Source organism: Eptesicus fuscus, chromosome 6 (assembly GCF_027574615.1).
Source record: "Eptesicus fuscus isolate TK198812 chromosome 6, DD_ASM_mEF_20220401, whole genome shotgun sequence".
In the NCBI taxonomy this organism is placed as follows: Eukaryota; Metazoa; Chordata; class Mammalia; order Chiroptera; family Vespertilionidae; genus Eptesicus; species Eptesicus fuscus.
Window position 1 is genome coordinate 74,943,181 of NC_072478.1, and position 113,059 is coordinate 75,056,239.

Consider the following 113,059-nt stretch of genomic DNA (forward strand, 5'->3'; position numbering starts at 1 on the left):
GTAGCCACGTGGCTCACAGCGACTCCATGGCGGTGCAGCCCTAGAGACGGTCAGCTGTGCCTGGATTGCCTTGGTCTCCCATCTGATCGGTGCTCCTAGGCCTTCACTCCTGTGGCTGCCTCTGCCGTCCCTGCCCCCTGAGAGCCCCTGAGGACTGGACAAGTGTAGGCTGATCTGGTGGCAGCTTCCCTTGGAGGCCAGTTCTCTGCCAGCAGCTCCCGGGGGGAGAGAGGGGGGGGTGTCCACTCACCCACATTTCCATCGTGCCTGCCTGATTCAGCACCCACTGAGCACCTGCTGCTGGGCCCTGAGGCCACCAGGATGACCACAAGCCCCTGTGCAGAGACCAGGCCGGTGTGGGAGACGGACTTGAATCAGATCATCCCAAAGCAATGTGCGGTCACTCATTGAGACTGTGTGGCAAGTGAATGTGAGGCCTGCAGGGGGGAAGGTCTGCCCTCCCTGAACTTCCTTTACTCTGGCTACTCCTGCAAGTAAGATCTGGGGCGCCATCTACCGTGCGCTGGGCCCCAGCCCAGATATCTCCGGCTCCAAGTCCTAAAACCCACCGGGCCAGAGCCAACCCTGCATCCCCGTCTGACTCCAGCCTCTCTCGGCCCCTGCACTCCAACGCCTCCCAGTGCAGAGAATCTTCTCCGTCAGCCACGGAGGCAACTCACGGGCCCGAAGCCTCCTGGGAGAATAAGGCAGCGGCGGAGGCCTGCTGGGTCCCCAACCTGGGTGGAGTGGGGAGGCCAAGGAGACCCAGGCCCTGCCTTCCTGCAACTGTCAAAGAAAGGTAGGAAGTCAACAGAGGGTTGGAGAGGGAGCTGTCATACTCCGGGGCTGGCCTCAGTCCTTATTGCACCTGTGTCTGCGCCCAGAGCTGCCAGAGGAGGCAGCCAAGGCCCCTTTCCTTGGAGACTAGCTCAGGACTCAGAGGCAGGAAATGCGGGTTGCTCAGAATGGTCTCACAGCTGCCCTCCCCTTCGCAGGAGGCCTCCCATGCTTCGCCTGCTAGGCTCTTAGGGGCATCCACGAAGGCCAACTCATTTGCACTGTGAGGGCTAAGCCAGCCCCCCCGCCACACCTGTGTAGCCTGCCCAGCCACCCACTCTTCATCCCCCTGATGACTCAGGCAGAGGCGCATAAGGTTTCATGATCACCATGTTGCCCAATAAAAAATGAGATAATAAAATATGAATTTTAGGGCAGTCTTTGGGGTTCAGGCAGACTCATTGCCAAGAGTCAGAGGGAGGCAGGAATGGAGGAGGGATTGGTCAAGCATGTGACTTAAGGGGCCAGCTGCACGGAGCAGGGCGGTGCTCCATACCCCGTGCTCTGAGCCGGACCTGGAGCTCAGAAGCACGCACACCATCCTGAGGGACCCGGGTTGGGACGCAGAGGCCCTGTGCTGGCTGGTCAGGGAGACCGTCAGTGGGTTAGGTGGCAGGGCTGCCAGATTTAGCAAATAAAAATACAGGACACACAGTGAAATTAGAATTTCAGACAAACAATGAATAATGCTTTAGTATAAATCTGTTCCAAATGCCACATCCTGTATTTTTCCTGGCAATCCCCGTGGGAGGCCTCACATCCTCCGCTACACTGTGTCTAGGCAGAGGGTTGGTGCTGGCGTGGGATTTACCGTTGTATACAAACGGTGGCAGATCCAAGACTGTCCCCACAACCCAAAACGCTCACCCCTGCAATGCAAGAGCAATGGAAAGGGGCTACAGCCCGTGGCCGGGACAGACAGAACCCAGCCTGCCCCTGTCTTACTGTGCCTCAGCCCCGAGGCATCCCACCCCAAGCGGAACGGAACTCGGAGGTGTCCCAGAAGGGACCTGGCTCCCTACAGCTCCTTGAGGCCCACAGCCCATTCATTTGCTGACTCGGGTCAGCATCTAAAAGAGTTCACGTTGCCGAAACCGGTTTGGCTCAGTGGATAGAGCGTTGGCCTGCGGACTGAAAGGTCCCAGGTTCAATTCCAGTCAAGGGCATGTACATTGGTTGCGGGCACATCCCCGATAGAGGGTGTGCAGGAGGCAGCTGGTCGATGTTTCTCTCTCATCGATGTTTCTAGCTCTCTATCCCTCTCCCTTCCTCTCTGTAAAAAAATCAATAAAATATATTAAAAAATAAAATAAAATAAAAGAGTTCACGTTGGTTGCAGCACTATTCGCTATAGCCAAGAGGTGGAAGCAGCCCAAGTATCCATTAATAGAGAAATGGATAAAGAAAATGTGGTAGATACATACAATGGGATTGTATTCATGCTTGAAAAGGAAAGAGATTCTGACACATGCTATGACATGCTATGACATTCTGACACATGGATGGCCATTGAACGCATTATGCTAAGTGAAATCAGCCAGTCACAAAAAAACACACTGCACAATTCCACTTACATGAAGTATCTAAACTTTCTATGATGTATCAATCGCATAGAAACAGGAAGTAGAGTGGTGATTGGCGGGGGCTAGGGGTGGAGGAGGTGAGTTACTTGGTGGGTGCAGAGGCAGGGTGGGGGTCTGGGGGTCTGGTGCACAGCAGTGTGCTTGTTGGTGACGGTGCTGTGCTGTCCATTGGAAATGGTTGGGAGGGTAAATTTTGGTTTGTGTTTTTCTGCCACCATTTTTTTCAAAAAGAATACTGTACAGGAAAAAATACCCTGCTACATTCAATAATGTACAACTGCTTTGTTGCAACAACAAACATAATAGTAAGCAAAAAGAAGCCATTCTAAAATATTAAAAAGAAAAGAGTTCAGGTGGGGTCTCTGCCTTTTCTGGAGCATCAGTGATCCGCCTGCATCCCCCAACCCAAACTCAGGCCTCTTATTATTGTTATTTCCTTCCCAAGGTTTTTTTTTAATATTTGTTTTTATTGATTTCAGAGAGGAAGGGAGAGGGAGAGAGACACAACAATGATGAGACAGAATCATTGATTGTCTGTCTCCTGCATGCCCCCTGCTGGGGATCGAGCCCACAGCCCAGGCATGTGCCCTTAACCAGAATCGACCCCAAGACCCTTCAGTCCGCAGGCGGATGCTCTAGCCACTGAGCCAAACCAGCTAGGGCCCTCCCAAGGCTTTTTGCACAGCGCTATAGGGAAATACGGCTAACGCAGGAGTGAGGAGACCAGGGTTCGAGTCTTCTCTCTGCCACTGATGTGCCTCCATTTTCCCATCTGTACAATGGGTGAAGAGGTTGGGGATACTGGGATCTCTAAAGTTCAGGTCCTGGGAGGAGAGTCCATGGTCAGAGGATGTGGTCAGTGAGGATCAAGTGACAGCCTGCTGGGCCCTTGAATTTAAGACCCCTGGGTGAGCGGGGGCTGGTTGGCAGATGAGATAGGTGAGCGCCCAGACGGGACCTGGGCAGCGGGAGAGAAGGAAGCAGCTTTACCCACTCGTTTTGTGACCTTCACCTGATCAGGTGCCTGTCACACGGTGAAAGGGGCAGTAGGTGCGTAGCCGTAGTCTTGGGTGTGACCATGGGACGAGATACGAGGTCTGGTTGGGACGGTGACAGGGTTAAGCATGAAACAGGGCCTCGGGCACTGGAAGGAAGGTGAGGCATCTGTCCTGCAGGCTGGGGACGGGGCCTCGGCCTCCGGCCTCTGTGTCCTGGGTGACAGCAGTTCTAAGATAGGCTCGCCCTGGGGCTAGAAGTTTGTGTTCAGTGGGTGATCCCCTCATTCCGCTTCCATCCTCAGCGAACACTAGCTGCATGTGGCCATTCAGGTCTAGAGAATTCATCCATGAAAGCACCATGAAGAAGAAAGTGACTAGCCCTGGCTGGTTTGGCTCGGTGGATAGAGTGTCAGCCTGTGGACTGAAGGGTCCTGGGTTCGATTCCGGTCAAGGGCACATGACTGGGTTGCAAGTTTGATCCCCAGCTGGGGGGCGTGCAGGAGGCAGCCGATCAGTGGTTCTCTCTCATTATTGATGTTTCTGTCTCTCTTTCCCTCTCCCTTCCTCTCTGAAATCAATAAAAATATTTTTTTTTTTTAAAGAAAGTGACTAGAAATAGAATCTAGATGGCTGTGGGGTAACAATGGAGAATTAGTGACCTATATTCTGGCCCTTTCTGGACCCCAGTTTCCTCATTTATTACCTGAGGGTGAGAGTGGCTGCTGGGCCCACCAGGCAGGGTGCTGAGAGGCACAAAGGACGCGTGGGTGTGAAGGGGGTACAGTGAGGAGCCACGGGAGGCGCAGAGGAGAAGCAGGGGTTGAGGCAGGGAGGCCAGAGGAATCTGTGTACTCGCCCTTCCTGGAAACTGAGCCCGGACGGCCCTGTTGTTTGCAAGTTCTCATGTGCCTTCCTACCCCAGCCAGGACAACCAGGGTCTGGGGTCAGGGCAAGGCACTGGCCACCTGCAGCTCCCTGGGCGGGGCTGGGGGAGGGGGCTGGTTGTAAACAGCTGGTGCTCATCCTGGAAGCAGCTCATGAGATGCCTGTAACCGTCAGCTGCCTGGGCCTGAGAAACAGCCACCTTCCCAGCATTCTGGGCTCCCGGCTGCCGTCCGTTCACCTGAAACCTTGTGTCCCAGGAGTCTGGAGGTGGCCGAAGAGGACACCCCTCCTGTCCCCACCTCCTAGCTCCCTTTGCAAAGAAGGAATGTTCCATTGCTGGGCATCAAATGTTGTGATCAACATGAAACTCAGAGGAGCTGCCAGGATTTGCAGGAGAAGCAGAGGGGAAAAGTGACTCAGCAAAAGGAACCTTCCTGGTGGATGATCTGAACTGCTATTTTGGGGCTCTGGGTGACGGCCAGGTTCTGGTGACAGGTGCAAAGCCTTGCTTCCACATGCCAGCTGTCGTATTCATGCCCATTGGCTTGCCGAGGGAGGCCGAGGGGGCTTGGCAAGGAGCTCCGGTGGGCGGGTCTGGCCCCGCCTCATCCAATGTAAGACACACAAATGGGCTCACGTCAAACGGGGAGCAGTGTGCCAGGTGGAGGCATCAGGAATCAGAGGAGATGCTCAAATCTTAGGGGCCCCTCTCCCCTCCAGGAGCACCGCCTCCTAGTCAGGAAAGGGAGTGGGACGGGCCCCAGCCGGCACCATCCATCCTGGGTCCTCAGGGTTGGGGGGCATGAAAGCTTGTGCTCAACGAACCACCTTCTCTAGACTGAATTCTAGGGACAGAGAGCCTGTCGTTTTGAGAGCAGCCCAGTGCTAAGCCGTCTGTGCTAAACAACGTCTTCCTCAAACTCAACTGCAGCTGTCTCCTTAAAACTTGGCCTTTTCATGCACTGTCGTCCCGAGCCCTGGAGCCACAGAGATCAAGTCCAATCCACTGTTCCCTGTGCTAGTCGATGGTACCCTGCACACCCGGCTTTTCAACTTCTGTGCTTCCCTCAGGGTATTTCCCTGTTCCCACTGCACTTCCACCCCAGAGCCCCACACGGTTCAGGCGGAGCAGCCCCAGGTCAGAGGCTGCAGAGGGAACGGCCACCGGCCACCGAGGGCCAGAAGCTGTGTCAGCTCCCGCGTCCCAGCAGGGTGGGTCCGCGGAGAGCCCGCCTGGCCTCCGCCAGGTGAGCGGTAGGTTGGCAACAGCTGCTGTTTCCATAGCTTCAGCACGTGTTTTAGTTTTAACCCAAACCAGAACCTTTCCTACTAAACGACAAAGAAAAAGCCTTCACAGCTGAACGCGTTCCCAAAAGAAGGGGCTCATTAAGCCGTGCGCTAGCCGGAGAGAACCAGATCCTGCGGCACGCAGCCCAGTGCCGGACGAGGAGACACGCGGCCGCCGTCCTGGAGCTGCCGGCCTTCCTGCTTCGGGTTCAAGGGAGAAAGGTGTAAGTTGTTTGAAAGAATTGGCTACAGATGAAGGGGTGCGAGGGTGCGCAGAGGAGTGTTCGGGGAGAGGGGCAGGCCCTGGGGAAGAAGCGGTCGCTGTTTGGGGTTGGTTGTGGGCAACCGCCCGGAAAGGCCACGCGCAGCGAGGTTGGAGGCGCCCGGCGGTCTGTGGCTCCTGGCGGTTGGCTCCTCGGCGGTTCTCCTTCAGAGAGGCACCGAGAGCGCCTGGACGCGAATCCAAGTGTCCACCTACACGCGGGCACAGGAGCCGTCTGTGCTGGTTTTGCCTGCAGTTGTTGGCCGACTGACCTCTCTCGTCTCCTCCTCCCGCCCTGCGGCTTACTGTCCTTCAGGACATCTCCGTTGTTCGTTCGGTTCGTCATCGCTGTCGTTTAAGTCAGGACATCGCAGTTTGGGGGTCTGGGCCACGCGCCTCGCCAGCGCCACACATGCTGGTGCACCTGCTCGGTGGTCAGTGTGGCACTTGGAGAAGAACACATGCCTGCCCAGGTGGTCCCAACTCCACAACGCCATGTCCTCATCCCGACCTCGCCCCACGGGCAGGCTGTCCTGACCTCGCCCCGCGGGCAGGCTGTCCCGACCACGCCCCACGGGCAGGCTGTCCTGACCTCGCCCCGCGGGCAGGCTGTCCCCACCACGGCCCACGGGCAGGCTGTCCTGACCTCGCCCCGCGGGCAGGCTGTCCCCACCACGGCCCACGGGCAGGCTGTCCCCACCACGGCCCACGGGCAGGCTGTCCCCACCACGGCCCGCGGGCAGGCTGTCCCCACCACGGCCCACGGGCAGGCTGTCCCCACCACGGCCCACGGGCAGGCTGTCCCCACCACGGCCCACGGGCAGGCTGTCCCCACCACGGCCCCCGGGCAGGCTGTCCCCACCACGGCCCACGGGCAGGCTGTCCCCACCACGGCCCGCGGGCAGGCTGTCCCCACCACGGCCCGCGGGCAGGCTGTCCCCACCACGGCCCGCGGGCAGGCTGTCCCCACCACGGCCCGCGGGCAGGCTGTCCCGACCTCGCCCCGCGGGCAGGCTGTCCCCACCACGGCCCCACGGGCAGGCTGTCCCGACCTCGCCCCACGGGCAGGCTGTCCCCACCACGGCCCACGGGCAGGCTGTCCTGACCTCGCCCCACGGGCAGGCTGTCCCCACCACGGCCCCACGAGCAGGCTGTCCCCACCACGGCCCGCGGGCAGGCTGTCCCCACCACGGCCCCACGGGCAGGCTGTCCCGACCTCGGCCCGCGGGCAGGCTATTCTGGATCACTGGCTCCTACCTTGGCTTGGAAAACATGGTCATGCGTCATAAAACGCTGGTTTGAGAATCGGTGTGAGAAATAACGTACTTAATTACAGTAAGAAACAGGTTGAAGTGTGGGAAAAGAGCGGCCCTCTTCCCTGCCTCCCGCTCTGCGGGCTTTCCTCTCACGCTCGCCTCCTCCTGACCCCTCCACACAGCACCTCCCCCGGCACGGGCTCTCCCGGCCCCAAACCAGTGTCCTTTCCTGTCATGCCTTTGTCTTTGCTCTTCTATCCTCGCTTGCCCCCTCTGCACTTAACCAGTTTGTACTCCTTTAAGATTCACTTCTGGTGCCCCCTTTCTAGAAACCTCGATAGTTTGGGGGCTTCTTATTGCCGTCCACGGTGCCTTCAACAGATCTCTGCCCATGTTTCATTATGCGATGCGGGCCCCAGCAGGCAGGAGTTCAGGACATGTCTGCTGACTGGCTGAAGGAAAGGCCGGCAGGAAGTGAGGCCAAGCGCCCCGACCTGAATCCAACCCCAGCACAATCCTCGGTAAATGCCTGGTGCTAACTAATGGTTTCCTGTAGGGGTAAGGCTATGTGAGAGAGAGAGAGGGACAGACAGACAGAACCTGGAGAGCAGGGCCCCTGCCCGTTTTGCACAGCCCAGGACTGGCACTTGGAGTGGTGGGCAAAGTCGCCAGGTAACCAGACGTCAGGGCACTGCTTCTCCGAGGAAGGCAGGCTGAGGCCCCGAGAGTCCCAGAGGGGACCCCGCTGCCACCCGGCTGCCGGAGGGCTGATGATTCTGAGCTGGCCCCAAACAGAAGCTGGGTGCAACCTCAGACTGTTCCCTCAACAGCTTTGTGCCCCTGCCATCTGCTGCCAGGCAGTTAGGAAAGAAAGCAGCTTCCTTCAGGAAGAGCTGTGTCCCCAGCAATGGAGCCCCTGGTTACAACCAGCGGCCACCTACTTGGCCTCCCAGGCGTCCAGCACAGGGCTAGAGCTCTCCTGTCTGCGCCTTCCTCAGAGAGGGGCTCCAGGCCGTTCAGGTCTCCAAGTGAAGTCCCCAGGATGGAGAAAGTCAACTTGCTTTTCTTTTCTTTCTTTTTTTCTTTTCTTTTTGATAGTATTACAGATGTCCCTCATTCCTCCCTCCCAGTGCCCCCTCCATCCAGCCCCTGCCCCACCCCAGGCCCTCACCACACTATTGTCTGTGTCCATGGGCAATGCATATATGCATATAAATTCTTTGGTTAATCTCTCCCCTCCTCACACCCCTCCTCTTTGAGATCTCTCCCTCTGTTCTACAACTTGCTTTACTCCAGACTGCAAACAGTGGTGTGGCTTCCCAACTACAGGGTGGGTCTAAAGAGATTTCAGTCCTAGCCGGTTTGGGTCAGTGTATAGAGCTTCGGCCTGGCCTGCAGGTTGTGGGCTCGATCCCCAGTAGGGTGCGTGCGGAAGCCGATCAGATTCTCTCTCATCGTTAATGTTTCTCTCTCTCTCTCTCCCTTCCTCTCTGAAATAAAAAAATATATTTTTTTAAAAAATTTCAACCAAAACCCTAGCCCTTGCTAGAAGAGAATGGTACTTGATAATATTTGTAATCACTCTGGTTTCTGAGAGTTTGCCAATCCCGAATGAAATAGGATTACAATTCCACTGTTGAATTTCACTCAGTTTTAGCTCAAGAAAGCAGTAAACAAAAATTTCTGCTTTATGTAGACTTGTACTCCTGAAACTGATATAATTTTATTAACCAATGTCACCCTAATAAATTCAATTTTTAAAAAGTACTTTAAAAATTTCCATTTTGACACCTCCCCCCACCCCTGTGTTTCTTTCCCTGTCCACCTAGACCTCACCTTCAATTACTTCTTCCCCTCCTTTACTTTTAATAGCCATGAAACATGCCGCATGCAAAGCTCTTTGACTGGAGGAATGTGTTACCCATTAACCCAGGCCCTTTCAATTCAGTCAAGGAAGAAAACTCTTCAGATCTTCTTGCAACATTATCAGCTTGTCTGTAGTGGCACATTGCCATCACCGAAGTCAGTGACTTTAATAAACATCTTAAAATGCTTCACCACAATGTCCCAACCAAATCAAATTTCCATTCCAAAGCAAGGCTTACTTTACTAAGTAACAGCCAGAAATTATTGAGACTTGGTGTCTAACTTTAGATAAATTAATAAACAAGAGGCTTTGTAGACATAGGCCCTGACCTTTGTCTATTAACTCAATCTCCAGGTGAACCTTGTGGAAGAGAGGTAGCAGAAACAGGGCCTTGTTTTAGGGCTTTTTTATTTTAATTGATTATTAAAAATTGAGAGAGAGAGAGAGAGAACGAACCTCTATTTGTTGTTCCGCCCATTTAGGCATTCATTGGTTGGTTGTTCTATGTCCCGTTCCCTGACCAGGGATCCAGGGATCACACCTGAAACCTAGGCTTAAACAGGAAGATGCTCTAACCAACTGAGCTACCCGACCAGGGCTTTAGTCAGCAGGTTTCTAAGCTGTTTTTACCTTTCAAAGAGGAGGAGGATGGCCACTTTGCACTGTTTCCTAGGAAGTCCCCCTATTTCCAACAAGGGCTTTGCATACTCTACTGGGGCTGTTACTTGCATTACTTGTACCTTTTGTACAAGTATCAGATAGTCTACTTGATAATTTTGTAGCTAAAGTCAAGAAAATGAGCTAAATAAACTGGACTTTATTTTCTTAGCATTTGTCCCTTCAATGAAATTACTATCTACTTAGTTGCAATTCACAAATAACTTGAATGGGCTCAATTTTAATAGAACCAATAGAATAATTGCTTATATTAAGAGCTAGCACAGCCCTGGCGTGTAGCTCAGTTGGTTAGAGCATTGTCCCAATAAACCAAGGTTGTGGGTTTGCTCCTCAATCAGGCCACATGCAAGAATCAACCAATAAATTCATAAATAAGTGGAGCAACAAATCAATGTTTCTCTCAAATCAATACAAATAAAAGAGCTAGCACAATGCTTGTAGCCATTCTGCACATGGTTATTGGGAAGGCTAAAGGGATGGCTGTAGAAAGGTTTTATATTTGCATTTAAGTCTCAAAAGTAGCTTTTTAATCATTACCAAAATGATTTTTTTCTTCACTGGCCAATGATTATTTAGTGTTATTAGTACTCAGTGTTGTTATATCTGTTTTTCCTAAATGAAAAATCCATACTAGCATCAGAAAACCCAAAAAGCTTGTTACAGATTCAGATTACTGCCCTCCGTCCCCCTCCCATATCTGAATCACAATATTTGGTGGGATTTTTTTTTTGCACGCCTGTGTGTGTTGAAAGCTCCGTGTGTGTGTGTGTGTGTGTGTGTGTGTGTGTGTGTGTGTGTGGAAAGCTCCCTGGAGGTTCTGATGCATAAAGCATAAAGCATAGAATCTTGGTGTAGATAAAGCCAACTGGTTGCCTTACTTTTCACATTTCAACAGTCAGCTTTGTGTAAGTCCTACTTTAGTTTGCACAGTTGTTTCCAGTCTCATAAGGCAAATTAAGTCTTGGTACTCAGCAAAGTTTCTTTGAATCCTTGTACAAAGGGAAAATTCTATTATCGTCATAATATCAAAGTCTAATGAGTAAAATGAAAATTACAATTGGATGATAAAAATGGAACTTGATACTAGGGTTTTTCAATGACAAGATTAGCATTTTATTTTTCTATTCCTGACAATCAAATTCATAGGGGGTGAAGAGATAATAGAACATAAAAATAACATACAAACACAATTCAAGAACATTTAACCATCTATTGTAGTGTTCTTTTTAAAATACATAAAGGTAAACAGAAATATCTTTATATAAATTATGCTTAACAATCTGTATACACTGTAAAACAACTGTTAAAATTCACACAAAGATACTAGTGCAAGCAGCGTACAAAAGTGCAAACAAGGTTAGTGATGAAAACTTATCACCACCTTACCACTTCAACACACTCTGCATTCAGCCAAATACTGAAGGCCTCACCATGGAAAACGCTTGGATCACTTGTAAAATCACCGACTACATTCACCTTAGTGCTCTCGCCTCAGTATGGCAGCCGATTGCACTCAGGTTGGGAGCAGCACCAGGGAACACAGAAACCTGTGTAGAGTAGGCCATTCTGATGTGAATCCTTACACTTGATAATGAAGAAAATTCCAAAGACAACTTGTATGTAAAAAACTGTAGAACTGTCACCCCCTTTTCCACTCCCCCCATTTTTGATATATATTTTTGCCCTCCAAATTTTTTAAACTAAAATTAAACCCAATCCCCCTCCCCTGTTTAAAATGCATGCTGAAGAATTCATCCACTCCAATGCAGCTTTTCCAAAAACTAATTCTTCGTAAAATCACACAAAAGCCTTTCCCATTTCTGCCCTAAAATCTGTTTCGGGTGGGGGCACTCATCAAACAAAGTTGACTTTGGATAAGTTTGTTTGACTTTGAGTACTTGGGATTCTACTTAAAAGTGTGGTCAAAGAGCTGAATAATCAATCAGTGGTATTACACATATTAGCTACTCAATGTTCTAAATTCTGGGGACAAAAATTAGTTGGTTCAGAATTGCACCTTCAATGGATTGTAGATTTCCCTTCATCCTCGGGGGTCTTTGTATCCAGGTGTGGAGTAGAGGTATGTGAGGGGGATGGTTCAGGAGTAGTAACTTGGTTTTAACAAAATCCCAATCATTTTACACAGAGAGGCACACACAGTCCTCTATTACAAGAGCTTGCTCATTTTCATTTTCTTTTTTTATTACAAAGCACTGATCTACTTTTCAACAGACAATGATGGAAATAACCAGAAGCATCAATGTATATAGCTTTGAGAACTTAGTCCTTCACTGAAAATAAATTATTTTCTCAATCCTCTTGTTTATAGCAAAATATTAAAGGTTTATAGAAAGCCTTTAATTTCCTATTAATTTTAAATTAAGAAATTTGTACTTGCTAGTCTCTATTTTCATGCTTTCTTGGAGATTTTTCTGAGGTTTCACTAACTTTTATATATGTTTAAAATAATCCAAACATTATCCTCTAAAGAAAATGAAAACAAGGTATTTTGAAAGACTTTCCTTTAAATTAGCTATTCTCAGTGTACTATGGTCAAATTTATTTGGCAATAAATCCTTGCAAACTTCAGATAGGTAAGTGACTAACAAGACTGAAATGCTGCCCTGGCTGGGTAACTCAGTTGGTTAGAGCATCATCCCAATACACCAAGGTTGTGGGTTCAATCCCCGGTCAGGGCACATATAAGAATCAACCTATGAATGCATAAATGAGTTGAACAACAAATTGATGTTCCTTTCACTCTCCCTTCCTCTCTAAAATAATAAAGACTGAAATGCCACATTGAGTCACATACCAAATACAGTTTTAGGAAATGTGAACCTTCCCCCAGAATCTCTCAAATCATGTCAACTAAGAAGTATACTGTTTCTGATGGTGGAACTTGTGAAAATGCTGGTTTGTTTGTTTCGAGATTATATATATATATATATATATATATATATATAAATATTTATAAATTTATTTTTTAGAGGAAGAAGGGAGAGAGAGATGCATCAACTGCCTCCTGAACCCGGGCATGTGCCCTGATCGGGGTTTGATGCATGGGGTGATGCCCAACCGAGTCACACAGGCCAGAGCGAAAATGCTGGGTTTTGAATGTGGTTGATCAAACCATCTTGCAGAAGGCAAGAGTAAATGTATTATCACAGCTATTTCCCTATTTAATGATTCATAAGTAGTTTCCGTACTGGAAAACACTGTACAGAAGCGTGAGCCAGTTGAAAACTAAGGAAAAGAAACAATGTTCTGCTTATAAGTTATAAACCACAGTAAATTTGTCTATGTACACAGGCACACAAAACTAAAATTTAGATCTATGCAGGCAACTTCTGAATTCATACATCTTTGGCACTCAAAGATACTGGGTTAACTAAGCAATGGTAAAGAATATTTTTTCATATCTAGTCGTCTCCCCTCTTATCCTTGGTTATACTTTCCGAGGTTTCAGTTACCTGTGGTCAACCATGGTCTAAAAGTATTATATAGAAAATTCCAGAAAAAAATTCATAAACTTCAAATTTTGTGCCATTCTGAGTAAAGTAGTGTGATGAAATCGCATGTCGTCCCACTCTGTTCCACCCAAGACATGAATCATCCTTTGTCCAGTGTATTACTCTGCATACACTACCTGCCTGTTAGTCACTAGTCACTTAGTTGGCTTGACTATGTATCGCAGTGCTTATGTTCAAGGAACCCTTATTTAATTAATAATGGGCCCAAAGCACAAGAGCAACGATGCTGGCATTTCAGATATGCCAAAGAGTAGCCATAAAGTGCTTCCTTAAAGTGAAAATGTATGTGTATATACAGGACAAAACATAGTATATAGGGCTCAGTACTATCTGGGGGTCTTGGAACTTATCTCCTGTGGATAAGGGGGTACTACTGTACTTTAGGAAATGTCTATGCCCCAATTTAAAAAATGCTATATTCCCCATTCTAAAAATTCATTGAGATAAAAATAATAATAAATAGAAATAAAAATTCACTAATATAAAGATAAGCTAAAATCTATCAATTTAACCAGTCACCCAAAAGTTTAATTAACAACAGTCACTGAAATAGGTATAGGGTCAAAGAATCTCCTTAGAAATATGAAAGTGGCTGACACTTTGTATTTTTAGAGTTTTGGAATTAAGATTTTAAAATTCCTTTTGGACATCCTGATTTATATGGAACCGAATCTCAACTTGTATGTAACAGTGTTAACAATTACATTTTGATACCTTAGTGGGAGGTGCAAAGTTAATCTATATTCTTAATAGGACCATTTACCCTCAACATACTCCACGGGTGCATACACTCACACAGGCACAAACAGGGTACATGGTTTTCCCCAAGTGCTTCTACTGCTTCTTGGCATCTCTCGAAGGGAGCAGGGACTCAGTGTGTGTGCTCTGAGCTCTCAGAGCGAGAGTATGCCCAACGGCTGGGGAACTCTGCAGCCCACGTCCCTGGCACTGGGAAGGCAGCCGGCTGCTACCAAGTGCAGCTTTCCAGAGGTTCAGGCCACATGAATCTTACATCACTGGGAAAATATCCACAGTTTAGACGTGGTCCACAAAGTGACTTTTTCTTTGATCCCAGTGTCAGAACTAGAATAAGAATTCTGGAACGAGATATTGTGTACCAAAAAACATTTTTCCCCTTTAGAGAAACCAATAAGCTTTTTTCTTTACACCAATTTATGAGACAAATAATTAACTTCTCAAGTATCACACTAGATATTAGGGAATACTTGAACTGAAGAAAGATACCGTCAACAAGAGGCAGTTACTTTTAATAAGGCTTAGTTCTGTTTAGTCATGCCATCAGAAGTGAGGACTTGAAACAGCTGGCAACATAAACCAACAGGCAGAAATGTTATTTACTTTTCCCATGTTACTACTGATGTTTCTAAGCAGGGAGGACGCTTTTATTTTCGTTTGGAAGGAAGCTGAAAGTGAAATAGAACAGTCAAATCACTAAAACCCATTGTTATGTTAAGAAATGGCCTTGTTGGTTTAGCTCACTGGTAGTTCCTTCCAATCGTCCTCCGCATCCTTACCTGCCTCATGTGTTCACATACCGATGAAAGGCTGTGGTGACTGATCTGGATAATAGCTAGAGAAAACTCTAATTTTAATATTTAAATTATTCTTGATGGAGCCAGAGCAATCTATTTTCAATGGAATTGGTTAAATATACTATAAAATCTTGGTTTATAACCAACAGAGAAATCTTAAGCTTGAGAGTCTTTAAATATATGTATTTGGCACTTATCTTTCATCTTATTTTACTAATCAGGGGAATCTCAAATGGAAAAAAAAAAACCCTCAATGTCTTAGGAAATTAAAATGTTTTAAAAAGCTAACCAAAATCTTGTTAGTGAGTTTATCAGTGAGGTTTGCGGACACTCTCACACGGCAAGCATTACATCTAAAAGTAAAAGCCTTTATACTGTAATGTAACAGCTGGCTGAGAGCAACTAAGGAAAAGAAAAAAAGCATACACTTTCTTCCCAGAAAATAAAATACGACAAAGAATGCAAAAGAGCTATGGGACAGGAGCAAAATCCCACCACTTCAATGACAACTGAAGCAGGACCGGCTCTCTTTCCGCACATTCACATGTCCCTGCAATGAACTGCACAGACCCTATTTGTCACTTGCTCTGGGAAGTGCCATTCAGCATAAAGAGCCTGGGGAGGACCTCTAAATGTGGGGAGGCTGGTGCCTGGCACTACATTTGGTGACAAGGCACAGATTACCAAACCAGGCATCAATAAGATTGGAGCACTGGAGAATTACACAACTGGAACGGACCTATGGGGGCCTAGCAAACCAAATCCAACCTGTGGTGTACCAGAAGACGTGCTGTTCTTCAGAAGGCCAATCCCATAGGGACTAGGACACGGACCCTGTCAGCACTGGGAATGGTCGTGTTACTGATTAAAATGCACAGGATTCGGAGATAAATGTGGTATAAAGTACAATCAAGCACAACTTATCCCCTGGTAAATGCAAAAGTCTCTAGGAACTGAAACATTATTCTAAATATTCTGAAGCAATCTTCTTTCCCAACAACCACCTCATGTGTATAATAAATATTCCATTTCAGAGCATACTAGCTAGATAAGACACATTAAAACGAAACATTTGTCCAACAAAGATGCCAAACATAAGGGTCTATTTTATTGCATGACGTTTGCATAAGAAAAAATATTATTGAAACCTGTAAGGCATCATGCAATCATCAATAAGCTAATTATTAACTGTATACTTAAGATAGGTGGACATATAATCTAAAATTTAAAAACTAGTTCCAAAAGTACATAAAAAATTTAACATGATGAGCTTTTAATTATAGTTTATATTTGTAGTTTCATATTGTTAAAAAGTGCTTCAAATGTACTGCTGAAAAGTCGCTGTTTATAAATGGCGCTGGGGGTCATGTCAGATTACAAACAGTAAAAACTAATTATCTTCATGGAATTAGAAAGCTAACATTGTGATATTCAAACTTACTTGAATCAGTTTTCAATTGTCACTCAAATTAAGTTGATATAATATTATTAATCTAAAAAATATCTGTTTTCTAACCAACAAAAGTCTATTGAATTCAAGTTATGCATGTTCAACAATCAAATCTCTGAGTAGGCCTGAATGGCAAGACCTGGACCTGAGGCAGGTTGGTGGTATTAGTCAATGTACTGTGCCATCCAGCGGAAGCCTTCTCCATAACCTTGCCTTTTGAGCACACTGCACATAAAAACTTCTAATGGCCGGGCATTCAGTTCTTTCAGAGATACATTGCCCTAGAAGAGAAGACAAACATTATGCTGGATGAAACCTTTGTGGAATAAAAGCCCCACTCCCCAGCAGAATTATAGCTTATGTATCATAGAACAAAAGGTGACTGGATAAAGCCACTTTAGGACCAAATGGGAAAAAGGTGGGCTTGTGAGGCATACAGGAATGAAAATAATCTTTGACTGAGAAAAATTTCAAGTTACTTCAACTGGCTTCACAAATATTAAGAATGAATATTCTCTATGTAGGTTTATGACTAAACAAGGCATTTCCTAAAATTAATATGTAATTGAGTTATTAAAAAGACACAGAAACAAACCAAAGTCTACCTTGTGTAACGTAAGAGTTTCCTTCTACAGGCTGCAGTATTTCTAAAATCAGAGTATATGTAAACCAAGGAAATTTTGTTTGTAAACTCTGGAAAAAAAATTTTTTTCATTCAAAGATCTAATTGCCTTTAAGCAGTCAATGAATCTAGCAACATCCAATCTAGCAACCAGAAGAGTGCCCTCAACTCTGGGATTTTTCAATACTAAGGACCCTCTCCTGAATAAATTCTAGTGGAAATGAATGCAAAAATAATGCATCTTAAAGTTTATTAAGTATGTGTTCAGAAAACCCAAAACACTCCTATGCCCAAATTTACATTTTATTTTTATCTCTGGTGAGCTCAGGGCCTACACACTAAACTGGTGGCCTAAATACACTACTGGTATGCTTAAACATTCAAGTTTATTATTTGGTGGTTAATTTTGAAAATTTATTTAGCTTAGCTGGTGTAGCTCAGTGTTTGAGTGTTGACTTCTGAACCAGGAGGTCATGGTTCGATTCCCGGTCAGGGCACATGACCGGGTTGTGGGCTCAATCCCCAATGTGGGGCGTACAGGAGGCAGACAATCAATGATTCTTTCTCATCACTGATGTTTCTATCTCTCTCTCCCTCTCCCTTCCTCTCTGAAATCAATAAAAATCTATTTAAATTAAAAAAAAACTTTGAAAGCTTTGATTTAGTCTCCCATAAGCATGAGCTTTGACATTTTTGTTATCACCAAGAAAAGGTCACATTCAGTAGTATAAAGAAAACAGTGAGGCCCTAGCTGGTTTGGCTTAGTGGATAGAGCGTCAGCCTGTGGACTGAAGGGTCCTGGGTTCGATTCCAGTCAAGGGCACATGCCACATGCAGGAGGCAGCCTATCAATGATTCTCATCATTGATGTTTCCATCTCTCTCTCCCTCTCCCTTCTTCTCTGAATCAATAAAAAAATATATTAAAAAAAAAAAAAAACAGTGAGGACATTTAAATAAAACATCCCAAAATGTATAAATGACAGGTATTTTTATTTAAGAATAGGTGGTATACAATATTATATTAGCTTCAGGTGTACAGTATAGTGATTCAACATTTTTATATCTTACAATGTGATCACCCCACTAATTCTTTTTTTTAATATATTCTTATTGATTTCAGAGAGGAAGGGAGAGGGAAAGAGAGATAAAAACATCAATGATGAGAGAGAATCATTGATTGGCTGCCTCTTGCAAACCCCCTACTGGGGATGGAGCCTGCAACCCAGGCATGTGCCCTTGACCAGAATTGAACCTGGGACCCTTCAGTCTGCAGGCCAGTGCTCTGTCCATTGAGCCAAACCAGCCAGGGCACACCACTAATTCAAGTAATCATCTGTCAACATGCAAACTTTTCACAATATTATTGACTATATTCCCTTTCACCTTTTTTACCCTTCCGTTCATCCTCCACCCCTCTGGCAAGCAGCCCTTTGGTGTTATTTCTATAAGTCTGTTTTTGCATTATTCTGTTTTAAATTCTACATATAAGTGGAACCATACAGTATTTGTCTTTCTCTGTCTGACTTATTTCATTTAGCATAATGTCCTCTAGGATCATCTATGTTGTCGCAAATGGCAAAATTTCTTTTTTAGCGTAACACACACACACCTCCTTTATCTATTCATCTACTGACAGACACCTACGTTGCTTCTGTATCTTGGCTACTGTAAACAAGATACAGAAGCAACGTAAAAGCTGCACTGAAAATAGGGGTGCATATGTCTTTTCAAATTAGTATTTTCATTTTCTTCAGATAAATACCCAGAGGTGGAACTGCTGGGTCATATTGTAGTTCTATTTTTAATATTTTGAGGAAACTCTATACTGTTTTCAACAGTGACTATACCAATTTACAACCCAACCAACAGTGCCCAAGGGTTCCCTTTTCTCCACATCCTTGCCAACACATGTGATAACTTTTTTATAACAGCCGTTATGACTAGTGTTCAGTGTGCTTTGTTTTTTTATAATTCTTTATTGTTGAAAGTATTACATATGTCCCTCTTTATCCCCCATTGACTCCCTCAAGCCCGCTTCAATGTGGTTTTGATTTGTATTTCCCTGATGATTAGTAATGTTGAGTAAATGCTAGTTTTTAAGGAAAAAAAAAACACAAAAAAGATGAAGGGCTTGAGTAGTTGGATGATAGTAATCTAAAAAGACATTTCGTTGTACACATGAAACTAGTATAATGTTATATGTCAATTATACCTTAATTTTTTTTAAAAAGGATCCAGATTGTACCAATTAGGCTAATAACATGATTACTGTTAGGGGTAGTGTTGAAATAAACTATTTCAGAAGATAAAAATATACTGTTGAATGAAGTATTCATACTTGTCAAACTTTTTTTTTTACCTTTCCTGTTGTCTGACCATATAAACCAAACATCTCTCGTAATCTCTCTTCACTGATGGCTTCAGGTCTGTCGATCTTATTCCCAAAAATCAGTATAGGCACATTAGCAATGGTTTCATCTGTCATTAGTGACTGAAAAAAACAAACATGAAAGCAAAATGAAACACCGATGCTGATATGAAACCATCCGAGGGGCTTATTTTGACAAGATACCAAATGAGCATCAAGGACTTGTTTTCTATCATAACATGTCAGTTTTGCTAGCTTTCTTTGGCAAACTTTTCCCCAATTTTAAGTGAGCTCAATGAACCCTTCACCTGAATCCTCTGTCTTCCTAAGGCTCCTTCTGTGGATGCTCACATTGCTCACTCTGTGAATCAGTGAGGTACAGCGACCAGAGCCAACGCCTTAAAAATGGGCAGACTGATTTCATTCCTAGTTCTGCTGCTTCCAAGCTGTGAGATCTTGGACAAATAGGTCTCACTGAAGTTCACAGAAAATGGAGTAGTAGCACCTACTTTATGGAGTGGATTTGAGAATTAAATGAGGTAATATGTATAGTGTGTGGCATAAGGTAGGAACTCAGTAATTCCCTAACCCTGCTGCATGACCACAGAACCTAACTGGACTTTTTCGCATGAACAAGTATTTCCGTGCCTGTTCTGGCAGAGGCAGAGGTATCCAACCTTCAAATCACGGACCTGCTCTCTCATTGGCCTTGCTTGCTGCTCCTGAGCCCCTTTAAAAGCATCTGATCTAGGGGAGGTAAAGGGAAGTAGCTACCCATGGCCTGGCTCATTCCTGGGAGTGGTGACAAAGATGGTATGTTATACCATTTCCAGGTTCTGGCCAACTCCATAAGAAACTGGCAGCCTAGGATGATCGGGTATTCAAGACCAAGCCACTCCAGGAATGTAGCAAACATGAGATATACTACAAGGACACAATGCCCAGAGTGAGCTCAAGTCTTCAGGAAAGAAGTCTGCGTTAGTACTTCCTCAATAGCTACTCCCTCTGCATTCTAAATAATCGCTGAGCTCCATAACTTGCCAGGAGTTACATCAGAGACTACAGAAAAGCTGCATTCTAATACCTAGATCTCCAACCTATTTCCTCAGGCTTACTAGTAATCCAACTGTTTAGTTTTAATTATTTAACTTACATCAAGTTCTTCTTTTGATTCTAACAGCCTTTCATGGTCTGCACAATCCACCAGAAATACAATGCCATTGATAGCAGGAAGGTAGTTTTTCCACACTCTTCGAGCTAACAAAAACAATTAGAGGTTAGATTTTATTTGCTAGTCAAACCTAGAAGATAGTTTGATGAGAGTCCAATAAGATATCAAGTGTAATTATCCCTTAGCTGCTGCTACTTCATATATACTCAAGTTAATCTTTTACCTAGTGTTGCCAAATCTTTCCAGAACAAATTTCAGGCTTTCCTTGATTGTGGGCAAGTCAATACTTTGTCCCAATTTTCCCATGTTTTATAAGTAGTATTCATATCTGCTACCAATGATGGACAATGATGCTTGTTAAGTTCATTGGAGAACTGCTATTATTTTCATATGCAGTATTCATTTTTTTACATTTCTAGTTTATCAGTTTTTCGTTTTATTTTTTTGCTGGGGATAAATTTGGAGTCAGTAGCAGAAGGAAATTGGTACTAGGTACAGACTTAAGTTAAAATAATAAAAGCATACTGTCGTACTCATAACAGAAATAAACTAAAGTCTATAAAAACATATGGTAATTTTTTTCCATGACATTCTTTTCTAAAGAAAAGTTTTTGGAATGCCCTAGAGAAAAATACCTTTTTTCTCTGACTTCAGTTTTATGACATATCTTTAAAACAATATAGAAATGAAGTCTCAGATGAGCTCCATTAGATTTTAATTCCCTGTAATCATTATATTCTAGAAATTACTTTACAGTAGGTCCTCGGGTTACGTCGGAGATCCGTTCCTACGGCGTGACATAATGCAATTTTCGCCATAAGTCGGAACCCACCTACGTAAGCACCTATGTCACTCACATGGAACACACACACAGCAGTAATGAAGTGAAACAGTGAAAAAAATTTAAAAGAAAGATAACAATTCCTGACCTTTACTGTGGTAAATAAATAATAAAAAACATAAAGCACATACACTGAGTGGCCAGATTATTATTATGATCTCTGAACACGTAATAATCTGGCCGAAACCGGTTTGGCTCAGTGGATAGAGCATCAGCCTGCGGACTGAAGGGTCCCAGGTTCGATTCCGGTCAAGGGCATGTACCTTGGTTGCGGGCACATCCCCAGTGGGAGGTGTGCAGGAGGCGGCTGATCGATGTTTCTCTCTCATCGATATTTCTAACTCTCTATCCCTCTCCCTTCCTCTCTATTAAAAAAAATCAATAAAATATATTAAAAAAAATAATAATCTGGCCACTCAGTGTATATCATATATAATAAAAGGCTAATATGCAAATTGTCCCCTTGACCAGGAGTTCGACCAGCAGGCAGGCCGGCCAACCGCCCATGTCCCCTCCCCCTGGCCAGGCTGGCCGGACCCTACCCATGCACGAATTCATGCACCGGGCCTCTAACATATATATCTATATATATAAAAGCCTAAGCGACCAGACGACTGGCCGGTAACTATGACACGCACTGACCAGCAGGGGGCAGATGCTCAATGTAGGAGCTGCTCCCTGGTGGTCAGTGCACTCCCACAGCCAACCTCCTGTGGCTGGCCAACCCCCCTTGGTCCCTCCCACCAGCTGGCCGGCCCCAATTGGCCCCGATTGGGACTGGGTGAGATGGCCCCAATTGGCCCGATCACAGCCCAGGCTGAGGGACCCCCACCCATGCACGAATTCGTACACCGGGCCTCTAGTGTGTGGTCACACACACACACACACATTGAGTGGCCATATTATTATGCATTCAGAGGTCATAATAATCTGGCCACTCAGTGAATGTACATATGTTGAAATGGCGGAACTTTTTTTTTTTTTTATAAATAAACTAGAGGCCTGGTGCACGAAATCCGTGCACGGGGGCGGGGGTATGTCCCTCAGCCCAGCCTGCACCCTCTCCAATCTGGGACCCCTCAAGGGATGTCCGACTGCCCGTTTAGGCCTGATCCCAGTAGGATCAGGCCTAAACAGGCAGTCGGATATCCCTCTCACAATCCAGGACTGCTGGCTCCCAACTGCTCGCCTGCCTGCCTTACTGATTGCCCCTAACCGCTTCTACCTGCCAGCCTGATCACCCCTAACTGCCCTCCCCTGCAGGCTTGGTCACCCCTAACTGCCCTCCCCTGCAGGCCTGGTCCCCCCCAACTGCTCTCCCCTGTAGGCCTGGGTCCCCCCCAACTGGACTTCCCTGCAGGCCCAGTCGCCGCCAACTTCCCTCCTCTGCCGGCCTGGTCACCCCTAACTGCCCTCCCCTGCAGGCTTGATCGCTCCCAACTGCCCTCCCTTGCAGGCCTGGTCCCTCCCAACTGCCCTGCCCTGCTGGCCATCTTGTGGCGGCCATCTTGTGTCCACATGGGGCAGCCATCTTGTGTGTTGGAGTGATGGTCAATTTGCATATTACTCTTTTATTTGATAGGATGGGAGATGGCAACGTAACCACGAAACAAAGTACGTCGAGTCCGATATAACCCAAGGACTGCCTGTATATGTATTTCAAACAATTATGTCTCAAATGTGCTTGCTTTCTTTCTTCCTTTTTTTTTTTTTAATCCTCACCCGAGGATATTTTTCCATTGATTATTTTTTAGAGAGAGTGGAAGAGAGAGGGAAAGACAGAGAGAAATATCAATGTCAGAGAAACACGCTGATTGGTTACCTCCTGCATGCACCCTGACCAGGGCCCCGGACAGGGAGGAGCCTGCAACCAAGGTACATGCCCTTGATGAGAATCAAACCTGGGACCCTTTGGTCTCAGGCCGATGCTCTATCCACTGAGCCAGACCAGCTAGGGCTCAAATGTGCTTTCATAGCCACAGCCACTTAAAATCTTTTCAACTATCTATCATATGAGATTTTTAGAATGCTCACCAACTTTGTACTATTCTTTATTTATGAATTACTATGTGCTGGGTACTGCCAAGTCCTTTTGGGAATATAAAAAAATGAACAGATTTTAGTCTCAGAAAGTTTAGGAGAAGAGATAAGGCAGTCCTTTCAAACTTGCAGACATGTACACAAACGCCCTACATGTTGTGGAAGTACAGTCAAGAGCACTTCCACCTGCAAGCAGCTCCTTGGGGAAGGTAGCAGCACTCACCCTGGGCCCTAAATGTGGGTCACTCATGTGCAGATGGGAATGGCATGAGCAAAAGCACAGAGGTGGGAGAATACCAAGAGGGTTTGGTTTGGTTAGAATAAAGAGAATGGGAAGGGGAATAGTGGGAAATAAAGACTTGAAAAGTAAACTGGAACCAGATCATAGAAATCCCAAATGCCAGATCAATAAGTTTGGCCTTTAATTTATAGATAATGAGTTAGCCACTAAAGGTTTTTCATACAAAGCAGTAACATATTCATAACATGATTATGATAATAAGTGAGAGATGGATTAGGGCAGAGAGAAAAATGGAGGCTCAATTTTACTCATTTTCTTTACCACCAAAAGCAATTCAAACTTCAATTGACCAGGAGTATCATAAAAATCACCCTTTGCTTTTAAAGCATTTATCTAGGGGTAATAATTCCTAAATTTTAAGTCTACTCTGGCTTTCCTTGAGTAGAATGAGATTTCATGCACTGAAACACAATGATCATGGTTTTATTAAGTTAAAATAAAGCTTCTACAAGAGTAATAGAATCTTACCTTGAACATGTCCTCCCAGATCAAAAGTTGTAAAGGTCATGCCAGCAATGGTTAGTTCTTCTGAAGCTAAATAATAATAATAAATATTTTTACAACATGAAAATCAGAAATCCATTCATGGTATATATTGCTAATTTTGATTTACGTTAACTGAAAAAAAAGGTCAAACATTTAGGAACTGATAAAATAATTCTTTATTGTAATTAGATATACTCCAATTCATATTGATGGTATAACACAAGTAAAGGTAATATTCAATTCTACCCACCACAAATCTATCACTTATTTATTTTTCCTTCTCTATTTCTCCTGCTAAAATGTTAATCTATTCAGGCAATTATTTTTTGTGAATTCTTCCAACCTAATAATTTCCTGCAAGTCAGCTTAAGTGATACAGGTGAAATAAACAATTTTCTCTTATGGCTGTCAAATTTTATATGTGACAGTCTTTAATGACAAACACAAATATAATTTAAAAATTGGCCATTATTTCTTCAAATATTTTTTCTGCTCCCTACCTTCCCCTTCTGGGACTTCAATTATAGGTCTCCTAGACAGCTTGATATTGTCCCAGAAGTCACTGAGGCTCTGTTCCTTGTTTTTCAGTCATTTTTTCCCCTGTGCTTCATTTTATAGTTTCTATTGCATTGACTTAAGTTCACTGGTCTTTCTTTCTGCACTACTGGCACTGTCTAACTTGCTATTAAGCCTATCCAGTGAAAATTTCATTTCAGATATTCTATTTTTATTTCTAGAAGTTCCATTTGGTTCTTTTTAAAAATATATTTTTTTATTGATTTCAGAGAGGAAGGGAGAGGGAGATAGAAACATCAATGATGAGAATCATTGATCAGCTGTCTCCTGCACACACACACACACACACACACACACCCTCTTTACTGGGGATCGAGCCCGCAACCCGGGCATGTGCCTTTGACCGGAATCGAACCCTGGACCCTTCAGTCCGCAGGCTGACGCTCCATCCACTGAGCCAAACCAGCCATGGCTGTTTGCTTCTTTTATATCTTCCATTTCTCTCGTTATGTTCATGTTTTCCTTAAATCCTTGAGCATATTCATAACAGCTGTTTTCACTTTCTTATCTGCTAATTCTATCATCTTTGTCAATTCTGGGCCTCTTTCTACTGATTGATTTTTCTCCTGATTATGGCTTATATTTTCCTGCTTCTCTGCATGTCTAGTAATTTTTTATATTTATCCTCACCTAAAGGTATATTCATTGATTTTTTTAGAAAGAGGGCAAGGGGGAGAGAGAAATATTGACATGAGCGAAACATCGATGGGCTGCAATTCCCACACACACACACCCAGACGGGCATTAAACACGAAACCTAGGTATGTGCCCTGACGGGGAATCCAACCTACAACCCTTTGGTGTAAGGGACGATGCTCCAACCAACTGAGCCACACCAGTCAGGGCTCTAGTAATCTTTTTATTAGATGGTGGATTTTGCTGTATTCTTTTGAAGAAAGTGGACTTTGTTCTGGCAGGCAGTTGATTGCAGATCAGTTTTTATGCTTTGTTAGGAAAGATTTAAAGTAGCCTTTACTTTGAGGCCACTTTAATCCATTACTAAGGTAGGACCCTTTTGGAGTTTCTATCAAATGCCCTGTGTATTCAACCAAATCTCCCCATCTGGCTGATGGGAATGTGAATGATTTCCGGTGCCGTGTAAGCACTTGGAACTATTTGGCTAACAGATCTGCTCCAGTCCCTCCTCCAGAAACTGCTCTGTGACTGGCTATGTGGAGTTTTACACTATGTGTGCACAGATTGGTTTTCAGCCACAAAAATGTTTGAAGTTCTTTCTCTGCAGAGCTCATTCCTCTCGGGTACTCTTGCCCAGCAAAGTCTAGTCACCTCTGCCTCTCCAAATTCTGGCCTCTGTCTCCTCAACTCACCCAAACTACTGGGCTATGTTTGGGTTTCATCTCCCTGCCCCATGGTCTAAAAATTATCTCCTGTGAAAAAACGTAAATAAAGAAGGGTTTCTTTTCCTTCTCTCAGAAATCATAGTCATGTGCTAGCTATTGCCCAATATCTGAAAAACAGTTGTAGTATATCTTTTTGTCCAGTTTTCTAGTTGTTTACAATGGGAATGTAATTCCAGACTCTGTTACTCCCTCGTGGCCAAAAGCAGAAGTCCCCTACAATTACAATGAAAGGTTCAGTGTAATTGTTTACTATTCAGTATAACTGCTAAGGCCCCAGAGTAGTTTATCTTGTTAAAAATTCTGTACGTAGAGTGCCAATAGAATAAATAATTAATGCAATTTGTGGTCCAAGTGTGTTCCTTTCCATAAGGAAAAGATAGTGGTTGGATGTAGTTGGCAAACTATGGTTATATTCCCTGCTTTATTAAAGAAGTCCCAGTTTGATTAATTTAAGACATAGAACACTGTTGGCATCCCAGGAAATTTCCTCTAGCCCCCTCCCAGTCAGTCCCCAGAAAAAACTGATCTGAATTCTGCCACCACAGGTCAGTTTTGCCTGTTCTAGAATTTCATATAAATAGTATCATACGGTATGTAATTTTTTTATGACCAGCTTCTTCCATGCAGTATAATATGCATAAGTATGTATCAGGAGTTTTTTCCTCTTTCTTGTTCAGTAGAAGTCCATTGTTTACCCATTATATTTTTAAAATATATTTTTATTCATTTCAGAGAGAAGGGAGAAGGAGAAAAAGATAGAAACACTAATGATGAGAATCACTGATTGTCTGCCTCCTGCACATCCCACACTGGAGATCGAGCCTGCAACCTGGGCATGTGCCCTGACCAGGAATCAAAACATGACCTCCTTGTTCATAAGTCAATGCTCAACCACTGAGACACACCAGCTGGGCCCATTCTTTTTTTTTTTTTATGAATACCTGAGATGTTTCCAATTTTTGGTTATTACAAATAAAGCTAGTATAAGCATTCTTGTACAATGATTTTGGTGAGCATATGTTCTTATTCTCTTAAATAAATAACTAATAGTGGAACTGCCAGATCATAGGGTAGAATATATATGCTACTTTTTTCACATCTGCTTTTGATTAACTGAAAAATATAAATTGACTTGATGACTTGAGCTGCAGGAAGGTTGAGACAGCAACTGTTTGTGCCACTGCTTATACTCCTACTACTTAGAATAATGTCTGGCATAAAGTAGGTGCTCAATAAATATTTGTTGAATAGGTAAAAGAGAGCAACATCAAAAAATTTTAAAAATGACTTATACATAATATAAGACCACTTTGTAGTCTCTTCCATTTCTGTTGTTTTTGCAGACAATTTTATAAACTCAATTGCACAGTATTGTTATTTCAGAATCTTATTTGCCAAGTCCCATTCTCTTCTCATAATATAAAAAAAGATTTGTCAATTTTATAAAATCTTCCTTTTTCAACACCACTAATAGTTTTATAGATAAAATCTTACTTTGTTCTATTCTGTTCTCCTACTTTGTACTTTATTTACTGAAGTAAATAACTGTCGTATTACCTACTTTTTGGTGCAGTTCTCAATTTTATACTCATTATTTAAGGCCACGCTCATTATTTCATAATCAATCTGTGGATTAACTTGTCTTTAAATTCTGTGTCTACGTAACTCAGTCTTTTCAACAGTAAAAGTGATTTCCAGTGATATTTTAGGCTTCTTTGTAATAACTGTCACTTTAACTTTAGTTTCTCAAAAGGTACCTATTACATAACCTTATATATATGATGGTATGTATTAAGTCATTATTAATGTCTTTCAGGAAGTCTTTCTTAAAGAAAGCATGGTAAATTATTTTAAAACTTTCCATAAGTATATCAATATATGACTTCTTTTTCAGAATAATTCTATGACCTTTATATTAGGTATTGTTGAAGTTGTTAGGACTAGAAAAATAATTGGTTAATAAATGGAGTCACCAGTAAAGTATAAGAGTGTAATCTGGAAAGAAAAGAAAACAACTACAATCTGTCCACTGAATAATGATTAAAATAGCACAGCTTTAAAATCTGAAAGAAACTTATGTATGTAAACAAAGTTATGGTGACTTATAGAGCCTAACTAATATCTGGTTGGATAGACCTTAATTATGTCATAGTTGCTGAGATAGTAACTTTTTAATTGCTTTAGCTGGAGAAGAGTGTACTAACTGATAAGAAGATTTGAGCATTATTTCAAGATCTAAATATACTTCTGGTAGTGAAGTTACCTATTATTTACTATTTAAGAGCTGGTCAAATCACCTGATTATAATATATCCACACACAAAAAAATCCCAAAACAAAAAAAATTTTTAGTTAGCGCCTATGAATCAGTATCACTAGATAAAGTAATAACAATAACAATAACAATGTATGGGGGAATATACTTACTGGGATGTAACGTTGGGACATGTTGTCCAAGTCTGTCATCTTTTAGCATGTGTAGCAATGTTGTTTTTCCTGCATTATCCAATCCAAGAAATACCAATTTACCAGTTTTCTTATATAATCCTATAGAGAGAGCTTTGATTAATCAAAGTAATATCTGACACAGATTATCCAAATAAATGACCTTCAATAAAATATATATTTTTTAAAATATATTTTTATTGATTTTTTACAGAGAGGAAGGGAGAGGGAGAGAGAGTTAGAAACATCAGATGAGAGAGAAACATCGATCAGCTGCCTCCTGCACACCTCCTACTGGGGATGTGCCCAAAACCAAGGTACATGCCCTTGACCGGAATCAATCCTGGGACCCTTCAGTCCGCAGGCCGACGCTCTCTCTATCCACTGAGCCAAACCGGTTAAGGCTCAATAAAATATATTAACAGTTTAGTTATTTAGATACTTTTCTTAATTACTCTGATTTTTTTAATAAAGAAACACCTATTAACCTTTTGAACTTTTAAGACTTTATATACTGGCCTGAATAAACTTGGGACTTCTAACCAATATTTAGTTTTGAAGAGCTATTTTAAATATATTATGATTTGGGAAATCAAATCATTACAAAACTAAACTTCACCCCTATCAATGAATGTGTGTGTTATCTAAACTTATCTGTAATGCCGAAATCCGTCCCCTTGACAATTTGGGGGTAAATATATGTGTCTTCCCACTCATAAAATTATTGAAATAATGTATTTATGAAAGTAGACCAAAAGAAAAAATAAAGAAAATTTAATGGATGAAAATAAATTAAGTATTTTTGACAATAAAAATTACAGCGAGGCCCTGGCCAATGTGTTCAGTGGTTAGAGCAGTCAGCCTAAACACTGAAGAGTTGCAGGTTCGATTCCTGATCAAGGGCACGTATCTGGGTTTCAGGTTCCATCCTGGGCCCTGGTCAGGCACCTGTGGAGGCAACCAATCGATGTCTTTCTCACATCCATGTTTCTCTCTCTCTCTTCCTCTGCATTCCCCTCCCTCCCTCCCACTCTCTCTAAAAAACAATGGAAAAAATATCCTTAGGTGAGGATTAACAAACAAACAAACAAAAATTTACAGTAAGTTTTTCAGTAACAGTTTTGTTCATTGTCAAATTTCCCTGAGAATAAGATTAAGGTTTACAGGATTGCATAAAACTAAGCAACAAAATAAAACACATAATTTTAGATGTATAACCAATCATTGATAAAATCATATATAAATAGAAAAAAGACAGCATTGACCAAATTATAGACTCTGGCATTTACTGTCATTCCATATTGAACCTTATTATTTTTCTTTAAATATTTTTTAAGAGCAGTTTTAGATTTACAACAAAATTGACAGAAAAGCAGAGATTTCCCATGTGTCCTGTTTCTACACACATATAACCTCCCCCGTTATCAACATCACCACCAAAATGATATCCTGTTTTTCTTTTTTAAAATATATTTTTATTTATTTTTATTCAGAGAGAGAAAAGGAGAGGGAGAGAAAGATAGAAACATCATTGATGAGAGGGAATCATTGATTGGCTGCCTCCTGCATGCCCCACACTGGGGTTGGAGCCCAAAACCTGGGCTTGTGTTCCGACCAGGAATTGAACCGTGACCTCCTGATTCATAGGTCAACTAACAATACGGATCCTTAGGGGAATATTATCTTCCATATTTACTTGAGCTGGGATAAGTTATTTATTTGATCTTTATGAATTCTGACTAGTAACTTCTTTAAACATTTTTATTTCTTAAAAGGTTTCTACAGCCCGACCAGTGTGATTCAGTTGGCTGAACGTTGTCCCATGCACCAAGAGGTCACCGGTTCCATAACCAGTAGGGCACATGTCCGGGTTGCTGGCTTGATCCCCAGTAAGGGGGAGTGCAAGAGACAGCCAATTGATGTTTCTCTCTCATAGATTTTCTCTCTCTCTCCCTCTCCCTTCCTCTCTCTCTAAAAGCAATAAAAAAAATTTTGTTGTTAATCCTCGCCAGAGGATATTTTCCCATTGATTGTTAGGGAGAATGGAAGAGAGAGAGAAAGGGAAAGACAGAAAGAAACACACTGACTGATTGTCTCCAGCACAAGCCCCAACCAGAGCCCGGGCTGGGGAGGAGCCTACAACCGAGGTATGAGCCCTTGACCGTAATTGAACCCAGGACCCTTTGGTCTGCAGGCCAACGCTCTATCCACTGAGCAAAACCGGCCAGGGCAAAAACATATTATTTTTTTAAAAAGGTTTCTACATAGATTGTTTCTAACCAATGCAATCAATCTTACCACCCTTAAATAGCAAACGTATATTGGATAAGATTCCAAAATGGAACACCTAGAACATTTAAACTTTAATCTGTACAGTGGGTTGGACTAAATTTTTTTTAATAAACATCGATTTATTGTTCCACCATTCATGCATTCATTGGTTGATTCTTGAACAGAGATCGAACCTGCAACCTCGGTGTATTGGGATGAAGCTCTAACCAACTGAGCTACTGGCCAGGGCATTTTTTTGTTAAATTTTTTATTGATTGATTTTAGAGAGAGAGGAAGGGGTATACATATAATATATATATATATATATATATATATATATATATATATATGGGCATTAAATGTATATTTATTGAGAGAGAGAGAGAGAGAGAGGGAGGGAAACATCAATTTTTATTGTCCCATTTATGTATGCATTCATTGGTTGATTCTTGTATGTGCCCTGACCAGGGATTGAACCAGCGCATAACCAACTGAACTACCAGGTCAGGGCTATTATTTATTAATTGCTGTATTATTTTCCATGCGAACAATTATAAACCTACTTTTGCCCCACCCTGTAATATTCCTATTAACCATTTTAAGAAGTAGGACTTATTATTTTACAGATAAGGAAACTAAAGCTAAATTGGGTAATTTGCCTAAGATTACATAATTTATAAGAGCTACAATCAGTCATTAAACTTTTTTTTATAATTTCTTTTTTTTAAATATATTTTTATTGATATCAGAGAGGAAGGGAGAGGGAGAGATAGAAACATCAACAATGAAAGAGAATCATTGCTCAGCCACCTCCTGCATGCCCCCCACTGGGAATCAAGCCCAAAACCCCAGGCATGTGCCCTTGGCCGGAATCGAACCTGGGACCCTTGAGTCCGCAGGCCGACCCTCTATCCACTGAGCCAAACCTGCTAGGGCTTTTTTTTTTTAAATTTCAAAGATCAAATTCTTAACTACTGGGTATATATAAAGAGGCTCTAGACCCGTGGTCAGCAAACTGCAGCTCGCGAGCCACATGCAGCTCTTTGGCCCCTTGAGTGTAGCTCTTCCACAAAATACCACGGCCTGGGCAAGTCTATTTTGAAGAAGTGGTGTTAGAAGAAGTTTAAGTTTAAAAAATTTGGCTCTCAAAAGAAATTTCAATTGTTGTACTGTTGATATTTGGCTCTGTTGACTAATGAGTTTGCCGACCACTGCTCTAGACAAATAAGCACTTTTATATAAGTAGGCTTACATGGATAACAATAGAGAATAAAGAGCCAACATTACCTAAAAACTGTAGCACACTGCTGAAACCACTATAAATCCAGTCAAATATGAAGGACATATCCAAATCTTACAGGGTCTGGAAAAAAACATGTTTGAATTTAGTAGACAACATCAAATGCCAATATACATTAAATAACAACATTAACAAACTCTGAGTAAATAACCCTATAACAATCTTACCACAAAGAATTAAACACTCTTATCCAGGCTGGTCTAACCTGATCTATACTGATGCATAAAAATGCCATTAAAATATTAAGTAGAGACCATTTTTGCCCATCAAAGAAACCAAGACAAAGAAGAAGAAAAAAGTTATCAACAAGAAAAAGAATTGTAACAGCCAGGACTAGAAAAGGTGTGGTAAAAGAGGCATTGTTAGTGGCAGTATAAACTTCTACAAATCTTTCTCAAAACCAATTTGGCAATAATAAATCTGTTGATACCATTTGACCTAAGAATTCTACTTTCAGAAATTGTCCTAACTCTGACCAGTGTGGCTCAGTTGGTTGAGCGTCTTCCCATGCATGGAGAGGTTGCCAGTTGGATTCCCAGTCAGGGCACATGCCCGGGGTACAAGCTTGATCCCCAGTAGGGGGTGTGCAATAGGCAACCCATCAATTTTTTTCTCTCTCTCTCAAACATAAAATCAATAAAAACATTTTTTAAAAAAGAAATAGTTCTAAATATGGAAAAGCTTTATATATAAAGATGTGCATCAAAGTGTTATATAAGAAAAATTTTAGAAATAATCTATGTTCAAATTAAATTAATTATAGTACACATGACCTATGGAATATTTACCAAAAATGTTGGAGTGGGGGCGAGAAGAGCAGGAAGAAGAGAAAGAAGAGAAGAAAGATTATGATAAAATAAGTTTCAAAGTCTGATTATACCTAATGGAATAAAAACCCTTTTTCTATCTCTTTTGGTCTTTTGAAGTAGTTGGTACCAGGTGGTAAATTTCTGTGTTTATCTTTTACTTACACTTTTCAAATTTTAATCATATTACTGAATGTTTTAAAAAAAAAATTTTATCTTCTCAAGCTAGGCCTTCTCGATCAATAAACCTTTCCTTACCCTCCTCTCCTTACAAGCATGAGCAGAATTTTGTTCCTGCAATCATTTGATTCCTGATTAAGACAGTGACTGGCAAACTATGAAGCTTCATGTGTCAGTATCACAAGAATGAGATCTACAACAGCAATATATTCAGGGTATCCCAAAAAATGTATACACACTTTAACAGCTGAGAGCTCAATTTTGAAAATGAAATGTATTTTAAAAAATATTGCTTTTATAATTATTCAAAGTGTATATGCATTTTGGGGGACACCCTATCCTATATAATAAAGAGGTAATATGCAAATTGACCCTCATGCCCTCACAAGATGGCCACCCATGTCGTTACAAGATGGCCACCATAACATTGTCACAAGATGGCCGACAGGGGAGGGCAGCTGGAGGGGACCAGGCCTGCAGGGGAGTGCAGCTGGGGGCGACCAGGCCTGCAGGGCAAGGCAGTTGGGGGTGATCGCTCCAACAGGGGAGCAGTTAGGTGTCAATCAGGCTGGCAAGGGAGCGGTTACAGGGGTGATCAGGCTGGCAGGCAGAAGCGGTTAGGGGCAGGCAGGCAGACAGGCAAGTGGTTAGGAGCCAGCGGTCCCGGGTTGTGCACCAGGCCTCTAGTACATACAACAATCTAATACCTTAGTTCTTGTTTTACTCAAGTTGAAAATTACACCACATTCTACTAATATCATTCTAGGTCATTTAGAAATTGAAACTTGTAGTCAGAGAAAATATATACAAGTGGCTTATCTTTTTTATTTAGGTATTTTATATATGTTCTTCAAAGAGAATCATAGATTTATCGGGATGATCACTTCATAAGTTATATAAATGTATAAAACTGAAAGGGAACAGCAAAAAGTCAGATATTGTTAGATGATATGATTGAGTTAGGGACCTGCAAACAGAGTAAAAATCAATGGGTGCTAATCAGTGAGGCAGGAGCCAGGGTGATAAACAAGTCTCAGACAAATTTAGGTATTTGGCCATGCTTGCTACCTATGTATATGGACATAAGAAAGAATACTGACTCAATCTTTCAACTTAATAAAAAAGCAAAACAAACAAAAACAGCTACCATTTATTGAGCATATGGTCTAGCAGTTAAGAGTAGGCGCTCTGGAGCCAGGACTTTACCACTTACTACCCACCTGAGGCAAGTTTACTTCATTTTCCTGACCTGTAAAATGGAGCTAACAGTAGCTACCTGAGATGGTGGTTGTGAAGATTAAATAAATTACTACACACAAAGCAAACAAATTACTACTACACATCTTGCATGGAGTAAGCATTCAGTATTAGCTGCTATTATTATTTCTTCTTCTATATGGTCCACAGTACTAGGTCACCACTAACCACCCTAACAACCTTTCAAAGTGGATATATTACTGTTCCCATTTTACAGAAGAAGAAACTGAAACTAAAATAAGTATAACTCAACTATTAGTGATTGGCACCTCTAGGTTTCAAACCTGGGTCTTTCTGACTTCCACTTATAGGCCCTTTCCCATATAGTGACTCTAAAGAAAAAGAAAACATATTTTTCTGACTTTTTGTTATTAATCCTCACCCAAGGATATTTTCCCATTGATTTTTAGAGTGGAAGGGAGGTGGAGAGACAGAGAGAAACATCAAGGTGGAGAGACACATTGATTGGTTGCCTCCTGCATGTGCCCCAACCAGAGCCTGGGATCAGCCTGCAACCGAGGTACGTGCCCTTGACCTGAATCAAACCCACAACCCTTCAGTCCTTGGGCCAAGGCTCTATCCACTGAGCAAACCGGCTAGGGCAACATATAGTTTAAAAAGTTAAAATTTGAGAGCGTCGGCCTGCAGACTCAAGGGTCTCAGGTTCGATTCCGGTCAAGGGCATGTACCTTGGTTGCGGGCACATCCCCAGGAGGGGATGTGCAAGAGGCAGCTGATCGATGTTTCTAACTCTCTATCCCTCTCTCTTCCTCTCTGTAAAAAATCAATAAAATATATATTTAAAAAAAAAAAGTTAAAATTTGCTTAAAGTATTATATACCATTTTTTAGTCACTTCAGCTCATGACTCTTGACGTATAATCCTTCTTCCTCATATACACATCCAATTATTCCCCAATTCTACCAATTTCTACGGAGAAGACTCAAACTTTCTTTGATTCCCATAGGAGAACCACCTAGTCAAGAACCTTATGTCACATTCCTAAACTGCTATCTTAATCTCAAAATTTGTTTCTCCCATTTGTACACACCCTCCAGAATGGTTTCATCAAAATGTCATCTTGGACTTGACTTGCATAGTCAGGGTGATTATAATTCCCAGTTTACTGGGGACAGTCTCAGCAGTTATCTCAGTGTAATTATTAATAGTGCTCCCTTTCACTCTCAAAAGGGTCCTGATTTAGGTGTTAAATTATGTGGCCACCCCATACATGTGGACGGAGAGTCACTGGAAGTTTGTAAGCTGAAAGACCATCACTTGAGATGGTCTTTAAGGGACAGATAGGGGTGGAAGAACCAACAGAACTCCAGAAGGGTAGAAGGTAGAACTAGAAGAGGCAGTGGAAAAACTGGAAAGCAAAGAAGTTAGCCCCATCACATACAGCTGCAGAAATGTCCCACCTGGCTTTGGTAACAAGAAGACAATTATTGAGAGCATGAGCAGCCTGCAGTGGCGCAGTAATACAGGACAGCCTAAGGCCAGTACTTACAGTACAGCAGAGCCTATCTACACAATTCATTAACTGACCTTGAACGAGTTACAAGTTTCTTCTGCAAAACCTTTCATGGTGTTATAAAGATCAAATGAGCCCGGCTGGCGTGGCTCAGTGATTGAGCATCCACCTATGAACCAGGAGGTCATGGTTTGATTCCCAGTCAGGGCACATGCCCGGGTTGTGGCCTCGATCCCGGGTGGGGCATGCAGGAGACAGCCAATAAATGATTCTCTCTCATCATTGATATTTCTATCTCTCTCTCCCTCCCTCTCCCTTCCTCTCTGAAATCAATAAAAAATATATATATTTTAAAAAAGGATCAAATGACATACAATGCACAAAATATTTACTATCTAGTTCTGTATTAACAAGTGAATGGGCCTTAGCCAGTTTGGCTAAGTGTATAGACTTTATACTATAGAGCGTTAGCCTGCAGACCGAAGGGTCCCGGGTTCAATTCTGGTCAAGGGCACATGCCCAGGTTGCGGGCTCAATCCCCAATAGGGGCATGCAGGATATGTTCCTATCTCTCTTTCCCTCTCCCTTCCTTTCTGAAATCAATAAAAAATATATTTTTAAAAAAAGTGAATGGGGCAGGAGGTTAATAGGCGGAGGCAGTAAGGAGAAATTCCTCTTTCAAAAAGTTTGAGATGAGCCCATCTGGTGTGACTCACTGGTTGAGTATCAACCTGTGAATCAGAGGTCACAGTTCAATTCCTGGTCAGGGTACATGCCCAGGTTGCAGGCTCATTCTTCAGTAGGGGTTATGCAGGAGGCAGCTGATGAATGATTCTTTCATCATTGATGTTTCTATCTCTCTATCTCTCTCCTTCTCCCTCTCTCTTCTCTGAAATAAAAAAAAAAAAAGTTTTTTAAAAAGTGTGAGATGGAATGAGGGAAATGAGATTTTCTTTTTAAGGAAAGGTGAAGCTTAGAGTATGTTGATAAACTGAAGGGAAGGAGCTAGTGGAAAGGGAGAGATTAAAGATGAGAGAGAAAGAGAAGGAAGGTGTTAACCAAAGGGGCAAAGTTTCAAGAGGAGACTGGGCTGAGAGCACTTCGAGTCCTCTAAGATTACAAGAAAGGCGGGCCAGGTATGTATAGTGGAGGTGGCAGGAATCTGACTCCAAAAGTGAAGAAGGGGTGTAGAGGAATTCTGAGGAGCAGAGTGAGTATTAAAATAGCCACTGTGCAGGAAAAGATCAAGTTAAAAGAAGAGTCAAGTGCTTGGCTGGAGTTGAAAAACTTTTAGCAGTACCAATCTGCACTGATTTCCAATCTCCCCCACTCCGCCCCACCCTCACTCTCCAACAATGCTTAACTTTAGAGAACATTGAATGAAGGAGGATTATGGACTTCCAGAACAGGACCTAATAAAAGACAAGGGAATAGGAAATTGAGAGTACTAGTAAGAGAAACTAAGGTGATGTGATCAGAAGTTCAGGCTGAGTGGGAAAAGGTACAAAGGCAGTGGTGCATAGGAATGGGAATCGATAGGGTTCTCAAACTATAGAACTGGGAGAAGAGGAAGCCTTTAGTAGAAAAGCAGGCATTGATGTAGTAAAAGGGTGAGGTGGGCCATAACTGTGCCAGCAAAACAGAGGCGAATGTGGGGTTCAAGAATTCAAGAGAGGCCCTGGCTACGTGGCTCAGCTAGTTGGGGGCGTCCTCCTATACATGGGAGGATCTCAAGTTCGATGCTGGGTCAAGTCTGCCACGTTTGTGCAAGAGGCAACCAATTGATGTGTCTCTCACATCCTCACATCAATGTTTCCCTCTCCCTTCCTCCCTACCTCTCTTTAAAGAAAAAAGGCTGTAGATTAACCTTAAGAGAGAGAGAGAGACAGAGAGAGAGAGAGAGAGAGAGAGAGAGAGAGAGAGAGAGAATGGCACCTATTTGTTGCTATAAAATTTGTCCCAAAAGAAATAATTTAATAACATATGGGGAAACTCTGCTTTAGAAGATAATGAGATATCTATATTTCTAAAAACTCGAGGTTTCTAAGAATCTTAAAACAAGCTGGGAGTCATCAGTCATTTTAAAGTAGAGATAAAAATGCCTGACTAAGAATCAAAGTTACTGAGCCACAAACAGACATCTGAGCCCTGAGAACTGGTTACACAACACCTGAACACCCTATTAAGACATGTGAAGAGCAAAGGTCAAGAACAAGGAAACATATACACATCAGCAGATTTATTTATTGCATGAACACCAAACAGGAAAAGCCCTATACAGACTGGAAAAGTGATCTACTCATGTAACATGAAAATCAGTGCAAAGGATATAGTGGAATAGAACCTCTCAGATTAAAAATAACTTCTTACAAAAAAACAACAACAAACAATCTTCTTAAATAGGCATATCCTTAGAATAAGTAGATTAGTGTTTTTCAGACAGGAAGGAAAGAGAAAACTGGGAGTGGCTACTAATGGGTACTGGGTTTCTTTTTGGAGGTGACAAAATGTTCTGGAATTAGACAGTGGTGATGGTTGCACAACATTGTGAATATACTAAAAACACTGAACTGTATTTATAAGGGTAAATTTTATGATACAGGAACTACTCAATAAAGATAATATTAAAAATTAGTCAAATTTATAAATTTACATGGCCTTTTAATATTTACAACAAATTTATATAAGTAATTAGGCAGAACCATTTAGGTATAAACTTTAAGGGAAAAAATAAATAAACTACAACAGGATACAAATACTCCAAAAAGTACTACTGAAAGAAAATAAAAGCTATGATAGTCTAACGAGGCAAATACGATAATAAGTAGGATTATACAATCAATACATTAATAACTTTTGTAAATAAAGTATGGTAGAGCTATGATAAAATGGATAGAGTACCTATCTAGAATTTTTAAAATATGGATTTAACATGCATATTTTGAAATACTATTATTCTGGAAAAGTCAATCTTTCTGAGCCCCATTTTCCTTCTACTATAATGGGAATAACCAACCACCTGCCTCAGTGTTGTAAGAATGGTTAAATATGATAATGTACCCCAGAACACCTTGAATACTATACAATATAATATGGTATTAACTCATTCAGACTAAATTAATTAAAATTCAGTGCACAAAACTTTAAATGCCAATTTTCAAATTAACTTCAATATTAACAATTTTTAGGCCTGGTCTGGTATAGCTCAGTTGGTTAGAGCGCTGTCCTGATATGCCAAGATTGCGGGCACATGTAAGAATCGACCAATGAATGCATAAATAAGTAGAAAAACAAAAATTTCTCTTTCTCTCTCAAATCAATTAAAAAATTTTAAAAATATATTAACAACTTTTAATATGAGCAAGTTTTTAATGATATTCGGATTCTATTTTAAATATTAACAACACTGTCACCAGACTAGTTTCCTTCAACTCCAGGTAAAAAGAAATTTCACTAGAAGAGATTAATCATAATTTTTGACCTAACTGTGTCAGGTTTATGATTAAATCATGTACAGGTTTCAGGGGGCCGGGGGAAAGTGGAGGAAGGGGGAAGGGTGTCGGGGAAAAAGAATAAACAAACAAATAAAAAAAAAGAGTACAAAATCCATGAGTATACTATCTGTAAGCTAATTTAGAAATTATATATACCTCTCTCTCTAATTGAAATACTAGAAATATAAAGAAGGCCAGCTGAAACCGGTTTGGCTCAGTGGATAGAGCGTCGGCCTGTGGACTGAAAGGTCCCAAGTTCGATTCCGGTCAAGGGCATGTACCTTGGTTGCGGGCACATCCCCAGTAGGGGTTGTGCAAGAGGCAGCTGATCGATGTTTCTCTATCATCGATGTTTCTAACTCTCTATCCCTCTCTCTTCCTCTCTGTAAAACATCAATAAAATATATTTAAAAAAAACAAAAAGAAGGCCAAAACGTCTTCTTGACCATGTTTTGCAGAATTTCAGCAAGACCCTGTGCATTACTAAGGATAGAGAGTAACAATGTTCAACGTTTCAAGACAATACTGCTTTATAAATAGTCTCCCCTAATATTGTTAAATTTTCTTCCTATAGCCTTTAAAGTTTTAAAGCAGTTATGCAAATAAAAAATCAAGAAAACATTTTAGGAATGAATACATAACAATTACAATAATGGAACAAGACCTTTTAGTTAATGTAATGAACAAAAAGTACACACTAAGTTTCCTCTAGGGAAAAAGTGACACCCCATTGAAAGACAGTTAAATCTGTGACAAATATAAATAGTAGGATTCTTTTAAGAATGAAAAAAAAGGGGGGGGGAATCTCTATATTATGAAAAAAGTTGTATGTGAGTAATGAACTTGCCTATACTGAATTAAGAAAATGAAAATTACCCTAGCTGGTTTGGCTCAGTGGCTAGAACATCGGCCTGCGGACTGAAGGGCCCCAGGTTCGATTCTGATCAAGGGCACATGGGGGGGGTTGTGGGCTTGGTTCCCAGTAGGGGGCAGGAGGCAACCAATCAATGATTCTCATCATTTATGTTTCTATCTCTCTCCCTCTCCCTTCCTCTCTGAAATCAATAAAAATGTTTCTTTAATGAAAATTGACATAAGCAATGACAAATTCAATCCTTAAAATATTTTTAACTGAAATTGTTCTAAAAGCTATACACAAGGAAAAAAAACTTTTCAACACTGTGATTTTAAAATTATTTGCTTAATAATGTTTTGCAGAGAAATAATTTAAATGAGTTTCAGACAAGTGTATGTAAAGAAGAGGGTGGAAAAATAATCATTACTATAGAATTCTGATTGGTAAGCTTCAAATGATGTGGCAGCGATTTTTATTTTTAATAGCCCAATCATTTGTCTCAATTCTTGCTTTTGAAATGCAAGGAAAGGGAAGTTAAAATGTACCTTATTTAAACTGCTAATCTTCATAATTATTGAAAACACTTCTCTAACATTTCTAAAATAAAGGCAACACCTTCCTTTTCCACAAACTCAGAAAATGCCAATGAACTATAAACTTGAAAATTTTTGAAGTTCAAAATATTTCAGTAATGAATGCAAATCCACTAAACAATATTACTTATACAACTGCTTTGATACATCAGCACCACTAATAACTGACAAATTGTAAACCTTCCTTTATTCCTCCTCTGTACAAAAGAAATGATACCACTACCTTCCTTGGTGGATTGTTGTGAGCATAGCTAGCGCCCTCAAACAGTAGTCAATAAATGTTCCTTTCCTTTTCTTTCATTTGCTTCAATGTGACTTACGCTTAACTGGTACGTAACACTGAACAGGCAACATTCTTCAGAGTACAGACTCTGATTTAACAACATGCAAATAATACTAGTTTTAATTTTTCTAGATAAAAAGATTCCTTAACCTCAGTTTGCCCACGTACCAAATACCTTATATTTCTGACGAGTTTGGTTTTTTTGGCCTACAATGTCAGAGTTTTCGCTGCTGTCAAAACAAATTTCTATCTTGTAAAATCTTGGAACAATTTATGAATCATTACAGTTTCCCCTAGTAGTGGATCTTTTCCCACTCAAACGGGACTTGAGCTGTGGGACCTGAGCTGTGGCAAGACGTCAACTACTAGTAGTAAAGCTCAGTGTGCCCCTTCACTAACTGGGAGACTGAAAACAACACGCAGTGTCAGCCTCTTGAGCTGTCAAAGATTCCTGCCGCCTTCACCTTACCAGGTGAGGAAACCGAGGCCGAGGGCAAGGAAGGGCTTGCCTGCAGTTTAGAGTCATCTCGTTCTTTCCTGAAATAACCCACCGTTTGACAGCAGCGGTGTCCTGCCCAGAGGACCCTCACAGCGGCCCCGCACAACAGAAAAGGAACCCATCCTGCCTCGCGCCGCCTGATTCCGGGGCGAAAAACAGGCGCCCCTTCCTCGCCCCGCCACAGGAGGGGACTCTGGATGAGCCCAGACCCAAAAAGTGCGCCTTCCTCGGGACCCACAGCTGCCGCCCGCCGGTTCTCCCAGGAGGAGAGGTCGTCACTCACCTGCGATTGGAGAGAACGCGATCCCTTAATTGGCGTCAGCCCTACACCCTCCGAAGCCCAACAGCAAAGCGCGATGGCTGCCGCTGCCCCAGCGCACATCAACTCCTTCCGGACCCGCGGGTGCTTCACTCCTGATTGTCCGCAGGATTGTAGCACCGGGCAGCTTAAGTTCCGCCTCCTAGGGGTTCCGCCGCCAGTCCCCCAGTTAAGCATATCTCCCCGCAGCCCGGTCTCCCCACACTGGCCCAAAGGGGCTTCCGGGGCCCATGGGACTAAAGAGAGAGGGAAATAGCGGTCCCTAACTTGGGGAAATTATCCGTGACATCATTTTTTAAAAATGTGTTTTTATTGATTTCAGAGAGATGCAGGAAGAGGCAGAGACAGAAACATCCATGAGAGAGAAACATCAAGGGCTGCCTCCTTCACGTCCCCTGCTGGGCATGGGCCCTGACGGGGAATCGAACTGGGGACCTCCTGGTGCTTGGGTCTACGCTCAACCACTGGGCAACACCGGCTGGACGGTGACATCATTTTTAAAGAATACACTTTGGAAATACACCTGTTTCTCAAATTCACAAATGATTTACAAAATGTAGCTAAGTGCCAGATAATGTGTTAGCGGCTGGGTATTGAGCTTTACCAAGACTGTCTTGACTGCAGTTCATTGTTAATAGATTAGCGTTACCTTCCTTAAATGTGTTTAAATGGGAATATTTTGGTGCCTGGAATGGAAGTGTGATGACAGTGCTTCCAAGATTGCTCTTGTAAGAAGGTCCAAACCTATATTTTTATTAAAATTGATTTGAGCCTCGGCCAGTGTGGTTCAGTTGGTTGGGTGTCCTCCCGTGCCCGGAAAGCTTGCAGGTTAGATTCTCAGTCAGGGCACATGCCTGGGTTCCTGGCTGATCCCCAGTGGGGGGTGTGCAGGAGGCAGCTCCATGAATCCTTCTCTCTCACACGGATGTTTCTCTCCCTCTCCCTTCCCCTCTCTCTAAAAATCAATTAAAAATTTTTTTAATTTATTTGAGCCAAACAGAGGACAACTGGAAGCAAGATCCCAACAGATTGAGGGGAAAAACGCCTCCTAGAATGACAGTTTGCAGTTTCTTTTATGAATTTGCAATTAAGGTGGGAACATAAGGAAGATTAAATGAAGATGGGAGTAAACAAGGTGAGATTGGATTACAGTATGGTTAACAAGAGCATGTGCTCTGCTGAGATGCTTATGCCTCCTAGGAGTCTGAAAAAGAGAATTACTCTGGCATTCCAAAAGTGAGTTAACCTAGATGTACAAGAACAATGGACAGGGCTTGCTCAGGCAAAGATAACCCTTTTACTAAAGAAGTTATATGCTTGGGGCATGACTACCCACCATGATCTTCCCAGTTAGGAATTCATGATAAGATCACCCTGTGAGGTTGCTTTCAGTAAAACCCATTTTAAAATATATTTTTATTGATTTCAGAGAAGAAGGGAGAGGGAAAGAGAGATAGAAACATCAATGATGAGAAAGAACCATTGATCGGCTGCCTCCTGCACGCCCCCTACTGGGGGTCGGGCCCACAACCCGGGCATGGGACCTTTCAGTCCCCAAGCGGAAGCTCTATCCACTGAGCCAAACCGTCTAGGGCTCTGCAGCAGTTTTAATGTTTGCCCTGATGTTCCCATGTGTGCTAAGTCACTCCCCAGCCGTGTGCATTTGTTTACTTGTAGTGACTGATGAATGCAATCATTTACTAGACCTATTCAGTATACATTTAAAATTACTGTAATACATATAGAAAACTTTTCTGTGAAATTAAACTTTTCTTTTTTACACATACTTAGTTTTAATTACATACATGTGTCTACTTAAGTAAAAATAGGTAAACTAATTTGTCAATTTTTTAACATACGCATTTGGAAAACCTACTTTATTATATAATGGACTTTCAGCTTTAATGGACTTCCCCTCGCCCAAATTAGTCCGTTATATCGAGGTTTTACTGTATTTATTGAATAAATTAATCAATGAATGAAAGAACTGCTGAGGACATTCAGCAGAAAGTACAATGAAAAAATAGGTTTAACCCTGGCCAGGTGGCTCAGTTGGTTGGAGTGTCTCTGATACACCAAAAGGTTGCAAGTTTGATTTCCAGTTAGGGCACATACTTAGGTTGTGGGTTCAATCCCCAGTCAGGGTGTGTATGGGAGACAACCAATTGATGCTTCTCTCTGGAATCAATGCCTCTGTCTCTGTCTCTGTCTCTATCTCTCTCTCTTTCTCTCTTTCTCTCCCTTCCATTCTCTCTAAACATCAATAAACACATATTTTTAAAAAATATATATCTCAATATTAAAAAATCTAATAATAAATAAAAGTAAATCTGATAAATATACAAATGAAGGGTGCAGATGCAGCAGAAGGGTCATGTTGTTCTGGAAAATAAGAGTAAAAAATTGAATGACATCAGTTTATTTTATTATTTATTTTATAGCAAAGGTGGAAATTTTATTGAAGAACAAGTACAGATTCCCATGTGGGGAGGGGGAAAAGAGTCCCTGTGACATCAGTTTAGAAATGTGTATGGTAGTGTAGGGTATGTATAGGTAGTTGACCAAAGAAATATCAACACCCTTAACAACTAGTAATAGCACTAATAATTTTTTCTTGATATTTGTGTGACCACATTTTAAGAAGTCAGAGAAGGATTTGACAATGTGTAGACAATACTAAACTATTTTTCATATGCTGTCTTACCAGTTAACTTCCTATTGTTAAGTTAGGGTAGGCAGATGACAAATGCTGCTTTCCTTCTCAATAGTTTAAAACTGACTACATTAAAAATGTACAAAAAATTTAAGAGACTTAACTATAGTTTTGGGAGGAGTAATAGTAACATGGATTTTTAGGGGTGGAACAAATTTTAGAAAAAAAAATTGCTTACCTATTAGCAAATTATTTGTATATTTAACCTGATTTAACCAATGAGGTTATTTACTTTTTGAAATAGCTAATCCTCTCCATCAGTTTTTTTCTTTGGACACAGATATTGCTTAAACAGAACAAAGTCCAAAGAAGCTTGATTTAACCAAATCAAACTCCTGTGCAAAGTTCAACAAACCAAGATCATTAAGGAATTGCATAAAAAAGAGAAAGAAACTAATGTAATTTTGAGACCAGGTGTAAGCATTTGCCCATTTGAAGAGTCACCCTGATTTTCTGTCTGACCTCAGGAAGATTCAGTTTCTCTCTCAGGTCTATTTTATCTTTAAAAGATTGAGAAACGAGCCTGGCCCATGTGATTCAGTGGGCGTGCAGGAGGCAGCGGATCAATGTTTCTATCGCTCTCCCTCTCCCTTCCTCTCTCTCTAAAGTCAATAAAAACATTAAAAAAAAAAAAAAGATTGAGAAACTTGAGCTTGTCATATTTTTAACTGTTCTTGGGATATATGATTTGGGACTTTTATAAAACAGCTGAGTTAAAAGTGTCATCTTCATCCTAAAGAAGCTTTAATACTTGTAACTTGTACAAAGAGTTGTGGAATTCCACACGCAGCAAAGATATTTTAGTAAGGTTCCCAGGAAAGTGATTATATAGAATTAGGATAAAATTTAATACTTTCGAATTCTTACTGTTTGTTTTTCAGACCTGAGATGGCAGTTTAGGTCTTGCTCATTTTGTATACAATTTAACCTTTTATAGCAGGCATTTGATATTAAATTAAATAAGATGTACTTCACCCTTCAGGGATTGTGAAACCTTTGACATGACATTTTAGTCAATAGTATAAACCTGTAGTTTAAAAAAGGGCTTTATCATTAGCTCAGAGCAGGGAAAACCTACCTAGAATGGAGGCAGCTAAATTGATATTGACTATTCACTCCAGTTTCTATCTCTCTTTGGCCTCAAAAGTAAAAAAAAAAAAAAAAAAAAAAAGTCTACTTGCCAAAGAAAGAAGTCTACTCTCCCAGAAGGGAAGTTTTTTTTTAAGTTATGTCCTGGTCTTTTGGTTCCGTAGGGTGTGTGTGGGGTGCGGGGGGGGGGGGGGTGCGGTGGCAAAGACTTTGGTTTCAGGTGCAACTGGATGTCAAAGTTCTTTTCTACACAAGCTTCAGCTACATGACTTGCATTTTTGGTCTGTTGTCTCTGAGGACTTGTATTATTTGCATCTTCTTCCTTCCCTGGCTTTTTTTTTTTTCTTTTTTTTTAGTTTATTGATTTTAGAGGGGGGAGGGAGAGAGAGAAAAAGAGAGAGAGAGAGAGAGAGAGAGAGAGAGAGAGAGAGAGAGAGAAACATTAACTTGTTGTTCCACTTATTTATGCATTCAATTATGATCTTGTATGTGCTCTGACTAGGGATTGAACCCACAAACCTGGCATATCGGATGGACACTCTAACCCAGTGGTCGGCAAACTCATTAGTCAACAGAGCCAAATATCAACAGTACAACAATTGAAATTCCTTTTGAGAGCCAAATTTTTTAAACTTAAACTTCTTCTAACGCCACTTCTTCAAAATAGACTCGCCTGGGCCATGGTATTTTGTGGAAGAGCCACACTCAAGGGGCCAAAGAGCCACATGTGGTTCTCGAGCTGCAATTTGCCGACCACAGCTCTAACCAACTGAGCTACCCGGCCAAAGCCTCCTTCCCCTACTTTGACAGCAGTTGTGAGCAATGAGTTTGGCCTAAAAAGCTTTGAGCAAATATCAATACTCTCATGAATAGATGTCAAGGGCAAATAAGATATCATAGTTGGAGCCAAATTACAAATATTGATTTAATTTAAGAGGTAGGGTAGACTAGAGAAATCGGAAAGGTGGTGGGGGGGAGTAGATTGCCAAAGCATTTCTTGCTTCCATTCTCTGTTTGAGACCTCTTTTCTCTGATTTCACATCTTTCTGGGATATTTTTTAAAAGTATGTTTTTATTGATTTCAGAGAGGAAGGGAGAGAGAGAGAGAGAGAGAGAGAGAGAGAGAGAGAGAGAGAGAGAGAGAGAAACATCAATGATGAGAGAGAATCATTGATTGGCTGGTCCCTGCACGCCCCCCACTGGGGACCAAGGCCACAATCCAGGCATGTACCCTTGACGGGAATTGAACCCAGGACCCTTCAGTCCTTAGCCATCACTCTATCCACTGAGCCAAACCAGCCAGGGCCCTTTCTTGGATCTTTATCATATCCTGCCTTGATTTGTGGATCTGCTTCACCATCCCACTGTAAACTGCTTAATATCAAGAACTGCATATTCATCTGTAACACCCTGCCTATATTCCACCCCTTCTGCACCAGCACAGAATTTTACTTCATGCCACAATATTGTTCAAAGTCAGCAGTGACTCCCTAATGGTCACAAATTAAAGTCCAAAAATCCAATATCTTAGATTATATCTTGAAGCACTCCAACTTTAATTTCCATCACATCCCAACAATTCCTTTCTCACCTTCCCCTGGTTTCTGCAGGGATTCCTCTCTGGGCCTCTGGTTAATTTACAAACTCAAGAGACCTAAAATAACTGAATAATCACAATGCTTTCCCCCCAACCCCCACTTCCTGCACACCTCTCTCCTCATCTCTCATTCAGATATTACACACTCCTCAGGTTAGGGATCCAACATGAGGATCCTACCAGTTGCTGAGCATGTCTATTCTTTTTTTAAATATATCTTTCTATTCTTTTCTTTTTTGAGCATGTCTACTCTCATTACGCATTCCAGAACTGGGGATATAACCACAGGATAAATTCAGGGACTCACTGGGCCCACTGTTAGATGAGACCTGATGGAAAACTCTATTGTTTACTATAAGCTCCTATTTTCACTGATAGAGCAGAGTGTCATTTTGGGTCTCTAGGAGTTTGTGTCAATTTAGGAACTGTTTCCAGTATCCCATGAAAACTCTGAATAAAACTTCCCTTTATTCAAAGTACAGTCACCCTGGTAAATGGTCATTCGTCCTGTGGACTAAAAAGGAAGCACATACTAAACCTGACAAGCTCAGGGGAGGCCTTCATGGCAAGCCTTACAAACGCAAGAGACCTAAAATAACTGTATAGGATTATTGGCAGCGAAACCGGCTCCAGGTGTTAGACCAGTGGAGTCAGACTGGACCTTGGTTGGGCAACCTCAGTACTTGAGTTCTGGTTAAGAAAGAATTCAGAGGCAAGACTCAAACTATAAGAGAGTTTATTTAGGAAGGCACAGAGGTAGAAGAAGTGAGCCATAGAAGAAATGGGCTCAGAAAACAAGTTAGAGAGGCAAAAGAAAGGGCCCTTGTGTTACCCTGGAGATGAGGAGACCTTGCTTCTTGTCTTCTTTAGGGAAAGATTTCAATCAAGACACAAAGTGTAGGAAAAGAAAGCAGTAATTTATTAACCGTAGCAAAAATATATTTAGGACAGTGAAACAAGAAGAGCACAGAAGAAGCAACCGGAGCCTAGGCTGGGCTGCCTTGGCTCACAGGGAAGTCAGAAAAAAGGGGGCCTGGGAGACAAGTTCAGGGGTTAGCCTGGGAGGAGCTGCTGCTGCCCTTGGCTTCCCTGGTTGCAAGTCTCAAGGGGTTCCTTAGAGGTTAGGGGATAGCTGTGGGAAAGGGTAGCGGGGGAAGGAAGGGTGAGGGGAATGGCATAGGCACACTGGGACCTTCATTTTCAGGGGTTTTCAAGGCTGGGTGTTTGCGAGTGGATCAATAGGATATTCATCAGCTTTACCAAAACGAGATTTATTCTCTTAGTTTGTCTGTCCTTGGGTGGGATTGGCAAATGGCACTTACTTGGATTTCTGTTGTCTGTCTCCCTGAGTTGGATGATTTTACCCTCTGTTTGGGGAGAACTGCAAACCACTTACTCTTAAGCGTCCTTTAGTTTAGGGAAGATAAAATTTACTAGGTGGCTGCAAACTGCTTTTTAACTATCTGTGTTAGTTTCCCTATTCCACTTGTCCTGCAATTTTCCTAGCTTCTTACTATCCTACAACACTTGGAACTTAGGAAAAAGAGAGAAAAGGAAAACACGCCTGGGGGAAGGGGATAGGGAAAGGCGCCTGTGTGCTCCATAGAGAGAGTTGCCCAGAAAGGAAGTTTGAATGTTTTAGCTTACTGTAAACGCTTAGAAATAAAACTGCCATTTACACGTGCTGTTCAATGTGCCCTTAATGAACTTTGGGTGACTATGCTATGAATCAGCGAGTTTCAAAATTAAAATTACTTCTAAATCCTCAGGTCAAAAAGCAAGGCCTCCGCCACGGTGATTACACTTTTAACGCACGTACATAATTAACCACCTCTTTTTAAAAATGTTCTTACAATTTACACCTGGAATATAATGAAATACTGCAAGGAGCATTATTCCAGCTACCAGACATATAGTCTCAACAGAGGATGATGATGTCTGTAGTCTCAGGTAACCTTCACCGAAACCCGAGAGGAACTGTCAGTGCCATTTCCCCGAAATCGGCCAGTGAAACCCTGATTGCGCTACGATCCCGGCCCAGCCGGCGAGGTGACGTTTACGACGGCGGGGATTTCCGTACCGGTGACACACGCCACTTCCGGCCGGTGGTGAGCGTCAGTGACGTGGCAGGCCAGGCCGAACACGGTCCTTAGGGCCGGGACACCCGGGGCTGTCAGCTGGCCTCTGGGCCGCCCCGCCGGGACAGCACCGACTGCGGCGGCAGTCGCCAGCCCGGAGCCGGAAGTGCCACGTGTCCCCATTGCGCCTGCGCGGCCGGCGGCTGACACTTCCGGCAAGGGCCTCTCTGCTCTTCGGGCTTGGCTGCCTCCTTCCAGCGCCGCGTTCCCGGCCCCACCGACGCGACTACCGACCCTCAGCTCCCAGGCCAAGTCGTGGCCGCTGGTGGGCTGGGGAGAATGTGGCGCCAGGCCTAGGGCTTGATGCGCCTCCCTCTCTCCTCCCCGCCTTCTGTCCACAGTCGTTCTTTCCCTTCGCTTCCAGTAGTCGCCTTTCATCTCTTCTCTCGGCGGCGCTGTCGCTTATCGCGACCAGCCCCTTCCAACCCGGATAACCACCGTCGTCATGTCCCAGCCGGGGATACCGGCCTCCGGCGGCGCCCTAACCGGCCTCCAAGCCCAGAATGGGGCCGCCTCGGCCTCGGGGTCTTCGTACACCAACGGTAGGTGCCACTCGGGGGCGCAGGGAGGGCGCAGCCTGGGCCCGGGCTCCCGCTGAACTTTGGTTGCTGCCGCCGCCTGAGGCGAGAAGAGGGGAGGGTGACATCCCGACCTGGGTCTGAAGCCGGTGGCGGCGGGCGGCTAGGCCACGGAGACAGCGGCGAATATGCACCCGCTACTCCTGGCTCGTCTTAGTGTTTTATGTTTATTTGTTTATTCATTTGTCCAGCAAACAGTTAATGAGCACTTGTAGACCTGGGTGAAAACTAGATTCTGTCCATACCTCAGAACTCGCATATAAACCTCATAGTTGTTTATGTGCCTTCCGACTCCCGTGCCACCGCACCCGCCTTACAGAGAGCAGATTTGGGGTCTGATTCATTTCGGTCCTGCAGGGCCTACAGTGGGGATGGGGGTCATACTCCGCCTGAATTTGTGGAGATTAATGAATGATTGTACTTTCCGGAGATCCCTTTAGAGCCGGTTCATCTTTCCCAGAACCTTCCTCGAATTGTACTGAGGCCACCTGTTCAGTTTTGATGCTTTGGAAGAACCAGAGGGGAGGATTTCCTGTTTGATTTCCAGGTCTTTACATCACTTGGAAAGTGGTTGGGCACAACTCAGAACCTCTGATGAGTGTGCATGTGGCACTATAATTTGTCATTTGGTGTGAGAGTATCTTTACGATTTTTTTTTTACCTCTTATAGGATTTCAAAAATTGTACTGCATTGTGATTTTATAATTGTACTGCATTTATAATTGTTATAATAAAGATAGATTGCCAACAGCTTGCTAAGTTGCCACTTTACCTACAAATCTTTGGTTCATGGAAACAAAACCAGAATAATACTAAAATACTGAGATTTCCGTTGGAATCTAAAATTTCTGTGAAGTTCGAGAATATAGGCAATGACTAAAATAGCTAATTTACATTATTTTTAGAGACGACTACTGTCTTTTTTTTATATATATAAAGAAAGCTCTAAAAGACTTTTAAAAATGTCTGTGAGTGGGCAGAAGCAAGAATAAGTGGGGGTAAGCACTGAAATGGTGTTCAATCGAATCAATTGTTCTTTCTCAAATTTATGGTAATGTGTAAATTACATTTATTTTAGACTAGTTACTGATATTTATGCTGAGGATGAAATCATTTAAAGAAATTTACTTTAAGCTATAAAAACTTAAAAAGATGTCATATGGCTTATCTATAAATTTCAATTTTATATGAGCTTTAAATTTTTTTAATTTTTTGATTTTAGAGAGAGAGAGGAAGGGAGAGAGAAACCGATTTGTTTTTCCGATAGTCATGCATTCATTAGTTGCTTCTTGTATGTGCCCTGAGGATTGAACCCATGACCTTGGTATATGGGGACCACTCTCTAACCAACTGAGCTACCCAGCCAGGGCTGGATTTACCATTTAAAGCTCATGTAAAATTGCCCTGCCCTGGTAGCTCAGTTGGTTAGAGTGTGGTCCTGATATTCCAGGGTTTTGGGTTCGATCCTTGCTCAGGGCACATACAAGAATCAATAATGAATGCATGAATAAGTGGAACAACAAATCGATATTTCTCTATCCTCTTTTTAAAAATCAATAAATAAAAATTTTTAAATAAAATAAATATCCTATATAATAAAAGCCTAATATGCTAAGTGTCAGGTCATCCTGTCATCCGTTCAACCAATCAAAGTATAGTATGTTAATGATATGCTAAGGCCACTCAACCGCTCGCTATGACCTGCACTGACCACCAGGGGGCAGACAGTTGACCGGTTGACCAGTCACTGTGACGTGCACTGACCACCAGGGGGCAGACGCTCTGACCGGTAGGTTAGCTTGCTGCTGGGGTCTGGCCAATCAGGACTGAGTGAGATGGGCCGGACATGCCGTGGAGCCCTCCTGCCGTCCCGCCCCGGCTGGCCAACCTCCCGCGTCCCTCCCCGGCCCCGATTGTGCACCGGTGGGGTCCCTTGGCCTGGCCTGTGCCCTCTCGCAATCCGGGCTGAGGGACCCACTCCCTCCCAACTGTACAAATTTTGTGCGTCAGGCCTCTAGTATTAAATAAATACATAAATGGTAAATGTGCTTGTAAGCTTATATGAATGTATTAAAGGCCCGGTGCATGAAAATTCATGCACTGGAGGGGGTGGTCCCTCAACCCAGCCTGCCCCCTCTCAGTCCAGGAGCCCTCAGGGACGGGAGGTGACCTGGCAATCAGGGGAAGGCAACGCCCCATCACACCTCTGCTGCTGCCACTGCCGGCAGCGCAAACCTTGGCCGATCCTGGTTACCTGAGCCTCAGGCGGCCCTGGGCAGCTAAGGTGCTGAGGGGACTGGTGGACTCCGGAGGCAGGCGCATGGAGTGGCTGGGCCCACCTGGGGGTGGGCCCGGCCTTGCTGCACGCCTGTCGCCTCAGCAGGGCTGAGGGGCCTGGGCGCCACCATCTTGTGGCTGTGGGCACCGCCATCTTTGAGGGTGGGGCAGTCAATTAGCATATTCCCTTGTTGCCTTTGGGTGCTGTCATCGTTGAGGGCGTGGCAGTAAATTAGCATATTCCCTCCTTATTGGCTGTGGGCACTGCCATCTTTGAGGGTGGGGCAGTCAATTAGCATATCCCCTCCTTATTGGCTGTGGGCGCCGCCATCTTTGCAATGGTGTGAGGATCAATTAGCATATTCCCTCTTTATTAGATAGGATAGTTTTGTTAATTTTGAAATGTCAAAGGAATTTAGCCACTGTGATATGCTGTATTGGAGATGTTGTCATTACGTTGATTTAATCCAGTCCAACAGACATTTGTTGCATATCTTCTGAGTTCTGTCCTTGGGAAAATGGAATCCAAGGTACAGTCCCCTCCTTGTACACAGGTTCCCTAGAGCCAAATGGGGATTCACATATGGAATGAAATCATAGAACTGCATAAATACATACCTTTTAAAATATATAATTGACAGTCTTTTTATAAGCTCCATTTCTAAAGTTTTTTTTGTAGAGATAGTCCCAGTAAAATGTCTAATGTCCTATATTGGATTCACTTTTTGTGCATCCCACTAATAATAAAGAGTACAGATACGGTGGAGAATTGGAGTGGAGGTTATTTCTCTAGAAGGTGAAAAAATAGTTCAGTGCTGGAATGTAATTTTATTTTGGTTAACTCTTTCAAGGCAGTTATTGCTGCTTAAATATTCCATAGAGCCCTGGTCATGTGGCTCAGTTGGTTGGAACATTGTCTCCATACACCAAAAGGTAGTGGGTTTGATTCCCTGTCAGGCCACATACCTAGGTTACAAGTTCCATCCCTGGTCGGGGCAAGTATGGAAGGCAACTGATAGTTTCTCTTTCATATCCATGTTTCTTTCTCTCTCCCACTCCCTCTCTCTCTAAAAATCAACAACAAAAATTCTATTGAATGCTCTTAAGCTTTAGATTTAATGTAGCTTGCTTATATTACATATCACAGTTCAGTTGGATCTTCAGATATTTTTAAATTATAATCAAAAGACCCAAGTAAAGTAGTCCCCCTTATCTATGGGAGATACATTCCAGTGGATGCCTGAAGCTGGATAGTACTGAAATCTATATAGGCCATGTTTTTTTTATATATACATATACATATATATATATATATATATATATATATGTATATGTATATATATACATATATATATACATATATATATATGATAAACTTTAATTTATGAATTAGGCATAGTAAGAGGTTAACTAGTAATAAAATAGAACAATTAAACAACATACTGTAATAAGTTATGTAAATATGGTCTCTCTCAAAATATCATGTACTGTAACTGACCCTTTCTATGATGATGCAAGATGATACAATGCTACCTAATAAAAGAGTAATATGCAAATTGACCATAACTCCGCTACATCCACAAGCCACACCCACCAGCCAATCAGAAGCAGATATGCAAATAAACCCAACCAAGATGGCTACAGCCAGAGAGAGCAAGGATTCCCAGGCAACGGAGGAAGCCAAGCTTTCTGCCTGCCCTTGCCGGGCCTAAGCCTCCACTCAAGCTACAAAGTTTCAATTATAGAAGGTAAACAAATCCAAACAGAAATGGCGGCAGCCACGGAGCTGGAGAGACCAGGCCAGGGTTGCCCCCGGCAACGGAGGAAACAAAGCTTTCCGCACACCCTGGCCGGACCCAGGCCTCCGCTTAAGCCTACAAAGTTTCAATTATAGAAGGTAAATTAACCCCAACAGAAATGGCTGCCGGCCGCAGAGCGAGCAGGAGGCTTGGCTCCGCTCCAGGCTACAAAGTTTCAATTGTAGAAGGTAAATAAATCCCAGATACCAGGGCCTCCGCTTGGGTCGCCAGGGGTCGTGGCTGGCCTGCAAACCACCACAGGCCCCTTGCTCAGGCCGCCCCACGCCCCAAGGGAACACCAATCCTGATCCGGGACACCCTTCAGGGCAAACCACCTGGCCCCCACCCCTGCACTAGGCCTCTATCCTATCTAATAAAAGAGTAATATGTAGATTGACCATCATTCCAACACACAATACGGCTGCCCCCATGTGGTCAAAGATCCTGCCCCCATGTGGACACAAGATGGCCACCACAAGATGGCCAGCAGGGGAGGGCAGTTGGGAGGCACCTGGCCTGCAAGGGAGCGCAGTTGAGAGGGACCAGGCCTGCAAGGGAGGGCAGTTAGAGGTGATCAACCCTGCAGGGGAGGGCAGTTAGGGGTGACCAGGCCAGCAAAGGAGGGAAGTTGGGGGCAAACAGGCTGGCAGGGGAGCAGTTAGGCATCAATCAGGCTGACAGCAGAGTGGTTAGGGGGTGATCAGGCTGGCAGGCAGAAGCGGTTAGGGACAATCAGGAAGGCAGGCAGGCAAGCAGTTGGGAGCCAGTAGTCCTGGATTGTGAGAGGGATGTCCGACTGCCCGTTTAGGCCCGATCCCACTGGGATCGGGCCTAAACAGACAGTCAGACATCCCTCGAGGGGTCCCAGATTGGAGAGGGTACAGGCTGGGCTGAGGGACACCCCCCTCCATGCACAAATTTTGTGCACCGGGCCTCTAGTCCTATATAATAAAAGGCTAATATGCAAATCAGCTGGCGGAACAACCGGTTGCTGTGACACACACTGACCACCAGGGGCAGATGCTCAATGCAGGAGCTGCCCCCTGGTGGTCAGTGTGCTCCCACAGGGGGAGCGCTGCTCAGCCAGAAGCCGGGCTCATGACTGGCGAGTGCAGTGGCGGTGGCTGGAGCCTCTCCTGCCTCCACGGCAGCACTAAAGATGTCCTACTGTCCTACTGATGGCTCCTGGCCTGTGAGAGGCCACAGGCCGGGCTGAGGGACCCCCCCACAAGTGCATGAATTTCGTGCACTGGGCCTCTAGTGTTTACATAAAATGAAATGAGGTACTCAGAATAGCACACAATATAAAACTTATGAATTGTTTATTTCTGGAATTTCCCATTTAATATTTTCGGGTCGCGGTTGACCGAAAGTATCTGAAACTACAGAAATCGAAACTGAATAAGGGGGACTAGTGTAATCACCTTTTTCATTTTTCTATAATTTATTTCGTATTGTGTGGTATCATTATATTATAGAATTTCTCACAAATGGAGACCTTTCTGTGGTCAGTTGTTGCATTACAATTTAAAATTGTTGAGATATGTTTTTCTAAGTTTCTATGTAGATTTGTGTATACATATTTCCTTTGCAAAAATTGATAGTGAAACTGTAAGACTACTTAAACTGGCAGATCTTCATCTGATTAGCATGTAATAAGGCCAAAGGCAGATCATGATCCCCACTGTTAATTAGCTGCTTTATTTTGACTTTGAATCCCTTTGCCAAAGCAGTTAGAAATTGCAGTTTTATTAAATTTATTTTGGTAATATTTATGTAATATTCACTTTTCCCATATAGATTAAGGGTGAGAAGAATATTCTCAAACCTCTCTCCCACCCAGCTTTCCATTATATTGTAATTTTATTGAATAATATCTGATTTTACAATTTAGATTGTAAAACCTATGATAGCAAGAATATCTGTTTTACACATCATACTCTCTCCAACTCCCCACATGGTGTCTAGCACATTTTAAGAGTTACCAGTTTTATTGTTTGAAAGTTTTAGATTTAGGTATTTTGTAATTTAGGTCACTAAAGGTATACTGACTTATGCATTGTAAGATTAGAGCTCGCTTCCAACTTTTTTTTCTGATAAAATTTTCTGTGGATTTTTGCACAATATTATCAGCTAAAACTCAATAGAATATGTGTGTGAGGGGAGTTGGTTATCAGTTTAAATTCTAGATTTGTACTCATATCTCTATTTTTGGCATGACAGAAATGTAGATGTCTTTTAGTTTCATTAAGATATAAACCATGGTTATGATTGTATATTTAATATAGGAAGTCTCTAGTCATGATCAAAGCATGCTGTGAATAAAATTGGCATGTGGTCACCCTGGCCAGTGTGGCTCAGTTGGTCGAGTGTTGTCCTGTTCCCCAAAAAGTTGATGGTTCCATTCTCCATCAGGGCACATGCCTGGGTTGTAGGCTCGATTCCCAGTAGGCTCCTGTAGCCAATGGATGTTAAGCTCTCACATCAATGTTTCTCTCTCTCCCTTTCCCTCTCCCTTCTTTTCTCTCTCTCTCTAAAAAAAAAAAAGAGAGAGAGAAAAAACAACAACGCCCATTGGCATGTGGTATATAACACTGATGGTTGTGGCCGAGTGCCCTTTAATGTTTTCAGTGGGACAAGTAACTTTGGACTCTCATAAGACTCTTTACATACCTCTATTAGAATGTATGACATTGAGCTTCTTTTTTGTCTCTGTTGATACATTGGAAGCTCCTGAAAGATAAATGGTAGCAATAAGACCTAACATTTATTATTTAATTTATGCCCAGTTACTGTGTTAGGCTGCATTATATGCATCATCTTCTTTAATCCTCAAAACAGTCCTGTGAGCTTAGAACTGTTATGTTTAGTGACAAGCATACTGAGATAAGTGGTCAAGCAACTAGCTCAAGGTCATGCAGCTAACCACCTAAATTTGTGGAACCTAGATTTAAAGCTAAGCAGTCTTGCCCTGACTGGGTAGCTCAGTTGGTTAGAGCATTGTCCCCATATGCCAAAGTTGTAGGTCCAGTCAGGGCACATTCAAAAATCAACCAAAGAATGCATAGATGGGTGGAACAACATTTCCCTCTCCCTCCTCCCTCCCCTCCTCCTCCCCCTCCCCTCTTGCAGCACACTGATTGGAAATTGCTAGTATAGACTGACCTTGTACTATTAGGAAGTTGATTGTATAGGACTTATGACATTCCTTTAGATAGTTTTCTATAGTAACTCCCAGAAATTGAATATTCACCACAATGTAGTGTTTGAATATACAGAAAAGGATTGAGTTCAGTGAACTACCTTGACTTGTGTGATTTGGGACAAATTGGCTTAGCTGCTCTAAGCTTGGGGTTTCTCGGGGTACCAGAATCTTTAGAGTTTTTTTGGAATATGCAGATTCTTTATTTCCTCTATTAGTGTTTGATAAATTACAAATATATAAACAAAGTGTTCTTGGAAAACATAAGTAGTTAATTTCCCAGGACATATCTCTCTGATTTGATGTTTTTCAGATCAGCCAGAGATATAATTTATTTATGTTACTCTCTCCTTCCCTACCCCATGTGTTCAAAGGATTCAAGATGACTATATAAATGGGTTATATAAACATTGAGGGGGTAAAATTTAGGGAAAGTGAAACTTTTTGAAACCTGTGTATATGGTAAGAAAGTCACATTGTTTAGCTGCTTTATGATTATATTCAGAGAAGGTCAATCTAATGGGACTCAGAACACTCCCTTGTTTCTAAAGTATAGATTAAGCATTCCCATTGGTGACTTCTTATTGGTGCTGCCATTGAATTAGTGGCCTTTTTTCTCTGGCCAATCTGTTAGTCTGCTTATCTCAAAATAATTCCAGACCAAGGCTCACTATTTCAATACTTTAAACACGTTTCCATTGGAATCCTATGTCACATTTCACATTTTTATAATGTTTCTTTCTTCAAAGTCCTTAGACAGGGATCAGTAAAAAAACAACAACCCTGCCCTAACTGGTTTGGTTCAGTGGATAGAGCATCGGCCTGCGGACTCAAGGGTCCCAGGTTCGATTCCAGTCAAGGGCATGTACCTTGGTTGCAGGCATATACCCAGTAGGGAGTGTGCAGGAGGTAGCTGATCGATGTTTCTCTCTCATCGATGTTTCTAGCTCTCTATCCCTCTCCCTTCCTCTCTGTAAAAAATCAATAATAAAAAGTATATATATATACAACCCTTAATTACAGATAGGAAGGTTAAGAAATTAACCTGAGCCCTGGTGGTGTGGCTCAGTTGACCATTGAACAATGCCGGGTTAAGAGCATCTACCCTCTGTGCAGTCGAAAATCTGCATATGACTGTTGACTTCCCCAAAACTAAATGACTAATAATCTACTATTGACCAGAAGCCTTACCAATAACATAGTCAGTTAACACACATTTTGTATGCTGTATGTATTATATACTGTATTTTTACAATAAAGTAAGCTAGAGAAAAGAAAATGTTATTAAGAAAATCATAAGAGCCTGAACCTAGAGGTCAGGGTTCGGATCCTGGTCAGGGCACAAACCAGAGTTGCAGGCTTGATTCCCATTGGGGGCATGCAGGAGGTAGCCAATCAATGATTCTCTCTCATCATTGATGTTTCTATCTCTCCCTCTCCTAATATTCTTTTTGTAACTTATCCCTGTTGCTTATTCATTTCATTGACAGTCTATTGTGTGACTAATCTACAATTTCTTTATCTCCTGTTGATGATATTTCATTTCTTTCCAATCTTTCATTATTATAAACAACGCTGCAGCTAACACATTTGGATCTATTTCTTTTGTCCTGGAAGGATACCTATGTTTTTTTTTTTGTTTGTTTTTTTAAATATATTTTATTGATTTTTTTATAAAGAGGAAGGGAGAGGGACAGAGAGTTAGAAACATCAATGGGAGAGAAACATCAATCAGCCACCTCCTACACACCTCCTACCGGGGATGTGCCCACAACCAAAGTACAAGCCCTTGACCGGAATCGAACCTGGTACCCTTCAGTCTGCAGGCCACAACACGCTATCCACTGAGCCAAACTGGTTAGGGCTGCTTTTTTATTTTATTTTGGAGAGCAATGTATATAGACTAACTCCCTCCCTCCAACTCATACTATATATATGTTTCTGTAGGCCTTCCAATTTACCTCTCTCTACATATACATAGACTTATGTATGTTTGTATAAGCATTGCATAATTATGAAATGATTCAAATTAGTCTGATGACATTTGTACATTGGTTGCATGAACTGAGGAGGTATGACTAGAATATATTTTCTTTTTTTTTTTTTTTTTTAAATATTTTATTGATTTTTTACAGGGAGGAAGGGAGAGGGATAGAGAGCTAGAAACATCGATGAGAGAGAAACATCGACCAGCCGCCTCCTGCACACCCCCCACCGGAGATGTGCCCGCAACCAGTGTACATGCTCTTGACCGGAATCGAACCTGGGACCCCTCAGTCCGCAGGCCGACGCTCTATCCACTGAGCCAAACCGGTTTCGGCTAGAATATATTTTCTTTTTATATCTTTTAAGCATAAATAATACAAAGATTTTTTTTTTTTAAGTTTATGTGAGTACCACCTTTTTAAAAATATTCATCTTATTTCCTAATTTTATTTTATTTTTTTAAAATATTTATTTATTGACTAGAGGCCTGGCACACAAAATTCATGCATGGGTACAGTCCCTAGGCCTGGCCTGCAATCAGGGCCAGCTGCCCACAGCCGGCCCCACCACCCACCTCCACCAATCCCTGGTTTCCCGTTCTCCATTGGGTGATCGGTGCCTGATGGCGGGGAAGCGACTGAGAGGTCAACTGTTCCTGCCCAGTCGCCGGCCCCACCCCCACCGCAGGTTGCCATCATGCGATCGTAGCCTGCCAGCCAGGGAAAGGGACCGAGAGGTGGTCAGTGCGCCTCATAGTGACTGGTCCAGTGGGCGATCCGCCGTTATGGTCAATTTGCATATTACCCTTTTATTATATAGGATTATATAGGATATACCTCTTGGCCTTCTGTATGTCTGCTTATGATAAGTGTTTAAGTCCTTTGCCCATTTTTTGATTGGATTGTTTATCTTCCTATTGTTAAATTGTATGAGGTCCCTATAAATTTTGGAGGTTAAACCCTTGTCATATGTCACATTGGCAAATATGTTCTCCCATGCAGTGGGCTTTCTTGTTTTTATGGTTTCCCATCTTATGTTTACCGTATTTTCCGGTATATAAGACGACTTTTTAACCCAGGAAAATCTTCTATACGCCCAGTCGTTTTATACGCCGGAAAATATGGTAAATCTTTATCCATTTGAGTTTATTTTTGTGTATGATGTAAGTTGGTGGTCAAGTTTCATTTTTTTGCATGTATCCAATTTTTCTAGCACCATTTGTTGAAGGGACTGTCTTGACTCCACTGTGTGCTCTTGCCTCCTTCGTTAAATATTAGTTGAGTATAATGGCTTGGGTTGACTTCTGGGTTCTCTGTTCTGTTCCATTGGTCTATTTGTATGTTCTTGCGCCAGTACCAGGCTGTTTTGAGAACAGTGGCTTTGTAATATAACTTGATGTCTAGTATTGTGATCCCTCCAACTTTGTTCTTTTCTCTCAGGATTGCTTTGACTATTTGGGGTCTTTTTTTGTTCCTTATGAATTTTTGGAGAGTTTGTTATAGGTCTGTGGAAAATTAACAAATCTACAAATGACAAGTGCTGGCAAGGATGTGGAAAAAAGGGAACCCTCATGCACTGCTGGTGGGAATGCAAACTGGCACAGCCTCTGTGGAAAACAGAGGAGTTTCCTCAAAAAAATTAAAAATGGAACTCCCATTTGACCCAGTAATCCCACTCCTAGGAATATATCCCAAGAAAGCAGAAACACCAATCAGAAAGAACATATGCACCCCTATGTTCATAGCAGCTCAGTTTACAATAGCTAAGATTTGGAAACAGCCTAAGAGTCCATCAGTAGATAAGTGGATTAAAAAACTATGTTACATCTACACAATGGAATACTATGCTGCTGTAAAAAAGAAAGAACTCTTAACATTTACAACAGCATGAATGGACCTGGAGAGCATTATGCTAAGCGAAATAAGCCATAGAATGATAAGTATCGCATGATCTCACTCATTTGTGGAATATAATGAACAACATAACTGATGGGAAAAAAAAAAGATCCAGAGACAGAGAAGCATGGAACAGACCCTCAAACCTCAGAGGGAAGGCAGGGGGAGGGTGGGCGGGCAGGGTGTGTGTGGGGAGGTCAGCCAAAGAACTTGTATGCTTATAAGCATAACCAATGGACACAGACAATGGGGCGGCGGGTAAAGGCCAGGGCTGGGGAGCAGGGCAGGCTGGGAGAGAATAATGGTGGAAAGAGGACATATGTAATACTTTCAACAATAAAGAATTTTTAAAATTATTTATTTATTTGTTTTTCTAAAAATTTTTATTGTTGAAAGTATTACATAGGTCCTCCTTTTACCCCCATTAACCTCTTCCAGCCTGCTCCCGTCCCTGTCCCCCACCCCCCCAGGCCCTCACTACCCCATTGTCTGTGTTCACAGGTTATGCATAAAAGTTCATTGATTTTTCTTTTTATTATTGCCTAATTTTATGGACAGAAATAATAGTATAGTCCTCAATAGAAGTGCTGATTTTAAAGGTATTTAATTAATTAATTAATTAATTAATTAGGAGAGGAAGGAAGAGGGATAGAGAGAGAGAAACATGGAAAGAGAAATATCATGATAGGCTGCCTTCTGCCTGCACCTTACTGGGGATTGAGCCTGCAACTGGGGCATGTGCCTTGACCAGGAATTGAAGCAGAGCCTCTTAGTTCCTGGGTTGATGCTCAATCACTGAGCCACACCGGCTGGGTCTGATTAATTTTTTATAGCAGTTTTAAAATGTACAATTCAATGTTTTTTAGTATATTGACAGAGTTTTGCAACCATAACTACAATCAGGTTTATTTATTTATTTATTTATTTATTTAATTGATTGATTAAGGTATCACATATTTGTCCTCATCCCCCCATTCCCATCCCACACCGCTCCCCACACATGCTTCCACACCCCTGTTGTCCTTAACCACTGGTCAGGCTCATAGCAATCAGGTTTTTTTTAAATGTATTTTTATTGATTTCAAAGAGGAAGGGAAAGGGAGAGAGAGAGAGAGAGAGAAACATCAATGATGGGAGAGAATCATTGATTGGCTGCCTCCTGCACACTCCTCACTGGAGATCAAGCCTGCAACCCAGGCATGTGCCCTGACTGGGAATCAAACCGTGACCTCCTGATTCACATGTTGATGCTCAACCACTGAACCACACCACCCGGGCACTACAATCAGTTTTAGAATATTTTTATTACCCCAAAAAGAAACTCCATACCCATTAGTAGTTCACTCCGCATTCCCTCCTCCTAGCCACTGCAACCGTAAATCTACATCTGTGTTTGTGGGTTTTCCTACTCTGGACATTTCATATAAATGGATTATATAATGTATGGCCCTTTGTGACTAGTATCCTTCACTTAGCATGATGTTTTCAAGGTTTATTTATGTTGTAGTGTGTTGTCAATACTTAATTCCTTGTTATGACCAAACTAGAGGCCTGGTGCACGAAATTTGTGCAGGTGTGTGTGTGTGTGTGTGTGTGTGTGTGTGTCCGTGTCCCTCAGCCCGGCCTGTGCCCTCTCCCAATCCAGGACCCCTTGGGTAGGGTCCCTAGGACTGGCTGGCGATCAGGGCCTATTGGGGGGCTTTCCTTCCCCCAGCTGCCCGCAGCTGGCCCCGCCCCCGCAGCTGCTACTGCTTGCCATCTGTGGGGCACTGCCCCCGCCCCTTCCCCACCACCAGTTGCCTACCTCTGCGGGCGACAGGCGTGGGGTGTGATCACTTGTAAGAATACTATATATTTGCCCTAACTGGTTTGGCTCAATGGATAGAGCGTTGGCCTGCGGACCGAAGGATCCCAGGTTCGATTCTGGTCAAGGGCATGTACCTTGGTTGCAGGCACATCCCCAGTGGGGGGTGTGCAGGAGGCAGCTGATCGATGTTTCTTTCTCATCGATGCTTCTAACTCTCTATCCCTCTCCCTTCCTCTCTGTAAAAAAATCAATAACACACACACACACACACACACACACACACACACACACACACATATATATATATATCCATATATTTTATTGTACTTTTTAAAGTATTGCTTTATTTGTTTGCAAGACTGATTTTTTTCTCCTCTTATTGGAAGGTCCTATCCAAAATGCACTGCTGTCTGCACAAGGATATAATTCTCAGCTTCCAGGATCCTACTCTCATCTAATACCAGCAAAGACTTTGAATCCAGTCTCTGGACAGTCAAACTATGGTGGTTCTCAGACTGTTTCTCCATTAAGTAATTATCAGGGACCTGGGCAGACTCTTCATAGACCACCTGTGGCTTCTAATCCAGTGACACCTTCACTCCATAGTGGTCCTGTTCCCAGAATGCCACAACATGCTTCTCAGAACCCAGCTGCTACACCAATGCCTTCTGGTAGCTTTCATCCTGGAGCCAACGTACCGCCACCTCTGAATTGGCAGTATAACTATCCATCCACAGGATCACAGACAAACCATTATCCTCGTGTATCAACTGGACCAACTATGTCTGGGAATACAAATTTGACAAGTCATCAATATGTTTCTTCTGGAGATCCTTCACATCAAAACAACTTCATAAAATCAGGTAGAGTTCTTTAAAATATAGAAATGGGAAACTTTTGCTTAATTAGACATTTGAATTAATGTTTCAAGTCTTAAAAACATTGTAAGACTATTGATTTTTTAAATCACTTTTAATGTTTAAATGAACTACTTCTCTAACCATTAAGTTATTAAAATTGTTGATTGTTCCTGCTTTGCATCTTATCCTCTGTGTTTTCTTGAGTCACTCATGATATTTCAGGGATTCTGGAATGCATGCAGAACCACTTCCTTAAGGACTGACCATTACTTTTATTAAATTGGTTCTGTTTTGTATTCTATGGAAGATCAATCCCTGTGGTTTCTCTTTGGTCTTTTTATTTTATTTTCTTACTAAAGGCCCAGTGCACGAAATTTGTGCATGGGGGCGGTGTCCCTCAGGCCGGCCTGCACCCTCTCCAATCTGGGACCCCTCGAAGGATATCCTACTGCCGTTTTACAGGGATCGGGCCTAAACTGGCAGTCGGATATCCCTCTCGCAATCCGAGACTGCTGGCTCCTAACTGCTCACCTGCCTGCCTGCCTGCCTGATTGCCCATAACCACCCTGCCTGCCACCTGTTCACCTCCAACTGCCCCCCGCCGCCACCCTGCTCGCCCCCAAATGCCCCCCCACAAGCCTGATCAACCCCAACTGCCCCCCATGCCAGTGTGCTCGCTCCCAACTGCCCCCCATGCCGGCCTGCTCGCTCCCAACTGCCTCCCCTGCCGGCCTGCTCACCCCCAACTTCCCCCCTGCTGGGCTGCTCACTCCTAACTTCCCCCCCACTGTCCTGATCACCTCCAACTAACTCCCACTGACGGCCTGCTTGCCCCCAACTGGCCCCCCTGCTGGTCTGCTTACCCCCAACGGCCCCGCCCCCCATCAGCCTGATCACCCACAACTGCTGCCCCATCCTGGCCTGATCACCCACAACTGCCCTCCCCTCTTGGCCTTTAACTGATTCTACTTTGGCCCCACCACCATGGCTTTGTCCAGAAGAACATCCAGAAGGTCTCCTGGAAGGTCTCCCAGTCTAATTAGCATATTTCCCTTTTATTAGTATAGATAGAGGCCTCTTGCACAGGTGGGGGCCAGTTGGTTTGCCCTGAAAGGTGTCCCGAATCAGGGTGGGGGTTCCCTTGGGGCATGGGGCAGCCTGGGCGAGGGCCTGTGGTGGTTTGCAGGCCGGCCATGCCCCCATGGGGTGAGGGTCCCTGCTGGAGGGGCGTGGCCAGCCTGGGTGAGGGGCTGAGGGCTGTTTTCAAGCTGGCCACACCCCCTTCAGGGTGGGGGGTCCTGCTGGGGTGATTACTGTAGCTTTGTAGTGTGATCTTTGGATTTGGGAAATCTGACCCTACCAACTTTGTTTTTCGTTTTCAAGGTTGTTTTGGCTGTACATCACTTTGGGGAGAAATCTATATATTCTTGGACTGAATTTTATCTTTTTATTTTTAACCTCAATGTTTGATCATATCTGGTTCATTTAACTATTAAAATTTGTCTTATACACTTATAAACATTAGTAGTGTTACTTTGAAAAGCATTTAAAACCCTGTATCGGGATCTGCAGGTTGAATCTGCTCAGCAGACATCCTCAAGGAAATGAACTGTGAAAGCATCCAAGTGAAATAGTAATCAATAGTTACCTTTTTATACTCATGTGTATTACAGCATATACTATATACACTTCATTGTAGTTTAGCTGCTGAAATTACTTATTTTTCTTACCTCCTTGATCAGCCATTGACCCTGATGAATGCATTTGGCCTTGTAAAGAGTAGGGCTATTTCTAGAAACTTAATTTCTTTGTCAAAATCTTTTGACCCACAATTGTTAGAACCAAAATTCTCCTGGTTATTTTTATTTTTTAATTTTTAAAAATTTTTATTTATTTATTCTAGATAGACAGGAAACTCATATATGCATTCATTGGTTGACTCTTGTGCGTGTCCTAACTGGGGATTGAACCACAACCTTGGCGTATTGCTCTAACCAACTGAGTCACTCAGCCAGGGATCTCCTGGTTACTTTTTTTTCCCTCCTGGTTACTTTTATTCTTATTCTTATTGACACCATGAGTGAGCATCAGTCAGTTGAAATTAATGAATATTCACTTCATAATTAATAATTATACATAACAATTATTTAATATTTATTATTTTCCAGCACTTTGCCAGACTTTTATATGTGTTATCTTAATTTTCATAACAGTCTCTTTTACAAGAAAGAAATCTGAGGCTTGAATCATTTACCCAAAGCCACAAGAAAATAATTTGGGGACAGGTACTATATAAAAAGTGTTTTTAAGTATAGGTGTAGCTTCTTGCTTAAAAACACATGATCAATAATCTGAAATATTTTTGGTGCTAACAGAAACCTTCAGGTAGAGCACCTTGTGGTGAAAGAGGCATAAGCAAGTGTCTTTACTTATGAAGGTTTCCACGTAAAAGTAGGAGAAAGATAAACTAATAAAATGAACCTAAAATAAATGTATGACTACCCTTCTTTTTTCTTATGAGAAAAAAATTCTTCATATTTGAGCTCTGTTTTTTTCAACCCGTCATTAATAATAGGTGCCTGGTTGTTCAATTTCAAAACTATATATAAATTATACTCAGTTTCTAGTCCATATATTAAAATTCTTTTTCCCCCCTAATAGTCCATCTGTTAGCATCCTTGCATTGGTTTTAGGGATCTTAGGAGACAGGTTCTAAAACTCTAGTTATTACTGTTATAAATAAGAATTATACAGCTTGAAAAAATAATGACTATCCTATAAAATGTAGCACATTTTTTATTCAAAAATATTCTTTTTAAAGCTGTGAAAAATCTCTATAAGTTCACTTGAATGCTGTTAAACATTAGGTTGTTACATTTTTGTGAACAGATGTGTCATACGTTCTTGTTCATGCTGAGTTGGTGCTGTACCTTGCCCTTTTGTTCCTTTGACTTGTCTGTATTGCCAAAGATATGAAAGATATGTGTGGGTGCTTCTTTGATAAGGGTGTTACATGGTAGTAATCTTTGTCTTCACTTTTGTCAACAGGGCACTGATTAGTCTTATTGGGAGCCATAAAGTTTAGTAATACAATAATTTTTCAATTTGGCCCTGGAAAATTGAACACTGTTGAAGAAGCATATTGAAAATTTTTGTTATTTGCCTATCTTTCTTTATTCCTTTAGTTGTACAAAATTACAGGGTTAACTGTAGAATATATTATAAAGTAAAATTTATTACCTATTTCACTTATAAATTCAGAGGCTAAAAAAAAAAGCCTTGGGCTGGAAAATTAAATCACATACTTATCAGTATTATTTTATCTACTTTGCAGACTTTGTTCCTCCTCTTTGGCAAATGCGAAGGTGGAAGTAATACTGTTGACTTGAGTGAATAGGTGGTTGTGGGTTTTGGAACTTTTGATATCACATAGAAGAATTTCCTCAAGAATAACTGATAATGTTTTTTACACTAGCCAGAACTTAATTGTCCTAATGGAAAATTGGTGTAGTTGAGGCAGTAAGAATACTGGTAGATTCAAGGACAAATATCATGTAATTCTTAGTTTAGTTTGATGAGTATTTTTACACCTCTTGGATAGTGACCTATAAGGCATATGCATAAACTTTGGATCATTTCATTTCCTGTTTTTTAAGCTTCGGGAGTGTTTTTAATATAGTATTTAAACCATTATTGAAAGTAAACTACTTTTTTAAAAAATGTATTTTTATTGATTTCAGAGAGGGAGAGAGACATAGGAACATCAATGATGGGAGAGAATCATTGATTAGTTGCCTCCTGAACACCCCCCACTGGGAATCCAGCCCGAAACCCAGGCATGTGCCCTGGTGGGGAATCAAACCATGACCTCCTGGTTCATAGGTCAATGCTCAACTACTGAGCTATGCCAGCTGGACGAAAGTAAACTACTTTTGATTATTATTACGTTATTGAACAGAGTACAAAGTTACAATCTCATTTTTAATAGGTTATACACCGCCAATAAAAATGAAGCAGAATGAAATAAAACTTAGAGAATTTAGAGTATCACAATACTAACAAATTACAAAGTAATTACAAAGCTAACTCTAAACCTAATCAATGTTAATTGAATGGACTATATTAATAAAATTTTATTGTGTTAATTTCTACTGGAATATTTGACATGGCCTGTTGAAACTCTGTGACCAGTCAATGAAAAATTAATCAATAGAGAGAGCATTGTATCTATCTTATAAGTTATTTGATGTTGAGTTTATACTTATACTGCTTTAATAATTTATTGATAAGCACTATAGGAGAGACTTGGCAAGATGTAAAGTATGCATATAAATTAAGTCATAAACCTGGGAAGTTAACATATTTCTGGTAATTTGTTGGTGGTTGTAATTAAAATTTCAAAGTTACTCAGATTTAGTGAAAGGCTATTTGGCCTTTGTCTTAAATTCTTAAGTAACGTGAAAAACCAATATTTTCATAGGTTCTGCACCCCCTCTGAATCCACCTCTGCCTACCGCTTTCCAACCAGGAGTTCCTCTTGGGCCTCCTCCAACTGGAGGACCACCTCCAGTAAGGGCCCTAAGTCCTCAGAAATCATCACAGAGGGATGTGCCCCAGCCCTCATTTAATTCACCTATCAACCAAGAAGGTAAGCATGGCAAAACCAAGTCAAGTCCTAAAGGTTTGACTTAGGGTAGAAGAATGAATATTATCTGAAATCTGTGTATCCATATCATATTTTTTCCAGAAAATCTAGTTGTTTTGATTAGGGTTGGCCTTCAGAAATTTAGAGTTTAAAGAGGTTCCTCAGAATTCCATAGTCCTATGTATGCTGGGCTGTGAACTAGCATTCAGAAACCACTGCTGTTAACTTTTTTTATTGCTATGGTTATAAAGTTAGGTGCCTTTCGGGAGAGGGAGGTGAGAGGAGAGTTCCTGCTTTTCTGTTAGAGCTATTTTTATATACTGGCTTTTTTCCATGGAAGTGGTATTTTGATTGTCACCATTACTGTAAATACCCTATTTAATAAAGAGGGAATATGCTAATTGATCCTCACGCCATTGCAAAGATGGTGGCGCCCACAGCAAATAAGGAGGGAATATGCTAATTGACTGCTAATTGACTGCCATGCCCTCAAAGATGGTGGTGCCCAGTTCCCTCAGGCACGCGCCTGCCTCCGGAGTCCCCCAGTCCCCTCAGCCCCCCAGCTGCCCAGGGCCGGCTCAAGGCACAGGCAAGCCTTGGATGGCGGCTGCCTAGCTGCCCAGGGCCGGCCCAAGGTTCAGGTAACCAGGGCCGGCCGAGGCTTGCACTGCTGGCAGTGGCAGCAGCAGAGGTGTAATGGGGCATTGCCTTCCCCTGATCGCCGGGTTGCCTCCCACCCCTGAGGGCTCCCAGACTGTGAGAGGGGACAGGCTGGGCTGAGGGACCCCCCCCTCTCCAGTGCATGAACTTTCATGCATCGGGACTCTAGTTAGCAAATATTTATGAATCTAAATACAAAGTTAAATATACAAGCATTTTGAAGTTTTATATAAATAAAATCTCTTAAAGCATTGTCTTCAGATATAATTTTTAAATGTTTATTAATTTAAATAACATTTTGTAAAGTAAAAAATTTGATTTTAGCAGTAATTTAACCATTGCAGCAAGATGTGGAAATAGGAAAACAGAAAAGGAGGGGAAAAAACATTATCTATATCCTACTACTAAATACAATAAATATAATTTTTCTTGTAGCAGTTCCTTTTTTTTAGAATTATAAGTGTGTGGAGGGAGGGAGATTTGTGAGTAGTTTGAAAAGAATGATATTAACAATGAATAACAAAATGATAAAGCAATGTCCCACAGGTTGCCACATTATTTAAAATTTTAACCAATTAAAAATATACACACTATTTTTGTTTGTTTCTGCAAAGTGTTTGTTTGTTTTAATTCTCACCCAGGGATATGTTTTTATTGATTTTTAGAGAGGAGGAAAGGAGAGGGAGAGAAACATCTATATGAGAGAGAAATATCAATCAGTTGCTCTCTGCAGACCATTTTTTTTTTGTTTGTTAATCCTCACCAGAGGATATGTTTCCATTGATTTTTAGAGAGAGTAGAAGGGATGGGGAGAGACAGAGAGAGAGAAACATTGATGTGAGAGAGATACATCGATTGGTTGCCTCCAGCACATTCCCATGATGGAGCTAGAGATCAAACCTGAACGGAGGAGGTACGTGCTCTTTTTTGGAATCGAACCTATGACCTTTCAGTCCATGGGCTGATGCTCTAACCATCGAACAAAACCAGTTTTTAAAAAGTTTTTCTGTATCAACTCATGGCTAAAATCATGGTGGTCTTGAGAACTGCATAGAAGTTGTCAACTGTATTGAAACCTTTAAATGTATCTGTTTGGTGTCAAAATAAATATTAACATTAGCACCTTTGTACTTAGGTGCTAGAGGTCGATGCTAGTCACTGATTTTAGTTTCTTCTGTACCTGAAATAGCATACATACCTAGAAGTAAATTTTTACTCTTCATAAGCAGATGCCTCTTATATTTAACTTTAACTCTTCAAATTGGGGGGGAAACAAGATTTAAAATAAATTTTACTGGTGGTTCTCTAGACTGAGGCAGTTGTTCTAATTAATTTATATTACCTTCAGATTAATTCTAAATTCTACCTTTTTCATATTTTGAAAAAAGTTATTTTTATTCTCATTATTTTATTTTATTTTTAAATAGTATTGATTTTGGTGATTTTTCTTTCAGTGTGTATTGCTCTTAAGAGATTTTTAATGCTACTCTTGCAAATGCTGAAATCTTTCAGATAGTATATAATTTTGTACACTCCACAAAGGACCATCCTTTTTAGAAGTTTATAAAATTATTTGCTACTTTAGTATATTTTGTACATTTAAAAAACTGGCATTGTTTAAAACTTTTATTTCAACATTTGATATTTTTCTTGGGCTGTGGTTTAAACTATATTTGTCATTTGAAAAGTTATCTTAAATTAGCTCCAGTCTTATTGAAATTGTAACAATTGTTCTAATGTAAATATTAATAAACTTTTCTTAGGTATAACATCAAGTACCAATAATGGATCTATGGTGGTTCACAATAGTTATGATGAAATTGAAGGCGGTGGCTTCTTGGGTGAGATGCTATGAAAGTTTTTTTGTTGTTGTTGATTTTAGGAAACAAGAAATCTTTATAATCATGTCCCACAATGATTATTGTTAGCATTTTTTATCCCAATGCATATAGATTCCTTTTGTTAATTTTTTTCCCCTCAGAGTTGGGATTGTGGGCTTTATTATTATGATGCTATTACTATAGAGTATTTTTTACCAATTAGATCTATTTAAATTTATTTAACCAATTGAACATTTAGTATGTTTTCATTAAAGTTATTTTAAATTAGAATTTTCATCTGAATACAAAGTTTCATACATATAAAAGTAAATTAACTATACAAAACTTATTTTTGTGTTTATAGTTGTAGTCTACATTAAGTAGTTTTTTTTAAAAATATATATTTTTATTGATTTCAGAGAGGAAGGGAGAGGGAAAGAGAGATAGAAACATCAATGATGAGAGGGAATCATTGATCGGCTGCCTCCCGCACGCCCCCCACTGGGGACCAAGCCTGCAACCCAGGCATGTGCCCTTGGCTGGAATCGAACTTGGGACCCTTCAGTCCATTGGCTGATGTTCTCTATCCACTGAGCCAAACCAGCTAGGGCTACATTAAGTTGATTTTAATCATTGCTGTTACTTTGTTGCTAGTATTTGTCTTATTTTACAGAAGTGATAAATGAAAATATTAACTTATCAAAAGGATTTTAGAATTATAACTCCTATGATTTATAACTCCTATGTGTTGATTTAAAGTATTCTGGAGTGTAAAATAGAACTTAAAAGTTACCTTGTTTCTAGCAACACCACAGCTTACTAATAAGAATCCTACAGTGAGCCGAAGTGTTGGATATTCATATCCCTCTTTACCACCTGGTTATCAGAACACACAACCACCTAGTACAACCGGAATGCCACCCTCCTCCTTGAGCTACCCAAGTGGGCCACAGGCCTTTACCCAGGTAAACTTTTTGTTTCTGGTGTTGTTGTTTTTTTACTCATTTTCTACCTTTTTGTTTAAACTGTAAATACATGGAAAAGTTTCAGGACATGTATAATGAACATTTTTAACCCATTAGAATAACAATGGATATTTCATAAGACCTTTGTCCTGTTACATATCTCCAGAACCAAAAAATTGATCAGAAAGTCTAGATTACGGTTTTATTTAAAGAGAAATTAAATAACTAAGTCCTTACACTCTTCTGTTTTCAACTGAAGACATTATAAAGATTACTTACCTTCAAATTATACAACTTTAGAATTCCTTAGGTGCTAATCATTTAACTGCAAGCATGAGTGGATTAAGTCTACATCCAGACGGGCTAAGAGTTATTAACCTTCTTCATGAGAGAAACATGCTTCCGTCAACACCTTTGCAGCCTCCAGTTCCAAATTTGCATGAAGATATCCAGAGACTCAACTGTAACCCAGAGTAAGGCTCAGTGTTTCTTATATTTTACTCATTCTAAAAATTTTCCAGATTTCTTTGGAGTCATATATTATGAACAAGTTATGCAGATATATTAATTTATGAAAGTAGTTATGTGGGTAGAAAACAACTCTTTTTAGTTGCTTACCTAATTGATATTTGAAATGTTCTAAGCTTAGAAATAGGATTGCAACTTCTGAGATGATTGCTGCCTTTATCAGCTATAATGGTAGTGTGATATTCATTATCATTATGGTAGCTACATTATTTCTTCAGTCCAAAGTACGGAGATTTAATTCTATATAATCCTTTATTTGCTCTCATTTCAAATTGTTTTTTATAAAAAACATAATTATAACGCTCTTTCCTTAAAATTGACCATATAGGCTTAAATATATAAAGTGAAGATGTTGTGATAAATTGAATTTTGTTATAAATAGTATTTTAGAACCTTCAGCAAATTTGGATCATCACCGGTTTGGCTCAGTGGATAGAGATTGGCGTGCGGACCAAAGAGTCCTGGGTTCGATTCCAGTCAAGGGCACGTACCTTGGTTGCAGGCTCCTCCTCGGCCCAGGCCCTGGTCAAGGCGTGTGCAGGAAACAACTAATCGATGTGTTTATCTCACATTGATGTTTCGCTCTGTCTTTTCTTCTCTCTTCCTCGGGTGAGGATTAACATTAACACACACACACACACACACACACACACAACACACACACACACACTCGGGTCATTTGATAGTCTAGATTTACACACAAGCAGAGAAGAGACTTTTCTTTGATTATATACTAGAGATTGTAACCATCTACCCTCTCTTTCTGAATAGGATTTAAGTATTTAAATGGGATAGAATTTGAGAGAGCCTGTTGAAATATTTTATGTATTCGTAATCTGATCCAGTGTTAAAATTGTACCCTTTTTTTTTTTTTTGGTTGTTAATCCTCACCTGAGGATATTTTTCCTTTTGACTTTTAGAGGGAGTGGAAGGGAGGGAGGAAGGGGAGAGAGAAAGAGACACATTGATTGGTTACCTCCCGAATGCACCCTGACAAGGGCTGGGGATCAACCCCACAACCAAGATACCAGGTACGTTCCCTTGACTGGAAACCAAACCCTTAGCCCTTCTGTCTGAGCCCACCCTCTAGCCACTGAACTAAACCAGCCAGGGCAAAATGTGTACCTTTTAAATCTTTTTGTTGTTGTTGTTCAAAAATAATCATAGCAACAACTGATACATTATTTTTACTTTAATATAGGTTATTTCGATGTACATTGACTAGCATTCCTCAGACTCAGGCCTTACTGAATAAAGCCAAACTTCCGTTAGGACTGCTGCTTCATCCTTTCAAAGACCTAATGGTAAGTTATAAATTATTTACCTATTAAAATACTTTACCCAGTCTCCCAGTTCTGCCATTCTTGGAATAAAATTTGTTCTTTAGGAAGTTGTTTTTAAAAAAAGAAGAAAAGGGCCCCAAATCCTTCTGATCGACCCTACCCCACTCCCTCAAAAAAGCCTTTTCACTTTTGTCCTGAGGCTCTGGGACCTTGACATGTGGCCACATACTGTTGAGAGGATCAGTGCATAAGTGAACTGATTTTCCCAAAAAAAAAAAACCCTCCAATTGATTATAGGATTTTATTGCCTTTACTGATATTTTTATATTAAGACTTTACAACTTTTTTTTAAATGTAGGATAAACTTTAAATAGGAACATAATTGCAAAGTTTAATTGAATATTTAAATATGACAGTTCTTTCATGAGAACTTAGTAAGCCTCTTACTATAACATGAAGAAACTTTGAAATAATTTGTTTTAGAATTGAGCTGGGAATGTATAAGGCCTCTGAAATAATTTGATGTGGCTCTGCCAAGGCATTAGAGGTGAGTTAATTGAATGTTTGACCAAATATAGCAGGCTAATTTTGTATGGTCCAAGAATGATGTTATATATATTACAATGGCTGTTGGCAGAAAAAAGGTTCCCACCCCTGTTTTAGAATGTTAATCATTCCTTTGCCACCCATCTCAAAAATACATTATAAATTTACTATGTTGGTTTTGCGTGTAAATGTTTAATGAGAAAATAAATACTTTTTAAAAGGTAAAATTTAAGAGACCAGTCCTGGAGAAACAGAGTTTCAAATCAATACATCTCTGCTACATAATTTTTTGTGTTGCATTTTGGAAACGTTTTACCTTGGGGTTTTTTCCTCCAAAATTATAATATCCCAACAATTATTTGGAAGGTATGATTAATGCTTCGCCTTAGTCATGATGATCACTGCCTTAAAAAAATTAGTTCTGTTTTTTCAGCAATTGCCTGTGGTTACCTCCAGTACAATTGTGAGATGCCGTTCATGCAGGACATACATCAACCCTTTTGTCAGCTTTCTTGATCAAAGGAGATGGAAATGTAACTTATGTTACCAAGTCAATGATGGTATGTTTTATTTTTGAAACATTTAAAAATTTTTACTCCCATTGGAGGGAAATCAGATAATACAAATGTGAAGTTAAAAAAATCAATATTCCTGTCTTACTTACCTATAAATGTTCCATTCAGAAATAGCTTCTGATAACTTTTTTCTATGCACTTATTCTTACATATAAATCACTAGCAGCCTGGTGCACAAAATGTGTGCGGGGGGAGGGGGGATGTCCCTCAGCCCAGCCTGCACCCTCTCCAATCTGGGACCCCACAGGGATCGGGTCTAAACCGGCAGTCGGACATCCTGCTTGCAATCCAGGACCACTGGCTCCTAACCGCTTGCCTGCCTGCCAGCCTGCCTGATCACCTCTAACCACTCTGCCTGCCGGCCTTCTCCCAACTGCTGCCCCCTGCCAGCCTGCTTGCCCCCAACTGCTCCCCCTGCTGGCCTGCTTGCCCCCAGCTTCTCCCCCCCACTGGCCTGATTGCCCCCAACTGCCCCCACCCTGCCAGCCTGCTTGCCCCCAACTGCCCCTCCCTGCCGGCCTCCTCGCCCCCACCTGCACCCCCTGCTGGCCTGCTCGCCCCCAACTGCCCTCCCCTCCAGGCCTGATCATCCCTAACCGCCTCTGCCTTGGCCCCACCACCATGGCTTTGTCTGGAAGGACATCTGGAAGGTCTCCTGGTCTAATTAGCATATTACCCTTTTATTAGTATAGAAGAAGATTATATTCTTCTTAGGCAAAAAAAAAAAAAAAGTGATAATATTACTTTGATACCACTATTTTACATTTATTATGGTGGGTATAATAATAAATGGCATATTTTATGCTGTTATTTAAATCTGTAATTTATGAAATATTTTTATTTAGAAACTGTCCCATGCCTTTAATCTAGGGCAGTGATTTTCAAACGGTGCACCAAGACAGAGAGAGGGAGAGAATTTTTAAAACACAATACCTGACTAGTCAAGGACACTGACCTCTTTTCCCTTAGATTGTCAAATAAAAAATGACAACAGCCAACACAACAATAGCCGTCTGGTGTGAATGAATCAAAATTATACCTTTTTTTTTTTGGTCAGATTGACAAAATCCTATCTAATAATAGAGTAACATGTAAATTACCATCACTCCGCTACGCCCACGATTAGGCGGCGGGAGGCTGGGGGGCGGGACTCGGGGTGGCCTATCCGGCCATTGAGAGGCACAGATCCGCTGCCACTGAGGGGGGCTACCCTGCTGTTGAGAGGCGCCCCCTGTGCCTCTCAACGGCCAGATCCGCGGCCGCTGAGGGGGCCTGCTGTGGACACCCAGCTGCGCCTCTCAATGGCAGGGTAGCCAGGTGTCTGCAGCAGCCCCCCTCAGCGGCCGTTGAGAGGCGCAGGGGGCGGGAGTCGCGCCCCCTGCGCCTCTCAACAGCAGGGTAGCCCCCCTCAGCGGCCGCAGACCATCAAAAGTGGGGGAGCTGGGTGCCTGTCTGCTCTGGCATCAGGCCTTTCAGAAGCCTCCGCCGAGCCGGAGGCTTCTGAAAGGCCTGGTGCACCAGCGGACAGGCACCCGGCTCCACCGCGAAAAGCGAAAGCGTGTAGGGTACCCTACAAGTGCATGATTCAATCATGCACTGGGCCTCTAGTACATAATATATTTTTTGGTGTGCCACATGTTTTTAGTAATTAGTTCATGTGTGCCATGAGATGAAAAAAGGTTGAAAATCACTGGTTTAGGGGTAAAAGAAAGTAAGTCCACAGAATAGCTGCCATTAGCTTTATTCACTGCTGTATGAAGGGAAGTGGGCAGTGCTAGAAGGTTAGTTGAATGTAGTTTTCTCAGTAATTGAGAAGGAGGAGATCTCTTTCAACTGTTTCACAATTTACTTTTGAGGAATATCATCTAAACAACTACACTTTAATAGGATTCTAGAAGAAAAAGGGTATGCTGATATACACATTGAAAATTAAGTCTCTGCTTGGAAGGAAATTTCATTAAGCATTGAGAAATAAAGGAATTTAAGATATCTCTCAAAACCATTTTAAAAAAATTTTTATTGATTAGAGAGAGAGACATTGATTTGTTGTTCTACTTATTTTATGCATTCAAGAGTAGAGGAAAGTGAGGATAGAGTAAGAGCATTCTTTTTATTCAATAATAATTCAGAAAATATATGTATAGTGTTTAGTACACCTTAAAATCTTATGTGCTTCAGTATATGATATGAAATGGTAACAAAGGTTAAAGTCATTTTCATATGCAGCACAGACCATTTCATGAACTATGGCTTATCCTTTAGCTACATAAGAATTTGAATTTCTAAACAGTTAGAAGACAGCTGCAATGATAATTCATTTAGAAAATACTCTTTGAGCTCCATTGTATTGTAAGTGGTAAGCAACTGATATTCCATAGAGGTTTTACTAATTAATCAAACTTACCATACCTTTAGACTTCAAACTTTTAAGTGTTTTTACCGTACCTTTCTAGGAGTATCCAGAGTCTGTACATATTATGTGTCAAATGTTAATAGCATTGCTAAAAAAATTATTGGCATTTAGTGAGTTTTTATCATTTTTTCAAGCTATTTTAGAAAAGCTTTAGCAAGAATGAAAATGAAGAGGATATTAGAAGACAGGGAAAGAAAAAAAATAACTGATTTAGTATATAAAAGTAAGACATATGCAGGACCATTTAGTATATGAAGAACTTGAATGGATCTCAAAAACAAAGTGTAAGTCTTATCCCTTAACATTTAGTCTATATTGAAGTATTTATAAATTACTAAATAAGGAAACAGCCAAACAAAAGGTTTATTAAACTTAATCTCAGTTTTATCATTTTATGTTGTCAACTTATATAGTTCCTGAAGAATTCATGTACAACCCTTTGACCAGAGTCTATGGAGAACCTCACAGAAGACCTGAAGTTCAAAATGCTACAATTGAGTTTATGGCTCCTTCAGAATACATGGTAAGTTTTCTTTTTTTCTGTTGGTTTGTTTTGTTTTTGGGGGCTCGTCTGGGATAAGTTTTCATTTTTTTTATATAATGTATTTATCTCATAATAGTGGGATTTAAATAAAACAACATAGCATCCTTTAACAAAATGTTACAGTTTAAATTTAGAAAAGTTATACATGTTCATTATAAAAGTAGTTAATCAGTATATAAGGATAAGTCTGAAAAGTGTATTAGTATGTAAAGTTCCACTTATGATTCTTGTGTGTTCATCCAGAAATTTGCAATATCATATTGGGATCATGTTTACTTTTAAGTCCCTTCAATTTTTTTAATTATAAATAATGGTGTGATGAGCATCTTTTTCCAAGTACTTTTTTTGTTGTTGTTTATTAATCCTTACTCAAGGAGTTAGGCTATTTTTTTCCATTGATTTTTGAGAGGGAGTGGAAGGGAGGGGAAAGAAAAGAGGGGAGAGAGAAACAGAGAGATATAGACAGACAGAGACATCGATAGACATAGATTGGTTGCCTCTCAAATGCGGTCAGAGCTGGGTATGGAACCTGCAACCCAGAAACGTGCCCTTGACCAGGAATCGAACCTGCAGCCCTTTGGTGAGTGGGCAGGTTTGCAGGTTCGAGTCTGGTCAAGAGCAAGTACCTGGGTTGCAGGCTCGATCCCCGGCCCTGATCAGGGCTCATGTGGTAGGCAATCAATGTGTCTCTCACATGGATGCTTCTCTCGCTCTCTCTCTCTTTCTCTCTCTCTCTCTCTCTCTCTCTCTCTCTCTCTCTCTCTCTCTCTCTCTCTCTCTCTCTCCCTCTCTCTCCCCCCCCCTCTCCCCCTTTCCCCCTTCCACTTTCTCCTCTCTCCCACCCTTCCACTCTCTGTAAAAAAATCAGTGGAAAAAATATCCTCCAGTGCAGATTAAAGAATGTATGAATGGTTGGTTGGTAGTAGCTGTCCCTTTGTTGAATTAAAAGCAAAAAGTGCAGAAGCATTTGTTCTTTTTAATTGTCCTTCCTGGGTTTCTTTTCTTTTATCTCCCAGGTTTTACAAAAATGGCTTTCTTTAAATTTGGAACTTGCCTATAGCAAGAGGTTTTGCTTCTTCCCGACTTACCTCTTGGGACAACAGATTCTGTGATTCAGCAAGTGATATATACAAAAAACAAACAAATACCCACACACAAAAGTTAGTACACTATATGCGCCAGTTCTGATTGTGGTTGCTGCTTTTTATTGAATTGAAATCAGATCTTTGAATTGGGAAGTTTAAAAATGTAGTCATACATTTTTGTGAAACTTGGCTGAAATGTGTTTGTTAAATAACCAGCTCAGGCAACTTAACTTGTCACTTTCAGAACTGTAATTCCTCCTAAATTGTGAAATATAATGCACATATGGGAAAATCTATAAAACAAAAATATATAGTATGCCAAATAATTATAAATGCAGTGTTAGCATCACCCAGGTGGAGAAATTGAATGTTGCTAATATTCCCAGAAGCCTTTCTGATCACATTTCCTCTCCTTCCCGTCCTGGAGAAAACAGTCTTCTGATTAATGGTAATCACATCCTCATTTTTTCCCTTAAGTATCCATCTGAAACCAGTATAGTATAGTTTTGCCTGTTATTGTTTTGTTGTTGTTGTTTTGTTTTGTTTTTTTTTTAAATATATTTCTTTATTGATTTCAGAGAGGAAGGGAGAAGGAGAGAGAGATAGAAACATCAATGATGAGTTATAGTCTCCATTTAATTTATAAATAATGCTTATTTTATTGTTTTGCTGTATGTGGACAGGACAAGTGATAAATTTAAATTTAATCCTATTATAATTTAATCTCATAAATGTATTTAATGAGATTTTTTTTTTTTTTTTTCAGTTAAGACCACCTCAACCTCCAGTGTACCTCTTTGTGTTTGATGTGTCTCACAATGCAATTGAAACTGGATACTTGAATTCAGTTTGCCAGAGTTTGTTAGACAATCTGGATTTGTAAGTATCTTAATTCAGCTTCAGTTGGAAACTAATAGTGTTTACAAAATGGATAGTTTTAAAATACAAAAAAAAAAGCTATGTAATATTCTAAAAGCCTACTTAAGTCAGTTGTGAACTTTAGGCCTTGCTTTCTCCAAAATTCTATTTTCACTTTTTTTTAAAATATATATTTTATTGATTTTTTTACAGAGAGGAAGAGAGAGGGGGAGAGAGTCAGAAACATCGATGAGAGAGAAACATCAATCAGCTGCCTCCTGCACACCCCCCACTGGGGATGTGCCCGCAACCAAGGTATATGCCCTTGACCGGAATCGAACCTGGGACCCTTCAGTCCGCAGGCTGACACTCTATCCACTGAGCCAAACCGGTCAGGACTCTATTTTAACTTTTTATTTTGGAAAAATTTTAAACATAGAGTAAAATAGAAAAAATTTAATGAACTTCCAAATATCCATCCCTCCTCCCTCAACTTTAACATTTTTAGCATTCAGCTATTCTTATTTTCCCCTCTTAAATCTTATAGAGGAAGGGAAAAAAAGGAGAGAAAAGCGGGGAGAGGGGGGAAAGAAACATCAATTGGTTGCCTCCTTCACTAGCTCTGACCATGGATTGAACCCAAAATCTGGGTATGTGCCTTGATTGGGAATTGAACCCACCACCTTTTGGTGTACAGATAACGTTACCACCAACTGAGCCACACCGGCCAGGACAATATTCAGCTGTTTTTGCTTTATGTAATCACACAAACATACCTCCCCCTTGAGTACTTTAGTGTAAATCTCAATCAGCATATCATCTTACCTATAAATACTTGGAATTATTTTTAGCTCTAATTAAAATAGGAGTGTTACACCAAACAAAATTAGCAATGATTTTATAATATCAACTAACACCCAGTTCAGTTTTTGTTCTGATTGTTTCAAAAATGCTTCTTTACTGTAGGTTTGTTGGAATAAGAACCTAAACTATTTTTACACATTGCATTTGGCTGTTATATCTCATAAATCTCTTAAAATACCTGTTCTTTTACTTATTTAAAAATATCTGTATTTTTTTTCCTCTCTCTCTCTCTCTCTCTCTCTCTCTCTCTCTCTCTCTCTCTCTTTTAAACATCTGTACTTTAAATGGTGTTTAGTTACTTAGGGTAACCTATAAAAGTTTGTGTGACCTTTTAGTGTAATGCATTATAGTGTTCTTGTGTTCTATGGAAGAATATGGAAAACCAAATCTCATCAGAAACAGATTAACTCCCTTACCTTGATGATAAGGGGCATCCTTGTTCTTGCCAGCATTTGTACTTTTAATGTTATAGGTTGCGTATGAGGATTGTCTGTTGAGGAAGAGTCCACTGATTCACCCAAATATGGGTAAAATTTTTAATAGCTATGCAGTATCTAAATTTATATTAAATTTTAGAGTTGGTATATAGTAATTTTTAATATATTTTATAAATTAAAATATTCTACAAAGTTTTGTTTATACTTTCCAGTATTTTTATATGCCATTTTCCAAGTGATTATATAATTTTATATAGGTGTAATGAGTTTTGAATTGCTGTATTATTACTGGGTTTTCTTGATTGTTTGGTTTACGTGTAGTGTTTTTCACTTTGAGTAGGGTATGTTTTTATGGTGATTAAACATTGGATAAGTTAAACGTTTATGTTAGGATAAATTCCATAATATGAAAGTAGATATTTTCATGTAACTCTTATTGGATATTCAATATATATGTATATGAATATGAGAAAACTTGATAAAATACTCTTCTAAATTTACTTTTAGGCTTCCTGGCAACACTAGGACAAAAATTGGCTTCATAACATTTGATAGTACAATCCACTTCTACAGTCTTCAAGAAGGTCTCTCTCAACCTCAGATGCTAATAGTTTCAGATATTGAAGGTACATATACACTTGAAATTATTCAACTATCTTAGTCATTTGTAGCTTTAGAAATATTTCATGACTATTTGATAAATTAGGAGTGTATGGTATAATTCTATATTGAGGAAAACCTTGAGTATAATATCATAAGATTGTTGGAATTGTAAGAGTCCTTCAGTTCAATCCCTCATTTAATAGAAGGAGGAATCGGTTATGGAGGTAAAGTGCTTTATAAACAAGGCAACACATTTATTCAAAAAGTACCAAAATACGGTATTTGAGAAGAGACACATAGACCAATAGAGAACCCAAAAATAAACGATCACATATGTATGGGTTTTGATTTTTTATATAAGGATGCTAAAAAACATTCAATGGGGAAAGACAATCTTCTTTTTTAAAAAAAATATGTTTTTAGAGAGAGGAAGGGAAAGGGAGAGAAAGAAACATCAATTGGCTGCCTCCTATACGCCCCCCGCACTGGGGATTTAGCCGCAAGCTGTCCATGTGCCCTGACTGGGAATTGAACCAGCAACCTTTTGGAGCATGGGATGACACTCAATGAACTGAGCCACACCAGCCAGGGCAGAAAAGACAGTCTTTTCAACAAATAGTTCTGGGAATACTGAACATGCAAATTAATGAAGTTGGACCCTTACCTTAAACCAGATAAAATTAACTCAGTGGATGAAAGAGCCAAACTTAAGAACTAAAACTATAAAATATAAAACTCTTAGAAGAAAACATAGGGGAAAATCTTCATGACATTGGAGTTAACAGTGATTTCCTGGATATGACACCGAAAGCAAAGACACCAAGAAAGAAAAAATAATAAAACGGACTTTTTCGATATTAAAACTATTGTATATCAAAGAAGACTACCAAGAGAGTAAAAAGTCAACTCACAATAAAAAAGGCAACTCACAGAATGGGATAAAATATATACAAATCATACTAGTATATCTAAGAAAGGATTAATATTCAGAACATCTAAACAACTACTCAGCAACAAAATAACATCAAAAATAGGCAACTAGCTTGAATAGATATTTCTCTAAAGAATATGTACAATGACCAATAATGAAATAATGACAAAATGACTAATAACATTAGGTATTAGAGAAATGCAAATAAAAAACCACAATGAGATACCATTTCATGGTATGGCTATCATCCAAAAAACGGAAAACAACAAATATTGGCAGGGATGTGGAAACATTGGAACTGTTGTGCATTGTTGGTGGCACTGATGGTGCAGCCATTATGGAAAACAGTATGGAGAGTCCTCAAAAAATTAAAACCAGAGCTGCCATTTGACCCAGCAATTCTACTTCTGGATACTTACCTGAAGAAAACAGAAACACTAGTTCAAAAAGATATATGCTCCCCTATGTTCACTGCATCAATGCTTACAATAGCAGGATATGGGAAGCAACCTAGGTGTCCATCAATAGATGAATGGATAAAGATGTGATGTGTGCGTGTGTGTGTGTGTGTGTGTATACATACAATGGAATATTACTCATCAGTAAAAAAAGAATGAAATCTTGCTATCTGCAACAACATGGATGAACTGAGAGGGTATTATGCTAAGTGAAATAAGTCAGATAGAAATAGATGCATAGATGTAGAGAACAAGCTGATGGTTGCCAAATGGGAGGGGGTGGGGAATGGGTGAAATAAAATAAATATATATAATAAATTAAAATGGTACAGTGCTATTAAAAATAGTTTAGCAGTTCCTGTAAAAGTTTAACACATTGTGATCTAATCTACTTTCCTGTATATACCTAAAAGAATTGAAAGCAGATACTCATAACAAATACTTGTATGCCATTGTTCATAGCACCATTATTTTTTAAATATATTTTTATTGATTTCAGAGAGGGAGAGAGAGATAGACACACCAATGATGAGAGAGAATCATCAATTGGCTGCCTCTTGCACTGACTCCACTGGGGATCAAGCCCACAACTGAGGCATGTGTCCTGACCAGGAATCGAACCTCCTTGACATCCTAGTTCATAGATTGACGCTCAACCACTGAGCCATGCTGGCTGGGCATAGCAACATTATTTACCAAGGCCAAAAGGTGGAAACCACCCATTAACACATGAATGGGTAAACAATATATATATATAATGGAATGTTATTTATTCATCCTCAAGAATGAAATTCTTTTTTTTTTTATGATCATTTAAAAGAATTGATCATAGAGAGAGGAAGGGAGAGAGAGGGAAAGAAACATCAATTGGTTGCCTCCTGCACTTGCCCTGACTAGAGATTGAACCCGCAGCCTTTTGATGTATGGGACAATGCCCCAACCAACTGAGCCACACTGGCCAGGGCAAGAATGAAATTCTGATTTATGCTACATACATGGATAACCTTGAAAACACTATACAAAGTGAAATAAGCCAGACACAAGAACAAATATTGTATAATTCCACTTATATGAGGTACTAAGAACAGGCAAACTCATAGAGATTGAAAGAATACAGATTACCAAGGGCTGGGGAGGAAAGAAGAGTAGGGAGTTATTATTTAACTAGAGGCCTGGTGCACGGATTCGTGCATGGGTGGGGTCCCTCAGCCTGTCCTGCACCCTCTCGCTATCCGTGACCCCTCGGGGGATGTCAGACTGCTGGGTATTGGCCCGATCCTCGGCAGTCCAACATCCCCCCCGAGGGATGTAGCAGTGCCCAAGCAGCAGGCAGCTGGGGAGGAGCCCCAGCCAGGGCCAGGCACAGCTCTGCTGCCGCTCATCCCAGCCCCGCTACACCTGCCGTTGCCGCCACTGCTTGGTAGCACTGCCGCAAAGGTGGGAGAGGCTCCCGCCACCACAGCTGCACTTGCCAGCCGCGAGCCCGGCTTCTGGCTGAGTGGCACTCCCCCTATGGGAGCGCACTGACCACCAGGGGGCAACTCCTGCATTGAGCGTCTGCCCCCTGGTGGTCAGTGCACGTCATAGCGACCGGTCGTTTGGTCATAATGGTCACTTAGGCTTTTATATGTGTAGATGGGTATAGGGTTTCTGTTTGGGGTGTTGAAAACTTTTGAAAATATAACAGTGATGGTTACAAAACACTGTGAATGTCTTTAATACCACTGAATTGTACACTTAAAATGGCAAGATGATACATTTGTTATATAATGTATGTTTTACCACAATTTAAAAAGTTAACTCAAAAATTAACTTAAGCCGAAACCGGTTTGGCTCAGTGGATAGAGCGTCGGCCTGCGGACTCAAGGGTCCCGGGTTCGATTCCGGTCAAGGGCATGTACCTTGGTTGCGGGCACATCCCCAGTGGGGGGTGTGCAAGAGGCGGCTGATCGATGTTTCTCTCTCATCGATGTTTCTAACTCTCTATCCCACTCTCTTCCTCTCTGTAAAAAATCAATAAAATATATTTTTTTTTAAAAAGGAAGAAAGGGCTGCGCAGCCTGATGGGCAGGGCAGAGAGGATGGTGAAGGTGGGACAAGGAATGTGTTTCACACACATGGCCCGAGGCAGAACCGACCCCAAACTGGGGGCTTTATCCAATATGACAAAGAGGGCCCCAGACTATGCCCAGCTTCTTAAGATAGAACACCAAAAACACAAACAATAAAAACATAGATAAGTTAGACTTCTTCAAAATTAAAAACTTTTGTGTTAAATTCAAAGGACACCATCAAGAAAGTGAACTGAACCCTAGCTGGTTTGGCTCAGTGGATAGACTGTCGGCCTGCGGACCAAAAGGTCCTGGGTTTGATTGCGGGAGGCAACCAATCGATGTGTTTCTCTCACATCAGTGTTTCTCTCTTTCTTTTCCTCTCACTACCACTCTCTCTAAAAGGTCAATGGAAAAATATCCTCGGGTGAGGATTAACAAAAAAAATGAACTGAGAATCAATAGAATGAAAGAAAATATTAGAATGAAAGAAAATATTTGTAAATCATATATCTGATCAGGGAATTACATCTAAATTATGTTAAGAACTACAACTTAACAATAAAAAGACAAACTAATTAAAAATTGGGTGAAGGAATTAAATAAACATCTCTATTCACACAGTAGTCAGTATTCTTTATATACAGTTGGCCATTAAGTACTTGAGTTATCAGGGAAATACAAATGAAAACTGCCAGATGCCACCTCACATCAGTTAACAAATTTTTAGAATCAGTTTTCATCTCTGAAAATGTCTGTGAATGCACTATGAGTATTGGTTTTGGGGTTACAAGTAAATTTTAGTGAGTAGGCAAATTCACAAGTAAGGAATCCATGAACAATGTGTATTGAATGTGCCTCTTTAAAGGGCAGTAATTGAGGAGACTTCACTTCTGTTTTGGTTCTAAATGTTCACAACAGATCACTCCCTAATCTGTTCACCCAGATACTTTTTTATCATAAAGTAAAATCTAAACAGGTAATTCTCATGGTGGGCCAAGTTGTGAATTTACTGTTGTGTTCCAGCCTCTCAATTTTATACTTGACCTGATAGATGGAATATCCCTTGCTGGATGTCACATAGAAGAAGAAGAAGGAAAAAAATGACTTCTGGGCAAGATGGCAGCATAGGTAAACTCAGTACTCCATTCCTCCTATAACCACATCAAAATTACAACTAAACAACAACCATCATTCAGAACTACCTGAACTCTGGCTAAATGGAAGTCTTACAAATAGGGAATTTAAGAAGAAGGCATATTGAGACCTGGTAGGAGGGGCCGAGAAACAGAAGGGGCTATTCCTAAACTCACAGGTGGTGGAAAAAATTGGGAGGGACATGGCGCCTGCAGAGGTCCCCACTGAGGAGCAGGGGGTCACCAGCCCAGGGTTGCAGTGCCAGGAAGAGAAGTCTTCATAACTCCTGGTTGTGAAAAACAGCAGGGATTGAGGATGAGGGAGACGGAAGGCTATTGGAGTCTTGGGCTGTTCCTTTTAAAAGGCCTGCACACTGACTTGCTCAGATTCACTCCCTCTGAGCTCCAGGACTGGGGCAGCAGCTTGAAAGGCACCAGAGAACATATGGGGAGGAACTGAATTGTCCAGCCTCAGGGCAAGAACTGGGGTGGGGGCAACTTTCTCCCAGACAGAAGTGCTAGCAGAGGCCATGGTCTTTTGATGAGCCCACCCTCCACATACACAGAGCCAGAGGCAGGCTTCACATCTAAGACTCCATCAACCTGGCTCACACTGTTTGCCCTGCCCTGGTGATTCCCTGAGGTCCCGCCCCACACATCTTTCAGCCTGTTCATAGGAATGGCCTATCTTGGATCATGCTTCAGATTTTCTTAAAATTAAGCATACACTAACTGAAATGAAGAATAATTTACAGGGAATCAACAGTAGACAAAGCTGAGAATCAAATCAGTGATTTGGAATATAGAAAGAACAGAAAGAAAAAGAAATTTTAAAAAATGAGGATAGTATAAGGAGCCTCTGAGACAACTTCCAGTATATTAATGTTTTCACATCATGGAGGTGCCAGAAGAAGAGAGCAAGAAACTGAAAACCTTTTTGAAAAATTTATCACGGAAAACTTCCCTAACCTGGAGAAGGAAATAGACATGCAAGTCCAGGGGAAGTACAGAGTCCCAAACAAGATGAATGCAAAGAGGCCGACACCAAGATACATCATAATTAAAATGCAGAAGGTTCAAGACAGAGAATCTTAAAAGCAGCAAGAGAAAGACAATTAGTTACCTACAAAGAAGCTCCCATAAGATTGTCAGCTAATTTCAATAGAAACTTGGCAGACCAGAAGGGATTGGCACAAAGTATTTAAAGTGATGAAAAGCAAGGACCTACAACCAAGATTATTCTCCCCAGCAAAACTGTAATTTAGGCCCTAACCGGTTTGGCTCAGTGGATAGAGCATCGGCCTTCAGACTCAAGGGTCCCAAGTTCAATTCTGGTCAAGGGCATGTACCTTGGTTGCCGGCACATCCCCAGGACGGGGTGTGCAGGAGGCAGCTGATCGATGTTTCTCTCTCATCGATGTTTCTAACTCTCTCTCCCTCTCCCTCTCTGTAATAAATCAATAAAATATATTTTTAAAAAACTGAAATCCTTGCCATGAGCCTTAGTGATGGCAGAATAATATTAAAAAAACAAAAACACAAAACTGTAATTTAGAATTGAAGGACAGATAGAGCTTCACGGACAAGAAAAAGTTAAGGAGTTCATCACCACCAAACCAGTATTAGATGAAATACTTAAGTGTCTTGTTTAAAAAGAAGAAAAAAAGATAAAAAAGTATCTAAAGAAAATGGCAATAAATATATATCCGGCAACAATTAAATCTTAACAAATGAACACGCAGAACAGAAACAGACTGATAGATACAGAGGACATTTTGACAGTTCAAAATGGGAGAGGGGTTAGGGGGAAGGAGGGTGAAAAAGGTGAAGGTATAAAGAAGTCCAAATTGTTTTTTACGGAATAGTCCTGGGGGTATAAAGTACAGTTTAAGGAATATAGACAATAATATTCTAATAACTTGTCATGGTTACAAGAGTTATTGGATGATCACTTAGTAAGTTATGTAATGTCTAATCACTGGGCTGTACACCTGAAATTAATATAATAATGTATGTCAACTGTAATTGAAAAATAAAAATAACTTTGAAATAGAGGGGGGGAAAGAAAGGACAATAACAAGTATTTGCAAGGATGTGGAGAAATTGGAACTCTCGTACACTGCTTGTGGGAATGGTAAATGGTTCAACCACTATGCAAAACAGTCTGTCATTTCTTCAGAAGTAAACATAGATTTTCATATATCTCAGCAATTCCACTCAATATTCAAGAAAATTAAACGCAGTCTACACAAAAATGTATGCATGAATGTCCATAGCAACATAGCCAAAAAGTAGTAACAACCCAAATGCTCATCTTTTGCTGAATGAATAAACAAAATGTGGTATATCCATACAATAAAAAGAATATAATACTGATGCTAGAACATGGATGAAACTTGAAAACAATATGCTAAGTTTAAAAAATCAGTCAAAAAGGACCTTGCAGTGTAACTCCATTAATATGAAATGTCTAGAACAGGCAAATCTAGAGACAGACTGGAGGCTACTTAGAGCTGGGGTAATTGGCAGGGAACTGAAGAGTGACTGGTAATTAATGAAGGTTTTCTTTTGGAGATGAGGAAAAGTGTCTGGAATTAGATAGTGGTGATAGTTGTACCACTCTGAATATATTAAAAATCACTATATCTTCTACAAAGGTGAATTATATCTCAATATAACTTATTTGAAAAAAAATTTTTGTTAATCCTCACCTGAGGATATTTTTTCCCATTACTTTTCAGAGAGAGTGGGAGGGAAAAATGGAGGGGAGAGAGAGAGAAACATTGATGTGAGAGAGATACATTGACTGGTTGCCTCTTGCACGCATTGTGACCAGGACAGGGAGAGAACCTGCAACCCAGGTACGTGCCCTTCACTGGGAATCAAACCCAAGATCCTTCAATGTGCAGGTCAACGCTCTAATCACTGAGCAACACCGGCCAGAGCAAAACTGATTAAAGTTTAAAATTTTTTTTTAGAGAGAATGGAAGGGAATGAGGGAGGGGAGAGAGAGGGAGGAAGAAAGAGAAAGAGAAACATTGCTGTGAGAGAGACACGATTGGTTTCCTCTCGCATGCACCCCAACCAAGTCCAGGAATTGAACCTACAATCCAGGTATGTGCCCTTGATCAGGAATCAAACCAATGACCCTTGGGCTGATGCTCTTACCACTAAGCACACCACCAGGGCTAAATTATTTTTGTTTTTGTTTTTTTAAGGTCAATCTTTATTTTTTAATTTTATTGATTTCAAAGAGGGAGGGAGAGAGAGAGAAAAATATCAATGATGAGAGAGAATCATTGATTGGCTGCCTCCTGCACACCCCCTACTGGGGGAGGGTGTAGATGGAGCCCACAACCCGGGCATGTGCCCTTGGCCCGAATCGAACCTGGGACCCTTTAGTCCGCTCTATCCACTGACCCAAACCAACTAGGGCTAAAATTTTAATTTTAAAAAAGAAAGGGAAGATCTAAACAGTATATTTTTTATATGACAGCTAAAATAAGTACTTAATGTTTCAAGGTAATTGTTGGTATTGTTTTTTACAAGCATTACAATGAAGCTTTTTTTTATAATAAAAAATGTTACACTAAAATAGATATAAGACCCCTCATAATCTCTACTACCACCCACATTTCCTTCCTTTTGTTCCAGTTTGCTTCCTTTTCAGGAAGATAATTTAATTTGTAAGCAAGAATAAATTTGAATCCTGAGAAGCTCATCTGATGTGGTCAGTTAGCATATTTTCTGATTCACTTGATTTTGTGGTCCCATAAGTAGAAGTACTGGTGGACACCTTCTTTATGAGAAAATAGCTGCTTTTTGAGTGACAGTCTGTCAGTGGGCTGTGTTATGTCTGTATTAAAGACAGTATTCTTTCTTGTGTGTCATCTGAGTCAACCTGTTTTTAATTATTATTATTGAATTTAGAGAGAGAGAGAAACACTGATGTGAGACAGAAACATCAATCTGTTGTCTCGTATGAACCCTGACTGGGGATTGAACCTGAAACCTGAGCATGTGCCTTGACCAGGAATCGAATCCTCGACCTTTTGGTGCAGGGGACAACACTCCAACCAACTGAGCCACACCGGCCCTGGCTTTTTTTTTTTTTTTAATAAGTTTTTTTGGCTGGCTTTCAGGGCTAAGCAAGAACTTTATAAAGTAGGGTTCTGAATTGTTGCCTTTAACCTAAGAAGCAGAGCACTTGTGCAAACCCTTACTGAGTGCTTACGAATCAATAGTTTCTAATTGGGAGATTGTTTATCTTTTACACAGGAACAGTTAAGTTCCAGCCCTAGCCAGTTTGGCTCAGTGGATAGAGCATTGACCGGCAGACTGAAGGGTCCTGGGTTCAACTCTGGTCAAGGGCACGTACCTTGGTTGCAAATTCCTCCCTGGCCTGGGCCCTGGTCAGGGTGCGTGCAGGAGGCAACCAATCGATGTGTTTCTCTCACATCAATATTTCTCTCTTATCTTTTCCTCTCTTCCACTCTCTCTAAAAATCAATGGGAAAATATCCTCGGGTAAAGATTAAAAAAAAAAGAAGAAGAACAGTTAAATTCCAATAAATACCTAAATTATACACACATAGGCATGTGCTATAGTAGAGGAGGAGGTGGGTTTTGGGACACCTTTAACAATTTTTTTAAAAAATATTTATTTATTTCAGATATTTTTATACCTATGCCGGAGAACTTATTAGTAAATTTAAATGAAAGTAAAGAGGTAAGGCACATTTTCCTATCCAACATGTTTAATTGCAATATTGAAGGAATATATTTTTAAAATATTAAGTAAAATTTTGCTTCTTTCTGTGACATTTCTAATATGTGTAGCATTTTATATTTTGATGTTAATTAAAATTCATCAGAAGAACTACTCTTGACTTTGCCTTTGAACTTATTGCTTTTAAGTCTAATATAGCAAGTTATTTGTAGTTTGATAGAAGATGAGCCTATTCCATTAAGGAGGAAAACCTGAAGGAAACCTGCCTTGCCAGCCACTTGGGAAATCGGGAGGGTTGTTGAGATAAGCTTCTGGTCACTACATAGAAGCACTTTAGCTAGGCTGCTTTCAGTGCCCTGTGCTTTTCTGATTCACAGAGTGTCATTGGGGTCAGTTCAGAAGAAACTCTTATTACCTGCCTGGAAATTGCCATGACATAATACAGTGAGAGGTGAACAGAATGTGTCTGAAGGGGGGATGTTGTCTACCCTGTATATGCATATATGCTGTAGGGGTAACATTTTAACTAGCAAGTCTATGGTCTCAGCTGTTGGCAATGGTGACTTCACCATAGTATGATATATTTTTTCCTATTAACGCTCTTTATTTGTACATCCTAACCTAAATAGGTAGTTGTTTTTCATTTTGTTTTTCTTTTGTTGTGGTTATTACTAGTTGGCAAATTTACTGGATATCTTAGATTTTGCAGTAGGGAAAAGTTAAACTCATTTTGGAACTAAAAAGAATACAGTGTGTAGAGGTGATTGAGAAGGCCTTATTTCATGGCATTAAAAGAAATCAAATCTCTAAACTGTGATGGTTCTTTTGGATACATTTTGGACTTATAGTCTTGCTGGACTACTGCATGTGCAAGAACTGTAAGGCCACAATTTTTATTTGTCTTGCTTGCCAATTTATAATGTTTATCTAAAATTACTTTCTTGTTATTTGACCTACTTCATTGTTTACTGTACTGTCTGTAGATTCTCTGACCATCATCATGACTCAGTGTTTTGTCTATTGTATTAGTTACTGGCTTTTTGTAAAAAAAATTTTTTTCAATTGTAACACTCTTGAGTTTTCTTGCTTTATTTCACAAGCTTGTCCAAGATTTACTGAAAACTTTGCCACAAATGTTCGCCAAGACCCTGGAGACCCAGAGTGCCTTGGGTCCTGCACTTCAATCTGCCTTTAAGCTGATGTCCCCAACTGGTGGTCGAATGTCTGTCTTTCAAACACAACTCCCAACTCTTGGAGTAGGAGCCCTGAAACCACGAGAGGAACCCAACCAAAGGTCATCTGCTAAGGTTAGAAGGTCATCAAATCTATGATAAGATTTATGTTGGTGCTCTGTCTCTGATCATACAGCTTGTTTTGTTTTTTTTTTAATTTATATTTCAGTTGTGGAGAGTAGGGAATATGATAAAATAGGTCAAGTGTTTCTTTCTTATGTAGACTTTCTGTTTTATTACATTACTAGAGGCTCGGTAATTCGTGCACCAGTGGGGTCCCTAGGCCTGGCCTGTGGGATCGGGCCAAAACGGCTCTCTGACATCCCCCGAGGGGTCCCAGGTTGCGAGAGGGCACAGGCCAGGCCAAAGGACCCCACCGGTGCACAATTGGGACCTGGGAGAGATACGGGAGGTTGGCCAGCTGGGAGGGACCGCGGGAGGGCTCCAGGGTGTGTCTAGCCCGTCTTGCTCAATCCCTGTCGGCTGGACCACAGCAGCAAGCTAATTTACTGCCTCCTGGTGGTCAGTGCACATCATAGCGAGCGGTTGAGCGGCCTTAGCATATCATTAGCATGTTACACTTTGATTGGTTGAACGGCCTACCAGACGACCGGACACTAAGCATATTAGGCTTTTATTATATAGGATTTCAGAGAGAGGAAGGGAGAGGTAGAGAGATATAGAAACATCAATGATGAGACAGAATCATCGATAAACTGTCTCCTACATGCACCCACTGGGTATCAAACCTGAAACCCAGCATTTTCCCTGACCAGAATCGAACTGTGACTTCCTGGTTCATTGGTGAATGCTCAACCACTGAGCACACTAGCCAGGCTAGAAATTTAAATTTTATGACAATTTTTTTTTTTGTAAGAGAACATTTATTTGGTAAATCACAGGGATAGAAGAATTAATTCCCAGAACAAATGGGTTTAGGAAACAAGTTATGCAGGTAAAGGAAGGGCCCTTGGAGCTTGGGAGTGAAGAAGCTAATGGTGCCTGGGGCAGGGAGGGAAAGGCATGGTATGCTCCCAGGAGGGAAAGTGCCTAAATTTTATAACAATTTAATGATTTAAAATTTTTACTCTTTTTAATTTATTATTAATAGGAAATTCACTTGACACCATCCACTGACTTCTATAAGAAATTAGCTTTGGACTGTTCTGGTCAGCAGGTAGCTGTTGACTTATTCCTTCTCAGTGGACAGTATTCTGATTTGGCTTCTTTGGGTAAGTTTTTCCTAATTATTATTTTTCTCAAATGAGTGTCAAAATGATATTTATATAATGGTATTCTAAATAGGAGACAAAGTAAAAGAAATTTAATGTCCTTGGGAAAGTTAGTCAGGTTAGTCTATTATAAACCCTACTAGAGGCCCGGTGCACAAAATTCATGCACTGGTGGGGGGGACCTTCAGCCCAGATTGCTAGAGGGCACAGGCCAGGCTAAGGGACCCTACCGGTGCACGATCGGGGCTGGGGAAGGACATGGGAGGTTGGCCAACTGGGGAGGGACCGCCGGAGGGCTCCAGGGCATATCCGGCCCATCTCACTCAGTCCCAATCAGCCAGAGCGTCTGCCCCCTGGTTGTCAGTGCACATCATAGCAACTGGTTGACTGGTTGACTGTCTGCCCTCTGGTGGTTAGTGCACATCATAGCGACTGGTCGACTTTCTGCCCCCTGGTGATAAATGCACGTCATAGCGAGTGGTTGAGTGGTCTTAGCATATCATTAGCATATTATGCTTTGATTGGTTGAATGGCCGACCAGACGACTGGACACTTAGCATATTAGGCTTTTATTATATAGGATAATCTTCTACTTAAAAAATTTATAGTAGAGAAATTTATATGCTACTACTTAAAGGAATGAAATTTTTTTTTTAAGTATACTTTTATTGATTTCAGACGGGAAGGGAGAGGGAGCAAGAGATAGAAACATCAATGATGAGAGAGAATCAATGATTGGCTGCCTCCTGCACGTCCCCTACTGAGAATTGAGCCCACAACCAGGGCATGTGCTCTTGACCACAAGTGAACCTTGGACCCTTTAGTCTGCAGACTGACGCTCTATCCATTGAGCCAAATCAGCTAGGGCAAAATATTCCTTTTTGATGGTACCTGGGGAGGTTAAAGAAAAATTTATTCAAATGCCTGTAGTTACTTTGATGTAGTAATATTAGTCAACGGCAGAATTTTAAAGGAGTGTGTGTTTTCTTCCAGGTTGTATTTCTCGGTATTCAGCAGGTAGTGTCTATTATTATCCCTCTTACCACCATCAGCACAACCCAGTCCAGGTACAGAAATTACAGAAGGAGCTACACAGATACCTCACTCGGAAGATTGGTTTTGAGGCAGTCATGAGGATTCGGTGTACCAAAGGTGGGGGCACTATTTTTTTTTTTGCATTTACATAGGAGTAAATGTTTCTTTTGATATAAAAAATATATATATATATTTATAGTCTTATCTCAAAATTTGCTATTTTAAGATATTTTACTTTGATGGAATATGCAATTAAGAATAAAAAGGAACTTTTTTTTTAAAGGGACTATTTTGAATATACTAAAAACCACTGGATTGTACACTTGAAAGGGGTGATTTTTACTGTATATGAATTATATCTCAATGGAAAAATATTATAATTCCAAAGAACATAAGATATATTACTGATGGATTTTTAAAAAATATATTTTTACTGATTTCAGAGAGGAAGGGAGAGAGAGATAGAAACATCAATGATGAGAGAGAATCATCGACTGGCTACCTCCTGCATGCCCCACACTAGGGATTGAGCCTGCAGCCCAGGCATGTGCCCTGACCGGGAATCGAACCATGACCTCCTGGTTCATAGGTTGAGGCTCAACCACTGAGCCACGCCAGCTGGGCCACAAATTTTTTTAATTTGGTGATGTCCCATCAATCAATTCTTTTTCTGTTTGTACTTTTGGTATTATAGCATTAAGCCACTGCTTAATCCAAGATCACGAATATTTGTATTTATGTTTCTGCTAAGGGTTTTATAGTTATGCTTCTAATATTGAAGTCTTTGATTTACTTTGGGTTAATTTTTATATTTTATTTGAGGTAGATGTTTGACTTCATTCTTTTGCATGTGGATGTATAATTGTCCCAGTATCATTTGTTGAAAAGAGTATTTTTCCCTCATTGAATTATCCTGGGACCCATATCCCCTTGGTGAAATCAGTTGATCATAAATATGAGGGTTTGTTCCTGAATTCTGGATTGTATTCTAGTAATTTGAATGCCTATTCTTACACCAGTTCTAAACTGTCTTGATTACTATAACTTTCTAGTAAGTTTCAAATTTGGAAGTATGAGTCCTATCAACTTTTTACTTTTTTTCCTAAGATTGTTGTGGTGTTCCCATATTAATTTTGGGTTCAATTTGTCAATTTCTGCAAAGAAGCTAGTTGGGATTTTGATAGAGATTGCATTTAATAGACAGATAAATTTGGGGAATATTGTCATCTTAACAGTATTAAGTCTTCCCATCCACAAATGTGATATACTTTTCCATTTATTTAGGCCTTCTTTAATTTTTTTCAACAGTTTTATAGTTTTTAGAGTATAAGTTTTATATTTCTTTAAATTTACTCCTAAATATTTTAAAATTTCATTGCTTCTTTATATAAATATAAGTAATCCTTTGCATATTGATCTTGTATGGTGCAGTCTTGCTGAACTTGTTTATTAATTCAAATAGTTTTTTAGAGTTTGTGGGTTTTTTAAATGCTTTCATTTTATTTATTTTTTTAACTATGTTTTTATTGATTTCAAAGAGGACGGAAGAGGGAGAGAGAGATAGAAACATCAATGATGAGAGAGAATCATTAACCGGCTGCCTCCTGCACAACCCCTACTAGGGATTGAGCCCAAAACCTGGGCACATGCCCTTGAATGGAATAAAACCCAGGACCCTTCAGTCCACTGAGCCAAACTAGCTGGGGCTAGTGTTTATGTTTTAAAGGGTCTGTTTGTTGTATCCCATTCATTCAAGATTGATGGACCTAAAAAATGGTTATTTCTGCAGATATTGCCTATAAGTTACTGGAAATGTGTATCCCAAAGGTGCTTTTAAATTTTTTCTATTTGTCAGGACAGAAGCTATTTTATATGTACCTAATTTTGCGTAAGAGTAAAAAAGCTTGCCAACAAACCAGCAGTTTGCTTTATTTTACTTTCTTGCTTTTTTTGTTGTTGTTGTTTTGTTGTTGTTGTTAATCTTCACCTGACAATATATTTTCCATTGATTTTTTAACTTTTAATTTTTTTGTTAATCCTCAACTGAGGATATCTTTCCATTGATTTTTCAGAGAGAATGGAAGGGAGGGGAAGAAACAGAGAAAGAGAAAGATTGATGTGAGAAAGTCACATTGGTTGCCTCCTGCATGGCCCAGAGTAGGGCCAGGGATTGAGCCTGCAACTGAGGTACATGCCCTTGACTGGTATCAAACCCAGGACCCTTCAGTCCGCAAGCCAAAATGCTCTATCCACTGAGCCAAACCAGCTAGGGCTCCATTGATTTTTAGAGAGAGTGTGGAGGGAGAGAGGAGAAAAACATGGATGTGTCACATTGATTGGCTGCCTCCCACACATAAACCTGAAACCCTGACTGGGGATTGAACCCGAAACTTTGGCATATCGGGAAGATGCTCTAACTGAGCTAACCTGCTAGGGCTAATTTATCTCATTCTTTTAAACTTCTAATAGTATTTAGTACAAATACTGAATGTACAAATCACAGTTTGGTTATTTTACTACAGATTGGAATTGAGGATATTTCTAATTTTTTAGTTATTACAGACAAAGACAGTACTGCTTAATTTTTTTGGCACATATAATTTGGTACTTGAATGAGTGTATCTGTAGGATAAATTCTTAGATATGGGATTACTAGGGTCAAAGGACATATTAATTTAGAATTTTTGGTGGATATTGCAAATATATCCTTCAACAAAGTTTTTTGAAAATTTGAATCTCCACTTTCACTTAAGAAGATATCTTACCCTCACTAAATACTGTGTATTATCTAATACTAGAGGCACAGTGCATGACATTTGTGCACTGGGGGTTGGGGGGAGGGTCCCTCAGCCCCGCCTGCCAGGGGATGTCCGCCTGCCAGCTTAGGCCTGATCCCCCTGGGGGCTCCCATCACCACTGCTGTGCTAGCCAGCCATAAACCCGGCTTCTGACTGAGCAGCACTCCCCCTGTGGGAGCGCACTGACCACCAGGGGGCAGCTCCTGCCTTGAGCATCTGCCCCCAGGTGGTCAGTGCACATCATAGCAACCGGTCATTCCACCATTTGGTCTATTTGCATATTAGCCTTTTATTATATAGGATAGGATCATTCTGTTTCCATTTCCAATGTATGGGTTGCTTTTCTCCACACTTCCAAGTAATTAACTCAATCCTGACACTATCTACCTGGAGATAGAATCAGATCCCACAGGTTAAACCCCCAGTCCCTCAATTCCCTATTGTAATACACACATACACTTTAGAAACTAATGCCCAGTCCATGGTGTTTCCTATGCTTCTGCCTGACTGGCTATAGATTGGAAGTTTCAACAACCCCCTCCTTGGGTTCCATTAATTTGCTAGAATGGCTTAAAAATATTTCACTTGTTAGATTACTGATTTATTAAAAAAGGATATATCCCTGACTGGTTTGGCTCAAGGGTCCCAGGTTTGATTCCGGTCGAGGGCATGTACCTTGGTTGTGGGCACATGTACCCAGTAGGGGGTGTGCAGGAGGCAGCTGGTAGGTGTTTCTCTCTCTCTCTCTCTCTCTCTCTTTCTTTCTTTTAAATATATATTTTATTGATTTTTTACAGAGAGGAAGGGAGAGGGATAGAAAGTTAGAAACATCAATGAGAGAGAAACATCAATCAGCTGCCTCCTGCACCCCCTACTGGGGATGTGTCCAAAACCAAGGTACATGCCCTTGACCAGAATCGAACCTGGGACCCTTCAGTCTGCAGGCCGATGCTCTATCCGCTGAGCCAAACCGGTTAGGGCATGTTTCTCTCTCATCGATGTTTCTGACTCTCTGTCCCTCTCCCTTCCTCTCTGTAAAAAAATCAATAAAATATATATATTTTTTAAAAAGGATATAACTCAGAAACAGCGAGATGGAAGATCTACACAAGGCAAGGTATAGGGACAGGGAAAGGGTATGAAGCTTTTGAAGCTTCTATACTCTCTGAGTACTCCACCCTCCCTAAATCTCCAAATGTTAACCAACCTAGAAACTCTCTGAACCCCCCCATTCTTTTGACGTTTTATGGAGGCTTCATTACATAGTCATGATTAAGTAAATTATTGGTGTTGGTGATTGATTCAACTTCCAGCCTCTCTACCCTCCCTGGATGTGTGTTGAGGGAGGGGGTTGGACTGAAAGTTCCAACCATCTAATCACATCGTTGGTTCCTCTGGCAACCAACCCCCCTCCTTAGATTACCTAGGCACTTTCTAAAAATCACCTCATTAACATAGCAATAGATACCTTTATTACTCTCATTACTTTGGAAATTTTGAGGGTTTTAGGAGCTCTGTGCCAGAAATCTTTGAAGACCAAATATATATTTCTTTTATAAATCTTTAATAAATCTAAACTTTAATTTACTCTCTGCTAGTCTGATAAGTGACTAAGGTAAAATGTAAATATCCATATGTAAGTATGTATAAATAATATTTTATAAATTTTTTTCTAGGTCTTTCCATTCATACTTTCCATGGGAACTTCTTTGTTCGGTCAACAGACTTACTGTCTTTGCCCAATGTAAATCCAGATGCTGGATATGCAGTACAGATGTCAGTGGAAGAGAGTCTTACTGACACTCAGTTGGTTTCCTTTCAGTCAGCACTTTTGTATACGTCCAGCAAAGGTGAGTATTGTGGCAAAAAGCACATAACATGAGATCTACCCTCTTAACAATTTTTTATGTGTATAACCCAGTATTGTTAATTGTAAGAACAGTGTAACAAAGGTAAGTTTTTTTATTTGGTCATGTATTCTATGGCTTTTGATAAACTCCCTCTTTGAAGATAATTACTCATTTCTATTAAGCCAAAACAATATTCCTTATCTTAAGAGTTTTTTGTGTGTTTTTTTTAAATATATTTTATTGATTACAGAGAGGAAGAGAGAGGGATAGAGAGTCAGAAACATCGATCAGCTGCCTCTTGCACACCCCCCACCGGGGATGTGCCCGCAACCAAGGTACATGCCCTTGACCGGAATCAAACCTGGGACCCTTCAGTCCGAAGGCCGATGCTCTATCCACTGAGCCAAACCGGTTTCGGCATCTTAAGAGTTTTGTTGCTGTTCCTGGTAAAGCAAAAATGTTTGGTATTTATTTTTCTTAACCATTTTATTTAATAGGTATTTATTTAGAGTCTACTTAATGTCAGGCACTGAAATAAGTTCTGATGACAAATAGTCAATAAAACTACAGATCAGGGCACATGCCCAGATTTCCGGATCAATCCCTGGTAGGGGGCGTGTAAGAGGCAGCTAATCAATGATTCTCTCTCATCATTGATGTTTCTATCTCTCCCCCTCTCCCTTCCTCTCTGAAATTAATAAAAATATATTTTTTTAAAAAGACCAGAATAAATAAATAAATGAAATAAAATTTTAGAGTTTTCACATTAACATTAAAGTTTTTGATACTATCCTCTACTTACTATTTAACCCTATTTGGTTTTAAATTGAAATGAAGTGATTTTAGTATAAACTTTAAAAAAAAATTTGTAATTGATTTTTAGAGAAAGAGGAAGGGGGAGGGAAAGAGAAACATTGATATGAGAGTGAAACATCAATCAGCCTCCCCCCAACACCCCACACTGGGGATCTAGCCTGCAACCCATGCATGTGCCCCAATTCCTGGCCAGGGCAATATAACCTTTTTAATGTAGTTGTCTCTTACTATCACTTTTGTGTTTTCTCCAAAGGTGAAAGAAGAATTCGTGTTCATACTTTGTGTTTGCCAGTAGTTTCAACACTGAATGAAGTCTTTCTCGGAGCTGATGTTCAAGCAATTTCAGGGCTGTTGGCCAATATGGGTAAGAATTGTTATCACCTATTGTAAATATTTTGCAGGTATAATAACATTAGAAAAATCCACCTAGTTTTACCCCTTTTAAAAAATATATATTTTTTTTTATTGATTTCAGAGAGGAAAGGAGAGAAAGAGAGAGAGAAACATCAATGATGAGAGAGAACCATTGATTGGCTGTTTTCTGCATGCCCCCTACTGGGGACTAAGTTTACAACCCTGACAGGTGCCCTTGACCAGAATTGAACTCGGGACCCTTCCGTTCACAGGCTGATGTTCTGTCTACTTGGCCACATTGGCTAGGGCTAGTTTTATCCTTTTGTTGTTATTAATCCTCACCTGAGGATTTTTTTTTTTTAATATATTTTATTGATTTTTTACAGAGAGGAAGAGAGAGGGATAGAGAGTTAGAAATATCGATGAGAGAGAAACATCGATCAGCTGCCTCTTGCACACCCCCTACTGGGGATGTGCCCGCAACCAAGGTACATGCCCTTGATCGGAATCGAACCTGGGACCCTTGAGTCCGCAGGCCGACACTCTATCCACCGAGCCAAACCGGTTTCGGCTGAGGATATTTTTTCTGTGATTTTTAGAGAGAGTGGAATGGAGGCGAGGAGCAGGAGAGAGAGAAGAGAGAGAGAAACATCAATGTGAGAGAGATACATTTATTGGTTGCCTCCCACATGCTGGGAATCAAACCTGCAACCCAGGTATGTGTCCTTGACTGGGAATCAAACCTGGGACCCTCCTGTGCACAGGCCAACGCTCTAACCGTTGAGCCATTCAGGGCAGGATTCTAACCATTGAGCAGTTCAGTTTTGTCTTTATTTAAATAATTAGCTTTAAGGGTTTCAGTGTTTTGGATTCCATGTATACCTGCTAAATGACTATTTGAATAAAGGATCTGCTCAGATAGCCTTATCTTTTTTTTTTTTTTAGATAGCCTTATCTTTTAAATTTAAAAAGCTTTATTGAGATACCAGAGGCCCGGTGCACAGGTTCATACACCAGTGGGGTCCCTCAGCCTGGCTTGTGCCCTCTTGCAATCCGGGACCCCTCGGGGGATGTCGGGTAGCCAATTTCAGCCCGAACCCCGCAGGCCTGATCCAGACAGGAGGGAGCCCGATCCCCGCAGGCCTGATCCAGACTGGAGGGAGCCCGATCCCCGCAGGCCCGATCCAGACAGGAGGGAGCCCGATCCCCGCAGGCCTGATCCAGACAGGAGAGAGCCCTGTCCTGTGTGTTGAGTGTTTGTCCCCTGGTGGTCATTGCGCATCATAGGGACCAGTCGACCAGTCGTTTGGTTATTCGGTCGGTTGGTCGCTTAGGCTTTTATATATACAGATAGATAATTTATATACCCTATCACTTAACCCATTTTAAGTGTACAATTCCTTTGTTTTTAGTATATTTACAGAGTTGTGTGACCATCACCTCAATCTAATTTTAAAATATTTCTATTACCCCTAAACGAATGTCATGCCCATTAACAATTATTGCCCACTTTTTCCTCCTTACCTCATTGGCCTTAGGCAACACTAAATTGCTTTCTGTCTCATAATCAGCCTACTATGGACTTAAGTAACCATTTTTTACTTAATGCTTAATATTGGTAGTTAATAGCTTTATTATGAGCCTGTAACTTGGATTACAGTAAGATCATTAGACTTGGAGTCATGGAATTTGGGATTGCAAACCAGTTAACCATCACATACAGGTTTGCAGCCATGGCCAGATTCCATGGGCTAACAGAAAATTCATTAATATCTTCACATCAGTTGCCTCCTTGACTTTTATTTTGGTCTCTTTCTCAAACACATAGAGCTAAACAGCATTTTAGTTCCTGTTCTTGTTCTCCTTCAGGGAAGACTGCGAGTGGGTCCATTTGGTTCAAACTCAAAGCTGCCTATACTTGGGATATTTACCCATTTTCTTTAATGCCTTACTGGGAATATTTTTCTTTAACGGAATCTGGTATAGGTTTGAATCACACATTAGTCTTCCCATAGGTTGTTAAAAGTTAAAGATTAGCCAAAACCGGTTTGGCTCAGTGGATGGAGCATCGGCCTTCGGACTGAAAGGTCCCAGGTTCAATTCCGGTCAAGGGCATGTACTTTGGTTTCGGGCATATCCCCAGTAGGGGGTGTACAGGAGGCAGCTGATCGATGATTCTCTCTCATCGATGTTTCTAACTCTCTATCCCTCTCTCTTCCTCTCTGTAAAAATCAATAAAATATATTTTAAAAAAAAAAGTTAAAGATTATGACAAAAGAAATTTGAAGGTTGCTGCCTTTATTTTTTGTTGAACCAGTACTTTTTTTTTCTTTTATAAAAACTGTCAATACTAAAAAACAAACAAACAAACAAAAAAACTGTCAGTACTTTTTTTTTTTAATTGAAGATCTAATTGGCTTCATTTGTTTATTTATGTGTTTGGTTGTTTTTTAATCCTCACCCGAGGACATGCTTCATTGATTTTCTTTTTTATGTTTTTTTTTAATCTTTATTGTTGAAAGTATCACATATGTACCCTTTTTTCCCCCATTGACCCCTTCTAGCCTGCCCCCACCTCCTGCCCCAGGTCTTCACCACATGATTGTCTGTGTCCATGGGTTATGCATATATGCGTACACATTGATTTTCTTAGAGAAAGAGGAAGGGAGAGCGGGAGGGGGGGGAGTGGGGAGGAGGTGGGAGGTGGGAGGGAGAAACATTGATTTGGGAGAGAAATGTCTATCGGTTGCCTCCCATATGCATACTGACTGGGGGTTGGACCTGCAAACTAGGTATGTAGCCTGACTGGGAATCAAACCCACAACCTTCTTTTCTTGGTACATAGAACGATGCTCCCACCAATTGAGCCCCCAAACCAGGGTGAACTAATGCTTTTGGGTAACAGTATGATTATTATCTTTATTATTGTCATCATCATCAACTAACTATATGTCAGGCAGTACTGTGGATTATTTTTAAAAGTCTTCACAACAACCCTAGCCAGTTTGGCTCAGTGGATAGAGTGACGGCCTGTGGACTAAAGGGTCTGGGTTCGATTCCAGTCGAGGGCACATGCCCACGTTGTAGGCTCGAGAAAGCAGCCAATCAGTGATTCATTCTCATCATTGATGTTTCTTTCTCTCTCTCCCTCTCCCTCTCTGAAATCAATAAAAATATTTAAAAATTAAAAATAAATGTCTTCCCAACAATTTTCTTCACTGCTACTAAATTTGGTTGATTCTAATATACACATTTTTCACATTTTATCAAAATCTTTGTATTACGATGTCTTAAATTGATAATCTTAGAGTTACTGTTGAGCAGATAGCAATAGTCTTCATTTTTTCTTGCCTGTGTACAAATTTGGTCATAGATGTTAATAACATTACTTAATTGGATATATTTTTGGTACCGCATGCATTGAGTTTAGTTATAGTTTGAGAGGCTTTCTTCTATTCATTAAAGAGCTCTTAGAGAATTAATTATTTTCATCATCTGTCATGCTATTCTGTTTATATGTATAGTGCTTTCAGTTTTGAGTATGCAGGATGCATACTATACATATTTCTCTCTCAAGTCAATCAAAACTTACTTTTTTTATTCTGTGGAGTAGTTAAACTTTTATTTTATTTTTCTCTTGTCCCTACCCCATCTCTATAAGCTGTTGACAGGTCTGTGACTGCCAGTCTGAGTGATGCTCGGGACGCCCTAGTGAATGCCGTCATAGACTCTCTTTCAGCTTATCGTTCTTCAGTCCTAAGTAACCACCAGCCCGGACTCATGGTTCCTTTTTCGTTGCGGCTTTTTCCACTCTTTGTGTTGGCTCTCCTTAAACAGGTAAGAGAATCAAAACCAGAAACTAATGCAGTGAAAAGGTCAAAAGGCAAAATTTTTATCCTGTGAACCCCTAAACAGTGTATATATAACTTTATGCCAGCTAAGTTTTCTGACGGCAAGAACCATAGCTCTTAACACTGACATACCACATTTTGTTTATTATTTACTTCTCTCTTACTATGATTTTTGTCCATGAGGACATAACTTTTATCTTTTTTGTTCATCACTTTGTCCCAGCACCTACAACAGTTCCTAGTACACAGTAGGCATTCAGTAAATATTTTTTTTGAGTGAATAAATGGAACTTTCATTCTTCCATTCCCCGTGGTACTCTTTCTTCTTTCCTAGTGATTATTCACATATCAATTTAAAATACCTTAACATTTAAAAGTCTTGCTTTATTTATAGTCAGTGCACTTTTTTTGAGGCATACTTTTATTACTGTTACCTCTCTGCCTCTTTCTACTCCTTTCCATCACTAGGAAAGCTTAAAACGTTACCTCAAAACTTCATTATTCTCCATGAAGCTAATACGCCAGTTAAAAACTCACAATTACTCATTAACTCTATTCTGCTAAGTAGTTGCTCTCATCTGTATTATTATTCTTCCTGGTTGATATGTAAGCTTTGTACATTGTTTAATTTCTCTAACTGTGGGAGAAACAAGGATGGTTAAATACCATTAATCATCATCCTGCATTTATAGAACACTTAGATCTTTGCTTCTTCAAATGTACATTTAGTTTATCATCTGTAGTATAACTTTATCCTTCTATGGTAACATTTGTTTCTATCTCATTATCACTATATGGTAGATAGTGTGTTTAGATCTATTTCACTGATTAGGAAACAGACACCAGAGAGATCAAATTACTTTGCCAAGGTTATGTAATTAATTTCTGAAGACTGATAGGTGGGGATATAGCCATAATTTAGTACATGTGTGTGACTTGTTGAAAGATATTTTTCAGAAAATAATAGCTAATTTTCTAATTTTGTCTGAAGATATTCTTTTAACAACTGATATTTGCAAAGTTTTATATGTATTTTTTAAATACTTTTTTTTTTGGTGGCGGTGGTTTTTTGTTACAGAAATCATTCCAGACTGGAACAAATGCACGTCTAGATGAACGCATTTTTGCTATGTGTCAAGTGAAAAATCAGCCCTTGGTTTACCTTATGCTCACAACTCATCCCAATTTGTATAGAGTTGACAATCTTTCAGATGAGGTAAGATTAATTCATTTTTTAAGTGGCTTTTACTTGCAGATTTATACACTGAATTATATTCAGTACATTGCAGAAATGAGGAAAGGTTTTTTTTTTTTTTAAGCTTTTTATTCCTTTGGTAGGTGTGTGAAAATAAATTTTGGTTTTGTAGAGCTCCTGAAAATAGTGCCTTTATTTAAGTTGCCTAAGACTAATCTCTAGAGCAGATCTAAATAAATGAAGAGATTGTCAAATTGACTGGAGAAACCTATGAGTTATTTATTTAAACAAATTGATCTGAAAGGAGTATTCTGAGAATCAAAATAACATCTAAATACCCAGGTCAATGTTTAGTGTAACAGTGTTCTTAAATTAAAGAAAATATATTTATCTAAGTTGTAACATTTTGTCCTTGGTAGGAAATTTACCTGAGTTAAAGTCCCAAGTATGAATGTGTTAAATCGTAATCTTTCTTTTGAAAATTGTGATCAAGTTAGGATATATATGTTGGAAGTAATATTTTGGTTAAAACCTTTCAAAGTTTAAAGAATTTAAGATCTCTTGCATATAGAAAGGAGAAATTGCTTATGAAATTTGAGTTAATTTTAGCAAATGAAAACTATTGGGCCAGCAACAGAGGCTCGGTAGTTGAGCATATACTGGTGTGTGTTTTTTTATCCTCACCCCAGGATATTTTTTCTATTTATTTTCTTTAGAGAGAAAATGGAAAGGAGGGAGGAGTGGAGGAAAGAAAGGGAAACATCAATATGAGAGAGACACATCAATTGGTTGCCTCGACCAGGGCTGAGGATCCAGCCTGCAACTGAGGCACGTGCCTCCTGCCCACGACCCTTTGGTGTGTAGGCCAACACCCTAACCACTGAGAAAAATCAGCCAGGGCTGTTTTAATAAGTGATAAATATTTTGTTATCTTTTTAAACATGAATAATATTATTTAAAAATTTTTTGTCAATTGTGACTCCATATTACATGTATCTAAGAGCTTTATTTTTTGTTTAATTCCTCAGGGAGCACTCAACATCAACGATCGAACTATACCTCAGCCGCCTATTCTTCAGCTTTCAATGGAGAAGCTGAGCAGGGATGGAGCTTTTCTCATGGATGCAGGCTCTGTGAGTAGCTGACTGATTCAGATCCTTCTGTCTGCATATTACCATACCTTCATTCCCCTTAATATCTTTCTGTTTGAACAAATTATATGCTATTTAATTTATATATATTTTTATTAGCCACCTTCTCCCTCCATAGCATCCTTTCATACCAAGCATAAAATGTCTCATCTTACTAAATAGTAGTTACTGTTAGTTCAGTTGAGGGCTAAACAGTATCATTGAACTTACTAATCATTTTGATCTTTTAAAATATACTCAAAGGTAAAGGTGAGTCAACCACTCCTTTTTTTATTGAATTTATTGGTGTGACATTGGTTAAAAAAATTATGTTTTCAGATATACAGTTCTACAATACATCATCTTTACAGAGTGGAGCAAAATTAGGTTTACAATTGTTTGTATAGAAAATAATACAATAATTAATAAATAAAATACAAAAATAAACTGTGTTTTGTGTATTCACAACTGTAAACCTACTTTTGCCCCACCCTGTATATCGTTTGTTTACCACCCCAAGTCAAGTCTCCTTCCATCACCATTTATCCCTCCTTTACCCTCTTCTACCTCCCCCCACTCCTTAACAGCTTACTCTTATGCTACATCTCAAAATGATTTTCTTCCTATCCCCAGGTACTGATGCTTTGGGTTGGAAAGAATTGTGGACAGAATTTTCTCAGCCAAGTTCTAGGAGTTCAAAGCTATGCATTAATTCCACAGACTATGGTAAGACTGTCTTATAGTGATTGGAATAGTCTTAAAGGGCATTTCAAATGTGGCAAAACATGAATAGCCCATTTTAAAATCATGGCATACTAAAATTTTTTCCCAAAAAAGAAAATGTCCCCACAAATTCTCTTCCAATCGAAAATACTCATTTTATGTTTTAAAGGCATTTTTAAAAATGTTTTTATTGACTTCAGAGAGGGAGAGGGAGAAAAAGAGAGAAACATCAATGATGAGAGAGAATCATCAATCAGCAGCCTCCTGTGCGCCCCCTTCTGGAGATTGAGCTTGAATCCTGGGCTTGTGCCAGGAATTGAACTGTGACCTCCTTGGTCATGGGTTGACGCTCAACCATTGAGCCACACTGGCTGGGTTTAAAAGCACTTTTTAGGTTATTTTGTATCATTGACTTATCTTTTTAAAAAAAATATTTTTATTGATTTCAGAGAGGAAGGGAGCGGGGGAGAGAGATAGAAACATCAATGATAAGAGAGAGAATCGTTGATCACTGCTTCCTGCATGCCACCCCCTGGAGATTGAGCCCACAACCCGGCATGTGCCCTTGACTGGAATCGAACCCGAGACCCCTCAGTTCACAGGCTGACACTCTATCCACTGAGCCAAACAGGCTAGGGCTGACTTATCTTTTTTAAATAATTTTTTTAAATTTCTCAATCACAGCTGACATACAATATTTCATTAGTTTCAGGTGTACAGCATAGTGATTAGACATTTATATAACTTAGGAAGTGATCACCCTGATGGCTTATCTATTCCTGTCTGTCTGAGAGTATACTATTTTTTCAGAAAGGAATGAACTTAGTTGATGGCACAAAAACAACAAAAAAGTGTTACGGGCACATAATTTCATTGTTCTTTGGCAGGATTCTTTTAATTGCTGCTTTGGAGTAAGAACTAAGCTAATTGCCACATAAGCAAATGACTTGTGATCAGTGTCAGTTGGATTACTATTGATTATTGAAGAGAGTAATAATGGACTATCACTAGCTCTGTGACCTTGGACAAGTACCGTATTTTCCGGCGTATAAGACGACTGGGCGTATAAGACGACCCCCAACTTTTCCAGTTAAAATATAGAGTTTGGGATATACCCGCCCTATAAGATGACACCTGGCGTATAAGACGACCCCCGACTTTTGAGAAGATTTTCCTGGGTTAAAAAGTCGTCTTATACGCCAGAAAATATGGTAACTAACAGCCTCATTTGTAAAATAAGTGCTGTTGCTTATAGAAGTGTAATTGAAATGATTCATGAGAAAGCATTTGTTAAACTATATTGCATTTGGATAGTTTTATATTGAAAAGAGATAACAAATTATAACATGGTCTTATTTAATGTCATATTTTTGGTCCCTATCATTTTGTCAGCAACTTTGTGGGCATTTTTTAATATATTTTTATTGATTTCAGAGAGGAAGGGAGAAGGATGGAGAGAGAAACATCAATGATGAGAGAGAATCATTGACTGGCTGCCTCCTGCATGCCCCCTACTGGCGGGGATTGAGCCTGCAACCCCAGCATGTGCTGTTGGCCGGAATCGAACCTGGAACCCTTCAGTCTGCAGACTGACACTCTATCCACTGAGCCAAACCAGCTAAGGCGTTGTCCGCCACTTTGGAATATGTGTTTTATGTCAGCATTTTTTCATATTTATGGTTTAACTCCATTCATAGAAGTTAGTAGGAGATTCTTGTATTTAAAAACATGTGAGGATTATAGCTAGGATTAGCACTAGCTTTCAGACTTTGAGTAAAACTACTGGTCTGAATAATTAGATATTTTAATAAGGAGATAAGAAATTGTTGCATCTGTGACAAATGCCTAATGAATCAATTCATTCTAAATGTCATAATAAAATGAAGAGAAGAGTTAGGGTGTTCTTCTAGATAAGGGCTAAGCAAAGTATTCCTAAGGGGGTCTGCTACCAATAAAGTTTTATTGGGCCGAAACCGGTTTGGCTCAGTGGATAGAGCGTCGGCCTGTGGACTGAAGGGTCCCAGGTTCGATTCCGGTTAGGGGCATGTACCTTGGTTGCGGGCACATCCCCAGTAGGGGGTGTGCAGGAGGCAGCTGGTCAATGTTTCTCTCTCATCGATGTTTCTAACTCTCTATCCCTCTCCCTTCCTCTCTGTGAAAAATCAATAAAATATATTTTAAAAAAATAAAATAAAATATATTTTAAAATAATAATAATAAAGTTTTATTGGAACATAGCCATGTCCATTCACTATGTATTATCTATGGCAACTTTAGTGGAACAATGGCAGAGTTGAATAGTTGCAATAGAGACTAAATGACCTGCAAACCTAAAGTATTTACTGTCTGGCTCTTCAAGAAGTTTGCCCCCTCCTTAACAAGGAAATTGTGGTATGCAGAATCTCAGGCCCTCCCCAGACCTCCTAAATCAATATCTGCAGTTCAGCAAGACCACCAGGTGATTTATATACAGCTGTCCCCCATTTACCTATGGTTTTGCTCTCCGAAATTTCAGTTACCCACTGCCAAACACGGGTTGAAAATATTAATAGGAAGTTCCAGAAATAAACAGTTTATAATTTTAAAATTGTGTGTTGTTCTGAGTCGCATGATGAAATCCCACACCATCCCTCTCTATTGCCAGGAATGTGAATCATCCTTTTTCCAATGTTACCACACTGTATACACCACCTGCCCATTAGACATTTGGCAACTGTATCAATTATCAGATCAACTGTCCAGGTATCAGAGTGCTTGTGTTCAAATAGCTCATTATTTTACTTAGTAATGACCCCAAAATGCAAGAGCAGTGATGCTGGCAATTTGGATATGCCAAAGATGAGCCATAAAGTGCTTACTTTAAGTGAAAAGGTATGTATGTATGTATAGGAAAAACATAGGTAAGATATTGTTGGCTTTTGTTTAACAGACAGACCTTCCAGAACTTGATACCCCAGAATCTGCCAGAACTATAGCTTTCATATCTTGGCTTAGAGAACAAAGACCATTTTTCCCAATACTTTATATAATAAGGTAAGTTGAATATTTCATTTGCTAATATGAACCAGTTTGTTTGGCCTTGCAACAACTTGTTTTGACATAAATACATTCTTTAAGCAAACCATTTAGAAGAATCTATCCTATATAATAAAACCTAATATGCAAATCCACTGAATGGCAGAACGACCAGTCGCTGTGATGTGCACTGACCACCAGGGGGCAGACACTCAACACAGGAGCTGGGCTCATGGCTGGCAAGCACAGCAGCAGTGGGGGGAGCCTCTCCCGCCTCCACAGCAGCGCTAAGGACCCCCTCAGGATGTCCGCCTGTTGGTGTAGGCCCACTCCATGGGGATCAGGCTCCCTCCTGTCTGGATCGGGCCTGCGGGGATTGGGCTCCCTCCTGTCTGGATCAGGCCTGCGGGGATCAGGCTTCCTCCTGTCTGGATCGGGCCTGCGGGGATCGGGCTCCCTCCTGTCTGGATCGGGCCTGTGGGGATTGGGCCAAAACCGGCTATCCAACATCCCCCGAGGGTCCCGGATTGTGAGAGGGCACAGGCCAGGCTGAGGGACTCCACCAGTGCATGAATCTGTGCACCAGGCCTCTAGTATAAAAAAAGAAAAGAAAAAGAATTTCAAACATTACTAAATGATGCTTTATCAGTTACTAATTAAAAATATGTCAAAAGCTTTGTGACAAATCTAGTGTTTATTTTACTATTACATTTTATCTAATGCATATAAATATTTTTCTTTTATTCCTAAGGGATGAGAATCCAATGAAAGCAGTTTTCCTTCAAAACATGGTAGAAGACAGAACAGAATCTGCATTTTCATATTATGAATTCCTCTTGCATATACAACAGCAAGTGAATAAATGAACCAGTGAAGATATTTGACTCAGTTATTTCTAAGGAAAGTCACAATAATGCAGAATACCTGAGAATGTGTAATACCTTCCTTTTATTAGGTTTGTGGACTGATGTGATGATTATATGTTCTCACTGTGATTTCAACAAACTATAGCAAATAAAGGACCACAGCAGAGAATCAAACATGCAACTCTGAAATACTGTATTTTTCAAATCAAAATATACCTGCATATGATTAGACACCTTTTTTCTTTGCTGCCAATTATGTTTGAGTTGTTATGGATTGAAATAAGATGAAACAATATTGCAGAGGCAAAGTAAATTTTGTAAAATAAAGACTTCTGTGTTCCAAATATATTTCTCTTATTATTTTTTTTCCTGAATTTTTGGCTGCTACATTTAAAATCTCACAAGACTATGTGTTGCAGGGAAATTATAAATTCATTGATAATGATCTTTCTTAAATTAAAGAATTTTTTTGTAAGTAAATAGTATATAGAAAGAGTAGAATTCATTCCCCCATACCCGTTTTTTAACTAAACTAAAACTAGAGTAAACTAACTCTGGTCTAGCTTAAGAAGAAGAAGTAACTATCAAGCTTTAAAATCTGTCAGTATTCTCTATACTTGAACAAAATCACCTTGATTTTAAATGAAAACTAATTAAGTCATTTTCTGATTGACTGCAAAAGACTTGGACACACTATCTTCTGCAGTGAAAAGAATCTGAGCTGTCTTCATTAAATACGCTGGGACTGGCAATGATAATAGGGAGATGATCCTTTGGGTTTTGTTTGTCTGCTCTGTGAAATGTAATAAAGGTGTTATATTGGTGAAATGAATATGAATGAAATTAAAGTATTCTTAAATGCTGTCTCAAATTCATCAGGATCATTTTTCTAAGGAGTTTAATAATTAAATTGAAAGCCGCTCATAAGGTGTTTATTCTTGGATAGTAAAACTTATTAAAGCATGAATGCTGCTTTTTAATTTGATGGATATTAAGATTACACATATCCAGTATATTGAAGTTTGAGAGAAACTTGATTTCTAAACATGCTCAAGAGACTGCTTTTTTGATTCAGCCAGATAAATATTATAGTCAAAACCATTAAGTGAATTTTGTTTACAAATAGGTAAATTATACATTTGTATATTTAAAGTGATGTGATAGAATATCTTAAAAGAGTTTGGCCCAGTTTTCCCAATTCATCTTGTCTTGTATGAACTTCTTAAAGATGTTCATGTATAATACTTGATGAAAAGATTTTTGTTTCTTTGTTTTAATGGGTTAGAAAAATGTGTTTACAATCTTGGTCTCATATGATCACCAATAAAATAATAACTGTCAGGTTTACAGCAATATGAGCTGACTTTAACTGAGTTGTTTTGGGATAGGGAAGAAGCAAGTCCCACTAGAGTATACACTACTGTTTATCAGCCGGACAAGAATAATTGTGTTTTATAAAGATATCATCTCCCTTAAGCAGTGTTATAGTTTATTTTCAGTATGCAAGTGGTACATTGAACTGGAAATATTGTTGAAAGCTGCTTCATTTATTAGGAAGCAATTTTCAAAGTGTAGCAAATTAAAATAAATTCATATTTTTCCCTCTTTTAAAGAAACTGAGTCATTATTACGCACTGATGTTTCTTAACTAAAATTCTCTTCTTAATGTGAATTTTAAGTGTTGATATTTGTAAATCCTTTCTTAATTGTAGTAAAGAATCTTACAGAGGGAAGAGTTTGTGCTTCTAGGGACAATAATCTTTCTTGTGCCTCACTTTATCCCTAAGTGGGTATGGCTGTTGTTACTACTACATGCTTTGTCAGTATATTTCACAAATTTGCTTTTCAAATTTTACTTTAAAAATTTATTTTAGATATTGTGTAACATGTGCAATCTAGAATAATTTTATAATAGTCAGGTCATAAAAAACATAACTTTAGTTAGGATTCACATTATTCTCTGGAAAATGAGGCAATGAATGAACTTTTTGGAGATATTGATAATTAAGAATTACTTTTTTGCAATATTGAACATGGTGGGTTTTTTTGTTTTTTTGTTTTGTTTTGCAGTAGGGCACTTATCTCATCTTGTATTACTTTTTTATGTAAAGCAACTAATATTTACACTATGCCATATTTTTTTTATTGTAGTTGTAAA

The 113,059-nt window shown here is 40.5% G+C and overlaps 2 protein-coding genes across 5 annotated transcripts; one reads left to right on the forward strand and one right to left on the reverse strand.

The window, feature by feature from the left end:
* Positions 1 to 15,827: 15,827 nt before the first annotated feature.
* SAR1B (secretion associated Ras related GTPase 1B) lies at positions 15,828 to 41,816 on the reverse strand. Of its 2 annotated transcripts, none has more exons than XM_008142198.3 (7): positions 41,698 to 41,813; positions 31,960 to 32,035; positions 28,384 to 28,503; positions 24,003 to 24,068; positions 20,335 to 20,438; positions 19,173 to 19,304; positions 15,828 to 16,470 (listed from the first exon to the last, which is right to left on the reverse strand). In XM_008142198.3, exons 2-7 carry the CDS (start codon positions 32,015 to 32,017, stop codon positions 16,354 to 16,356), a joined length of 597 nt encoding a protein of 198 aa, XP_008140420.1. In that variant the 5' UTR covers positions 32,018 to 32,035; positions 41,698 to 41,813; the 3' UTR covers positions 15,828 to 16,353. The 2 variants fall into 2 exon arrangements, with proteins under 2 accessions (XP_008140420.1, XP_054573817.1); XM_054717842.1 differs by lacking the exon at positions 15,828 to 16,470 and adding an exon at positions 18,789 to 18,902 and having other exon boundaries at positions 41,698 to 41,816.
* A 7,427-nt stretch (positions 41,817 to 49,243) lies between these two features.
* Positions 49,244 to 111,765, forward strand: SEC24A (SEC24 homolog A, COPII coat complex component). 3 transcript variants are annotated; one of them, XM_054717843.1, is made up of 23 exons: positions 49,244 to 49,812; positions 63,201 to 63,677; positions 68,155 to 68,322; positions 70,743 to 70,820; positions 71,604 to 71,764; positions 72,065 to 72,237; positions 73,494 to 73,596; positions 74,555 to 74,681; positions 77,523 to 77,632; positions 79,505 to 79,617; positions 81,405 to 81,523; positions 90,749 to 90,804; positions 91,905 to 92,111; positions 93,148 to 93,268; positions 94,262 to 94,420; positions 98,778 to 98,951; positions 100,021 to 100,131; positions 103,783 to 103,958; positions 105,051 to 105,188; positions 106,196 to 106,300; positions 106,931 to 107,023; positions 109,950 to 110,053; positions 110,787 to 111,765. In XM_054717843.1, the coding sequence occupies exons 1-23, from the start codon at positions 49,716 to 49,718 to the stop codon at positions 110,899 to 110,901; spliced, it is 3,285 nt and encodes a 1,094-aa protein (XP_054573818.1). In that variant the 5' UTR covers positions 49,244 to 49,715; the 3' UTR covers positions 110,902 to 111,765. The 3 variants fall into 3 exon arrangements, with proteins under 3 accessions (XP_054573818.1, XP_054573819.1, XP_054573820.1); XM_054717844.1 differs by lacking the exon at positions 106,931 to 107,023; XM_054717845.1 differs by lacking the exons at positions 91,905 to 92,111; positions 93,148 to 93,268; positions 94,262 to 94,420; ... (6 more) ...; positions 109,950 to 110,053; positions 110,787 to 111,765 and adding an exon at positions 91,182 to 91,322.
* The last annotated feature ends 1,294 nt before the right edge of the window (positions 111,766 to 113,059 follow it).

Coding starts and splice junctions, on each gene's coding strand:
- SAR1B (XM_008142198.3), bottom strand. CDS start 32,017: ATGTCCTTCATATTTGACTGGATTTATAGTGGTTTCAGCAGTGTGCTA. Junction 19,305..20,334: donor AATCAAAAGAAGAACTTGAT/GTAAGTTAAATA, acceptor TGTTTTTTTCAG/TCACTAATGACAGATGAAAC. Junction 16,471..19,172: donor ATGGTCAGACAACAGGAAAG/GTAAAAAAAAAA, acceptor CTTCTCTTCTAG/GGCAATGTATCTCTGAAAGA.
- SEC24A (XM_054717843.1), top strand. CDS start 49,716: ATGTCCCAGCCGGGGATACCGGCCTCCGGCGGCGCCCTAACCGGCCTC. Junction 98,952..100,020: donor TTTGTATACGTCCAGCAAAG/GTGAGTATTGTG, acceptor TTTTCTCCAAAG/GTGAAAGAAGAATTCGTGTT. Junction 100,132..103,782: donor AGGGCTGTTGGCCAATATGG/GTAAGAATTGTT, acceptor CATCTCTATAAG/CTGTTGACAGGTCTGTGACT.